Source organism: Hemicordylus capensis, chromosome 4 (assembly GCF_027244095.1).
Source record: "Hemicordylus capensis ecotype Gifberg chromosome 4, rHemCap1.1.pri, whole genome shotgun sequence".
NCBI classification, from domain to species: domain Eukaryota; kingdom Metazoa; phylum Chordata; class Lepidosauria; order Squamata; family Cordylidae; genus Hemicordylus; species Hemicordylus capensis.
The window spans coordinates 184,448,212-184,591,291 of NC_069660.1; the positions used below are offsets into that span (position 1 = coordinate 184,448,212).

Below are 143,080 nucleotides of genomic sequence, written 5' to 3' on the forward strand. Positions count from 1 at the left end.
AGGGTCATGGAGTTTTTGCTTCCTCGTGGTCAAAGCCAGCATGGAGGTTTCTCTCATGGAATAACTGCAGATCCTTGAGAGAAAGGATTGCAGGAAGCTTGATTCTCATCAGGTGTTGGGTAAGTTTTCAAGGAAAGGGGGATTCAGCATAGGGAACAGTTTGTTAGTCTTAGAAACTTATATTTCTTTGTGTGTGTACTTTGCATATTCCTGATACTGTTCTATTATGGTTTACCAGCAACATAATTAAAATAAGATACACTAGCCTACGCTCAACCCATCTAAGCCGTTGCAAAATACTCTGTAAATGTTAAAGTATGCCTTACCCCTGCTAACTTGGCAAAGAGGCACCTTTTAACGTGGTTATTCTCTTTATTTAGCAGGGGGAGAGTAACTGGCCATATCCACCCCCAGCACATTACTTCCAGTGACTGTTGCTGGTGTCTATCTCATGTTTCTTTTTTAGATTGTGAGCCCTTTGGGGACAGGGATCCATCTTATTTATTTATTATTTCTCTGTGTAAACTGCCCTGAGCCATTTTTGGCAGGGTGGTATAGAAATCAATCAATCAATGAATCAATCAATCAATCAATCAATCAAATAAAATGCCACCTGCAACTGAATCCTAAGACAAACTATTTTTGTAACCTACTAAGCATTTTTGAATGTATTTAAAACCTAAAAGCCTCAGACAGAAGCAGTCTGTAGTAACTGAATAAAACGGGGTTTTTTGTTGTTGTTCTTTCTCTCTCTCCATGGAGGAGAGGTCTATCAATGGCTACTAGTTGGAGGGATATAGGCCACCTCCAGCCTAAGATGCAGGATACCTCTGAATACCAGTTGCAGAGGAGTAACAGCAGGAGAGAGGGCATGCCCTCAACTCCTGCCTGTAGACTCCCAGTGGCATCTGGTGGGCCACTGTGTGAAACAGGATGCTGGACTAGGTGGGCCATGGGCCTGATCCAGCAGGGCTGTTCTTATGTTTACAAGCCTCTCAGAGCAGAGTTGCCAGAACCTAAGGGGTATACTTGTGGGTCAAATGGGCCGTAAGCCAGAATTTGGCTTTTTTAAAGCCAAATCTGGCCACCTAGTCTCAGAGTTGGTGTTTAACTCAAGAAAGAGGGAGGGCGGAAAGAGGATTTATCTGGTGCAAAAGCATCCTAAAGCGCCCAGCAGCTATTGGTTTTCTCATCACATGTAAGCCTACATGTGAAAAGTTTTTGTATTTATCCAATAGCAAAATAAAGAGAGTTTTCCCTGGGATTCCACCCCAAGCCTGGAGAGGTTCAAGCTCTGTCAATAAGGGGGGTGGCGGCGGCAGCATTTTAATTCTTCCAGAAATATAGATTAGTTTTAGGAGAAGCCGAGCCAGGCAGCTCACCAGGGATGATTCAGCATTTTCCCCCCTCCTCATGTGAGCTGCTCTGAGACAAAGGCTATAATCTGCTACATGTGTATTTCATGTATTGGTGTTGCATCTATGTGTGTACATGTATCTGTGTTTGTGGTATGTGTGTGTATATATGTGTTAGTGTGTTTGTGTTGCATGTACATTTGTGTTTCTGTTGCATGCATGTCTTTCTGTTTGCATGTGTTTGTGTGCATTTCAAATTCATTCCATACACCCTGCAAAGTGCCATTGTTTCTCTCCACACAGGGCTCTAGCTACCCACCTAGCTTTCCCCATCTGTCCATTTCATGCCCCCATTCCTCACACCCTGAGAGTTCACATTTCATCACTAACAGAATAGACACTGGATTTGCAATAGAATCTACTAACTGGCTACCCCTGCCAATGTCAGAGTACTGGCAAACGTTTCAGCAATTTGTCTTCATCCTCAAACAGGCCATGCTCTGTGTAATTTCACCAGCACTTGCTAGCTATAGGCTATAATGGGGCAAGAAAATCTGAGTAGCTTTTGAACCAGTGCTCAAAATTTCATCAGACCCATAAAGCATTGCCTTCCTTTTCCTAGAACATTTTCATCAAAAAAATTTAAAATATTATATGCCTGTCTAAAAATTGAACAAAAAGAGGGCTACGTGTAAATTTTCAACATGTTTTAACTTGCTGTACCTTTGGCAATTGTTATCAGATTGATTTGTAATTAGGCACATTTGTAGACTGTGTATTGTGGATAACACATGCTAAGTTCCAAGATATTAGCTTGACAGATGTCATATTTATAAGCAATACAATCTTGAGACATAATGATGGGACCTTTCTTTTTGCTACTTGCCTTAACTAGAGGAGCAGTTCTGTGTCACTTTAGTGCCTTTGCCTCTTATAGTGAAAATTTCAGTCAGATCCAGAAAACGTTAAGCATGTTTAGATCCCTTTTATTGTAATGGAAATAATCAATCAATCATTTCAGTCACTGACCAAAAACATTACATTATACAATAGCCAATCGCAATTTAATAAAATGTGACAAAACTTGGCCACTACAATTGTGTACTTATAATTAAAATTTGCTAGTCTCTTTGCTAAAAAGACTAAATAAAATTCATCTGAATGTCCTGGAAACCTCTAAAGCAGAGGAGCAATAAGATTTAAACAATCATCCTTGTAAAGTGCACAGTGTAGGATAACATGCTCAATAGATTCAATAGCACCCAGCCACAAGGGCAAAGGCGAGATGTATATGGAACTCCTCTAAACCTCCCAAAAAGTACCACTGAGGGTAGCACATTTAAACACGCTAAAGACAAGGCCCACCTAAACTTAGGAAGAGTGATGTTAATTAAATAAGTAGCCAGTTTGCTGCTGAAAATCTGATCTTCTAAGTACGAGCCTTTCGGAATTTTAGCAACTTCAGACTGTAAATCAATGTCGGAAATACGTTGCTTGATAACCTTCCCCGCAGTGTCATGCCCCAAACTGATAAGGGTGTCAAGTGAGAGCCTGTAGAATTGGGATTTTGTTTTGACAAGACGTTTCCAAGTGGAATCAAAAGGGTCAGTTAATACCAGATGGGCAAGTCTGGGTTGAAGAAAGACCAGTTTTAACCAGAATGCAAAAATGCACTTCCAATACTCCGCTTCCATCGAGCCAAGTCCCACCTCCCACCTGATAACAGCATTAGGGACACATCTAAGAGCCAGCGTGGTGTAGTGGTTAGAGTGCTGGACTAGGACCAGGGAGACCCGAGTTTAAATCCCCATTCAGCCAGGAAACTAGCTGGGTGACTCTAGGCCAGTCACTTCTCTCTCAGCCTAACCTACTTCACAGGGTTGTTGTGAAAGAGAAACTCAAGTCTGTAGTACACCGCTCTGGGCTCCTTGGATGAAAAGCGGGATATAAATGTAAAATAATAAAAAATAATAATAATCTAGAAAGCTGTAAAATAGCCCTAATAAATTTTGTTTGTACAGCTTCCAGAGATACAAAATTATTATAAGGGCCAAGCTGAGCCCCATATAATAACTGAGGATGTAATGGAAATAATGTATACTTCTCTCCCACTTAAAACAATTGTACATCAGAATTGCTTAGCTGGTTAGATGATTGTCCATTTTAGGCATGAGAAGTATGGAGCTATGACTCATTTAGGGATGAGATTATACAGTGAAAACAAACTTTTTAACTTTTCTAACAGTGCTTCCAGAGTATTCTAGACTCCTATGATTTACGTATTAGCAATGCTATGCTACTACACATAAAATGGACATTTGGATTGCTTTTATTAAAAAAAAAAGTCCTAATATTAAAAAGAATAAAGCAAACACAAATGTACTATTTCACAAAGTTGTAGGTTTGGCCACTGTTGAAGGATTTTGACCTTTTTTATTTGTCATAAAGCTCTGTAAAATGCTATAGTGATCTTTGTACAAGTCATTATGTAGACATGTTGTACTATGTCTAGGTATATAGACACACTATTCCTGAAATTACTTCACTGCTTGAAATCCCTTTAGAATTGGCTGCACTATTTTTGGTCTGAACTGAAAGGCAGTTCAGTTTGCCTAAAATGAAAGTCATAAAAATAATTCAATTCATTGTTGCTGCTGTGGCTTTTGCTAGGTAACATTTGAAGTGGTGTCTTATTTTGGAATACAGTAATTTCTTTTACTGCTTAAAAAGAATTGGTAGCATTTTTCTCAGACCGAGTTTTAGCAAAGCAAAAATGGATCTCAGTGGTCCAATTTCACATTCAGAGGAACAAAGAAAGTGAGAGGTCTGGAAGCCAAGTCCTATGAGGAACAGTTAAAGGAGTGGGGTATTGTTTAGCCTGGAGCAGAGAAGACTAAGCAGTGAGGAGAGGAGAGGTGAGGTGAGGTGTCTTCAAATATTTGAAGGGCTGCTACAGAAGAAGGAGCAGATTTGTTCTCTGTTGTTCCTGAGGGCAAGGCTAATCATTAATTATCTTTATTGAGGTACTTGAGCAAATTTCAGCATTATAGTACAGAATTTATATACGATGTAGTTGGTACAGTCTGTCAGTTGTCATGGTTTCATTTAGATAATAGAAATTTGCCCAAACCAGGGGCACATCCTTACCTAACTGATAGGGAGAGCCTTCACCTCTATTTGACGAATCTTGTGTGCAATGGCACAAAATTTGGCAACACAAGAGGTGACATGTATAGTCTTATCCGCAAGAAGATAGGTTACATAAAAGTCCATTGGTCTTTCCTAAAAGTTCTCTAAAAGGAGTAAAATCAATTTGCTACATGGAATGCTATAACATTTACAATAGAGTAGAATATGGGCCAAATTTCAACTTCATCTGATCCACAAGAACACTTACGTAGGTAATAGGGTATCTTTTTATATCTCCCCTCCAACCTAGCTGATTTGAAAACATTACAATCAGCTAAGGTAAAGGCTTTCCGATGGGTTGGACATGTCAGATTATACAAATACTCACTGGAGCTAAAATTGAGGTGACCCACCAGTTCTTGATACAGTTAGGGAGTTTACTTCTCTTCTTTTGTGATTCAGTATCTAGAATACATTGTTCTAGGATTCCATTAGTTTGATCAAACCCCACAGCAATTAAAGATTCAGAGGAATGTCGACTATAAAGTTTCCCCATTAACTCTGATAACCACTTATCTGATCCTCCAAAACTAGGGGAGCAAATCCACTTGGATGAAGTTTTAGCTTTAGCCAGTACTTACGGACTGCCAATCACACTCGTCTCCACTTTATTCACCCCTGCCTCCAGTCTTAAGAGCAAGTTAGATATGCCTTTTTGCATTGAAGAACTGCTCTTAGATATTTAGTTTGAACCATTTCTGCTGGGGTAAAGTTCAAATACGGGCCCAGTTGGGCTCCAAACAGCAACTGGGCCATAGACTTGGCTTGAAACAGCTTAATAGCTGCTGGGACCAATTGTCCGCCTTTAGAGTGACAGAACATTGGGATCGCAGTAGCACTTTGCCGAGCTGTGTTACATATTCTAAGTGTGCTTTCTTCCCCGCAGAAGCATGAAACACCACTCCTAAGTACTTGAGACACTTAACTTGTTCGATCGCGTTGCTGTTAATTGTCCATCTGTGATATTTGGGTCTCTTGGCAAAGACCATTACCATTTTTTGATAGTTAATTAGCAGGTGGTCTTCTAAACAGAACTGGGAAAGTGCTTTTAGTGGTCTCCTAAGGCAGCCCCACATAGAGCCAATGGGTGACAAAGATAGAATCACAGCATCATCAGCATATAGAAACCTGCCATCTTAGGAGGGTACATGTCTACTCTATTCAGATATTTAATGAATAACTATAGAAGCTAAATAACAAGGTAGCTAAAACACAACCTTGCTTAACACCAGTGCCTGTAGGATTTAGTTATTACATTTATATCCCACCCCATCCAAATGGCTCTGGGTGGTGCACAGCAGCAAAAATAAAACCCACGAATCAGTCTTTTTAAAAACAATCATTACAAAACCATTTAAACACAGCATAAAACAATTAACAATTAACACGTTTAAAACAGTTTTAAAACCCTGGAAGGCCAAGCCAAACAGGCTCTCCTGAAGGCCAACAATGAATTCAAGCTACGGATTTCTGCCAGGAGTGCATTCCACAGCCCAGGAGCGGCTACAGAGAAGGCTCACCTCTGAGTCACCACCAGACATAGTAGTGGTAACTGGAGACAGACCTCCTCAGATGACCTTAACATGCGGTGGGGAACATGCAGAAGAAGGCGTTCTCTAAGGTAACCCGGATCTAAGTCATTCAGGGCTTTAAAGGTAGTAACCAGCACTTTGTATTTTGCCCGGAAACATATTGGCAGCCAGTGCAACCGTCTCATAACAAGCCATAATATGGTCTCTTTAAATATTTGGAGGGCTGCTACAGAATAAGGAGCATGGTTTCATTTAGATAAAAGAAATTTGCACAAATCAGGGACACATCCTTACCTAACTGATAGGGAGAGCCTTCACCTACTTCCCTCATCCAGCCCATTACTTTCTGAGGGACTCCATATAACAGCTCCTGTTTTGAAGAGCAACTGTCATCAAGCTCCACCATCTGGAATCTATCAGAGAAATAGGGTTAGCTGTGTTGAACGTGAACCTGTGGTCGCAATGTGTGCAGACCAAAATCATTGTTTTGCTGCACGTACCACCACTGCATAAACCTTCAAATGGGTCCTATGCTGTATCCTGTCAAATTCAAGCCAAGTTCTCCTCCACTTGCGTTCTAGTCACCTATCTTTATGTTAAATAAATCACCATTGGGATTATATTTTACACAAAGAGATGTATTACTGTATAATTTGTAAAGCAGAAGTAACAGACGTTTATCAATGTTATTAGCCCCTGCTAACTTGGCAAAGAGGCACCTTTTAACATGGTGATTCTCTTTGTTTAGCAGGGGGAGAGTAACTGGCCCTATCCACACCCAGCACAGTACCTCCAGTGACTGTTGCTGGTGTCTGTCTTATGTTTCTTTTTACATTGTGAGCCCTTTGGGGACAGGGATCCATCTTATTTATTTATTATTTCTCTGTGTAAACTGCCCTGAGCCATTATTGGAAGGGCGGTATAGAAATCAAATGAATGAATGAATGAATGAATGAATAAAAAAAATAAAATTGAGGATGCACTAGAAATCGAATGAATGAATGAATGAATGAATGAATAAATAAATAAATAAATAAATAAATTGAGGATGCACTAAGCTTTGACCATAAGAGATCTCTTGAGATGGAGTCAAAAGCAAATTTAAAATAAATAAAGGCAGCATATAATTAGAAACCAGGTTTACTACCGTATTTTTCTATAAGATGTTGGAAAACTAGACTTTGATCTATTACAGAGCGGCCAGCTCGGACGCTAGACAGCTCCTCAGCCAGGATTGATTCTTGCTCCAACCAATCTTGAAGCTTCAATTGTAGATTTTTGGCATAAAGTTAATAATTACTGCAATGCACTCTATGTGGGGCTGCCCTTGTACGTAATCCGGAAACTACTGTTGGTCCAGAATGCGGCAGCAAGGTTGGTCTCTGGGTCATCTAGGAGAGACCATATTACTCCCATATTGAAGGAGTTACACTGGCTGCTGATATGTTTCCAGGCAAAATACAAGGTGTTGGTCATAACCTACAAACCCCTAAACAGCTTGGGCCCTGGGTATTTGAGAAAACGTCTTCTTTGTCATGAACCCCACTGCCCATTGAGATCATCAGGAGAGGTCCGTCTGCATTTGCCACTGGCTCATCTGGTGGCTACTCAGGGACGGGCCTTCTCCGTTGCTGCCCCGAAGCTTTGGAATGTGCTCCCTAGTGAAATAAGAGCCTCCCCATCTCTGACAGCTTTTAAACAGTCCTTAAAAACGCATCTATTCACCCAGGCTTTTAACTGATATTGTTTTGACTGTTTTAATGTTGTTTTTAGAATATTGTTTTAAAATTTTAAATTGTTGTGCTTTAAACTGACAACTGGCCAGTCAGGCAGGATCAGTTTACTAATGTCTAAAGACTCTGCAGTCCAAGTCTGGCTCCCATACAGGTGTTTAAAATGCCCTTCCCACACCTCTACCAGGATATGGTGGTCCTCTCTATCAGTGGCCCTATTTGGGTACTCAGCAGTCAGTCACTAGAAGGTGTCATGGTCCCTGTTCTTAACCGAGTCAATTATTTGCTCCCATACGCCTTTCAGTGCATTGTTCTTTTTTTACTTTTAAGAGAGCCTTATATTGTTTCTTCATCAGGGATAGCTCCTTAGCTATGTGTGATCCTAGGTCTAACTTATAATTCTTATAGCAGTCTATTCACAACTTTTTAGCATTAATGCAATCCTGATCAAACCAAGCTTGATATCTCCAGTACTGTAGGTCAGTACGTTTTTGAATCAGCAGTTTGGACTACAGGAGCTGTGTCAGGGAATTATATGAGACAATTTTAGAATTAGGTACATCCTTTGACAAAATACTGGTTCTCATTCCACGCCCCCATCTGATCCGACTTAAACACTGCTTCTTATTCAATTGTTAAATTGTTCTGACCATTTTAGTCTAGTTTTTCTTTTCTGTCTTAAACCCTGATGGAGAAGCACAGTGATGACATTCTAAAGATTTCAGTAAAAGTACCACCAGTAAGTGATCACTGTCTAAGTGGCAGATGTTCACCTTCAGATGTTCAACATCATTTAGCACATTACAAGAAACTAAGATATAAGATAGTTGACCTTTCCCCCGATGACGACCAAAATGTTGTCCACTGCCCAGAGCCTTTGGATGGGGTGGTATAATAATGTAAAAAATAAATATAAATAATTCCCCAAGGACTAGGGGGTAGCAATCATTGTCCCTATATTTAAAAAGGGCAAGAAGGATGACCCCACCAATTACAGACCCATCAGTTTGCTCAATACCCTTAGCAAACTTTATGCGAGACACCTATATGGGAAACTTAGGGATTGGCTGGAACAGGAAAATCTACTTGCTGAGGAACAAGTGGGCTTCAGGGAAGGGCGCTCCACTATCGATCAGTGCCTAGTTCTACAGCACCTTATCGTGAAATACTCCTCCTGCAGGGTAACCTCTCTTTATGCTGCCTTCATTGATCTCAAGGCAGCATTTGATTCCATCTCACGTGTCAAATTATGGGAGAAATTGGAAGCCTCCTCCATTGACTGGCACCTGTTATACCTTCTTCGCACCCTACATGTAGACACATCACTCAAGGTGAGATGTAGCCCCCAGATCCACTCACAAGAGCTGTTTCAACTCAGAAGGGTGTCAAACAAGGATGCATTTGGGCCCCACTGCGCTTCAAATTCTACATTAACTCTATGGTGGGCTAGCTCAGCAACCTAGATTTCCACCCTCCAAAGCTCATGGGGAGACACACTGCCATCCTGTTATATATGGATGATGCAGCCATCCTCTCAAGGACCCCCATTGACCTTAGAAGAGCACTGAGGGCCCTGACGTTGCACTGCAGAGAGGACTGCCTGGAAATCAACTATCACAAAACTAAAATTATGGCCTTTGCCAGGAGGCCCCAAATCCACTCATGGTGGATTGAGGGCCATAAGATTGAGCAAGTTGCACACTTCAAATACTTGGGAGTAGTTTTTCATTCTGGTGGCTCTAGGTAAGCTCATGGAGAACAAGTGGCTTTAAATGCCCAGAGAAGCTCTTCTGCCATTCTCAAATTCCTGTAGACAAGAGGAGGCCATTATGTACCTGCAGCTCTTGAACTGTTCACAGCCAAGTTGATAGCTCAGATCCTCTATGGTGCTCAGTTGGGCCCCTTCCCCAACCCTGTGACTCTGGAACTTGTACAATCTAAATTCCTGTGGGCAGCGCTCCAAGTACCAAGATGTGTACTTGGAGCGCTGTGCGACGAACCGCCCAGAGACGTAAGTTTGGGCAGGGTATAAATTTGATAAATAAACAAATAAATAATGAAAATGTGTCTCCAATGCCACTCGGTGCCTGGAGACAGGCCTGATCAAGCTGGAGGGTAGGGTGTGGGTGGCCATTCTCTGTTACTGATTCAGACTATCCTTTTGTCCAATTGGTCTTGCCCCCACAACCCTACAGATGATTACCATTCTAACTGGATTCAGACAACTGAGACCAAAATAGCTACTCTGGGCCTTCCCCCCTTGACCTTGCTCAGCATGGGCTACGATCACAAAAGCAACTATCAAGCAGCGCATTATAGATATTGAATGCCAAACTGATCTCAGCAGTGTCCCAAAAATTCATATCAGTGATGATATTCTGTTTCTCCAACAGCATACCTCACCCAATTGGAAGTTCCAAAGCACAGAAGGGCATTCACTTTGGCTCGCTGTCATGGCCTCCCTTCAGCAGTGCTAGAAGGCCGTTATAGAAGGACCCCATTTTCAGCATGACTATGCCCATGTGGCCTAGGGCAGATCGAAACTGCTGAGCATGTTCTCCTCTACTGCTTGTTCTATAGAGACATCTGTGTCTCCTTCATCCTTCCATTGCTAAGCAAATATCCAGGTCATCCGAGCCAATTCTACAGCTCCTTGCTACTCTCTGACTCTAAGCCTGCCATCACGTACAGCGTTGCCAGGTACTGTGCAGCAGCAGTCAGCATTTGTTGGCAGATGACAGGCAGTGAGTCCTATTAACCTTAATCTGACTCCTGGTGATTCTGAGCAGGCCCTGCAATTGCTCACACGCCTCCCTTTTTACTGTTCGTTATAACCTTTAATCTGGCTTTCCCCCAGTTTTATTACTCAGGCTTTTATATATTTCTGTCTTCTCATGTCTTTTAACTTTATTACATCCATTTTTATGCCCCCGCCCCCCGTTTATGCCTTTCATGCATTTTTATTAGGCTTTTAGGCCCTTATGCTTTTGGTGTATTATCTACTATTTTTAGTCCTTTTAGTATTAAAATGTACCATTTTAGATGTAATCACATTTTATCTACTCTCACTTTTAACATGTAATCACCCTTATACTTTATGCTGGTCTGTGACCACAATAAAGATTGACTGAAAATAAAACAAACAAACAAATAAATACATAATAATAATAAAACTCTCCTGGCCAGTCATTTTCTGTTGCCCCATTCAAAAAGTAAAGATCCAAACAATTTGCCATTTGAGTGAGACAGAACCCAGTAATATTACTAGTGTTGTCCCTGGATTGGTGGGTGAGGGCAAGGCTAGAGCCAATGGGCTGAAATGACAAGGAAGCAGATTTAGGCTAGACATTAAGGCGACCTTCTAACCACAAGAGCTGTTTGACAGGGGGACAGTCTGCCTCATGCAGTGGTGGACTCTCTTTCATGGGAGGTTTTAAGTGGCTGGACAACTACCTGTCAGTTTCCTGCACTGAGTAGGGTTTGGACTAGAAGGCCCCCAAGGTCCCTTTCAACTGTAAAATTCTTGATTGTAGCTGGGACATTGAGGCTGAGAGGGAGTGGCTTCCCTAAGGCCACCTAGTGAGTTCCTCGACAGAGATTCTAATCAGCACCTTCTAATTCAGAGTTCAGCCTTAGCCAATATATGACACCAGGTGCTCCATCAATCTGCATGGTGCAGTAGAATTCCATGTTTTGTGTGCTGCCCTTGCTTCTTGCTCCATGACAATCTGAGATACAGCAATTAAACATGTGAAGCTTTACCAAACATTGAGGTAAGTAATGGGGAATGTGCACTTGATGAGAGTGAGCGAGAGAGAGCGTGTGTATTGGGGTGCTGTCAAAAGTACAGAAGTTAGGGCAAAAAACAGAGAGCCGGGTCTCACGATCAGTGAGACCCAGTTTAGAAGGGTGAACAGGGAGGGAGCCCTGGGCAGCCAGATCGGCCGCCCGCACGATTGCCGGCTCCGTGACGGAGCCAGCAGGGGCTGGGGAGCTCGGGGGCCATGCGGCCCCCAGAAGCTCCAGAATGCCTTGTGTGAGCGCACAGGGCATACTGGGGAGACCCCCGGAGCCGGGAGGCAGCTTTTCACTTCCCCTCCGGGGGTCTACTCGTGAGACTCCTCTCCGGAGGTCTACTGTGGCTACTCATGAACAGGAAGCCCGGGTTCGTGGAGCACTCGTTCTGCAAACCCAAGCTTAGGGGAGGGCTACAAAAGTGGGCTAGCTGCTGTAAGCCACCGGGCTTGCCTGCAAGGCCAGTGGTTTACACAAGCAGCAAAAATCGGGTTAGGCTCTCCTAGCCCGATTTTTGTGGCTCGTGAGAATAGCCCCAGAGATTAGTAATCTTAGCTGGCAGCCACTACTCTTTCATTGCTATAAGCTTTACTGGGTCCTGCAAATCCCTTCCATTCTGGTGTCACACCATGAGATGAATGTGCATAACTAGCTCAGAGAAATATGTGAGTGCCAAGAGTTGTTTTTTAAAATTATTTATTTATTTTTACATTTCTATACCGCCTTTCGTTAAAAAACAACCCCAAGGCGGTTTGCTTAACTCCCGCTGAACTCAGTATCTCCCCCCACCCCACACTGTTATTAACCTATTATACTTTGAAACCACATGCACGTGCACACGCACGTAACAGGTTGGGATTGGTAGAAAACAGAAGGTTTAATGAGACTAGCAGCTCACCTGCTACAATGACTATAGAGCTTTCCTGTGCAGAAACTGAGCATGCTTGGCATAGCAAAAAGACATGTTGTGCACTTAAACAAATGTTCCCATAATGAGCTCAACTGAAGAGCTTATTTAAGGTTGCGGTTTTTGTTCCAGACTTCTTCAGGTGTCACATTTGTCACATCAGATCTGGGCTAATGTTCCCTCTGCTTGATAACCCATCACTTGTGGGTGTCATTATGACAACTGGTTGTACTATAACAATCTCATGTTGTGGCAGGCTCAGGCTAATGTTTTCCCCACCAAAAAATCGTGAGATTTAAAATGCAGTTTTAAATCATGATGAATTTTTAAATGGACATAGATGCCATAAGGTGTTCAATAAATATAGGTTCGCTGAAAGCTGATCCAGCATTAACCCTTATCTAAAGATTAATAGAATATCAGATCTTGCACCGAAAAGCTAACAGCTTCCTGGCTCAAAAGCAAGTAAGGTTTGATGAGTTTCATAGCTCCCTCTTAATGTTGCTAAAACTGTCAATTTCTTGAGCTGTCAAAGTTTCCCTGAATTTTACCCTAATAATACCTGTGGTAGCAACCAGTAAGCAGTTGTAAACTTCAACGCTCCTATTGCTGGCAAAGATGACTGTGTAAATCACCCTCCCCACCTCAAATGTTAACCAATTTTAAATGCAGTATGCTAACATGCAACGATAAATTAAAATAAGCTTTACGTTATGATATTTTAATGCATTATATTCAGACCATTTTCAAAATATATAAAAAAGGTAGATATACAGTAGCAATCAAATAATCACACATTCCAGTTTGAGATTAGGATATTTTGTTCCCATATGAGCCTGCCTACCTACTAAAATCCCCAGGGGAGACCTCACTTCATATCCCACCAAATAGAGGTGCAGTGGTGGGAACTTGGGATAGGCCTCCTTGCTTGTGACACCCAGACCGCTAAGTCTAATTGTGACTTAGTTTTTCCAACAGGTGAATAAGCTGAAAAGAAACTACAATGTCAAATTAAAGAAGTAATCGTCAATCTTGATGTTGAAGAGATATCTGATCAAGATTGGGTGATTGGACCGCCACTAGAGGCGAGACATTCAAATAGGATTAGTAAAGGGATTCCACCTAAAAGATTTTCTTTTGAGGCAAAAGAGTATAAAATATCTGAATCCATAGACTGACATAGAATAAAAGGAATGCCCGATTCAGACGCACGTAAGTGGATAAAGGATGCTAAGGAAGAGATTGATTCACTTAATAAGAATAAGACATGGACACTTGTAAAGTTACCAGAAAATAGAAAGGCTATAGGATGCAAATAGGTGTTTACCATTAAACATTATGAAAAAGAATACATTCAAAGATATAAAGCCGGGCTGGTTACTAAGGAGTATGCACAGAAATATGACTATAAAGAGACCTTTGCACCAGTAGTTAAATGCACATCAATTAGACTGTTACTTGCAATTGCTGCATCTAAAGGAATGGATGTGCTTCATCTAGATGTAAAGACTACATTTTTACATGGTGATATCAAAGAGGAGATATGTATGCAGCAACCTCCAGGATTTGAGGAGTTCGGTAAAGAAACACTTGTGTATAAACTACAGAAACATATTTATGGACTTAAACAAGCAACCAGAGTTTGGTATGGTAACTTAACTCAATTGCTTCTGGAAGGATTTAGACAGGGAAAAGTGGATTCTTGGCTGTACACTAGAAATGGAGATAGAAAATCGACATACATTCTTATATATGTAGATGATATAATTGTTTGTCAGGGTAAGACAGATTATAATGAGATAGTGAAGAATTTAAATAAAGAAGTAGAAATTAAAGGTTTGGTGAAATATCATTATCAGGATACGAATAAGGTGAGATGATGGAAGTTTTACACTCAGAAGTGTAGTGGATTAAAGCCTTTGTCTCAGGGTAAGTTCACATGAGGGAAAGAAATGCTGAATCATCCCTGCTGAGCTGCCTGTCTAGGCTTCTAAAACTATTGTAATATAGGTAGGTTCAAAAGGCTGCCACTGCCACCCTTATTGACAGAGCTTGAACCTCCCTGGGCTTGGGGTTGAATCCCAGGAAAAACTCTCTTAATTTGGCTCTTGGACAAGTATAAAAATCTTCCACATGCAAGCTGACACATCATGAGAAAACTGATATCTGCTGAATTTCTGAGGACGTGCTTGCATCAGAGAACTCCCCCTTCACCACCCCCCTTTACTGAGTTAAAAATCAGCTCAGAGAGGCTTGTAACAAGAATGAAAAAACCCCCAGTTTTATTCAATGACTGCAGACTGCTTCCGTCTGAGGCTTCTAGCTTTCTTAGATACAGTTAAGCATCTTAGTAGGATTACAAAAATAGGTTGTCTTAATGCATGTTTAAATGTTTATAGAGTCTTTTGCAACACCCTAGTTGTACTGGGTGTAGAATAGTGTATCTTAGTTCAGTTACATTGCAGGTAAACTATAATAAAACAGTATCAGGAATACACAAAACACACACACAAAAGAAATATAACTTCTAACACAAAGTCTGATTGAACAAACTTTTCCTTAAATTAATCTTCCTGAAGCCAAAGCCCAGGCTTCCTGTCCTTTAACTCACCAAACTCCAAATGAGGATTCAAGCTTCTTGCCCTCCTATCTGTCAAGGATCTGCAGAGTCATTCTGCAGATCTGTTAGTGCCTGCTCACATACTCTAAGTTTCATCAATACTTCATTTTTCTCCTTCAGCAAATTATATATATGAATGAAAATACAAATTTCTCCCTGTTTTCACCGGGGGAAAGCTACTAATTTTGTTTTTAAGAAGCAAAGCAAAGCATCTAGTTACATTTCTGTTTGAGATTAAGTTGCTGGATGGTTGCTTCAAAATCCATTCAATCCGATTCTATCTTAGTCTCAACCCCCATTAAAAGTAGAGGATGCATAGTAAGGGGCTTTGATGAACCTCCACTTTTGGGGTGCCCCTTCCCCATTACAAGCTAAGATAGTATCATTGGTCAGCACACAGATATGCACCTAAACTGTCTGAACCCCACCCCCTCCCCAAACATAAGGACTGCATTCCTTTTCATTAAAGCACCAATTTCTAGGCACTGTACCAACACTGTTGAAGCAGGCTTATACTCTAAAAGGGACAACTGGGAAGGAGAAAATGGGAATAAGAGTCAAGAGGATATTTAGTCAGGAAATGCTACTGCTTTCATATAGCTGTAGAAGAGTTGAGCCTATTTAATACTATAATTTACATCCTGTCTTTCTACAGCAACATTGCACTCAAAATAGCTTATACGAGTAATTTAAACAGAACATAGAACACAAGCAGCCTAATATAAGCTAGAAATGAATTCCAATGTGGCAAGGGAGAAGGTACATAAGCAAGGAGGAAAACATCTGTCCGCTCTGAAAGCAGCAGGTGTTGTAATAGAGAGCTATATTTCACTGGCAGAAAAATCTCTCCACTTCTGCAGGTGATACTGTACATTATGAATGTTGCTGAATTATCCGTGAATCAACAAAATATACCAGTAGAAGGCTTAATTTTTAGAAAGACCTGTCATTTCAAAAAGATTTGATCTAGATTTTTAAGACAGATGACTGTCCAATTATATTTTGGCAACTCTAAAAAATGATACATTGTCTAGTCATATTAGCCTCCTTCACTATTCTAATTTATTCCCTTCTTAGGAGACAGAAAAGTATCCTGTTCTGCATTATGGAGAAAAATTGACAACTTTTATTTTATGTTTTTCCAGAACACAGCCTGAAACCTGATAAGATACTACATGAACATTATGAACTTTACAATTAGATTTTTGTTAATCCAAAGAATGCACTAGATACAGCAGGAGGAGGAGAATTTATTCTTATCACAAAATTGACAATTCATGTGTACTTCTTACAATACATTTAAGGTCAGTGGCTAAACTGCGTAAAATTGGAATATAGGAACAGTCCATTTGATTGTTCCTCGAGAGATTACGTTATGATGTTCTCAGTCTCATATACACTCAATATTTGTCTAATTCTTTTCTACTGTAATTTGGGAATATTTGAGTTTTCTTAGGCTTTCATAAACGTAGACTTTTGTGGGCGGGGGGGGAAGGATTTACTAACCACCTATTTTGGTCTAGATCAGGTCCATACACTTTGCCAGCCAACTAGCTAAATGCAGCTCACCAGGCATTTATTGTGGTGTGTCAAGTACTTAAACCTCCCCCCCCCCTTTTTCAGCCCCAAAACAGAAGCAAAACTAGGAGATCTAGCTACCTTTGCCTTGAAGGGTCACAGGTTGCCAAACCTGGATGATTATACAGACAATTTGCATTACAATTACACTTGGAGAGAGAACATTTTAAAACTTCATATAAATTGGCATATTCCTTACTACCACAGCATTGGGTTGCCATTGTCACAGCACATAGGTCTCCAGATGCCAGGCACAAGAAATGAGCAGAAGCCAATGACTACTGATGATGACAATGACGACAGAGTTGTAACTCTTCGGACCCTTTAATCCAGAGCCATCATGAAGAACAAGAAGCTGGACAAACTCAATAACTAGCAAATGGAGACTTGCCACACTAGGAATGGCTCAATGCAAGGCAGTTTGGAACTTACCTAAAAATGGTGTGTGTGTGTGAGTGCGGGGGGGAGACACAAAGAGAGAGAAAGGGCAGTCACAGATAAGCCCATATATAGAACTTTTTACCTTACCTTGCACCAAACACAATGCTTTTCAACTGAATCAGCTCACTGTTATCAGGTGCACAGAAATCAAAGTGTAAAGAAAAAGCAGCTGTTGAATATGTATGTAAAATCCAAGCCTTCATTTTAGTGAATATACCACAAAAGCAAATGACTTCAAGATGGGACTTAAACCTTTCCAGGGTTAGATAAATGGCATCTTTTAACTTTATCCTGCCTAATCTACTATTATTCCATAGCATGGAAAAAGTGTATGTGTCCTTTTGCTGATGCACTTAACAGCCACTTTGATCTATATCCATAAAAGATATCACCTACAGAGTTCTTCAGAGGAACACATCTTCAGAAAAAGAGGCTGCATTGGACTATATGTCTTAAAAAAACTTTTACTATATATTTAAACAGCATGTTTTTACTATTCAAAAGAGGATTGTAACTAGACTAAATGGCAGAAAAGTTTGTCTCTCTCTTTAACTAAAGAACCTGTGAAGTTTGTTTTTAAAAAAGAGAGTCCCTGCAGAAGTGTTCTGAAAACAGATTAAAACTTGCACATTAAAAAACTATCCAGGCTTAGTCATTGGGCTTCACTTCCACATTTGAGTATAATCAAACTTCATGGCAATCAAATCAATCAAGCAGTACGTAGTTTGGGAGTACTACTGGACCCAAACCTCTCCCTGATATCTCAGGTTGAGGCAATGGCCAGGAGTGCTTTTTGCTAGCTTCAGCTGATGCTCCAGCTTTGTCCATTTCTCGAGACAGGCAACCTTAAAACAGTGGTGCACATGCTGGTAACATCCAGCTTTATATGTAGTGCAATGCGCTCTACATTGGTCTGCCTTTATATGTAGTTCAAAAACTGCAACTGGTGCAGAATGCGGCAGCCATGTTGTTCCCTGGGGCCACTCATAGACACCATATTACTCCTACTTCAAAATAACTACACTGGTTGCCAATTAAGTGTCCAGGAAAAATACAAAGTGCTGCTTATTACCTATAAAGCCCTGAATGGCTTGGGCTCAAGATATTTGAGAGCCTCCTTCTTCATGAACCCCGCCACCTATTAAGATCATCAGGAGAGCTCCGGTTGCCACCGGCTCATTTGGTGGTGACCCAAAACTGGGCCTTCTATAGCCTTGCCCTGAGGTTCCGGAACACACTCCCAAATGAAATCAGAATCTCCCCATCTCTTTTGAAAACTTTTGAACACACACCTGTATTATGTTTTAAAGTTTTGATGTTTGTTTTATGGTAATTTCAAACTGTTTTATATGATTTTTAGGCTTTAGTTGCTGTTTTGTAAACCCACCCAGAGATTCTATATAGGCTATAATATACAAAGACAACAAATAAACCAAACCAAACCATAGAAGTCAGTGGCTTGTTCCAAACACTCAATTACAGCCATTTAATGCACAGAAATTTGGTCAGCAAATATGTACACAAATAGGTAAAAATCCCTTGCTGGACCAGACCAATGTCAGCATCTAGCCCAATATCTTTTTAGCAGCCAGCTTGATTCTTGTGGATACTCACAAGCTGGACATGAACATGAGATCCTTCCCTGGTTGTTTGTTTCCAATATTTTTTCGCAATATCTATCACACCGAAGTATACTATTTAACCTACATGTACAGGGACATCATGTGTAACAACATGGGGAAAACATATGATTTTTTGTCCTAAACAAAGATATTTCCCACTGAAATAACACTGAGGTTAAAAAAAAAAAAAGGTTCTGCATGGGTATGGACTTAACCTTCAAATAAAATGATCATGCAGATGGCAACTAAAGCTCCACAAAACATCACATCATCTTCATCTGAAATCTAGGCATGTTGCATTTGGCTCATCATTTGTGCAGGTGTTAGTGCACTGGTGACTGATTGAGAAAACACAGGTAAGTTGGTGTTTTTATGCTGTAGCTAAATCATATTGTGCCAGATACTGGAGAATGTTGTCTCTCTCATGTTCTTTTCCACTGAAGTACAGCTCCTTTCTGTAAGCCAGCAATCAGGTTGCATTAATCCCCAAGGTCTTAAACAAAGAAATAGCCAATCATTTTTAGACTGTAAAAATGAAGCATAAATTAATGCCTTCACCAAGAAATGAAGGAATCCATAGACTGCAGATCAGGTGGCTGAATTTTCAGGAAAGCTCATGAGCATTTACTAAAAAGTGAGCAATGTATATATGGAATACAATCCAGTACAATAAGGTGGGTACTAGTGCATGTGAACCCGACTGTCCAATCCTCAGTCAAGGACAGTTTTCCACCTATAGTTCTTGAGGAACCCATTTGACCACGATGAGAATACTGGCTTGAGCTCAAAGACACTGTTGTTGATCTGGTTTTCCTTCAGTTCTGCCCCATCAATTTAGATTTGGAGATAAAGTCAATAAATGGGATCCCTATACACCTAATGGCAAGGTAGGAATCTCCAGAAAGCGGTGAACAGAGTAGCATCTACACACACACACACACGCACACGCACACGCCAGTACAGTAGCTGAAAGTGTGATTCAGCTTTTTGCAAGGATTCTGTGCAAAGTGACGGCTGTTTCATCCACAACCAGCTGGGTGGAAGACACTAAAGCAGGTTCTGTTGTGAATTTGCTGTTTCAAAATAAATCAGTCAGCCACAAAATAATTACACATTTATTTAGCAATATTTCAACGGTGTATTTTTTTTTAATTATTATTGAAACTCTCTCCTCTTGCCTCTCATGTTATTTGTCATTAAAAATAAATGATTCTCCAAAGCCCAAAGGGGGGTGGAAATTTCTCACGGTTTGCCAGAACAGCAGTTGCAACTATGATTTATTAGCAGCCAACTTTTCTCAAGTTATTAAATGCTTTGTAGTTCATAGGCTGAAAAAAAGATTGAGTGTACTTTATTCATTGTAAAATTCAAGTACCCATAAGAATGTAAGTTAAACTTTGGTATACAGAACAAAGTGATTCTAAATCATGTACTTGTAAAACAATTTTGTATGCATGACCAGACCCAGTTTTTACTAATTACCTTAGTTAACCTTAATTAAATATAATCTTTGCTCCAATTCAGCAAGTGAGTCCCTCATATGTAACTGATGCAAATACGCAGATGTGCATCTTAATGCTTACCTGGTCCCCACTGAATTTAATTGATATATATGATGCATATAGGAATGCACATCTTAACTGAGGCTCACTTAAAATACACCTAGAGTTGTTTTGTGCCCCTTCTCTGTAATTTACTCTGCTTGCTTGCTGTGATTAGGGATGTGCAGAATGTTCTGCACGCGGAACATCCTGACTCGAAATGGGCTGTTTTGAGAGTTCCAAACTTGGAACAAAAAGCCCTTCAAATGAAGGACCTGCATCGAGCTTGGAACTGAACGACCCCATTCTGAGTCCGAACATTCCGAGCTCTTCTGGCCTCTGTGCATGTGTGACCCCCATTTGCATGGTCACCAACACCACGCAATGGCTGCCACGCTTGTGCACAGGCCAGAAGAGCAACGTTTTGAGTGTTCCAAGCTCATTTCATCAGAACAACTGGCTCGACTGATTGTTCTGACAGAACATTCCGGGCATATTCACGTTCCATTCTGAGCTCGGAACAGAATGCAGGTATCATCCCGCACACATCCCTAGCTGTGATCACAATGGCAAGAACCAATTACTGTCCATAGATGCTTGTTACCCCATACTGTACTACATAACCATAATGCAGAATGTAAGAGGATAATCCAGTTTAGCTGCCAGTATTTTAGGGGTGTGCATGGACCAAGGGTTCATGGTGTGGTCCAAATTCAGACTGAATCGCTGGTCCACAAACCAGTTCGATGGCCAGTGATGGTGGTGTTGGGGTGCGGGGTGCAGTTCCTTACCAGTGGTACCACTGCTCCAGGAAGCTTCCTGGTGTGGAAGCACTCCCCCCAGCAGCCTGCATGTGGCTGTGGCACAGCTCCATTCAGAGGCCAGGTGTGTGCCACAGCCACACCGCAGCTGAACCTTCAGTCCGTGCACACCCCTACAAGATATGGCTGATTCAAATTTACAACTTTGTATTTGGTGTAGTTCTTCATGGACTGTAACACTTCAGATTTTAGATGGAGAATTTTATATCTGAATGTTCTTCCACACAAGAATTCTCTGCACATGGAAAGATAGCATGTCAGCAATAATATTTCAGCCAAAGCTGGCATACTAGCTTTCCATGTGCTGGAATTCTTTATAAGGAAGAGCATTCAGAGATGTGATCTACTCACCTGCTGCAACCTGAAATTGTACATCTTGGAAGTACTGCCATGCCTGCATGTTTAAAGCTGTTCTGAGGGGCTGCAATACATGTAGTCATTCAAGAGTATTTAGAACATTCGGCAACTTCAGTAAAATACAGATCACCTTGCTTTTAATTCGATTATTGTGTCTTATTGCTCGGTAATTTTGGACAAGATTCAGAGGACCCTGTTAAGACTATGGGCCAGTTGGCTGGTAAAATCTTTGGCTAGGTTGCAATTACTACGACATATATCCACAAAGATCTCAAAACATATCTGAGAAACATTTCTGGTCCTCTCATATTCTTGAATTAAACAAACAAAAGTCAAGAAGCTGGCCCTTATTTTAAACATATTTAAGAAGAACATAGCAAGAACAATTCTTTAAAAATCACAAAGGCGTCAGACTTGCGCATAATAAAAAAACTCTCATTAGAAAGCAGCCAGAAAAGGATACGAGCCAACTCCTCTGCCCCAATCTTATGCATTCCTATAGATCAACATCCAGGAACAAACAAGTTTAAAATAATTATTCATTAAAGGAATTGTTTGATCTAAGCTATCCCCATCCTGTTACTATAACATGACCATAACATTTTTGACCGGCAGTACCCAGGAGTATGTGTTTCAACTGGGGTAATGGAACATTACTTTCTTCCCCCCACCCCTTTATTAAACCATAGACAATTAAGGCAAAAGCATGAAATACCACTTTTTTTAAAAGATCTGGTAGCACAAATCTCTTAATCTTTGCATTTCCAAAACACTATGGCTGGATCTTGGACAGTTGATTCATTTGCGAGGCTGGTGAATGTGCTGTTTGACATGCTGTGGAGCGGGGAGCTTTTCCACAGAGGGATGTGGTTTCTGGTGAGCCACCTGGGCCGCAGCTGGAGGGAAGTCTTTATCACCCTGATTAAAGAACCAAAAAAGCACCATAAAAACGGAGCAACCATCTTATCCACAAGTGATACAAACCAAAGGGATATAACGTATGAAGTTGCTTCACTTTGACGTATCAGATTATTGGAAGTCAGGTCTCTCGATCTACTGCTATAATAACCCACATCAGAACTGTTATAAGTGGGTAGATACTTCAAATCATCCTGCCATTTCACAATATAAAGTTGACAAGGGGTGTGCGGAACTGGTTCTATTCTAACCTGGTTCGAATAGAACCAGGCCAGCTTGACCGGTTCAGACTTGAACTGGACTGGGCCCCCCCCAAAAGGGTGCTGGTCCGAGCTGAACCAACCCTGGTTTTAGGTTCAGCAGTTCAAGGGACATCCTGTGAAGGGGAATCCGGTGAGGATTCCCCTTTACAAGTAAAGGGGTGGGTGGGATTCTGCCTGCCTTTAAAAAACTCTTAAGGTGGGGCAGCAAGGAGGCGGCAGCATGGCTCCTCCCAACTCCAAACACTGGAGCCCATTTGGAGTTCAAAGGAGCCATGCTGCTGCCAGGGAGCCCTCTCACCATCCCCCATTAGGACTTTTTTTTAAAGGCAGGAAGGCATGGTTCCACACTTTGCTTGTAAAGGGGAATCCTCACTGGTCCCAAACTGGTTCAACCCTCAGACCAAACTGGGGGGCCAATTCAACTCAAACCGGCTTGTGGTCCAGTGGGCCGATTCAAATTTGAATAAAAATGCCAGAATCTGTTCCATGCACACCCCTAAAGTTGACCGACTGCTGACATAACCTTTGTTGATATAAATGGCAGCTGACATGGCTGCCTGAAAAGAAATCTAGGAATCCAGAATCTAGGAATAATGAATTGGTGTCACTTGATTTGCACAACCAGTTGCAAGCTTGTCTCCACTAAACAGGTGATGCCGTACATTTTATAATCATCAGATCAAGAGATAGGTGCTATACCTTTTATTATCTGTGAAGCAAAAGGTGATGAAACTCAGAAAGCTGATGTGTGGTTTTGCAATATCCTGGAATGTGTGTGTCTGTATGAAACGGCTAATATTTACTGCATCTTCATTTTCTGTGATGAAATCCTCTCATCTCATGAGGCTGACCAAGCTTTCTCTATACCTTCAAAAGGCTCTGTCTGTGAATGTCTGCCTGAGGATCTGTACTTCTGTAAGAAGGGAACTGCATGCTGTGTTGCTAGTCTAAGCCCTTAGACCGGGTGGCCAGTGTGAAGCTCTCCAGTTAACCTACAACTTCCAAATCCTCAGCTGCAATAAACTATGGCTAGGGAGATTCTGCATTCTAGGCCAGCAAGAGTTGGGGAGTCTCTGGTTAGCCACCCCTGCCTTAGACCACGAATCTATCTTATTTTTTAAAAAAATATTGTATGTATAAGTTCTATGCTAAGGCTATCCAAATTCTGTGCCAAGAAAAACTGAATATTACAGTCTGCAACAAAATCAAGCCAATTTGTGTGTATTTATTTAATTTGCATAATTTATTTAGTTTTCATAAAAGATGGGGCACAGCTGCAACCACAATGCATATTCTATGACTTTACCTGTAGTTGCTACTGGAAATCAATTAAAATCAATCATAGGATCATATATAAGTGTTCTAACCAAACAAACAAATCCCCTAAGCAGGCCTGCTCAACTTAGGCCCCCCCATCTGTTTTTGGACTACAACTCCCATAATCCCCAGCCACAGTGGCCAATAGCCAGGGATTATGGGAGTTGTAGGCCAACATCTGCAGGAGAGCCGAAGTTGAGCAGCCCTGCTCTAAAGGATCCTTGAACACATGTGTGGGTCCCAATCAAGCCATCTTTTCTTTACCTTCTGCCTGGCATGCTACTAACCATATTCTTTTCAAAAGCTGCTTGTAGCAAAGTAGCAAACTATATTGATCCATTGATTTAAAAAAACAAGCTTAACAATTACAGACTATGACCGCGGTTTTGAGCTGGTCCTAAAACCATACTGGTAGCTCTCTCTCCTCAGACATGATCCATTCCCTGGGAAATTGTCCCACTCTCCACCTGCTGGCCAACAATCAATCTTTTAAAAAAAATTAATATTATTAAACTGTATTTATATCCCGCTCTTCTTTCAAGGAACCCCAAAGCAGCGCACATAGTTATGTTTATCCTCACAACCACCCTGTGAGGTAGGTTAGGCTAAGAGAGTTTTTACTTACAAATTGTATAAGTAATAAGTTTTTGCTTATGTTAATATTTGTGTCTCGCTTTATCTTTTTAAAATAAAAAACTAAGACCACCAACACAAAACTAGCATAAAATCTAATGAATTCCAAATAAGCATTAAAATTACCCCATGGTATTGATGTAGAGTGGGTTTTTTAAAGTTCTGAAAGTTAAATACAATGAGGACATATTGAATATGATTCAGCCTCCCCAAGAAATTCTTCTGTTAAGAGTGAACAGGAAGAGAGTCCAAGCAGGCCAATAGCAGCGACCACATTCTTTCTCCTTACTGCTGGGTAGGGGTTGGCTGTTGATATCTGGAGGGCCTGCACAAAATGGTAGGCCACATGATTTGCATTTACAAATGTCCCAGGTTCAGTCACTGGCAACTTCACTTAAAAGAATCTCAGGCAGAGGAGTCTGAGAAAAAAACCTTTGTCTGAGACGCTGAAGAGCTGCTGCCAGTCAGAGTAGAGCACACTGGGCTATGGTTAGGCTTCAGGATAAGCCAGCTCCATATATTTACGTGATCTGACAGCAGAGGGTGCTTTGGAACTCCCTTCCCTCCATCTACTTGCCTTTTGTCATTTCCTGGTCACATTCAAATAGCCCATACAAACATGTACACTTCCAAGCTGCCTTTAGGGGATCTATCATTGTCTAGTTTGAATGTAGTTTTAATTCCTCTCCTTTAAAAAAAATATGATGTAGTTTAGCTCATGTTAGAGCATTTTAAATGGTACAATCTGGCACACAGCAGCATGGTGAGTATATGTGCACACGCACACTACTTAATCAGTACTACTGCAGATACAAAAATACACTTTCTCTTGTAACAGAGATTTAGATAATGGGAATCCTACAGTCTACCATTAGCCTCTCTCTGCTGTAACTAAAAAATTCAAGTGGAGGGCACATTCAAATAAATAAAAGTGAACAAGGAGATGTCAAATCAAAACAAAAAACTATTGTTGCAATTAACACCCAATTGACAAGGCTTTCCACATTTTTAAAGACAAATGAAAAGAAAGTAAGATGCAAACTCACCCTTGCAATGACTCCAGAAATGAATACAGTTGGCTTAGGTGGACTGGAAAATACAAGAAGAACATCTAGTTACTGAAACGAAGAGTTCTATTTTATATAGCCCGAAGGCAAAAGAAAGAAAACAATTCCAAAGTAAGACTTCATTAAAATCAAAGGCATGGACATGATTAAAAACCGATTCTCAGATACAGAGACAATGAACTCTCAATTCAGCCTCTCTCTGCTGCTCACCAAGTAGTTTATCCGAACTGCAAAAAAAGAGTCTGAAAGCCTCTCCAAATTCAAAATTAAATTATGGAGAAAGATTAAAAATGGAAGTCCAATCATAAGGGTTTTTTTCCTTTTAAGAAAGGGGGAGGGGGGAAGAGCACGCAAGGGCTGAGCAGTCATTGGGAATAATCCTACCTATGTCCAACACCATACGATACTCCTAATAATATAAACATGACAGCTGCTTTGCTGGTCCACCTAGTTGCTCAATAGTATTTCATAAGAGCCAGTCAGGCATCTCTGGAAGCTCATAAGCAGGGCATATAGGTGACAGCCTCTTCTTCTTGTTTGTCCCCAAAATTAAGCATACTGATGGAGAGAACAACAGCTATTAGCTGAGATAGCTAAATGGAATGTCTTTATATGGAGAAACGTCTCTGAATGTCACACACTGGAGGCTGCCACCTTCATGCCCTGCTTGTGACCTTCCAGGTACTCTTATGTTCTTACGGTGACACCATGCGCGCAATAAACATACAGTATGAGGATATTTCAGCAAGCAATGGTATTTCTGAAGCACAGCATTGGCAGCAATTTTGTTTTTAGCTTTTGAACAACCTCCACGATTTCAATGTCAAAAAGCTCAGGTGATGCATGCTATTAGTAAGTATTATCCTGCAAGGTAACAGCACATCTCAACTGACAGCAACGGTTCTCCTTCAGTCTCTATCCCATTCATTCCAAAAGAGTTACCCCCTTTAATTAATGAATACATTCCTCTCAATATCTATGCAGGTCCGGCCCTTTAAATTGCTAGAGGGAAGCTATGTGGGAATGGTAGGTGAACTACTCTGAGCTCTTCAGAGAAAGACACATTAGCTCAGTGGCAGACAACTTACTCTGAACATAGAAAGCCCCAGGTTCAACCCCTGGCATTTCTAGGAAGAAATGAAAAGGACTCATGTATGAAACTACCGAGAGCTGCTGCAAGTCAGTGGAAACAATACTGACCTCAATGGACTAATGCTCTCACTCAGAAAAAGGCAGCTTCATCTGTTCATGCAAAAATAAAAATAAAAATAAATAAATAAATAAAGGGTGAGACTTAAAAAAGGTTGCAACAAAATTCACCCCAATTTCCAATGAACTATCCATTCTCATGAATCTGATAAACAAGGCTACCTTTTAAAAAGGGTCCATTTGTCTCACTTTTCTGTTGGCAAGCTATTAGCTGACCACCATAACTTGTTTCCCACAACTGTGTTCATGATTTATTTTTACTTGGATTTGCAGGCAACTATCAAAGCTCTGGTAGACCTGACCATATTTGGAGGGAGAAGAAATGATAGGCACCAGCCTCAAACCTGTGCTCAAATGTAGTAATTTTATATTTATTTTACAGTGCTCCGAGGAAGACTAACTGAAATGCACTGGGCAACTTTCAAGTAATATATACAGTACTACTTTTGAGCCCCAGTTGGAGGCTTTGACTCTGGTTTTTTCTGCAATCGTATTTTAAATTAATTCCACATATTGGTTTCCAGTTGCCCCATCACATTGTTTAATGAAAATATTTAGGATTTACTGGAATATTGCAACCTGTTATATTAATTAATACAGTAATTAATACTAATTAATACTACTAATTAATACAATAATTAATACAATAATTAATATATTAATATAATTAATTAATACAGAAGCTACCATCCAACATAGTTGTAGGGAGTTCTAGCATGGCACACTCATCAAAAGTTGACCTTAGCAGACGATAGGACTGCAGAGGAAACAGGTGAGATGAGCTATGCTGTCTTGTGCCTGCTTTAGAGGGAGATTTTAAGGGCTCCAGGTTGCAGACTCCTAACCCAATCTCCCACGAAGCAAACACAAGAGGCAAGTAACATTACATGAGTCTTTAAAACTAGCACTGCAACATAATAGCAAGGAAACAGAGATAAAACATTTCATGGAGAATGTGTCTGATTTATAGTTTTTAAAAAATTTGGGTTAAGCACTTAACATACATGAAAGGAAATGAATAAAAATGAAGTGCAAACAAGCTATTAATAAAACAAAACTTGGTTTTCACTTCACTGTTTGCCTGCCATGACATTTTCTGAGCGGCTTCATAAACACAAATCTGAATTTGAATTATTTCCTCACATATCCTCCCCATAGTCTTTCAGATTTTCACTGTTCTCTGTAATTTGAACACAGCATTTCCCAAAACACACTTACACTCACTGAATTAATCTACCTGTATCACTCAGGACAATGTTGGCAATTAAGCTTCTGTAACAGATGGCACAGTGGGGAAATGACTTGATTAGCAAGACAGAGATTGTTGGTTTGAAGCCCTGCAGGAGTCACCTATATCAGGAAGCAGCGATACAGGAAGATGCTGAAAGGCATCATCTCATACTGTACAGGAGATGGCAATGGTAAACCCCTCCTATATTCCACCAAACACAACCACAGGGCTCTGTGGTCGCCAGGAGTCGACACCGACTCGATGGCACACTTTACTAACAGAGAAGAGACTCATTTGGGCTGGCTCCCTCTTGAAATTTCAGTCAAATGGCTACCCTTATGAACATGAAGTGATAAAATCATGAGCTCCATACATATTGCCTCGGCAATAAACAGACTGGCTCACATCAGGAGCCACTCCCAAGCTTCTGTGGGTTTGTAAATTAGAAGTTGGAGTCAGGAATCACAGGACCCCCCAAAATCTGCCAGATCCTTACAGTCACATCCTTAGTATCCTATATAATAAAACCCTAAGGTACCTGCGTCCGTGTCTCTTGCAGGTGTTCTGCGCATGCGTGGCGCGCGCGGACGCAGCAACGGAAACTACGCACACAACTGCGCGCGCGTGTAGTTACCGTCTCTGCGTCGAAGACCGAAACACACACACCGGACACAATGGCGGGAGGAGCAGGGACAATGCCCCCCAAAGAAGGGAATGGGCAGTAAGGAAACCCAGGTTACGTGGAGGGTTACAAGAAAATGGATGAAGCGAGGGCAAAAAGATTAAACAGGAGATTTTGTTTGTTTTTGTTTATTTAAAAAGGGGAAACTAGACGGGCGGGGGGGAGGTTTGGCAAATGGGGTGGCAGCAGCTGCAGGTGGCGCCGGACGAGAAGGGCAACTGCGGTGCCCACCGCGGGCTTGAGAGGAAGCAGCAGAACTTCGAGAGCTGAAGCGCCCCGGAGGGCTTTTTTTGTCCGTCATTCAGGCCTGGCAACTGGAATCCCTCCACGGGGGCAGCATGGCGGCGGACCCCGCAAGGGCGAAGAAAGCAGCACGGGGCGGCTCGACTTCTGCCACCTTTCCGGAGGGGGCCCAGCCTGGCCTTGCACGCCGATACCTTCCACAGCCCGTCGCTGGACGATTGCTAAAATGGCCCCCCACGCACGCACCTCCCTCCCTCACAGCTTCCATGGTGAAGAGAGGCAGCCCCCCCGCCCCTTCGCCAGCTGAAGCTCGCTTCCGATCGCACAGCTTCCGGGTTCCGCCACAGCATCCAGAGAGACAGAAAAAGACGAGAGTGACAAACAGTGGCCGTCCTTCTTGGCACTCCTCCGGTCCAAAATGGAATTGGCTTTTTGCTGTTCAGTCCCAATGCAAGCAGATCAGGGTTTTCACCACAGAGACATTAAGCCCGCTACATTAACTGTTCTCTACACAACTCTTCTAGTGCCCGTTAATGTAACGGGCTTAATGTCTACTAGTCTTTTGATAAAACAGTACCAAAAGCCACTGATCAGAGCTCCAGAGCAAAGATCGAAGGAGACTGAGTATTGACATAATGAATTCTCATGCCTGCTTTTTTTCCTGTCAAACAAACAAGATATAAGCTCCTAAAACATTCTAACGACAGGGAATGCCAGCTCATTATTACTTGAGTATATTTGAACTGTGTATTCCTGCTGTATGCAAGTAGTGATTACATTATCACAGACTTAAAGGAATTAGGAAAATACACTTATATTTTTCATCAGATTAAAAAAAAAAAGACATTTCTTGGGTCATCTGGAGTCTCTAGCTCCGGTCTACTAAAATAGTTATGTGTGGGTGGACACGCAAGGAAGTCAAAGATTTTGTGGACTATTTGTAAAGCTAGATTTGTAAAGCTAGATAGAACTTGAAATGGGGGGCGGGGAGTGAGAACCCATGATGTTAGGGTAGTTGTGGCTGGAATTGGTGTTACCAGAATATACATCTGGAGTGTATCCTTCAGCCTAGGGCCTCTGAGATGAATGTCTAGAGCTGAGACAAAGCCCTAGCTCTGGTGCCAGTGTAAACTGAAGCCCAAAGGGTAGCGGGCAGAAGGTATTGCTTGCTCTAGGGCTGTGCACGAACCTGTTTGGAGGCCCTTTTATGGCCTCCAAACAGGTTCGAACACTGGGGGGAGGGGGTGTTGAAGTTTGAAGGCGAGGGGGGGGGTTCACTTTAAGGGCGGGGCAGAGTGCACTTATCCCTCCCTCTGCTTCCCCCCTGCCGGCGCCTGGTATGTTTAACATCCTACTGGGCAGCAGCGTACTTCCCTGCCACCCCATTTGCTCCTTGGCCAGAAGTGGTTGGAAGTAGCTGGCATGTGTGTGCCTGCATGATGCGCGTGAGTGTGATGTTTGCATGCCCGATACTTCCGGCCAAGGAGCAAATGGGGTGGCAGGGAAGTACGCTGCCACCCCGTAGGACATTAAAAATTCTGAATGCCAGCGGGGGGGGGGGGGAAGTGGAGGGAGGGGAAAGTGGAGGGAGGGGAAAGTGTACCCTCCCCCACTCTTAAAGTGAGACACCCCCTCCCCGCCATCGAGTCACCCCCGCTTTGTTCCGTGCACATCCCTAGCTTGCTCTGCTCTGTTGAGTATGCTATGGCAGAATGCCAAGCTCCTAGTATTTATATCAAGGATGGCCAGTCTGGAAGCTTCGTATTGCCTGCCAATTACAGGAGCCGATGTTGCACATCTCTGAATGCTTATGTTCCCGAAGGTTCTGAGGCCTGTTAGATCACAATCTCAGATCGTGACATTCCTGGTGTCATGCCAGAGCCCTTAACCTTAGTGTGTTTACAGCACATGGACAAATACTCTGTCTCACAAACAGCAGCTAAAAATAGAAATCCTGACAGCAGTCTTCCTTCACCAACTTTTAGGGGAAAGGATGAATAGGGAAGAAACAGGATTTCACTCTTTCAAGTACTTTACATTCTGCTGGTGTTTCATTCAAAGTGTAACCTACATTTCTAGTATTTTGTAAGCTATAATGGCTGCTTTGATGATATATTTAATCTGATGAAAACTGGTTTGACAGATGTTGTTTTGAAGATAGAACATATTTTTCTCTCAAGGCTTTAGTAAATACATTTTTTAAAAAAACCTCCTTATTGTAATGGAATCTTTGCTTTTAACAACTGCATTTAACAAATACAAACAGGTTTTGATAAAAATGCCTAAAAATGTCACTATAATATCAAATTTTAAGACAATATACTCATTTATTTTAAAACAAAAAACTTTCATGAATACAACATATGGAGCAAAAACCCCAAACACCTACTTCCATTTAATGTTTAAAGCACTTACTTCAATGCTACACATGTGCTGCTGTTAAGAATGCACCTGCTAAACACAGATATCTTTATGGAGTTCACTTATTCTTAATCCTATAAAATGGATTTTTGATATTTCATAATACTGAAGATTAAGCAAGATATTTTTGACACTACAAAGAAATCACATAGAAGATTGATTAGTTGAATAGAATAGGCTACTAAGCCTGTGAAATGAGGTTTAAAGTTTTTGCCTTCATTGTGTAAGATCTGGGTTCTGTAGTCATTATAATTAAAGCACAATATATATTATATACTGTGTGTGTGTGTGTGTGTGTGTGTGTGTGTGTGTGTGTGTGTGTGTGTGTGAAAGAGAGAGAGAGTATATGTATGTATGTTGGCTTTAAAAGGGGCTTAGCCAAATTCATGGAGGACAGGTCTATCAATGGCTACTAGTCTGGTGGCTGTGGGCCACCTCTAGCCTCAGAGGCATGATGCCTCTCAATACCATTTGTGGGGGAGCAACAGCAGAAGAGAGGGCATGCATATACCTCTTGCCTGTGGGTTCCCCAGAGGCAACTGGTGGGCCACTGTGTGAAACAGGATGCTGGACTAGATGGGCCTTGGGCCTGATCCAGCAGGGCTATTCTTTTGTTTATATGGCACTTTAGAATGTGTTCAAAGAACTTCACATATATTATCACCCACGATACTTAAAACAGCCTTTTAAGGTAGGTTACCATTACATGCTTTTACCTTTAAGATTATACATATAGAAAATATTAAAAAAGAAATAGACAATTTCATCATATCTACAATAAAGACTATGGATAAAATATTACTGAGGTTTATTTAAATAAGTAATAAAATGAATCAAATTTTCAAACTTGTCTGTTTGTTTTCCTTCCTTAGAACATTTATAATAGTTTGGGCATTCGTGCAATGGACTGCATTTGAATCAACAAATGAACCTTAGCAGGCGAACTGGGAGCTTTCCAAGAAGCTGCCACAAACATTCTGGCCACTGTTAAAAGGCAAGTGACTAGTTCCAAATCATAGTCATCTCCCCCCCCCCAAAAAAACCCCCCACCAAACACACACACACAGAGAGTTTTAGGATCGGTGGGAATCTCATACTCCATTATCACCTCAGTCTCCAACAGGATCTCCTATCAAAATCTGAGGACATAACCAACACATATGAAGAATGGCTGGCCCTGAAGCATTACTAAGTACTTCTGTATTCTCTCTCTATACACCATTGTTGGAGTATTACATGATTCTATACTCCCTCTATATGCATCATTATTATCTAGATCTGGAAAGTCAGCATGGACTGGTGGATCCCTGGTTCAAGTTCTTTAGTCATGGAATAACTAACCCTAGAGTATTCTCAGCTGGAGAGGTAATGACCCAACATACTTAAGAAGATACTGTACCTTGCTTGCTTGCTTCTCCTGGGCGTGTCTGTTTATCACCTGGCTCAGGTGCTCAAGGACCATCAGGGCCTTTTTAAGACTCTGGGAAGTCAAGGGGCATAACGTTTTTTTAAGCTCCTCCCAGCTTTTCTCAGGCTGACATACTGTGCAACGTTACGCACATAATGGAAAATAACATTTGCACAGTTGTGCAAGAGTGTTGTTACAAACAAATGGCACACAGTTCTGTATATATCTATATCTATAAAACAGCCACACTGTTGTGCAACTTGACCTCTGCAATTTTTGTGCTTATGCAACAGCATTCTTGCATAACAGCACAAATGTTTCATTCCACATTATGTGTAATATTGTGCAATATGTCAAACCACTGCATCCTGTGTCAATGTAATAATCCAAAATACTGAAATAAATTATCAGGGATCAAGAGTTTACTGATTAGTTTTGCTGCCTTGAATGAAAAGAATCAATCTGGTCATTTCAAACTGTGAGTAACACTTTGTGTGTGGCCCAGGGCAATTGCCCCCACCTCAAAAAGGCCTTGGGTACTATGTTTGAATTTCTCGGTGATGCTGAGCTGGCACCTTGGAAATGTTGAGCCTTGGTTTAGAAAACCACTCCCCACTGCTATATCCAACTAGTGTGGGGGGTGGAGTTGTGCGCCCGGCCCTTGAGACAGGCACGGGGGCCACCATTTTGGCTCCCTTAGCATGTGACGCATGCCAGCCAATGGGAGCAGGGGAGCGGCTGCATTAGCAGCTGGCTTCCTTCTGTTTGCTCTTAGTTGCTCTGGGGGCAAAGCACCCATCCCTCCCACCCCAGTTCAGTGAGGGTTGTCCAGTCACCTCTTGGGGCCAAGTAGGATTTTTTTGGGTCACACCTTATTGGCTCTGCTATGGCCTTTTTCCCACCTACTTCTCACTGACTGAGATTGTTAGGTTGTCATTGTTGCATGTTTGGTCACTTTGCAGGTGAGTGCAGGTTGGGGTAGGTTGTATTCCAGCTTAAGTTCAGTGTCTGTCTGGAGGACCATTTAAGGCAAGTAGGCAAGCCGAGGAACAGCCCTTGCGGGTTTGCGGTCCTTAAGCTGGGATACACCCTTACTGGGAGGCTGGCTTGTGCTCACCACTCATATTGCAGCCTGGGTGGGGTGAGAGCTGGTTGGCCTCCCCTCAGCGGGGTTAAAGCCTTACAGTTGTGATGACCCCCATACTTGGCACCAGGCTGAATCAACACCCAGTCCTTTGCCCTGTGGTGGGCAGTCCTCCTTATGAAGTTGGTACCCCACACTCTAATTGTAAATACCTTGTTGCAGATTATTGTAATTTATTAATAAAAGTGGCTCTTGTTCATCCATTCACATTTGTCTTGTCGTTACTGGGCCTGGTTGTGCAACTTAATTCCATTCTTAAGAATGAAATGCCCTGGTTTAGAATTTGTATATTTATTTCTCTAAGACGTACCTGTGGCTAATCCCATGCGTGGCAGCTGTCGCGAGAGTTCGGAGAGCTGCCAAATAGCCACAAGGCCAGAGAAAGAATATGATGGTGGTGGCTTGCTGGCTGAAGAAGACGGTGGCAGCCGGCCGGACAACTGCGACTGGTAGCTGGGTTTGGGCAGCTGGCAGGCGGGCAGCCAGAAAGCGGGGCGGGTGGCTCAAAAGGGGGGCAGGTGGTGGGTGGTGAACAAGGTGGCGGCTGTGGGCGAAGACAATGGACGGTGGAAACAACATGGGTGGGAGCGAGCAGGCAAAAAAGCAGCAGCGGGAGGTGGGTTTGGGGAGAAGGCAGTGGCAATGAACTAGGGGCAGAGATGCTTTGCGCCAGATCAGCTAGTTTTTAATTTTATTCTTGTTGAGTGAGGGAGTGAGTGAGTGAATTAATGCTTAAAATATCTGACTAGTCAATTGTCTAAGAATTCTAGATTGGTGAAATTACCAAGTCTGGCATTGATGGCATTTACATACAGTGTCATTATTAGAGGACAAGATTTAATGGAATGAAAGTAAGGCCCAGCACCAAATCTGGAGTATTTAAGGCTTGTAGGCAAGTATGGTTAGGATTGGAGTAGACCAGAAACCCCTATGAATAGAAAGTGGCTGTGGGAATCAAACCTGTATGAACAATCTGTGTTGTCTACACAGCACAGTGCACCTAGGTTAAAAAACTTGTCGGGTATTATTTTGGTTTTGATTCTCTGAATTCCATAGAGATCTGGAAAAGTTATGTTCCAGGAAGTAGCCATGGAATAAAAATTCTCAAACCTCTGTGGAATTTAGAGAGGAACAAAGAAATAGTTAATTCACACCGTAATTATGTGTAAATTGCTTATGGAAATAGCTCACAGCTGCTCACACCTTAGTAAAAACAGTGTGGTAGACTAGGAGAAAGTCACAAGTGCAAAGAAATCCCGAGACAAAATAAAGTAATTAATGCCATGTTCTCTATTACATTTGAAACACAGAGGAACTAAAGTTTTAAACATAGGTTTTCCCCAGTGAATACAATGACAATCTTTTAATTGATACAACTGAATATAGGTCTCAGTCCTGAGAGGTCCTAGTGTGTCCTCAATATGGGTTTCCTCTGCATCCTCACATTACACCAATTATTTTCCATATTTCATTTGATCAATGTGATTTTTCTAATGGGCTTCTGCATTTACAGTTATTTTTAAATAATTCCCCATTCTTTGCTGATAATTTCCCTCTTGGAAAACAAATGCTTTGCTAGCACATGTATACATCACCAGGCACTCTACAACACTTTACACAAAGGTGATTGATTCTCAACCTAAACATGCTAAAATTTGCAACGTTTTCCACAGGGTGGCACTGCTGAGCCTTCAAGTGTTGTGAAGCTATAAACAAGCCAACTTTATACAATCTGATATTACAAAGAAATACATGAACAATTACAATACACTTGCACCCACATACTCATAAAGCAAGTGCTATACTGGTTTAACTGGTTTGTGTGCCTGTCTGAAGTTAAATTAATCTCAAACTCGTTTAGCAGATCACATCACATTTGCCTCTTGCCCTTCCTCCAAGGAGCTCAGGACGGCACACATAAGGCTGCCCCATCTTAATCCTACAAAAGCCCTAAGAGTTTAGGGTCCGCAACAGAGAGACAGTGATTGGCCTAAGGGCACCTCAAGAGCTCTGTGGTTGACACAGATAATCTACTATATCACACTGGTTTGTGTGTTAAAACATACATATGAGAACATGTGCAATACCTCAGGCTTTCTTAATGAGCTGCCTCAGGAATCAACTTGTTCTGTTATACAAGATATAATTTGTACAGCCTAAGGATGTCGACAAGATTTTCAATAACGTGAGAGCTGCCTCGTGTGCTCTTGACCCACGTCTGACTCGGCTAATAAAAGCTGCCGTAGGGGAATCAGTCAAATAGTTGGGGGAGGTAATGTTAAACTATGTAATATTTATATAATACTATATATATATATATATATATATATATATATATATATATATATATATATATATATATATATATATAAAGCAATTCTAAAATATGATCAGTGAAGTAGTTGGGAGGTAACCTTTTAAAAATGGTGATGCTCTTTATTTACCAGGAGGAGGGCAACTGGCCCTATCTATCCCCAGCACAGCATCCCCATCTTGTCTCCTATCTTGTTCAACATCTACATGAAACTGCTGGGAGAAGTCATTCAGAGACTTGGGCTGAGGTGTCACCAATATGTGGACGACAGCAAGCTCTAGCTCCCTACGTCATCTGATCTCAAGGATCAAATGGAATATCCAAACAGGTCTTGGAGGTGGTAATAGGCTAGATGTGAGAATTAATCCCCAACAAGATGGGCAAACTAATAGGAAAGCCATTCAGGGAGCAGGGTTACAGCCTGCTGTGAACAGTGTAATTACTTCCTTTGAGAGAGCAGATGTGCAGCTTGGGGGTTTCTTCTGGACCTGGCCTTGCTCCTAAATAACTAGGTGTCAGCTGTTACCAGGAGGTCCTTTGGCTTTTGCACCAGCTGTGACCCTTCCCTCAGAACGCAGATCTGGCAACAGCCATATTTCTGTTCTTTGATCAGTAATTTTCCAGTGTTTGACAGAAGCAACAAAATAAGTTGAGGGGGAATTCCAAAGGTTTCTAAAAACTAAAATCAGGTTCCACTTGTTTTTGGCTGTTAGTGATATACTATATAAATAATGCCAAACTCTCTGAAGGAGTTTGCCCTCTTATTGATGATTTTCACTGCAAATTGCAGAAGAAAACAAATAAAGCTATCCTGTATGCAGCAGCTGAAATATAACAGGAGATAAATGTTTACAGTTCCATGTGCTAAAGACCCACCGGTCTGGTCTGTGTTAATCCAAGTCAACCACTGGACTGTAAATCTAGGGATGAACAACTCAAATGGCCTGGTGGGCCAAAACCAACTGTGACTTGGCATACAGGGGCCATGATCATTTTAAAAATTAAAAATCAAGTAAAATGAAGAGAATGGCTTCATTACTGCCACTGCCGCAGCAAAAGTGCTCCTGCTGCCATCACCTGGAAAACACGCCCCCGCACCCCCATGGTTCTCTCCTTCCATCCAGCCCCTTCCTGCCTGGTGGGCAGAAGCTTGCTCAACTTAGGAAGGAAGTGGGCCAATCTGCTGACACCACAGGCAGAAGGGAGGAAAGGCTGAATGGCAGCTTCTCCTTCCTGCCTACCTCAGCTTGGGAGGGAGCAGTCCGAACCACCGCCACTAGTAGAAGGGAGGAAGGCTGAATAGCAGCTTCCTCCTCGCATCTGACTCTATCTGGCTACCAATGGACATGATGCACGTCTTTCATGGGTAGCCAGTTTGAGCCAAGCGGAAGGAGGAAGCTGCCATTCGGCCTTTCTCCCATCTGCTGGTGGTGCCAGATTGGCCTGGCTAAGTAAGCTCCTGCCAGGTGAGCAAATGAGCAGGATGTGGAGCCACAGTGGAGCGCTTCCACATGACGGTGGCAGGAGCACATTTGCTGTGGCAGTATCAAGAATGGCTCACTCTCTCCCCGGCTAAGCAGGCTCCTGCTGGGCCTCGTGGGCAGGGGAGTTGCAGGGATACTTTTTTTCAGGTGGCAGTGGCAGGACTGGTGGAAGAGGTGGCAGCAAGCAAGGTGGTGGGCCAGTCAGAATGTGCTCGTGGGCCGGATCTGGTTCGCAGCTGTATGTTGTGCAGCCCTGCTGTAAGCCAACCTTGCAACTCTGGTTCTAAACAGTCACAGTTGCTAGCTTTTCAAAACAGTATTTAATTTCTGCCAGATCAAAAGATTTATTACAATGAATTTGTAATACATTATCTGTAGTCATGGGCTATCTTCCTTTTGCAAGAGGATATATTTATGAAGCATTTTGAGTTTCTTAACTGCAACTATATAACTACTGGTAATATCTTCTATTAATATTATGCTAGCCTTGTTTGTGTCTGTTATAGGTACTGATTTTTTCCTTCCATGTACAATTATTTTGCCAAGTTCCCTCCCACCAGCAATTATGATTTAAAACCCCCCGTAACCAGCCCCCTCCATAACCAGCTTTTTGTTCACAGGCACTTCCCCATTGTGAAGAAAGGGTAAAGCTTGTAATATAAATAATCCAGGATGAGAACTTCTAAAAGGCAGAATGGCAATAAAGCTCTGAAAATCCACCTACTGGCCAATAATTTAATAGAGGAATAAAAGGGATAGTAAAGAAATAAAAGTGGTAGTTCTCAACTCAGATACTACCATGAAGGTAAGAGCATTATCAGGGCTAGGCCATGAGTTGCTGTACCCAAATCTAGACCTGGACAGTGCATTAGGGGTGTGCACTGACCTGTCCGGGGCCATGCAAGAGGCCTCCGGACTGGTCCGGAATTCAGTCGGTCCGGCGGGTGTGTGTGTGTGGCTTTAAGGGTGGGGGGGTAGTACTTACCCCTCCCCCCGCTCTTCCGCCTTCGGCGCCGGTCTTTGCTAAAATGTTTTGGGGGCAGCAGAGTTCCTCCCTGCCACCCCTGCCCCCGTCGTTGTCTCCCAAGAATACAAGCAGTAGAAGCTTGCGCCACGCATGCGCCCGTCGCCACCACGTGCACACCACATACATCATTGTGATGTATGCGGCGTGTGCGCTGGCGGCGGGCACATGCTGCGACGGGCGCATGCGTGGCGCCAGCTTCTACTGCTTGTATTCTCGGGAGACGACGGCAGGGGCAGGGGCGGCAGGGAGGAACTCTGCCGCCCCAAAAACATTTTAGCAAAGTCCAGCGCCGGAGGGGGAAGAGCGGCGGGGGGGGGAGTACTACCCCCCGCCCTTAAAGCCACACTCCCCTCAGTGCCAGACCATGCCTCTGTGGTTCCGTGCACATCCCTAGAGTGCATCCTCCAGTTCAATAGCTTGAGCTTAAAGCTAGAGGAGGTGGAAAAGCTGGAACCTGAACTACAGCAAGCATTACTCTATGCACCAGAGGAAGAAGGCAGAGTTTCTAGCATTTATACCATGCATCGACAATCCAGACTTCTTAATGTCTGCCAACTCTAAGGGCTATACAGCCCTATTCTCTTTAGTGCCTGAAGAGGGCTCCAAGGACTACATACATAATCCACAGTAGCTCACTTGGCTGAGCCCAGGTGACTCTGAAGTTCTCAGTTCAAACCTCAGAGTCTCTGGAAGGCCCCATAAATTGTGCAGTCGAGCCAGTGTCGACTCCTAGCAACCAAAGAGCCATGTGGTTTTCTTGGTAGAATACAGGAAGTGGTTTACCATTGCCTTCCTCCTGTGCAGTATGAGATGATGCCTTTTGCCGTTGTCAGTGAAGTGAGCATCTGCCTCCAGCACCTTCCTATATCGCTGCTGCTCGAAATAGGCAACTACAAATATTTATTTACTAGGCACAGTCTGGGAAGCACACTGGCGGGGATTTGAACTAACAGCCTCTTGCTCCCTAGGCAAGCTGCTTCCCTGCTGTGGCACCGCAGTTGGTGGAAGGCATCATACTTCTTGTATAAAGCTCAAAGAAATCCCCACATTCAATATCTGCACAAGATTCCTGACTCCAAATGTTTGTCTAAAAAGCCTCCAGAAAAGAAGCATCTCCCTACAAACCTTTCCATATGTCCCACCTTTTCTGAATGATTATAAGCAACACAGCCTATCTGGTGACAGCATATTTTCTGGGGGGGGGGGGGGAAAGGTGAGGATTTATATGGGGAAAAGGTGGGACGAAGGGAGAGAAGGATATCACGTGGAGGATACCACATGGTATCATGATCTTTCTATGAATGTACTATTCAGAATAGGAAGGAATAGGGTATGAGTAACATATTTCTACGTTCCCCCATGCAAAGGTTTCTCTTTGTGGAATACCAGCATGTCAGGAAGAGGACAAAACAGCATCATAAGCTTTCTATAGTTTGTTTTTGTGGTTTAAATGCAGAAGGCAGATCGAAGCTTATGAAGCTTATGCAGCACAACCATTACCTCCATTCTGAATGGATACAGTCTCGTAGTGACATTTCTCAGCTCAGTTGCACTCTATCCAAATTTTCTATCTTTTAATTAGGTCACTAAAAAAACACAAGACTGCTAAGGAACAAAGAAGTGCTTCTTCCTTGCAGGCATGAATGTCCTTTTGGCTGACCTTTCTCTGTTTTTCTTCTTCTTTTAAACAGTTTCTGTAATCCCAAACAAGATTTAATCTTTCAGTATAGAAATACTGTGTCCACATGCCAGTTGCTTAGGCGTTCTATTGCCCCTCTATTCATCACTCAAAATAATAAGCATGAATACACTTAACTATAGCTAAAAATAATATGCACACCTCAGGTGCGTGATAAACCTGTTTTGTAGTGATCTTATTTTATCTAAAGATGTCATAGAATTGGCCAGTTAAATCATGAGACTTGGGAAATGGATTTTAGCTTCTAGATGGAACAACTCTTGGGGTGGGGAAAAGTATGTTGGTCTTAATTTATATTCGGGGGGTGGGTGGGCGGTCAGAAGAACCATCTGCCACATTACACAGATTACATGAAGATTACAGTATCGCTCAAAAATATGTACATTCTGCTCCTGTTTCCACTTTCCAAAGCAGTGTGTCATTTGGCATTACAAAAATAGCTGAAAACAGCAATAATCTGCAGAGAGTCATCCAATGAGCTGAATGGCATCTTAGCTTAATGTCTTGCTGCCACCAAGTTATGCAAATTTGTTCATTATTATAACTCTAAAAATGTGTGCGATCAAAGCAAGTATACAAGACAGCCACTTTCTCCATACCCTATAGTGAGTTCTATTTGCATGAAAGAGGTCCACATGGGGGAGAGGGAGTCAGAATGACAGCATGCAGTGTTCCCTCTAACAGGGATTCCCAGATGTTCTTGACTACAACTCCCAGCAACCTCAGCTGCAATGGCCTTTGGCTGGGTATTCTGGGAGTTGTAGTCAACATCTGGGAACCCGTTAGAGGGGACACTTTTCTTCAGACTTTACTGTTGTTTTTTAAAGGACACACTGATAAGCATTACCCTCACTGAATTGCCAATATCTATTTCCTCCTAAGGAATTGTGGGAAACCTACAAATCCTCTTAGAATCACACCATCTACAGCAGGCCTGCTCAACTTAGGCCCCCCTGCTGTTTTTGGACAACTCCCATAATCCATAGCCACAGTGGCCAATAGCCAGGAATTATGGGAATTGTAGGCCAACATCTGCATGGGGGCCGAAGTTAAGCAGGCCTGATCTACAGTATAAGCATGCTCTGAAAGTGTGAGTGAACCCTTCTGCGAATCAATCACTCAACCCTATTACTTCTATACCACTTTTTAATAAGGAAGTTCTCAAAGTGGCTTTACATACCTCAAGGGCTCAGAGTCTAAAATGACACACAAAGTGGACGCCAGCAACAGCCACCGGAAGGGCACTGTAGTGGGGTTGAATAGAATCATCACAAGTATAAAAGGGTGGTTGAGGTGTGTTAAGGGGCAACAAAGCCAGGTTAACTTGGCTTCAATAGGAACTGTCCTGAGACTGAAAGATAACAGATGAAGCCTGGAGAGAGCCGTCAAACTAAACCCAACAAATTCTATAAATATAGTTCCACACTTCAGCAATCTTGCACAGGTTATAGGCTGAGCCCTACCTCCTTTAGAGAAGACTTAGAGGGTCAAAGTATTTTTTGTGAGGTTTTGAAAAGAAACTTCTCCTCTCCTCAAATGAAATAATAGCCTAACAACCAACTGTGGATTTTCTCATAATCAATCATATTGTCTAACCTTATTCTGAACTCTACTAAGCTTTTATCCTCAATGACATCTCGGGGAGAAAAACAACCACCACCAATAAACCTTCATGCACATGTACACTGTGTGCCAAAAATATACTGGTTCTCCACCAAGTATTATTTCAGTATAATAGGATGTCTGTGCCTGTGTAGAATGAACTACAGGAGACCCTCATTATCCACGGTTTTGTGGACTGTGGTTTCATGTATCCACGGATGGGTCTTAGAGACCCAGTTTCTTTATCCACAGCATGAAATATACGCAATATCAATCCATCTGCAGTTCCTGAGCAGCTGGAAATTACTTCCAATGCCGTTTCCAGTCAACCATTTGAAGCACAGAGCTATTTTCTGGTGGTGTTATAAAAATTTTTTTAACGGAGGGGGGATTCCTGGAGAACAAGGTACTATGCTTTCTATCCTTATTTCTGCCCCTCCCTGCTTTTTTAGCAGTTTTTTAAGCTCAAGGAATCTAAGCCCCCAGTCACCATAGGTTTAAGGTCTCTTTATTCATGGTTTCATTATCCGTGGAAATTGGTGAGAAAGGAACCCTTGCAAATAATGAGGGTCACCTCTATGGAATATTATAGTGCTTGGTCTCCACATTTAAAAAGGCTGCTTCTCATGCTACATTAGGGTTGTCAGATCCCAGCACAGAGAACTTCCCATCTCTTTAAACAACTCCTGTAGTATGAAAAAGGAAGCTAAGCATCCTACTTCTGCTCTGCTCCCACCACCAACACTCCTATCCTACCCTGCTGGAGCAAGCAGGAGTCTTTTGTTCCACAGGACGTAGGGTGCACACTGGGACTAAAGCAGGCCTGCTCAACCTAGGACCCCCCAGCTGTTTTTGGACTACGGCTCCCATAATCCCCAGCCACAGTGGCCAATAGCCAGGGATTATGGGAGTTGTAGACCAACATCTGCAGGAGGGCCAAAGTTGAGCAGCCCTGGACAAAAGGACGTAAGGAGCAGGCAAAACCACAGCTGCTTCTTTCTTTGCGGCTGTGCCTAGATACATTCTGAAACCCTGGAGTGAACTCGTGGGAGTCACAGAGCTGGAGCTACATGAAGATGTAACATGATGATACATACATAAATACATGCACACCATGAGTGGACATCATGAGTTGTGAGACCCTAGGAGTCTGCTTAATTATAGGCTTAATTTTACAGTCTCTCTCTAAACTAACTGTATATATATTGTAACTTTATATTTGACACAAAGATAACGTTATCTTTGAATAACACAAGTTTTTTACCTTGTGTGAATAACTAATGTAACATGACATCCATACAATGGGGAGGAGTTGAGAGGAGAGCTGGTCTTGTGGTAGCAAGTATGAATCATCTCCTTTGCTAAGCAGGGTCCACCCTGATTTGCATTTGAATGGGAGACTACATGTGAGCACTGTAAAATATTCCTCTTAGGGGATGGGGCTGCTCTGGATAACGCATCTAAAGTTCCAAGTTCCCTCCCTGCAATCTCGCAATAGGGCTGAGAGAGACTCCTACCAGCTGATCTCTATTGACAATACTGAGCTAGATGGACCAATAGTCTGATTCGGTATAAGGCAGCTTCCTATGTTCCAATTATAAGATACTTCACTTTTTAAATTTTACATAAACTTATTTCAGGACATTTTAATTTGACTAATGGTTTATATTGTAAGTCTCAAAATATTGTCTCCCCACTACAGTGTTACAATCCATGCCACTTTAAAATGGTCCTAGTATAGAGAAGAGTGTGAAGATGGACATCCATGTCCATGTATGCAGCAGGGTCCCCCACCCCACCCCCTTTCATTCTTGAATAGCAACTAGCTGTTTCCATAAACTTCTCCACACTATACTTCAGAGGATAATTTTTGGTGCAAATCAGGCTTCCCCAACCTGTGGGCCTCCAGATGTAACTACAATTCCCATCATCCCAACCACAATAAGTTGTTGCTGGGGATGATGGGAATTGTAGTTCAGCAACGTCTGGAGGGTCGCAGGTTGGGGAAGCCTGGTGTAAATGGAAGATCACCTAAATTATATTTCTTCCACAGTATGCCTCCTCTTATCCTTTTTCAGCCAGCCCATGCACTGGTGTTGCGTTATACATCCACTAGCTATTTTAGTGCTATTTTATTTTATGTGGCTAGTTTATAATGTCCTGAGTATTCTCTTCATAAGCTGCTGGCACTTATATTGGAAATAAATCAAAAAGTACCATCTGGAATCACATCAGTGCATGTACTAGCTTCTTAAAGAAATAGAACAAAATATTACCTTCAATAGCCCCTTGACTACTGACTAGAAATTGGGGTAAGCAGCAAAGTGGCCAAATTTGCAGATGACACTAAACTATTGAGGGTAGTGAAATCCAGAATAGATTGTGAGAAGCTCCAAAAGGATCTCTCCAAACTGGGAGAGGGAGTGATAAAATGGCAAATGCAGTTCAATGTAAGCAAGTGTAGTGTGATGCATACTGGGGCAACCCCCACTCCCGACCACACAAAAAATCACATATACACTGATGCAATCCGAGCTGTCAGTGACTGACCAAGAGACAGATCTTGGGGTCGTGGTGGACAGCTTGTTGAAAGTGTCGACTCAGTGTGCAGCAGCTGCGAAAAAGGCAAATTCCATGCTAGGGATCATTAGGAAGGGGATTGAAAATAAAAATGCTATTAAAGTAATGCTCTTATACAAATCTATGGTGCAGCCACATTTGGAGTACTGCATACAGTTCTGGTCACCATATCTTAAGAAGGACATTGCAGAACTGGAAACGTTGTAGAAGAGGGCAACCAAGTAGGGATGTGCACGGAACCATGGAGGCACGGTCCGGCACTGAGTGGTATGGAGCTTTAAGGGCGGGGGGTAGCACTTACCCCTCCCACCACAAAGTTTTTGGGGTGGCAGCATTCCTCCCTGCCATCCCTGCCCTCGTCGTTGCCTGGGAAAAGGGGAAGTTGAGTGCACGCATGTGCCCATTGCGGCGCGCATGTGCAGCACGTGCATGGTGGCAACGGGTGTGCGCATGCCACAACGGGCACATGCATGCACTCAACTTCCCTTTTTGCCGGGCAACGACAGGGGCAAGGGCGGCAGGGAGGAACGCTGTTGTCCCAAAAACTTTGCTACAAAGTCGAGCGCCGGAGGGGGGAAAGCGGCGGGAGGGGTAAGTACTACCCCCTCACCCTTAAAGCTACATACCCCCCCGCCAGACCGGCCTCAATCCAGACCAGTTCGGAGGCCTCTACCATGGCCCTGGACCGGTCTGGTGCACATCCCTACAACCAAGATGATCAGGGGCCTGGAGCACCTTCCTTATGAGGCAAGGCTACAGTATCTGGGGCTTTTTAGTTTGGAAAAGAGGCGACTACAGGGAGACATGATAGAGGTTTATAACATTATGCATGGAGTAGAGAGAGTGGACAGAGAGAAATATTTCTCCCCCTCTCACAAGACCAGAACCATGGGTCATCCCATGAAACGGAAGACTGGTAATTTTAGGACCAAAAAAAGAAAGTAGTTTTTCACACAGCATGTAATTAGTCTATGGAATTCTCTGCAATGGGATGTGGTGATGGCCACTAGTTTGGATGACTTTAAAAGAAGCTTAGACAAACCCATGGAGGACAGGTCTATCAATGGCAACTAGTCTGGTGGCTATAGGCTACCTCCAGCCTCAGAGGCAAGTTGCCTCTAAATACCAGTTACAGGGGAGCAAAAGGAAGAGAGAGGGCATGCCCTCTCTTGCCTGTGGGCTTCTCAGAGGCATCTGGTGGGCCACTGTGTGAAACAGGATGCTAGACTGGATACACCTTGGGCCTGATCCAGCAGGGCTGTTATGCTCTTATGACTGAAAATGGGTGGAAGGGATGCACTGGGCCATGCATAAGAATAGAAATTCAGTAATTAAAAAAACCCCTTCAGTTTAAGAAAAGAGTTAAGATGCTTTACATTTTCACTTGTGCTCTACAAAGAATGGAGTTAAGGTGCCCATCTTAACTTCCGCACCATATAAGCTATAAATACTTTGTACTGCCTGGTATATGATGATGGCTTTAGAAATGAGGCTGAATGCACCCACATTTGCCTTGATCAGAGATGCATCAGGTAGAAATTCATCAGGGGCATCTCTAGGAAATGATTAGGGAAATTGCACCTATTAAATGTCTGCCTGGATGCATCCCTCCCCAATGTCCAACTGAAAGACCAAAACAAAGTGGGATGTATGCAGCCTTATTTCTATGTAAAACAGTCTGTGTGCTGGGAGCGGGTGGCGGGTTTCCACTCACATTTTTAAAAAATACCTTTCCATTAATCCCTCCATTTTCCAGGGATTGTTTAACTGTTCCCTCATTATATGGAAGCAAGTCCCATTGAATTTAATGGAATTTACTTCCTTCTAGGTGTGCATGTGTTGTAAAACTGCAGGTTCAGTTATCAAGATGCTACAAGAAAAAGCATGTATACTCCAACCCAGTATTCTCTTTCTCACAGTGCTCAGCTACATGCTTCCAGAAAGCTCCAAAGAATTGCAGCAAGGAAATCCCGGAAACCATTCCCACCCAGTGCCAACAAACTATTATTGTGGTGTAGACTGCCCTTGAACATGGAGATTCTACATGAGAGCCAAACTACCTGTGAGGCTCCATTTCTTAAATATGACCAAGTAAAGCTTCCAGCAGTTTGGCTCCAATGTTGAACCCCCATGTTCAAGAGCAGTCTACACCAGAATGATGGTTTCTTGGTGCTGGGTGGGAATCATTTTTAGGATTTCCTTAAGGTTCCTTCTTTGGAACTTCCTAACTTGGGGTCTTGGGTACCAATACTATATATTTTTACTCAGAAGTGTTTTTACTGTACATTTCCACTCAGAAGTAAGCCTGCGGTATCTCAGCCACTGTGCCACACATTTGCACCAAATTCAGGAGTGGTGTCTCTTGTCCCCTAGTTGATTTGTGCACGATTTCAGAGGCATTGTGTGGATACTTTTGACTTTATAAGCAATAGATTATTCAGGGCTTATTCAGATTATAATGGTGGAATGTTGAAAACACTTAACTATACTGGCATGACTATGCCAGTATAATTACAAAACAAAGAGATAACTTTAGTACTACACCAACAATATAACCAATCTTTTTGAATGTGTCAAAGCAATGATTTCTCAAAAACAGACTGGTGCAAATTCTGATCACAACACACAGTTTGTTTAGAAGACACAGCAAGTCCTGAAGGCACAAAAGAGAACCAATACATACAATACAAAAAATGTTCCCATGGGAAAAAGGACAGACAGACCTAGGTCTGGTTGACACTTACGTGGGCAATCACATGAAAACTCACAGCTGAATAAGTAAAGTATTCCTAAGAAAAAGCACAATTTATTTTACGTACTCAAACCATGTCTTCCCTTGTTAAAAACAGGCATATATTGTTATTCTGGAAGTAAGGTTAATTTGATATTGAGTGATATGGAAGTTCAATCTGCAATGGCTTCTTCACACATGCAAATCAATAAGTGATAAACATATACATATGCGACTTCTGCCAACTGAGCAGAGCACCTTTCACTGGTAGCTCTCACATTTCGCAGAGGAGAGCAATGCCCCTATTCAGTCCAGCATCTCTCCAGTGGCTGATGCAGTCATCTCCTTTATGCTTGTTTACATTAGGAGCCCCTTTGGGACCACAATTGGGACAATTTTCCAATATTTTTTGCTATTTAAACAGCTACAAGGACTTTTTCTATTGAAAAGTGGTTTATAAATATAATTGGCTTAGGCCTGCTGCCTAGCATATCAATAAGAAAAAAGCATTCTCTTAGAGATCATTCTCATAAGTTTGCAAGTTTATTTATTTATTTATTTATTTATTGAAGTTTCTTATATACCATCTCCTCCAGAGACTCTAGGCGGTGAATAGAAATACCAACAATCATTTAAATATATATATATATTAAAGTGCAAATGCCTGGCGAAACAGGTGGGTCTTTAGAAGGGCCTTAAAAGAAGCCAGGGAGGGGGCTGAACAAATTTGGGGAGGAAGGTTGTTCTAAAGAAGAGGGGCGGCCACAGAGAAGGCCCTCCTACGGGCCCAGGAACCACACACTACACCAGGGCCCGGGACACTAAGGAGGGCCAGCTGAGAAGACCTCACAGGACAGGATACAACTGACCCCATATATCACTCTCAAAATAACAGCAAAGCATAACTAGCATATTGTGCTACACCTTTTCCACATAATCATAACTATAAAATGTGATGAAGTGCATTTGAAATGAGAGGAAATGAGTAATTTCCAAATCTTGCCTCTTGGGCATACACAGTAAATAGCTGAGTTTGGTTTGGCAACATTCACTTGCAGACATGCTGCTAAGGAAGAGAGGAAATTATAGAGAAATGCTGTGGTTATTATATGTTATGTCTATTCATTCTTTTAAAAGTTTAACATACATTTGGGAATGGTCAATAAATGCACAAAACTATAAGGAAATCTGTGTTTAGCTAGCCAAGTTACAACTTGTCCCTATGCAACTTCATTCAGAATTAAGTCCGAAATATGTAGTGGTGCTTCTTCCTAGGCAAGTGTGCGTAGGATTGTAGCCTCGGTTTTTAACATATCACTTAGAAGAAATTAAAACAGGTAGCTTTCCTGGCTGATGATTGTTAAAATGCGAGCTATCAGTGCTTTGAAAACATTGAAATATTTTTAAGTGTTATGTTTTTTTAGAAGTGTAATGCTTATCAATACTTGGAAAACACTAGGGATGTGCACAAACCGGCAGATGGCTGGTTCGGCGGCAGGTAGTGGCGGTGTTTACCTTTGAGGAGCAGGGAGGATGCCATAGTGTGTTAATGAGGCCATAGTATGTTATCCAGACACAGGAAAGCAGGCAGGCATGTACACTTATGCTGGAGAAGAGAAAAAGAGGGCAACTTTTTCTCATGGTGAGAGATGCATGTCTGGCCTTGAGAGTAACTTGTGCTTCACACACAGCTCTGGTCTTCTGAGCTTTGCAATCTGCATTGCAAGCTCAGTCAAAAATATGACTGAAGACATTGTTCTAGTTAAGCTTAGTTGCTGGCTGCTGTTGTGGCAGCTGTTGTAAAGAGTCATAATTCTCTTTGAGAGAGCAGAGCACTGCATACTGCAGTGTGCACTGTGGCCAGGGTGGATTTGATTTAAATAAAACTGATTTAAATCACGATTTAAATAACTAGCAGGGTGGATAAAAATCAAAAAAATCCGATTTAAATAAAAAAAAATCCGATTTAAATTTAAAAAAATCTGATTTAAATCAAAAAAATTATTGTTCCTCATGGGTAAGTCTTAGCGACACTGAAAGAGGTTGGGCATGACCAAACCTAAATTCAAAAATTCATTAAAAATCCCCTGATGGCCCAATTATTTTGTGGGTTGGGTGGTAGATAGGCAGGGTCATGCCCTATCACCCAACCCACTTTGGTATCCTTAGGACCTACCTATGTGGAATAATGGGGTGATTCAAAATCCTAAATGAATTTCCATTTTGATTAGTCAAACCAGCCGGCTATGGCTGTCCAGTTCGATAAATTGATTCTTCTTTTGCGATCCAATTCACTAGAGAATCAAATCACAAAAAATGATTTGTGTACACCCCTATATATCACTCTCAGAATTAAGATGGCATAAATATAGTTTTGTATGCATACTCTTGTAGACCTGGTAAAATATTGAAAACATTATCACCTTTATTAAAACATTCACATTTCTAACTGTCATCTTTCCAGAAGAAAGCCAAAAAAGTACTGAACATTTTCTGCTCAAGAGTGAGAGACCAGGTGGGGCTTTTCATAATCAAGACACTGACTGTTTTCCACTGTAGCCAGTTATGTCAGAACATAAAATGCAAACATGTCAAGTGCTTTGGCAAAAAGGTGATAAGTAACAAATAAAGTTCCCACCCAGAACCCTTCTTTTCCTTCAAACCCCTTCTAAAAAAACCCCACACATTTCTTTGTGAAGCCTTCAGTCTAACTCCTTAATTCTAATTCCAATTGAAATGAAGCCAAAAGCCCATGCACCTTCATTTATTCATCCCCTGGTACTTTACTTCTGTTCACACATCCCATCCTCCTATTCCACCCCTCCCCCACCCCCAGCAATCTAATCTGTAAGCAAGTCAGGGTTGAGACCTGCCTTTTTTGTTTGCTTATGTAACCATCAATCTCATACCATGATAGTGCCATATAAATAGCTAATAAGATGGAAGTCTTTTTCCAGACAATTCTACCTTTCTCTATAGCGCCTGGACACAATTGTGCTGTCCCTGGGCAGGACTGCCCTGCTCCTTTTGCCATCCAGTGCTCCATGAAATCCAGACCGTCGTCACTCAATTCCTATCCCAATTGATGAATCAAGAATTATAGCAAAAGCAGAATCCCCTAAGCACAGTCCACTGGCAACCAGGAATTTTTAACTTGGCAATCAAATTTATGAGCGTGCACAAAGGGCGACACTTCTCCCAAGTCATCCATGTGCAGGGTGGATTTGATTTAAATCAAACTGATTTAAATCACGATTTAAATCACTAGCTGGGTGGATAAAAATAAAAAAAATCCGATTTAAATAAAAAAATCCAATTTTTTTGATTTAAATCGGATTTTTGATTTAAATCGGATTTTTTTAAATTTAAATCGGATTTTTTTAATTTTTATCCACCCTGCTAGTGATTTAAATCAGTTTGATTTAAATCAAATCCACCCTGTCCATGTGTCACAGAGAGCTCAGAGGTAGGAGGGGGTCTCTTGTATCACGCACTGCTAGGCAGAACACATCTCACTCCACCTTCAAGTCCACTGGCACCCTTGGAGGACTTTAGAGAAAGGAGGGGACGAGTCTCTCATTTTCCACGGTGCTGGAAGAAATTCAGAAGTAGCAAGTCTCTCTTGCTTCTTGAAACTTTTTAGTGTCGCTCAGTTTGGCACAAAGTAAGAAGCTAGTACCTTCCTGCCCACTTACTAGGGGATGAGAGGCTGATCCCTCCCTTTCCCTTAGAACTTGGAGATAGGAGAGGTTTGACTGACCTCACAAAAGATGCTTATCAAGATCAGAGAATATGTACCCACCTGGGGAGGGGGGGGGGGCGGGGACAGGCACATATATACATAGACGGATACAATTCCAAGTTCTGCCTAGATCCCAGAGTTATGCAACTAAAATTTTAACTAATTCACATTTAGACACTTTGATTCTGTTGTGGGACATGTGTCTTCTGCATGGCAGGTTTTTCACCTTTGCGTCACTTACTAAAACCCTGATCGTAGGCAAGAGCAAACCCCAAAAGATGAGAGATTGTAAATTGGCAGTGGCAGCCAGGCAATTGTCTACCTAGCCAACACTTAATCCAGGTTGATGCCTGAAATCCTATTCTTATTAGCAGCAATTATATTTTTTCATTTCAAAGCCAATATCACTGTGGTACCCTGTCAGTTTTCATCTTATCCTGGACAGAGCCTCAGAGCATTCGCCGACCGCTGAAGAGGCAATTTTAATTACCTTGGTTTGAAAGATAACAATACCTTACAGAGCTGACCCCTAGTTACCCAGGTTTCAACCAATTCTTTTGAACCTCTGCTTTGATCAAAGGAAGCAACCTTGCTGCCCTTTTAAGGCTCACTGATGAGAATCTCAGAGGACCATAACTTTAGATGAAATTGTAACAAACTATTGCTTTAAAAAATTAAATGGAGCAGAGCAAACCTTATATGCTTTTATGACACAGCCTACTTCAGAGCAGTGTGCTCTGGTAAAGCATTTTACAAACTGCCCTCTTTATAATCAATCTTCGGAAGGAGAAGACTTCTGGTTTGCAAGCTGAAGTTAAACCAACCCCTTGGAGTTCCATGGAAAAGCATCTCCCCTTCAGGAACGGAGTACTGCCTCTTTGCTGCAGACACTACCAATTTTAGAAGCAAATCTCCCTCCCATCAGGGAGAAGAGTAGCCCACCTAATGTGCTAGTTTTCTACACAGTTACCATTAACTGCAATTAGAGCTTACCAGGTTCCCTGTTAACCCAAAATACAAAGTCCAAGGATGGGAGTTAACCACAATTAGGTATGGTGGTGAGAATTCACAATCCAAAACAGAGGGGGAGGGAGCACATACTACCACAGCAAAACAACTGCCAGTTATACATCTGTGCCAGATGTTCAGAGGGTTTTTAATGTTTTGCTGAAAGTATACATGAGATTGCTTAGTTTAAAGTTATACAAAGGTAATGCCCCCACTTCCAGTTTAGCAGTCACAATTTATATCCCCCCTACATTATATGTTCCAAGTACAATACTACTCCAACGTAAATATTTAATTGAAATTAAATATTTAAAAATAGAAAAGAGGATGGCATTTCTTCATTATCTTTACCTCGAGTACTCAAAGAACTGAGGTGGTCACACATATATTAATACTTGTTCCAATGTGAGAAGAGACTGTAAAACATAAGAATGTAATAGGATATATTGATTTAGTAGAAGGGCATTCTTTAATTCAAATAAGTCTTTTCAAATTCCCTTATTTAAGAAACTTAACACCAAGAAATTCAATAGTTTTAGTTTAGAGATTCATTACTTATTTGTTCCAGGGACTGCTGGAAGTGTACAGTGACTGCTGGAAGTGTATATGTGTAAACTTGTGTACACCAAACATTTGCATGGAACATTTCCATTGTTTGACCTTCTAGCTTGTTAGATTCTATCCCTTCTTTAACATACAGTGCTACTCCACCTTCAAGGCGTCCCTCCCTGGCCTTTCTATAGAGTTTATATCCAGGGATAACAGTGTCCCCCTGGTTCTCACTGTTCCACCATGTTTCTGTTATGTCCACTATATCTATTTCTTGGTTAGCAACCTAGCACTCCAGCTCACCTATCTTGGCTTGGAGGCTTCTGGCATTGGCATATAAGCACCTATACATAGTATATCTGTAGGTATAGTATAGTATACCTGAACTTTGACAAAGTTCCTCATCAACGACTCCTGAGGAAACTTAGCGGTCATGGGATAAGGAGACAAGTACATGTGTGGACTGCTAATTGGTTGAAAGACAGGAAACAGAGGGTAGGTATAAATGGAGAGTTTTCACAATGGAGGGAAGTAAGAAGTGGAGTCCCCAGGGATCTGTACTGGGACTGGTGCTTTTTAATTTATTCATAAATGATCTAGAAGCAGGGGTAAGCAGTGAGGTGGCCAAATTTGCAGATGATACCAAACTCTTTTGGGTAGTAAAATCCATAACTGATTGTGAAGAGCTCCAAAAGGATCTCTCCAAACTGGGTGAGTGGGTGACAAAGTGGAAAATGTGGTTCAGTGTTGGCAAGTGTAAAGTGATGCACATTGGGACGAAGAACCCCAACTTCAAGTATATGCTGATGGGATCTGAGCTGTCGGTGACTGACCAGAAGAGGGATCTTGGTGTCATGGTGGACAGCTCGTTGAAAGTGTCGACTCAATGTGCGGCAGCTGTAAAAAAGGCCAATTCCATGCTCGGAATCATTAGGAAAGGGATTGAAAATAAAACTGCTAATATTATAATGCCCTTATACAAAACTATGGTGCGGCCACACCTGGAGTACTACGTACAATTCTGGTCACCACATCTAAAAAAGGACATTATAGAACTGGAAAAGGTGCAGAAGAGGGCAACCAAGATGATCAAGGGCCTAGAGCACTTTTCTTATGAGCCTAGGCTACAACACCTGGGGCTATTTAGTTTAGAAAAAAGATGACTGCAGGGAGACATGATAGAGGTCTATAAAATCATGCAAGGTGTGGAGGAAGTGGATAGAGAGAAATTCTTCTCCCTCTCCCATAATACTAGAACCAGGGGTCATCCCATGAAATTGATTGCCAGGAAATCTAGGACCAATGGAACTACTTTTTCACACAACGCATAATCAACTTGTGGAATTCTCTGTCACGAGATGCGGTGACAGTCAACAACCTGGATGGCTTTAAGAGGGGTTTGGATAACTTCATGGAGGAGAGGTCTATTGACAGCTACTAGTCAGAAGGCTGTAGGCCACCTCCAGCCTCGGGGGCGGGGTGCCTCTGGGTACCAGTTGTGGGGGAGTAACAGCAGGAGAGAGGGCATGCCCTCAACTCCTGCCTGTGGCTTCCAGCGGCATCTGGTGGGCCACTGTGCGAAATGGGATGCTGGACTAGATGGGCCTTGGGCCTGATCCAGCAGAGCTGTTCTTATATGCTGAATCTCTTCCCTGGTGTCTACTATCTTTCTTTTGACTCTTTGACCAGTTGGCATGGCCTTCTGTCTGCTCTTTATGTGGTTCTGCTCTGTCCCCTTCTGTTTTATCTAAATCTTTTACATCCTCACACCTTAAGGGATGGCATTTGCTGAACTGGATACTGCCCAGCTCCTGTTGGCTATTCCCCAGGCGCCAATTTAAAAGTTGCTCTGGAACCTATATGATTTTAAGCACCAGCAGCCTGGTTCCATCTTGGTTCAAGTACAGCCTGTCCCTTTTGTATAGGCTTTGCTTGCCCCAAAATGTATCCCAGTGCCTAACAAAACTAGACACCTCCTTGAGGCACCAGTGTCTCATCCACACATTGAGACCCCTCAGCTCTGCCTGTCTTGCTGAACCTGTGTGTGGAACAGGTAGCATTTCTGAGAATGCTACCTTGGGGGTCCTGGATTTCAATATGTTACCTATCAGCTTAAATTTGGCTTCCAGGACCTCCTGATTACATTTCCCCACATCATTGGAGCTGATGTGCACCACAACAGCTGTCTCCTCCCCAGCGCTGCCTAACAGCCTATCTAGATCCTGCGTGATGTCTGCAAACTTCACACCAGGCAGGCAAGTCATCATGCGGTCAACACACGGGTCACAAACCCATCTCTCTATACCTCTAATGCTTGACTCACCCACTACTAGGAGGCCCCCACCCCCTGGAGGAGTATCCCCTGTGCAAGAAGATATGGGCTCATCATCCACAGAATGGGTCCCTTCTAAAGGAGCATTCCCTCTTCCTCAAAATGATATTCTCCTTCCCCAAGACCTTCATTCTCCCTGACAGCAGAGGAGCTATCAGCCTTGGAGTGGGATGCCTCTACCACATCCCTAAAGGTCTCATCTGCATATCTCTCTGAGCTTCTCCAGATCCGCCACCTTGGTCTTGAGGGAATGAACTTGTTCCCTGAGAGCCAGGAGCTCCTTGCACTGAGCACACACCCATGACTTCTGCCCATGGAGCAAATAGTTATACATGCAACACTCTGTGCAACACACTGGGAAGTGCCCCCTTCCCTGCTGGCTTTCTTATCTTCATAACTGGTTTTGTTGGCTGTTTACAGTATTTAGAGATAGTTTATTAGAAAGTTAGGTCTTCGCTATTTAAATGTTCAAACTTCCTTTCTCAAGATTTGAAGGAGCAAGTAGTACTTACCTTCTCTTCCCACTGGGCTCCTTGTGATCAAGGAGACTAGTTTCAGGCTCCCCTGCACACTTCCCCACTAAACTCCATGCCCTGTTCGGTATACCTGTTGGCTAAGCTCTGTTAGCTAAGCTCTTGGGCCTTCACCTCTTATATAAAGAGTAGGCTTCAAACTGAGACACAGGAATGTCGACCCTTCCACCAGGTGTGACTCACAACAACTAAATGCTACAGAGCCCCCAATGCTAGCCCCTGGCAAATGCTCGCCCTGGCAAGAAACAAACACAGACACACACACTAGGACTTTTCCCTTAAAGAGAAACCAGCCCCTCAAAATCTCCCCTCCTCCTGTTAGTTAGTTTGAAGGGGAAAGGCTTGATGTTGTTTTGTTTAGAAAAGCTTGCTTACCTCCTGAATCTGCTTCTGCTCTTCTCAGAGCAGGCTTCAAACTGACCTTTCATTTAAATGCATTGATTCTTGCATTGTGGTTTGGGAGAACAAGACAAAAAGAGGGTACAATGTTGAAGGCCCTTTCCAGAGCAAATAATAATGAGTGTGGAATTGAAACTCAGGCCCTTCTTTGCCTGGCACTATATAGTAGAGTCTTCTGATAAATGTCTTGGTTACGGAGCATGTGCAAGCCTAAGGAAGCCTATTCACTACAAATTGAACACTTTACCTTCACCCTTACCCTATGTTTTTGGTACAGCAGCACTGGAATGCAGTTTTCATTTGGAAGTCTTTTAAGCAGCCTCCTACACAGCAGTCATGATGTAAGAAAGCTCAGCTCTCCATAAACAGCATGCAAATTAAAGCCGTAGTCTATAATATAGTGAGGTTTTAAAACAGCTGGTTAAACTGAACTGCCAGTTGAATCTAAGTGTTACAAAGGCAGAGTGATTCTGCTGACCCAACAGCTTCCTAAAAGTGAGAGGTTTTGGTTTCAAGGAAACAAGAGTCAAGAAGGCATGAGACTGAACATATAAGTAATTTGTTCTATTAAAAGGATGCTTCATGAACCACACAATCTGTTTTTCTGACTTTAATATAGAAATAGGAAACACACTACCTTGGATAAAACCATATGCTGAAAAACTTTACATGCAACCTATATGTTTACAGAAACATACCTCTAAACACAAGAATTTTTAAACTGCTACTTGAATCAGTGAGTATATCAAGCTCGCCATAAATAGGTAAATACTAAGGGGGGAAACTTGATCCTTTTCAGTGAATGTCATTGGTGATATTTATCTATTTGACATATTTATATCCTGCCTAAAACTTACATCTATGGGCAGCTCATAATAAAATACAAATTACAACAAAATAAAAAGGATAAAAATCTCAATAATTTAAAATTTAAACAATGTTAAAAACAATCAAAACAGTATCTACAATCAAAACAGTATACACCCATTTCCCCCGCTACTACTTAATACTGCTTAAGTACCAGTCACTTTGGCTTAGTTCTCACAAAGAGCTGATGAGAGATGGTTCTCACAAAGGCTGTTTCGTGACTACACCACTTCAGACTGCTGCTATCTATTTACAGGATAGAATGCTGATTCATAGAGGAGAAAATCTTTGAATGCAGAAACCTAGCATTAGAAGAGGCATTTTCCAAGGGGACTCACTATCCCCTCTCTTGTTTGTAATCGCCATGACCCCACTTTCACAAATACTAAACAAAACAGGCCTCAGATACCAAACATCTAAAACATCCAGTAAAATCAACCATCTGCTCTACATGGACAATCTGAAGTTGTATGAAAAGTCCCAGTCAGAAATCGAATCACTGCTAAACACTGTCCGTATATTCAGTAGCGATATTGCAATGGAGTTTGGACTAGACAAGTGTGCTGCATTAATAATGAACAGAGGGAAAATAAGAAAAACAGAAGGAATAGAACTGCCCAATGGAAGCAACATCAAGAACCTGGAAGAGAAAGAACATTACAAATACTTGTGCATTCTCCAGGCCGATAACATTGCACACACTGAAGTTAAAAGAAAAATGGGAAGTGAATACATCAGGAGAGTTAGAAAAATTCTAAAGTCCAAACTCAATGGCGGGAACACCATACAAGCCATAAACACCTGGGCTATACCTGTTATCAGATACACTGCAGGAATAATAGACTGGACCCAGGCAGAGCTAGAGATACTAGATCGTAAGACCAGGAAAATCATGACCATCAATCATGCTCTGCACCCCCGCAGTGATGTCGATAGGCTATACCTCCCTTGCAGCTGAGGTGGAGGAGGAATGCTGCAAGTCCATCAAACAGTAGAGGAGGAGAAAAGTGGCCTTGAAGAATATATAAAGGACAGTGAAGAAGATGCACTTCAAATGGTCATTAATGCGAAACTATTCAACACCAATGAAAGAAAGCAGGCCTACAAGAAAGAACAAGTCAAGAACCGAGCAGAAAAATGGAAAAATAAGCCACTGCATGGTCAATATTTGCACCATATAAGTGGAAAATCAGACATCACCAAGACCTGGCAATGGCTTAAGAATGGCAACTTGAAGAAAGAAACAGAGGGTTTAATACTGGCTGCACAAGAACAGGCACTAAGAACAAATGCAATAAGAGCAAAAGTGGAAAAATCACCAACAAACAGCAAGTGCCGCCTTTGTAAAGAAGAAGATGAAACCGTGGACCACCTAATCAGCTGTTGTAAAAAGATTGCACAGACTGACTACAAACAAAGGCATGACAAAGTAGCAGGGATGATGCACTGGAACATCTGCAAAAAATACAAGCTACCTGTAGCCAAACATTGGTGGGACCATAAAATTGAAAAAGTTGAAGAAAATGAAGATGTAAAAATATTATGGGACTTCCGACTACAAACAGACAAACATCTGCCACACAATACACCAGATATCACTGTAGTTGAGAAGAAAGAAAAACAAGTCAAAATAATCGATATAGCAATACCAGGGGATAGCAGAATAGAAGAAAAAGAAATAGAAAAAATCACCAAATACAAAGATCTACAAATTGAAATGGAAAGGCTGTGGCAGAAAAAGACCAAAATAATCCCAGTGGTCATCGGCGCCCTGGGTGCAGTTCCAAAAGACCTTGAAGAGCACCTCAACACCATAGGGGCCACAGAAATCACCATCAGCCAATTACAAAAAGCAGCTTTACTGGGAGCAGCCTATATTCTGCGACGATATCTATAACAATTGACAATAAAATTCAGCCATCCCAGGTCCTTGGGAAGGTCTTGATGTCTGGATAAAACAAACCAGTCAATAACACCTGTCTGACTTTGTAAACAAGAAATAATAATAATAGATATCAGGGCTCCCTCCACCCCCCCCCCCAATATCTTAGCTTTCTATTTACAAGGATTTTTTTGTTTGTATGAAGGCACAATCTACAATGCAACCCCGCCCCGCCCCGACATCTTAAGTGGTATAATAGAGAAAAAGGTTAAGAACTTCATTTGCTATTTGTGCAATTTAGGTGGCATGAGGTAATACAGAATCTATGTTGAGAGTGAGAACAAATTGATTTTAGCAACAGCAGAAACACACCTTTTTATTTATATTGCTGAGTGCAGATATGATTTCAAGTTTTCAAGACATGGCTCACACCTTATTGTCAAATAAGCACAGCGTAGTGGTTAGGACTCGGAAGACTCAAGTTCGAACCCCCATTCAACCATGCAACTCACTGGGTGACTCTGGGCCAGTCATGTATTTCTCAGCCTAACCTACCTCATAGGGTGGTTGTGAGGATAAAAAATATCCATGTAAGACCCAAGTTCGAACCTCCACTCAACCATGCAACTCAATGGGTGACTCTGGGCCAGTCATGTATTTCTCAGCCTAACCTACCTCATAGGGTAGTTGTGAGGATAAAAAATATCCATGTACACTGCTCTGAGCTCCTCAGAGGAAGAGTGGGAAAGAAGTGTACCAAACAAACAAACTCACTCACTCAGAGTTGGGGCAGAGTATCAGAGTCTACTTTTAATTAGAAATACTACTTGAAGGAGTTGAGGCAAAATCTGCCTTTGGTTCAAAGTAGGACTCCACATTTATCATCCTTGCTGATATCTACTGTATATCAGGTTATTGTTTACAAGAGTTAAAGCCCTTGAATTTTACCCTGAGAGAAAAATTGGCTCCAATTAAAAACCTTCCTACCCAACCAAGCAAAAGCAAAATTCAGATTGCCCCGGCCCTTTGCAATATGGATAGATACATATACAACACAGAGGTGGAATTCTATCATTTGGAGAGCAAATATGGCCTAGTTTCATCATTCATTAAAGCAGCACTATAGAAGATACAGACAATACTGTAAGTCTGCAGAATGCAGTAAGCGTCACAAAGTGAACCACAAAGATGTAATTCTGAAATGTGACAACCTAGAACCAAGACAGCAGCTGGAACAATTTGTACTATAACGCCCTTAGGACTGGGGGCACTCCGTTCACCTTGACTATTTGTACTGCTTATCAAACGTACAGTGGGAGGCAGAAACAGATATGTTCGACTTTGACATTCAGAATTAGCATGAAAGGGAAGGAACAATTTGAGTACTTCTTTACAATTTCTGCTAATTCTTCAATTGCACAAACCAGTCTTTAACTTTTGAGACCTGGACTCACCCTTAACTTTAGCCTACAACAAGGAACTCACTTCAATTTTAATTATGTATATCTTAATCCCCCCCACCCCCACCTCGTTCATCATCCTCTCTCTCTTTCGCCTTTTTTAAAAAAGACTGACAGAAAATAGGGATGTCACTGTGCAATTCATCCAGTAGCAGATAGGGCCGTAGCTCAATGGTAGAACGTCTGTTTTGCATGTAGAAGGTCCCAGATTCAATCCCTGACACCTCCAGCTAGGGCTAGGAGAGACTCCTGCCTAACCCCAACCAGTGGAAGATCTACAAAGGCACTCTAAAACACACTCAGCGATGCCTGTGTGCATTTCAATAAGTCCTGTATTGGCTGTGCATTTCAATGAGGCTGTGCATTTCAATAAGTCCTGTAGCTGGAGATGAGGCTGTAGCTCAGTGGTAGAGAACCCATGTTGCATACAGAAGGTCCCAGGTTTAGTCTGAGGCATCTCCAGGAAGAGATGGGAAAGATCCTTACCTGAAAACCCTGAAAAGTCACTACTGGCCAGTGCAAACAACAGCAAAACAGATGAATTATCTGACTCAGGGTAAGGCAGCTGTAGTAGTCAGGAACAAGTTTAACCTTCAGGGGAGTTTGTCCACCACTAAATGATCTTCTCATTGAAGAGCTCTAATAAACTTTTAAGGAAACCTAAAATTCCCCGGGATTCAGTTTGAAAACCATTACTCCATATGATCTTCTTTAACCAGAGTAAGAAATACTCTAGAAAAGAGGAACTTTCTTTTTTTAATATCATAATGGGGCGGGGGGGGGGGAAGTCTAGGATGTAAAAAGTGCAAACTATGGAGGAAGATGGTGTCCCCCCATTCAGATTTGCCTCCATGCCACATACTTAATTGTTCTTTCTATCCTTGTCTCCTAAAAGTGAGCAAGTAAAAGGCATTAACAAAAGCAGCTTCTGGGACCCAAGGAAGGTTGGAAAAACATTCCTACACACTCACCAGCCCAAATTTGGCAGGGGGCATGCTCTCCATTCCCCATTCATTTACATTCATGTTCTGACAGACGGCAGAGTGGCATAAGCAGTTCTCTATTGCACATATTTTAACGATTTTTTAAAAAGTTCAAAACCCAGCTCTTTTTATGTTTGACTATCTACAAGCTTCAAAGCTGTTTGGTTATAAATGCTTTTCATGAAGATACAGTGCCTGACACATAGTAACACATTCTAAGAAATTGCTCTGCATTACAAGAGCAAAAAATTGATCAATCCATAGAATTTAATATGGACTAAAATAAATTCTATGTAATGTATACTCTTACATGACTATGGATTCAAGCGCACTCTTAAGGAAATCAGGACTGCTTATTTATGATAGATACTCGTTATAATACAAATTGTCATGAAATATGTTGATACAAGACCCTTCCATGAAATCTGTCCATTCTCCCTTTCCACCCCATAAATTTAGAACATGTACATGATGCCACTTCTCCCACTTCCTTCAGATTCCTCCTTAAAACTCATCTTCCCTATCAAGCTTTTGGCTTAATTCTTAAGTCTCTATCCTTAGCTAAAGCAAGGCCTGCCTATGAATAACTGCATTGTTCACAGTCATTTCATATCTTCCTTGCCTCCCTTTCATTGTTCTCCCCAACGCCACAGCCAATAGATCCTCTATTGCAGTGTTTCTCAAACTTTTTGGAGTCAAGGACCGCTAAATTCTTCGTGCAGAGTTTCAAGGACCGCTACATTCTTCATGCGCAGTTTCCCAGACCAGCAGTTAGTAAAGGGGTTTCAAGTCTGTCTATCTATCTATCTATCAGACTTCTATACTGCCCAAAACTTGCATCTCTGGGCAGTTTAGAATGAAAATAATATAAGCATTGAAATAATTAAATTTGGAATCTTTTGCAAACATGGAATATTAGGGGTTCTTAACCTTGGGTCCCTCAGTTAAACTCCCATAACCCCCAACAACAATGGCATTTGGCCATTATGGCTGGGGATTATGGGAGTAGAAGTCCACCAACGTCTGGGTACCCAAGGTTGAGAACCCCTGAATTTAAAAGCCTGGGTGAACAAATTTGTCTCCAGTATGTCTGGAGTGGAGGTGCTTGTGATTACTCAATGGAGAGGGGATGTTGGGCCATTAGAAAAATTCAAAAGCTACTTGGGGCCAATGAAAACAACATACAAGCAAGCCCCACTGATGCAAGAGGGAAACAGCGTTCCCTCTCAAGGCGCCTCAACCACAACAGGCAGCTGGGTTTCAATCAACCAACCTTTGGCTGCAAACAATGAGCATGCAAGAACCAGTAGCCCTTGAAGTGGCGCCCACTGCCATACTTTTTCCTCCATGCCCCTGCACCGCATACAGTTTGAAGCTGTAAAGATAGGGAATAAGATAGCTGTAGGAAGATCTCAGCAGCACGTGGAGGCAAGGCACAAGAAGGGTCCCATGCCTCTGTGATACTCTTCCTCTTCCATGCCATGTGCAAAATTGAGGAAGTGAGTGCCTTGATTTCAGTTGGGGGGGGTTTGACTCCCAGTCAGGGACCGGCACTCAACCCTTCGGGGACCGGCAGCGGTCCAGGGACCGGTGGTTGAGAAACACTGCTCTATTGGATTCAAGATCCTCAAGGTAGGAAGTGTCTTTTTTGCATATATTGCTCTATACAGCCCTAAGCACACACTAAGTGTGCTACATTACCAAGAATAGCATGAGATATGTGAAAAATCAGGTATGTATTTGGTTCGCTCTACACTCTATGCATTCCCCACTTGTTTGGCTCTCACTCCATCTGTCTGTCCCTCCCACCCCCTCTCCCACATAAGCCTTTTCTCCCCTCCCTTTCCACTATTCCCCCTCCCCTGCCTATCCAAGTTTACACACTGAGCAGATAGTTCTTGCCTTGAATATCGTAAAACTTAAGTTTGGACTGCAGGGTGTGGGGCAGAGAGATGGTTAAGGGAAGCAATGTGGAATGAAGAGAGCTGGTCTTGTGGTAGCAAGCATGAATTGTCCCCTTTGCTAAACAGGGTCTGCCTGGTTTGCACCTGCATGTTGGTATGTAGAAGGTTCCAGGTTCCTTCCCTGGCATCTCCAGATAGGGCTGAGAAAGACTCCTGCCTGCAACCTTGGAGATGTCACTGCCGTTGACAATACTGAGCTAGGTGGACCAATGGTCTGACTCGGTATAAGGCAGCCTCCTAGGAGTGTGAAGCTCCCTCATACCCCTCAAAAAACAAACATTCTGGAGTACTTCAAGCCACAGAAAACTTCTTTGTTAAAGAATGAAATTGCCTATCAGACCACCAATATTAATTTGCTGATCTAATTATGCCTACATTTCCTGAGGTGCATAAGCAGATGCTAATGAAACCTTTAATAATTGTAGAGAATTGTTGCCCATTTATTTATAATATTTATACCCTGCCCCTCAAGAACACTACTGCTTAGGGAGGCTCACAACATTAATAAAATAGATGCAATGAAAAATAAATTAATAAAGTTAAACAAGTTAAAAGAGCACTCTAAGACCACATTTAAAATTAATTTTTTTAAAAAGGTTTCAGATTAAAAGTTAATAAAAAGCTAAAAACCCAGGACTATAAAAACTAAAAAACCTACCAGATAGCAACAGATAAAACACTAAAGCCTCTTTTAAAAGATGTGTTTATTTATTTTTTAAATAAACACTGAGGGAGGGAGCATGGCAAAGCCCTTTGGGGAGGGCGTTACAAAGCCAAGGGGTCACAACTGAAAAGGCCCTGTCTCTAATCCCTGCCAAACAGATCTCCATTAATGGAAGAGCCATGAGCAGGCCCTGAGATGCTGAGCAGAGAGCCCTGGCATGAAGTGACTTGCACCCATGAGCATCCTTGCAGCAGCGCTCCAGACCAGCTGAAGCTTCTAAACAGTCTTCAAGGGCAGTCCCATGTAGAGAGCACTGCAGTACTCCAATCTGGATGTTACCAAAGCATGAGTGACTGAGGTCAGGTACAACTTCTCCAAGTAGGGTTGCAGCTGGCATACCAGTCGCAGGCGGTAGAAAGCACCTCTGGACACCAACACCACCTGTGCTTCCAAGGACAGCATTGGGTCCAGAAACATCCCCAAGCTGCGGACTTTGTCTTTCAGAGGGAGTGTGACCCCATCCAAGAGCAGATTTACCTCACTACTCTGAGGATCAGTGTTACCAACTTAGAGCACTTCTGTCTTATCTGGATTAAGTTTCAGAGTTTGCCCCCATCCAGTTGTCCTTCAAGTGTATCTACCACATTAAAATTCAAGAAGCTGACAGACAAGTCAGCATGAAACTCTTTGTCTCACTCATGCATATAACTTAGGAGGGCCAATCCAACAGTTATGATCATTTTAATCTAAATAGCTTGGAAAATTCCACCCTCATGTCACAGTTTGTGACAACAAATGATCTTGCAAAATGATATATTATCCTCTTAGGAATTCCTAATCTAAGGTTTAATTAAAGTTCTTCATCTTAATAAATATGACATGGCCAAGCAACAGCAGTGTACATATGATTGCCAATCAAAATCACAGCCTAGTATTTATTAAATGAATAAACCACGCTAAGAGCTGGACAATTACACAAGGCAGCTCCTGAAAAATAACAGTCCTGTGATTTTTATTAGAAGGACAAATACTGAAAATCTATAACCAATAATTAAAGGTATTTTTAAAAGGTCCTTTAAAAAATGAACATCCTTTAGGGTTAAAAATTAAGTATGTCGAAATCAAAGTTCAAAAGTAATAAAGAGACTCCAGTGAGGTTCCATTATAAGCTTCCAAATCTCACTAGCTGCCGACTTTAGGAAAGATTAATTCACTGTTTGTAGCAAGTTCAGCACAACCTTAGAACTTCATCTCTTCAGCAATCTAGAGGAAAATCTTAAGCATACAGAATACTTACACTGTCAGTCTACCACTTTCCCAAATCTGTCCCACACCTACTGCCTAGTCCTCCTCACTGATGTGGTAAGATGGTGTCTTGGCTGTACCACTTCAAACTACAAACGGGAGCTCACATGATTGCTCGTCTATATAGATACTTTCCCTGTACAGCTATGTAGAGCGGTGGAGGAGCGAGTAAGGATCTGCTGTCCTTACTTTTAAAGTTGCTGCTCACTACCCTCCCCCCCCCGGCAGTGTCCTCCACCTGTCAAATCATTTGGTAGGCCCATGAACCGGTTCAACTTAGAATCTGTGCTTGACTCTTGATTCGTTCACACCCCTAACTATTGTGCTAGGGAGAAGACTAGGCTAGAATGTTTACATGGGTTCTTTACTCACAGACTAGTGCAGAAAGTCCCCTCTAACATCCTGTGTCACTGCATTGTTCTGAGGCATTTCAACACACCCCTTCCTATCGAGCTTTTTTGTTTTAAGGTCCCACACAAAGGTGAACATGGGGGAAATGAAATTGCATCCCCAAGATATTGGGATTTAAATAACTCAAGCATTATGAAAACTCTTATTTAACAATACAATGGTTACTTGTATGCCAGAGCAACTAAAACAAGGTGTTAAATATTTAAGGATTTTTTGTACTCATAATTTCACCAAGTTGTGAATTAAAAGGAAAAGTACTTAAAAGAAAAAATGTAAACTATTTGAAGAACTATGAGACCCCATAAGAATTAACAATGGAGGTCCTTACAGACCCCAAATATGTTTCTACATAGTTCAGGGTAGCCCTGAAATACATTAGTGCCCCCTCCCCCAACAATGAACTGGAATCACTGACAGCAGGAGTAGTGGGAACAGGAATGCGGGGTGGGCTGGAGAGAGGCCCCTGAAGAACACCCGTGTCCTCACCATCGCCCACCTTTATCTTGCAAGTGAGCAGAGCCAGGAGCTACATGATACCACATCCAATATTTTGGAGCTGTAACTGTGAAGGCAATATCATGCTACTCTAAATCTGATTTTATTATTGTGAGCTGCTTTGAGAACCAGTGTGACTGAAAAGCAGTATACACAAATTGTAAAATAAAAACAAATAAATCCTAGTGCTTTTTATTTGACTTAACTGGGGTCTATTTAACGCAGTATCTGATGTTTGCCCCCCACCCCCACCCTAGAGTCGGGAGGTTAAAAACTCAGCAATTCCACCCACTCCCTTAGCTTTCTTGTGCTATTCCAAAGCTTAAGATGTCAGCTTTATCCTGAAACTTCAGTGTTTGTTCAGAAGCTATTAATGGAGCAGTTATTCACTTGCTCCTGAAAGGGGTAGTGACAACTACCCAATTTCCTTTTAACACCTCCTGGAAAAGACTGCAGAAGTGGGTGGGGGAGCTGTTCCACAATTTCAGGCACACCTGGACACTACTGGCTTCCTGGATCCCTGCCAGTCTGGCTTTCAACTCAGATAAGGAACCAAGACTCTGCTTGTGGCTTTGTTTAATGATCTTTGCCTAGAGGTCGATAGGAGCAATTGTACCCTATTAGCCTATTACATCTTTGTGCAGTGTTTTATGGGGATGTGCTGGCACACAGAACCAGAACTGTGCTTCAAAAAAGCTTGACCAGTGGACAGATACCAGCACCCAGTGCTATTTAATTGTTCTTAGTAAACTGTATGTATAGCACACATTTTCTCTAAATGCTTAAATCGCTCCACACACATTATCTCAGTAATCCTCACAACAGCTGTGTAAGGTAGATTCCCCCATATTGCAGGTATGGGGCTGAGAGAGGGAGGAGTCTGTCCAGTCAACGAGTTCATCTTTATGGCAAGATTTGAATTGGAGACTTCCTAGCTCAGAAGTTGTATTCTTAAACTTTATACAGGTGAAACTCGGAAAATTAGAATATCGTGCAAAAGTCCATTAATCTCAGTAATGCAAATTAAAAGGTGAAACTGATATATGAGACAGACGCATTACATGCAAAGCGAGATAAGTCAAGCCTTAATTTGTTATAATTGTGATGATCATGGCGTACAGCTCATGAAAACCCCAAATCCACAATCTCAGAAAATTAGAATATTACATGGAACCAATAAGACAAGGATTGAAGAATAGAACAATATTGGACCTCTGAAAAGTATACAGTGTACTGTGCTTGATTGGCCAGCAAACTCGCCTGACCTGACCCCATAGAGAATCTATGGGGCATTGCCAAGAGAAGGATGAGAGACATGAGACCAAACAATGCAGAATTGCTGAAGGCCGCTAATGAAGCATCCTGGTCTTCCATAATACCTCATCTGATAGCATCCATGCCACGCCGCATTGAGGCAGTAATTGCTGCAAAAGGGGCCCAAACCAAGTACTGAATACATATGCATGCTTATACTTTTCAGAGGTCCGATATTGTTCTATTCTACAATCCTTGTCTTCTTGGTTCCATGTAATATTCTAATTTTCTGAGATTGTGGATTTGGGGTTTTCATGAGCTGTATGCCATGATCATCACAATTATAACAAATTAAGACTTGACTTATCTCACTTTGCATGTAATGTGTCTGTCTCATATATCAGTTTCACCTTTTAATTTGCATTACTGAAATTAATGGACTTTTGCACGATATTCTAATTTTCCGAGTTTCACCTGTACTACAATGCCAGAGTAATGATATTTCAAAGCCAGTATAACATTCTGTGCTGTTGATATCACAATTGGTGTAAATATGCGCTGACACACAAATTATTGGGCTCTGATCCTGTGAGCCCTTTTCTATCTATGGTATAACCCCCAAAACTTCCTACTAATTAATTCTCAGTTTTCTAGTATGCAAAGATAGTTACATTACCAGGTTTCTATGAAGAGCTTCAAATACATTCTATGGATGCAGAGATAACATACCTCTCACTACCAACCAGCTTAGCTAGGGGGCAGTGGCTGGATACCTCCTTCATGCCCTGTTTGTGAGCTCCTTGAAGCATCTGGTTGACCACTGTCAGACAGAATGCTGGACTAAATGGATTTGTATCTTCTCAGAATTACTAGAGAATAAGGATCCCCGTATTCCACAGCCTCAAATATATATTTAAAATACAGTACATTAAAATAGGTTTCTGTATTTATTTTTCCCTTTGTTTAACCACTAGTAAAAATCAACTGAAAAAGTTGAGATTGTTTGCCAATTTTGCTAAGTGCAGCAAATATTACTATCGCACTGTACAATGAATTGTGTTCTGAGGCAGCTCACCTCTGAATACCAGAAGCCAGAATTAAACAGGGGAAGACTATTTAATAGTCTGTTTAAGACTATTACAATTAGTATCATTAGAGAAGACTAAAAGTGTAGATGGGGAAGATAATTAAGTCTGCCTATTTTTTATAACCTGCACCTCATTTTACATTATTCAAGTTCCACCATACTAACTTTCATGCACATAACTAGGAGTCCTAGGGTGCAATGGAGGTACATTTTTGCCCAATATTTTGAAGCCTGATGTTTCTTTTCATACATTATCTATCTCAGCCCCTGTGCCTACCTGACTGCAGTGGTTACAACCTCTTCAATATGGTTTTAAGATCAGTGAAATATGAATAAGCTAGTAAATTTTACAGATGTAAATTACGTCTGTAAACCACCCAGAGACGCAAGTTCTGGGCAGTATAAAAGTATGTTAAATAATAAATAAATAAAGTCAAATGTAATAGCTACTAAACAAAAAGCAGTGGGTCAAAACATGTTCAGAATCCAGACAAAATACTATAAGTTTGCAGGCTGCTATGGACCTCACTCCTTCCTTTATTGCATATTCTTCACCAAGCCTACTTTGAAATTATCCTGCATAGCTCTATGCTAATAACAGAACTATGATCGTGAATAGCTCTATGATTATAACAGAAGTATCTAGATTCCCAATAAGGCCTTCCCTATTTCTCATGGAGGACGGGGGAAAGTTGAACCCCAGCAATGACCAATTTCAGGCACTCTAAACCTTTCATAAGTATATAGATACCCAGTCCTTCAATTAATAGCTTTCCCAAAAGGTCTCACCACTCCAAACAACCTCACTTCATCTTCCTCCAAACCACCTGACTGGACTCTTCCTACTTCCTAGAGGAAAGAGGAGGCTAAAAAAGTTAAAACAAACAAAATATGGCAGCTTCTGGTAAAGCAGTCCCTAGGAATCCCTACTATTCCTTTTCTTTTATAGGTTTTGTCCAGTTGGCCCTACAATGTCCCCATTCAGCCAGAATTGTTATCAGGAATGTTAACATGAGAGTGCTAAACTAGAACAGATTAAGCATATCCCTTAAACATATACATCAGAGGAGTGCCTTTACCTGCTGCTGGTTTCCCATTCCGATTCCTCCTTATCTTTGTCCTCTTTGGTATCTGGAGCATGTGGGTGTTTCTGCACAATTCTCATTCCACCAGCTTTAACTGCAATGCAAAGAAGGAGAGTGAGGAGAGGAGAAAATCCATTAGATATGCTGAGTGATGCTAGGCAAAAAGCATGTGAAACAAGTGCTCATGAGTATAGGAACACCCGATAAATGAGTGAGAGAAGATCCATTATGGAACAGCCACAGTTTGGTATGTTTTCATTTCAAATGGGCCATTAGGGCCCTGGGTTCAAAAATTCCAGTCTAACAATATAGGGAGATCTGGGTTTTTAAAGTTTGAGGGAAGGTTCAGTGGTCGACTACCCATGTGCAATTTTGGCATCTCCCATAAAAAAAAGAACTCATGAACCAGAGCTGAGAACGACTGCTGCCCAGTGTTCCCTCAAACAGGGATTTCCAGATGTTGTTGACTACAACTCCCAGAATCCCAAGCTGCAATGGCTTTTGCTTGGGGATTCTGGGAGCTGTAGTCAACAACATCTGGGAATCCCCGTTAGAGGGAACACTGCTGTTGCCCAAGACCTTGGAGAACACTGCCACATAGTACTGAGTATAGACAACACTGGTTGAATAAAAGAAAGGTCTGACGCATAATATAACATAACATCATATAAGACAGTTTCAAATAGTCACATGACTTGGAACATTCATTTGTATCCTCATGCTGATTTCTGGCCCTATTAAAAGGCCAAAGAAATATAAACGGAACTTCTTTATGAAGCCCACGGAAGTGATTATGAGCTAACACAGCTAAACACAGGAAAAGCTACTACTGTCACTGATAACCTGAAACCTTCCACCCTTATACACATTTTAAAACCATACAAATGTATTGGATATTTCAGTAACTACTACACAACAAATGGGATTTTTGTTGTTTAAGAAACAACACTTCTCTTGAAATATATATTTCCCTCTAATGTGATAATTTTGTACAAAAGTGATTCTGGAATTATTTCCACCATGTTTCCTGAGAAGAACACAAAATAAATGTAATCATCATGATTTTAATTTCCTAAAAGTTATGTTACAACAACAGAAACATATAGCTAACCATGCCTTATTGGTAACTAGATACCTCCAAATCTTTTTAATTGATGTTGAGGCAAATACCAAGCCTGCTATGAAGCACCAAAGGAAACCAAAAACTTTCCTTCACAGTCATGCTATTATCTTACTTTGTTTCAGCACAGTTTTCGATAACTGAATTTGGACTTTCGGCTCTATCCAGCTTCACTCCTACTGAGTCAAATTGCTACAAATGAGTTTAACCGATAAAGACAGTGGCAACTCAGTTTAGGGAAAATCAAATTCTTAAAGCTGTTTGCAGGGAAAGTGCTTCCTTGCGAAACAAATCAAGATACTTAAAAATCCATGTCGGAAACAACATTTTTCCACTGAGCCTGTGAACTATATTCTAGCTGGCAATAATGTTGTCTGGACTTTGGATGAAGAACTCCCAATCTTTTCAACTCTAGAGATTACTCTCCCAGGGATTGTCAGGGGTGGAGGGAGTCCAATAACATAAAACGTGAGCTGACAATACTCTGCAATGTACACACACACATCCCTGAAATGCACTTGTGAAGTGCTCAATTACAGGGGACAATTCTCTTGTTGGAAGTCGGTGGAATATCCCTCAACACAGATCCCTGAACTCATAACAAGTTCATAAAACGTTAGTCATTCTGAAGAGCAATACCTATGTATAAAACGAGCCCCATTTCTCTCCAAAGATCCAAAAGCATAGCATTCCCTTCAACAATCATTCCCTTCAGAGCAACCACTACAAAATAAGGCGAGGGGCAAGTCCTGCAGATTAACCAGAGAAATGAACATCTTTATCTTTGCACCTGGGAGTTCAAGCAAAAACAAAGCTGCTTGTAATAGCTGAGAGCCAATAGGAGCGTATATCTGGCCCATCCAAGATTGTGGCCCAGTTCAATGGTTTTCTGTGTACATGAGCCATGGCAAGCTTTGGGCTTTATTATTTATTTCATTTGATTTATATACCACCCTTCCAAAGATGGCTCAGAGTGGTTTACATAAACTGCCCTGAGCTATGATAATAAAATGCATCATTTTATGCATGAGGAGGAAGAGACTGGAAGCTTTTGTTTGCAGTTTGTTAACTGTTTCTCATTACAAGTCGAGAACCTGGACTGCTTGGGACCAGAGGTGTTCCGGATTTCGGATTTTTCCAGATTTCGGAATATTTTCATAAATGAGATATCTTGGGCATGAAAGGTTAGCGGTTGGTTTTTTTAAAGGTTTTATTTAAAGTATATAATCAAATAAGCATTGAATTTACTCAAACATGGCAATTTTAGGTGGAAATGAAACTCAGATGAAAACGAAGTTCCTTCATGCCTTCCCACCAAGCTCCTTTCCGCCCTCCCTCCTTCCCCTCTCACACTTTTCAATGGGATCGCACTCACACGCTTCTCAATGAGATCGCACTCCTTCCCACTTTCCCTCCTTCCCCTCTCTCAGATGGCTTGAGAAGTGTGTGAGTGGCAGTGCTTGAGAGGCAGTAAACAAAAGGCAGATAGCAAAGCCTGAAGGGAAGAACTAAAAGGGGAGCTAAGGAGCTGAGGAAACAACAACAGTGAGTTTAGGGGCCGTAAGCGATCGCTCCTGCAAACTGCGTGTCCCGCCCAATCCCAGCCCCACGCTTCCCAGCCGATTACAGAGCCGCCGCAATGTTCTCTCTGTGAGTTGCGGGCTTTGTGCTGCTTTGTTATACAGCACTGTATATACTCTGTTAGCTGCTGAGTTGGGGGTGGGATTGGTTTGGGGGCTGAGTTTTTTGTGTGTGAGAGAGAGGTTGAAGCTACAAGCATTTTTCCCCCACCTCACTTGGTGTGGTGCCTGGATTTCGGAGCTTTCTGGATTTCGGGAGTCCAGATAAAGGATTCCCGACCTGTACAACTGAATAAAGGAAACTGTGGTTTGTATAAACCCAATTTGTTAACTGTGGTCAGATGCAACATAAAACTGCAGTTTGCTGCAAACAGAAACTTCCAGCCAACAAACCACTCTTACCTTTAGTTCCTCAACTATTAAATGTGATCAAAAATGACCTCTTTCACAGATGTGATTTGAGAACAAACACCACAGAATAACTGGAAAGCTTTCTATACATGAGAAATCCTCATCTTCAAGATTTATTCTAATGTGAGAAACCCTCATTTTGATTTTTGGAAGTGCCTATACAGAGCAAAAGATCCTTTTCATCAGGCCTGTAGAAGCATCATGCTCTTTTGAACTGTCTGGATGCACACTGTCTTTGTCAGCCTGAATGCATATGCACTTGTTAATTTCTATGTTTTCCTAATCTAGAGAGATTTTTGATTGTATGTCTAAGGGGACTTCTTGTTATAATGGATATCTGCAATGCAATATGTTAATAGATGCCCATTACTCTCTTGAGTTAACTGAAAATTCTATTCAAGCCACTGCTCGTTATGTTTCAATTCACACATGAACACCACAATCCAGGGCACATTTATGTGCACTTAATACCAATGAAAACATTGAAGCTTAAGCCTGCCTAATGCTGTGCTACAAATGCCATATGTAATTGCTGGGATGGCAAAAAGCCACAGTCACCGCTTAAGAAGAGACATTGGGAGGGAGAAGAGGCAGAAGCACACACAAATTGGTCAGGTTCATACATAACAGGAAACAATGGTTTTCCATGGAAGAACAGGTCTCAGAGATCTGCAGTTCACTGCACTCTTTCTGTGCATGGTAGGAGAAAAATGAAAGCTTTCACTTTAAGAACCAGGAATTCATATTCCATACAAATTCAGGGTACTGCAGTTTCTTTACTAATTAAGAGTTAGGACAAACCACAATTTGATCCTGGTTTGACATCCTGGCTTGTTCTAATTCTAGATTCAGTAATCCAAAACCTTTGGTTTAAGATGAGTGTTAAGATGCTTTACATTTTCACTCATGCTCTAAAAAGAATGGAAACTGAAAGTTAAGGAACCCAACTCAACTCCTGTGCTGCAGAAGTCTTTGTACAGTCTGGCATACGATAATAGCTTTAGTAATGAAGTTCCATGCACTCACACTTTGCCTTGATCAGAAATGCATCAGGCAGAAATTGATCAGGGCCATCTTTAGGAAGTGATTATGGAAACTACACCTTAAATGTCTGCCTGGATGCATCCTTCCCCAGCCCAATGTCCAACTGAAAGACCAAGGCAAAGTGTGGGTGCATGGAGTCTCATTTTTAAAGCCATCAACATATATATCTAAAGCCATCATCATATCTATAGCCAGGGGTCAAGAAATGTTGGCTCTGTTCAACAGCAAGACAAAAATTTGTTAGGATTTTTTTCACTCATCAGGCATCATTTTTCACTCATCACAGACAAGCAGACTAGCGCATTTCCTGATCCTAGCCAGGGCCTATAGCACTGAAGATATTTAAAATACTTTGCAAAGTATTTTCATTCATATGAAGGGGTGTTTATTATTATTTTTAGTATATGTTCCATTTTTTACATACTGCGCTTTGGAAACTGAGATACGTTGGTATAGTTTAACCTTTATTTTTGATTTGTTCTATGCTGCTCCTTTTTTTAAAAAAAACTAAAAGCTGTCTATAATTTCCTGAAGGATTCTTAATTTCTTACTTTATGTTCTACCTTAAAAACAATTTTTTTTAATGAACATTTCCAAGGACAATTATATATATAGGTTCTGTACCTAAATCATGAAGAGTATGAGGTATTAGTCTCATACAGGCACTCAGTAAGCAATTTCATAAGAAGATTGCACACACAAAGTGATACTATTTCTCAATAAAACATTTTATTTATTTGTTTGTTTTATATAACACCCCTCCAAAAATTGCTTACAACAAATTTTAGTTGCCCTCTTTGAGTTACCACTCTCATTAAAGATGAAAGGGCAGTAAAACAACACAGGAACCCACGTTTCTTCCCTATTTTAATTCCTCACAGGGTTTGGAATTACTCTTTGCTGCATGATGTCCAAAGTAGATACTTATTCAATTAAGCCATATGCTGGACAAAAGGACATATCTGACCTACAGAATCTAGAGATGTCCTTTTCTGTTCAGCTTCAAAAGGAGTCAATCCATTGCATCAGATTTGGCTGGCCAGTTTATATCTGAAGGAAAGGAAAACCAGACAGATGTATAGATACTGGCAACCACCACACAGCCACAATACGGGTTCCCCCCACTACTTATGGTGAAACTTGCAATGATTAGGCAGCAAGTCTAGTGGCTGCAAGGCAACTCAAGTGGTTGTCAATTTTTTGAGCTGGTCTCTCTATACCAGCTAAACCTGCTTTATCTTCTAGCAAGCCCACTGCCAATCATCTAATCAATGGGTAAGTACAAGGAGAATAAGGAGATCTGTGTGCAAACAGTCGTCTCAGGGCATGAAGATCTGTGAAGAGCAGTAAAAGGCTATTCATTGAAAAGATTATTTTAGGAAGACAGCTTTAGTCTCATTCAGCCACTTAGCCCAGCATTAGATTGAAGAAAAGAGTCCAGTGCACTGCCAATTCTTCCATTTGAAATCCATCTCACTGAAGGGAAGGATTCCAACGCTGCCCCTTGTACGGGAAGCAAGAGCCTTTCCTTCAAGGCTATCCTTGTAGGTTGTGTTGGACAGGAGTCCTCCAATTGCTGTTAGAAAGAGTGGGGGGAGGGAGAGAGCATAAGAGCACACAAGCTGCCAAAAACGAACAATTTCTAGTGCCCTCTGCTTATCTTCCAGTAGTTACAATCTTCCAGATTGTTCCCAGAGACCCAGGACACACAGCCTCAAACATCCTCTACAGCTTGAGAACATAAGCAGTAACCACAACTGCCTTCTTCTCCTGCATGTCCTCACCCAAAACCTGGGGCTGAAGCATGCCCCCTCCACAAAGTATAACTGATTTACCTAAAAACAACATCATGGCATTTCATAGAGCAGAGAAGGATTGCATGGATTCATGGCTGGGGCAACCCACTGTGGTGCCTGAGGCAAGGCACAAAACGCTGCCTTGCTGAGATGACCCCTTTGAAAACTGACCCATGCAAGCTCCGGAAGTACATGCGGGTGGGGAGAAGGAGATGGTTTCTTGTAGCCTCCTTGTCTCTAGAGCCTCAGGCTTCTTACAAACTTTGCGCGAGGACAGGTGCAAGGGTCAGATTGGTCCAAAAGAGCTGCTCTGATGGTGGAGGCATCTTGCTGCCCTGCTGGCACCCCAATCATAGAAGCATAGGAAGCTGCCTTACGCCGAGTCAGGCCATTGGTCCATCTAGCTCAGTACTGTCTACCTAGACTGGTAGCGGCTTCTCCAGGAGACTTCTGGCAGAAGTATCTTCCAGCCCTATCTGGTGATGCCAGGGAGGGAACTTTGAATCTTCTGCATGCAGGCACTCTTCCCAGAGCAGTCCCATCCCCTAAGAGGAATATCTCACAGTGCTCACTCCTCCCATATAGTCTCCCATTCAGATGCAAACCAGGGTGGACCCTTCTTATCAAAGAGACCGATCCATGCTTGCTACCATTGCCATCTCAGGCAATTGCCTCACTTTGACTCATGAATGGGCCAACCCTGCTCATGGCTTGTCAAGTATTTAGGACCAGAAACTCTGCTTAGGAAGGAAGGGTTCTTCACCCACCTCACCATTCTCAAAAAGAAAGGGAACATAAGGAATAAGACAGTGACCACTGTCAAGGTATTCTGCCTTCCATCCATTATAAGGAAATACAATGAAGCTGTTTTCCAGACTTTCGGTAAAGGCAAAGTGTGCCGTCGAGTCGGAGTTGACTCTTGGCGACCATAGAGCCCTGTGGTTGTCCTTGACAGAATACAAGAGGGGTTTACCATTGCCATCTCCTGAACAGTATGAGATGATGCCTTTCAGCATTTTTTATATATCGCTGCTGCCCTATATAGGTGTTTCCCATAGTCTGGGAAACATACCAGTGGGGATTCGAACCAGCAACCTCCTCCTTGCTAATCAAGTCATTTCCCCGCTGTGCCATCAGTAGAGCATGCTAAAACCTCAGGATCAAAACAATGCCGAACAAGAGGAAAAACAGCACATGCAGGTCAGTAACTGACTGAGGAAGGGCGGAGTAAGAAATACAAAACTACATTAAGATGTACAGCAGGACTGCTCAACTTCGGCCCTCCTGCAGATGGTGGCCTACAACTCCCATAATCCCTGGCTATTGGCCACTGTGGCTGGGAATTATGGGAGTTGTAATCCAGAAACAGCTGGGGGGGCCCAAATTGAGCAGGCCTGATGTACAGTATACTCTCTACAAGTGATCAATATATTCCAGGAAGAGAAAGGAAAGTCATGCAGAGACACTTAAAAATGCAGCTCTTGTTTTTCTCTGATGAATTCAGTCAAGAAGGTTTACAAGAACAACAACTTAAACAGAGCTCCATATTCACTAAAAGCATTGCACAACATAATTGGTCATTACTTAGAACTGCTGAAATTTGACAGAAAGGGAAATCAATATGTTAAATCCATTACACTCATAGCTCAAGGGTTTGGGGGTGGTTTTTGGGGTGTGTTTTTTTTAACTGTTAAGAATTTTTGCTTTTGAGAATTTAAAAAAAAAAGCACTACAACAAACAATAATTTGCCATAGCAAATATTATAACATCATAAGAAAACTGCTTACATTTTGTTTGTAATCTTTACTGTTTAAATCTGTGCTTTAATCTTTATTGTTATGACATGGCAGATTCTTACTTCTTATTGTGCCTTCCTTTTAAAAAATCAGTATCTGTGTTATTAATGTTATTTATTGCTTCTGAATATCACTTTAGATGCTGCTATTGCAGAGAATGCAGCTAAAATGGGCAAAGGATTATATTCTATTTGGGAGCAGAACTTGCTGGGGCTCACTAAACTCGTAAAACTGTCTAAGATTCGGCGGCATAGCTGCAATCCTGTGCACACTAACTCCACTGAACACAGCAGTATTTACTCACAAGAAAGATAGGAATAGGATAAAGTTATAAGCTTGAAAAATAAATATGAGCCATTTTTGGAAGGGCAGTATAGAAATCGAATAAAACAACAACAACAACAACAAGAAGTAGTAGTAGTAGTAGTTGTTGTTCATGGCTGATGTTATATGAACAATGCAATAAAATTATGGAAAATCTTAATTATGTATGCTGCAGGTTCTCTCTAGACTAGAAAAGCTAGACGTACGTGTGAATCGTTCAGAAAGCAACCTAACCCCAGGATCTGTCCTCATGTTTGCTGTGGCCTTCACCGGACACTTGAGGGATCTCTTTTCTTGTATACATTGGCAACATGTGCCCAATTTTGTTCTATCAACAAAGCAATCGTAACGTGGCAGGGAAGGGGGAAGGGCAGAGTCCTACTACTTTTAAGAAAGTTTCAATATGTCCATGCGCACGCATGTAGAAAGTCCCCTTAAGCCAAGAGTAACGTTGTTGTTTTCAAGAGAGCAGTTAGGATGCAATTACTAATGAAAACAATGAAGTCAGCCAAGACACCTATTGGGACACAACTGAGCGCTAAACAACGTAGCCCGATCCTATGCATGTTTACTCGGAATTAAGTCTCTCTGAGTTCAATTAGACTTACTTTTAAGCAAGTGTGTGCGTAGGACTGCAACTGGATCTTATGTCTGTATGCTCAGAAGCAAGCCCCATTCTGTTCAAGGGGGATTTCTCTCAAGTAAGCCTCAGATAATTCCACTTTTTAAAAATACCTTGGATATTTTAAAATACAGAGAAAGAGAGACTATATATATTCTGGCTCCGATATCCACTATCAGTTTGAAAATGCATGCAAAGAGACAGGGAACTGAAAAACTTAACAACTTCTCCTTCTCTCCCCCCGCCCCGCGCTTGCTCCTTCCCACAATAAGCTTCCTTAAGAATCAAGGGCAGGGTCTAGGGGGGAGAAGAGCAAGATCCGAAAGGAAAGAGATCAGAAAGGGCAGCAGTACCAGCAGGAGGGTGTCCAGCTCGGGTCTCTGTTTTCACTTTAGGCGGCGAAGACATTTTGCTCTGGAGCTCCTGCACACAGAGCAGCCGCAGTTCTGCTAGTACTGAGGGCTGGAGACGACTCCCCCGGACGCCAGCCTCTGCCCCAGAGCCCTCACTTGTCAACGTGGCTGCTCGCCGCGGCTGGGCTGCGCACGGCTCTGTCGTCAGAGCGCGGCGGGACGAGGAGGGAGGAGAGCGGGGAGCGCGCCGGCTTGCTCCTTCCTCTTCCTGTAGTACTACCACTCACAAAGACTCGGCACACAGGCAGGCTTGCGGCGGGGCTCTCGCTCTTTCCTTTGTTGCGCAGTTGTGACCGAACTGAAGGGGATTTTGTCAGAAGGAGAAAGAGAGGGCTGTTCAGACAACGAAAGAATTCGGAAAAAGCCTGGCGTATAGGCCAGACTCTGCCAAGCTTCTTAGTCGTGCTGCTGCAGCTGGCTATATAGAGCCTCCAGTTCCTGGGGCAATATACCTCTGAATACCGGATATCGAGGACAAAGAATAGGGGAGGGCTGCTTTCTTGACTGGACTGGCTACCAGCAAGTCAGCCGGATCATGTGATAGGAGTCATTGGGCTAAAGGAGATGCTAAGCCAAAATGTCACAGTAACCCAGATTTTGACCGCAGTTGTGCAACTTGGCTGGAAACTGGAGCTTTCCTTATCTGTGCTGGTGACACCTTTATAAACTATGTTTGTTCTGCTGTTGGTGGTGATGATTGGACAGGGGTTGGGTGGGTCTATGCAAATAATTGGAACTGATATCCTGCTTTCTCAGCCATACTCCAAGTTATAACAAACCATTACTTCTTGTTTCACTACTGACATCTCCCATATAAGCCTGAGACAGCATGTTGTTCAACATTTAAGTACAGACAAAAACCCAGCAATTGAAACCAGTGTTATATTAAGCTTTCCAGTCCCTGTCAGCAAATTTGATTCCCTGTTTATCTATCTTGGATGTGGTCTGTTGTTGGGTACATGCTGTTGCACAAGCTTAGCTTCAGGTTTTGGGTAGATGATTTAAGATTTCTGTTAACTTAGTTCTATACTTTATCAATCACAAGATTCAGGGCTCTGTTCTGTGCATCTTTTTCCCAAAGAATATGAACTGGTAGTCAGGTATAAATTATGCATTGTGAAGGCCTAACATTCTGTTTAGGCTATGGCTGGGCGTAATATAACCTCATCTTTTCATGTATAGAATTGAAGTATATATGACTAGGCTTTAGGACAATATTAAAAATAGGGTATGTTCCTTCTGAGAGAGAAATAGTTTATTTAGGGAGAAAAATGTATTTTCAATCCATCTTTAAGTACCAGATAATTTTCTAATTATGACTGTTGTATTCTGAATGAATTAAGTCTGGTGTCTTCAGGATTTACATCCATTTTTTCTCCTGGACATTTCATGCCTAGAAATTTAAGACAATTAATGCTATCGGACTGGCAATTCATCATAGTTAAGCACCTTGTGGGTAGCACATTCTTCTTCCAAATTAATGCATTCTAGGCTCCTTCCATTTCTTCACTGCTGGAATGCTTTCAACATGACGTGAAATTGATAATGGAAGGTTTAGAAACGTGTTTCCAATTTACACAAACATTTTTTTAACATACACTAGGTATTCAGATATCCTTTGCCAGTGTTTCTGACAACAGTGCATGCAATCACAATTTCCCAAGAGCATATTGAATCTCACTGAGATCAGTGGGATATGTGTACACATAGCCGAGCTGTGCATTACATCCAATTTAACACAGAAATAAAATAATAATATCAGGGATCCCATGCAAAAGTAGACTTATAGGTAATTATTTGTCATCAAATTTAGTTACGATTGTGATTTTTGAATGTACAATGAATATTAATGCCTTTGCCACATACCCAACTTCCTAAATAAAGCTTTAAAAAAAATTTTTATAGGCTCTAGGACCCTGATTCTCAGCATGTTTTCTCCAAAGTAAGTCCAAAGGGACCTTTTTCTGAGTAAACAGGTTTAGGATTGGGCATCATGGGCCAGTTTTAGCATTACACTTTCCCACTTCAGCTTGCACAAGAAGAATCCAATTGGAGTGCATAGTAAAGGAGAGGCCTTTGGGATAGGGACTATGCTAGGAGCTGCCCTCCTTTTGCAAGAGATGTTTGATAGAGTGGAGGAAATTCCCTTTCTGTCCACATGGAGGCAGTTGCAATATGGAACAATTTAAAGCAGCCAATGGCAGCTGTTTTGTATGCCTCGGCTCTAACTGCGGCAAATCTGAAGGAACTTAATGAAGAAACTGTAAAGATTAGCTAAACAATCCTTACCTCACCTTACCTAAAGCATATTTCGGAAGGATGGGGAAACTGTTATACTAGAATAGTTCTATAGCCAATGTGGTAATGGTGGTTTTTCTTCACATCAACGTGTGAACTTCAGCTGTTATCTCAGCAACTTGTGGTCGCGTGCAACTCTCCTCTCCCAGTTTTCCTTCAACTCCGAGACATCTCCCCTTGGTTTCCTCCTCTTCTTCTAGGCCATTTCCTCTTCCAGCTCGCCTTGCTAACTCCTTCTGCTTTCTTTGACCTGTTACATCCCCAGTCCTTTCCTTTGCAAAGTCTCTCCTGCCTCTTCTACAGTATGTTCCCTATGCCCTGTCCGGCTCCTTTGGAGGATCCGAGTAGTGCAGTCAATGATGGCCAGATGTACTTCTAGCTGCCCTGCCCTTTTGTGACATTATGGCAGCTCAGCCAATCACTGCTTGAGGTTTTACCACCATTATAACATCCCTTGGTACAAATGATTAATAGAATATAAACAAAAATATGTTGACTATACAAATGTGTAAGCCATTCCTTCCTATAGGATCATGGTGGGAACTAATAGATTAAAAATAAATATGAGATTCTATTATGACTTAATCAGCTGGTGTTTTAGTATTTTTAGCTGTTCAGTTGATAAATCATTTTATATATATAATCTATTGTTACCCATCATGAGCCTACAAGAAGGGATGGTGTATACATTTTTATACAGCCAACACACTTTCAAGGCAATACTTTTCATGTTATATTTCCTCCTACAAGGCCTCATAGGATTACTTAGAAGGATGGTAAGTTGTGAGGAAAATAACTTTTTTGGGACATACTACAGCTTCGCATAGCAAAACATGAAATATTCTGACAGCACCAGTCTGAGCTCAACGCTCTGAATTGGGATAGCATATGTTAGCTGACTAAAGAGACCTATAAAAGAAACGCTTTTGTGTCTTTGTTGGTTTCTCACAAACAAAGCTGCCAAGCAAGGCATGTTGTGGGGCACCTGGGGCACTCTCTCCCATGCCCGTAGCTTGAATTGTACATGTGCAGTGATGAGTACTGGTCTGCCTTTATTTAGGAGACCCCCGCTTCCCACTGGGACAAATTGAGATTAATGCTAAATGCATTTCAGAATTGATTTGCTGGATCAACCAGGATTTGGCTGCCTCTCCAACACATGCTGGGTTCACATGGCACAAAGAAATAGCAGACAATTGAAATGATCTCATGTTCAAATTCTGAACTGCTGAAGTCCAAAAATGGATTAAAGGAATGCAAAAAAGCTTTTGTCAATCTTATAATGCCTGCCACTTATACCCATCTTTTGTTGAAGTCAATACACACATGAAATGTGTCTTTTCCATAAGCAGATAAGACTCCTCTGTCCAGACTGGCACTCGTTGGTTGTCATTTATTTTATATTTCTCTATGTTAATCATTTTATTCTGTCTAAATGCATTATGATCCTCAGGACGAAATGGGACACAAATTTAGTTTAATCAGTTTTTCCAAAGCTCTTAATTAGCAATGAAACGTTAAGAATTGTATGGCTGGGATTCACAGTCTAATTTTGCAAGTGATTAAGAATTGATTCACATTTGCAAGCACATCACTTGATTCTTTATGCTGAATTATCACCTAGAGATCAAGTCCCAAAGCATGGTGTAAGAGCACATGATATAATCACCTTGGTGAAGCTAAGAGGGTGTGGTCAGTGTCTAGATGGGAGACCCATCTATGCCCTCTTTGGGGAAGGTGATGTACATAGGAACATGGGAAGCTGCCATATACCGAGTCAGACCATTGGTCTATTTAGCTCAGTATTGTCTTCACAGACTGGCAGTGGCTTCTCCAAGGTTGCTGTAGCTCAATGGTAGAGTATCTGCTTTGTATTCAGAAGGTCCCAGTTTCAATCCCTGACATTTCCAGGTAGGGCCAAGAAAGACTTCTGCCTGTAACCTTGGAAAAGCCCTTACAAAATAGCGCAGGGCAGTTCACAAACATCAAAGACCCTTTAATCATTTAAGAGCACCGGAAGGCCAGGCTGAACAGGTAGGTCTTTAGGGCTCTCCTAAATTCCAATAAAGAATCCAAATTACGGATGTCTATAGTGAGCTAGATGGACCAATGGTCTGACTCAATATAAGACAGCTTTCTGTGTTCCTGTATTGACTTGGGCAGCATAAAAATCCCACAAATAAATAAATATACCACAGGCTTGATGGCTGATGTGTGAAATGATTCCCTTTGAAATAAATGAAGGGGACCCAAAGGGATATTAAAATTTTCTTTAAAATTTTAAGGTTTTAATCTGCGGGTGATTTTTAAATTGTTAAATTGTTTTAAGTTTTTGTATATATTTTAACTTGTTTTATGCTATTGTTAACCACCCAGAGACGAAAGTTTGGGGCGGTATACAAATTTGAAAAATAAATAAATAAATAAATAAATAATAAGAATTCTGTCTGTAATGTATCTGAGATAGTACGCTCACACATGCAAGTCATGGAAGATCTCTTGATGCTGCAGTCATAGTTCATGTGTAATTCAGGAGTGTTCGATTAATCTAAGGCTGCAATCCTAAATTTAGTTCCTTGGAGTAAATTCCACCAAAATAAATAAATTAACTTTCAAGTAAGCAGTGTTAGGAATGGGATGAGACCTGGTTTAAATCCAAACACTCCTGTTGACCTGAATTATGAAGCTGACTGGATGGAACCAAATCAGGAAAAGAAGAAGCTGCATTCTGAGAAATAATAAGTGAGAATCTATGGATAAAGAACACCTTAGTTGCACTAGTAGGAGATCATTATGTGGCTGACTGCAGGCTAATTGCATTTGCTTAGTGACTGAGAAAATGGGATACAGATGGGAAGTGAGCGGCAGGAAATACCCTGCTGTTGGAGAGCGAAATAAAGCAACTGTTATGTGATACAGCATTGCCTAGCAAAGCTTGACAGGGAAAGAAGGTGAGATTACCTACAGAAGTACCTCTCTCCCCTGCTTAAATAGCTCTTTTAATTAATTTTAGCAAAGTGGTGTTCCGGCAAAACAGAAGTGTGGTGATGGCTGGAAACAGCTAGTCAAGTACACTTTTTAGGATCTACTCGGAGTAGAAAACGAGTGACAACCTGCAATGAAATAGATAGTTTTACACCTGCTTCAAATCCACATGACAATAATGGCATTTCCTTATTCATTTCTGGTGTCAAAGTGCACTTGGCTGTCTCCTCTAACAGAGGGATCGTTGTCAACAGTAGAAGTGGAGAACAAGAGATGAAGGCGACACTGAACAGTTTGGCAGGCTATTAAATGTGAACAGCATACTAGAAGAGATCTGTTACCTAGCTGGTTCTTCGTATGCTTGTTATTTGCATTTGGCAGCAGTCCTCATACTGTTTAATGCCAATTAGTCTTGCTATTATCTAGACAATTAGCAAATCAAATGGTTGAGGAGTGTCATTTTATTGGTAATTTCTAGGATGGCACCAAGTATTCGCTAATTCTGATCTTTGCTTCAAAAGTAGCACATTTGATGAAGCTGAACAAATTACTGCAGAAAATACCAAATATGTGTGTTTCAACACTGCTGGCATCCTTTAATTTCTTGGCTGTTGTTTCTCAGTATAATTTTTCTTCTCTGTCTTTGCCTTCATTGTCTGCAGTCTCATTTTGCTCACATAACCACTTAATCCTGTTGGATGTAGCACTGGCAACCTCACATTACCTTGTGTAGGAACATCCAGGATGTCTTCACATCATACCAAGTGTCATAGCATCATCAGCAAATTCATGTAGATCACCATAGCTGAGAATGACAATATGGTCAAATGAGGCCAAGGACAGCACGAGTAAAGCAAAGAGAAAATGGTGCCAAGAAGAAAAAGCTTAAAGCAAGCTAAGAGGTAATGTGTTTAAGCTAATAGGTAATGTGTAATAAGTTAATGTGTCCACCCCGCCCAATTTTTGTCTTAATGAATGTTTTACTTTGTTTTTATTCTGTTGTAAACCACCCAGAGACGTAAGTTTTGGGCGGTATAAAAATGTTTTAATAAATAAATAAATAAGTAGATAATATATTTGCCATAAGTGCTGAAAAGCGCAAAATAGAGGCACTTTTCTGTATTAAAACATTAACTGAAAACGAGATAATTTTGGCTCAGACCTTGGGGCTATTCCCACGATCGGGAAAAATCAGGTAAGGAAAGCCTAGCCCGATTTTCCCCGATCGTCAGAACCACCGGGCTCGGCAGCGAGCCCAGTGGTTCTGGAGCGGGTAACCCGCTCAAGAACCCCTGCCCCCAAACCAGGTTTGCGGAGTGAGCACTCCACAAACCTGGTTTTTGTAATTGTGAGTAGCCGCGGCGTGGCTTCATGCCGTGCCTACTCATGAGTAGACCCCCTGGAGGGGAGGTGAAAAGCCGCCTTCCAGCTCTGGGGGTCTCCCCAGTATGCCCTGCGCACTCGCGCAGGGCATACTGGGGCTTCTGGGGGGCGCACTGCCCCCGAGCTCCCCAGCCCCTGCCGGCTATGTCTCAGAGCAGGCAATCGTGTGGGTGGCCGGATCGGGCTCCCTTCCCACTCGTGAGCGGGGAGAGCGGGCTTAGCCCGTTCTTCTTGCTCACCGCCCCAAACTGGGTCTCACGGATCGTGAGACCTGATCCCTTATGCCAGACTAGATGAGAGTTGGAAATGTTAGGCTGGCTCTTCCATTTTTATATGAAAAGCAGCTATGGGGCATTGGATTGAGATCATGGTGCTAGGAGAAGGGGGGATTTAAGTCTTTTGCCCATCTTGTCTTCCAAATGTATATGCCCCTCAGCTACAATTTGTTCTGTTAGGGAAAATTGTATGCTTTTCATGCTTTTCCTTAATGACAAGCAGAAGCTGGGGGACAATTTACATCAAGAAAACAGTGTGGTGGTGGGAAAGGGGAGGGAATTGGACAGATTGGGAAGAAAAAGTAATGCTTAAAATCACCATGTGGAAAAAATGGAGCCTTGCCATGTACCAGAAAGCAGATTATATCCGGACTTACTTGATACTTCCGGTGCACAATCTGGCAGTAGTCTACCCTCCTCTGCTCGATCTCCTTCGGAGAGTTGAAAGCCAGGTCTTCCATCTAGTATGGCACACGGCGTCCTTCCCTTTAGCCTGTGCGGTAGCATTTAAGGAGGTTGAGCGGGGAGGCCTAGCTCTACTTGCCCTGCAACCCTATTTTGTAACTGAATTCATGTCCTACAATTTTGGAAACTGGATTTTCGTGAATGTCCATAACATGTCCAACCTCCTGCAAAAAACCTGGGTTTCGCTTTTTGCTCTTCGTTGGCGAAAGTCAGCATGGGGCATAGCGTGGTGGGGGGAAGTTTCTTTCAATGGTAATATTACACAAGTATTGAAAAGAGACCACCCAAACTACTTGAAAGATTTGTTATTCACACTAAAATAATGGAAGGTTGAACCGGATCTATTTAAAGGATCCTCCTCAGTTAAGCAGCTAAGAAAAACAATTTATGGAGAGATTCTAGAAGTGAGTTTTTTAAAAACCTGATTTAGAACGTAAATGCTACAAACACCGCACTTCACAGTACATATTGCTACCCGATCACCCTATTGCTCTTTAAGGAGAAAAAGGTCCCTTTTCATTTATGGGAAATGAGGTGGCGTTTATACCACCAAGTACTGCCGCTTAATGCGGCTAAGCCATGGCTCCCAGAGGACAAGCAAGTGTGTCCTAAAATCACCTGCAAACAGAAAGCTAGGGAGCTAGGCAAGACATTCAGGGAAACCCACTCACATTTCTTAAAAGTGTGTGGTAGCCAAAAGAGTGTGGCAGGGAGTAAGCAAGTTGTTAGAGTGGCCTGATTTGGAAAAACAGACTTGAGAAGAACTAACCTCGGGTTTGAGCGATAGAACCTCTTTTTGAGGTCCCAGAAAGAAACCTTCAAGGAAACAGGACGGAACAGGTGCCCTTATACTAGAGAATTTGAACGTTCCCCTTCTCGTAATCAGGTTAGTAAACCTGTATGTCATTTATGCAATGCTCCTGCATAGGAATAGGGAGGGAAGACGCGACCAAGAGGTTTATGTAGATGAGACAGTAAATTTCTTCTGGAAAAGATGTGCAAAAAGACAAGTGTATCTCTTCTAAACAGCAATGGGACAAATTGTGGAAATGGACGTTGGACGTAACCCCTCCCCGCATTACCTGATATGCCCTGTAATCCCTCCGCCCCGAGCTACAGTACTGCGTACATATACTTTATAACCCTGTGGGTTCCCAAATCCTTATTTGTAAATCTTTATAGATATATGATCTACAAACAACCATTTTGTATATAATTGTGCTTTGGTAGTTTGTTAGTTCAATAAAAAAATCTTGTCCTGTTAAAAAATTAAAAAAATCTTGTCCTACCTTGGAGAAGCCAGGGAGGGAACTTGAAACCTTTTCCTTGGTACTTTACTGCAATTCCTGTGAGTGCCAATTCCTCTTAGTGCTGAAGCACACACTAACATTGGGATAGGCAATTGGTAGCCCAGAAGCCCATTAAGCAAGCCCACCCCTCTTCCCGGACTTTTCCATCTAGCAAAGTCTCTGATCCAAAGGCTTCCACCCCGTCTGTGCCAGTCATGTTCTCCTATGCAAGTAAGACAAAGGCAACAAGCTTGTTACTCCCTCAATTCAAACACATCCATTCCTGCTGGAAGGGGTGGAAATATCCTGTCAGAGTTCACCCACAATTATTCACCTCAGTTGCTGACTCTGATTTGAAAACCAAAGCATGAAGGAGTAAATAAAGTGCACAAGGGAAGAACTCTGATGAAGCCTGAGTTACTGTCCAGGAAGCAGCAAGTTAAAGAGCTTCTCTCCCTGAGCCTCACCTCGTGAAAGAGTGAATCTGGGCAGAGTCATTGCTGCTGATCCTTCAGCCTTTGCTTAGAAGGTAGCTGTCAACCAGGACATTCAGATCACCACTGGGCTGCAGCAGCCAAAAAGACTCTCCATACTGAGTAATAATTGGGCCAGATGTTCAGCACAATTTAGAGTCAATTATTTATCCACTCCTGGACGTTTTATTTATCTGCCATATTTATATACCGCCTGATATGTGCACACAATTTGAAGCAACAAATATAAAACAGAGTTAAAACAATTAAAACAATTCTACAGAATAAAATGTTAAAACAATGTCATAGGTTAAAAACAAATAGTTTAAAATTAATTACAGTTAAAAGCCTGAGAGAGGAAGTGTGTCTTGAGGGTCAGAGATGGAGATGCTCTTATTCTGACAGGGAGCATATTCCAAAACCCTGAGGCAGGCCCGCTCCCAAGTTGTTACCAAAAAGTAACCAAACCTCCCCATGTGATCTTAACAGGCAGCTGGGTTCATGACAAAGAAGGTGCTGTCTTAAGTACTCTGGACCCAAACCATTAAGGGCTTTATAGATTATAACCAGCACTTTGCATTTAACTTGGAAACATATTAGTAGCCAGTGAATTTATTTTAAAACCTGTGTTATATGGTGCCTTCAAGTTGTCCCAGACACCAATCTGGCTGCCACTTTCTGTACTAACTAGCTGGCCTGGGTGCAGAGCATCTGTGCCTCTCGTTCTCCCTTTTTTCTCCCCCCCTTCCCCCCTTGTTCTCAGCACTCCCCCTCCCTCTTGGTCCCCTCCTCTTCCCCCTCCCTCTTGGCTCTCCCCCCATTCTCAGCCCCCTCCCTCATTCTTGGCCTTCCCCCCTCCTCTCCCCTCTCCCCTCTCTCCCCCTCAGCTCCCCCCCATTCTTGGCCCGTTTTGGGGCTCTCTGTGCAGGCAGTATGGCCTGACCAGTCACTTGGGCGGCAGGCGGGCCCAAAGAAGGAGGTTTTGCCACCCTCTCCCAGCCTGCTTGGCTGTCCTCCTCACGACTAGGCCAGTTGAAGGTGATGTGCGCTCACAGTGGAGGCCGCAGGTTGGAGGTGGTGTGCACTTCTGCGGGACTTCCCTCCCCTGGCCATCGCTTACTCTCCCGCCTGCCCACCATTTTCTCTTTCCAGCCGGCCGCCTGGCCAGCTGCTGCCATTGCCCGCTGCTTCCTCCCCCACCCACCCACCCGTTCACCTTTCCCCCCGGCTGCCACTTTCTCTCCACCCCTCTGCCCGCCTGCCCATTCACCTTTTCTTCCCTGCCAACACTGTCGCTTTCCTCTCCCCCTCCCAGCAGCTTGCTCGTGAACTCTTGCAAGTACTGCCACACACAGGATTATCCATGGGTATGCCTTAGAGAATTATAGATATATATTGTAGTTTCCAGACTATGTACAAATGCACCCCACGTAGAATGCATTACAGTAAATGTTACAGAGCATATGAGACCATATGGAGCTTTGTGGGACTCCATACCTTAGTTCTCACTTTGCAGAGCAGCAGTCTCCAAGCAAAACCATCTGGAATCTACAAGAGAGGTAGGAACGGAACCACTCCAAATCCCATCTCCCTCAGGTGACCCAGAAGATACCATGGTCAATGGTATCAAAGCCACCGAGAGATCCAAAAGGATCAGCAGAGTTACACCCCCTCTGTCAGTAGCCAACTGGAGATCATCCATCAGGCTGACCAAGGCAGTCTCAACCCCTTAGCCCACTCAAAAGCCAACTTGAAATTGGTCTGGATACTTTGCCTCATCCAAAACTGCCTGGATTTGAGAAGCCACCACCCACTCTGTCACCTTGCCCAGTTATGAAAGATTGGAAACAGGTATGTAATTAGCTAACTCTGAGGAATCCAATGCAAGTTTCTTCAAGTAAAGTCTAATAATAGCCTCCTTAATACATGGAGGCATCCTGCCCTCCCTCAGATAAGCATTTATAATATTTGTGTTACCCTCTCTGATAATATGATTACCAGATGAAATAAACCAAGTTGGGCAAGGGTCAAGAAAACAGGTTGTAGGACGCACAGTCCGAAGCAGTTTGTCCACATTCCCAGGAGCCAAAAACTGAAACTGTTCCAATCTAATCCTAGAAGAGGAGTTGCTGGACACCTCCACTGTAGACTCTGCAATAACTGTGGAATCCAGTTCAACCTGAATATGAGAGATTTTATCTGCAAAAAAGTCATTGAAAATGTCACAGTGAGTAACTTATGGTTCCAAGTCAAATTAGGAACATAGGAAGTTGCCATATTCTGAGTCCAACCATAGGTCCATCTAGCTCAGTATTGTCTACACAGACTGGCAGCGGCTTCTCCAAGGTTGCAGCAGGGGTTGCTCTCAGCCCTATCTTGGAGATGCCAGGGAGGGAACTTGGAACCTTCTGCTCTTCCCAGAGCAGCTCCATCCCCTAAGGGGAATATCTTACCGTGCTCACACATCAAGTTTCCCATTCATATGCAACCAGGGCAGACACTGCTTAGCTAAGGGGACAAGTCATGCTTGCTACCAGAAGACCAGCTCTCCTTGGTTCAAGGGAGGCGGGGCACATACTAGCCTCTTCATGACCCTAGACAACTTCACTGGATGTGAATTTGCAAAAGCAATGCAGGCAGAAAATAACTGCTTCTTTGCTGCCCGCACTGCCAGAGCATAGATCTTCAAATGTGCTCTGTGTTGTGATCTGTCAGATTTGTGCTGAATATCCCTCCACTTGCACTCTCAGCTCTCGCAGTTCTTCCAAATATCACGGGGCTTATTTTGAAGCAGGTTGGAGAGGATGCTTAGGAGCAATTGTGACTATGTCACTACAGAATGAATGTGGAAGATTCCAAACGTGACTGCTCCTGGTTTGTTTTTGTTTTTACTTTGATTATCCTTCCTTTAACACATACTGCAACCTATCATCATACCTGTATATAAGGAAGTTGATGAGCAGGATCCAGACCAAGTGAGTCAAGACTAAATCTCATTGAACTTAAAGGAACTTGAATTACTAACTTGTTTCATTTATTACAGTGGTGCTCAGTCATGACTAACTTTGTTTGGGATTGTCTTGGTGTTTGAAAAGCAATTCCATTGAAACTTCCATAGTGGTGTACATGACTGTAGCCTATTTGCTTTCCAGTGGAATCCCAATTAATACTACAATGAATTTGGTAAGACAACATCTGTAACATATTGTAACTAGTTCTTTATTGTTATTCATACAGATTCAGAAGAATGTTTTGTGTGTTTATTCATGTGTGTAACTTTGGCTTTTACAAGACTTTTTTTTCTAAGAGATGTATTAAAAAGAACAAAGATATATTTGTACATGACAAGCATTCTAAATTTAAAAGCAAATTGAGTTGGGTTCTACTTCGCTTTTACTGTTCTTGGAATGTTTTTAATTTTATGGATATTATAATGTAACCTACTAGATTTGTCTGTTTAGTGAAAGAACAGAATTTCTCTAGAATATTAGGTAATCATGCCATGTGTTGAATTTGATTGTTTACAGCTATATAATTTAGTTTTTGGTGATGTGTTCTGTATATACCATGTATCATCTTGTATTATTTATTATAATTTCACAAAGTATTATTGCAAACCGCTCAGACTGATGTAGGGTGTGTGTGTGTGTGTGTGTGTGTGTGTGTGTGTGCGTGCAAAAGATAGAGAATGTGATTATCCTGGGGTCTCAACATTACAATGCCCACATTCCATTGTGGGAACCAGCAAATCAGAGTCATTCTTACTGGGTGAATTTGCATTTGTTGCATTCCCTTAAAAAATAATAATAATGTGTGCCTCTCTCTGCTGGAGCTCTCATTTTAACTGTTAATAAGTGGTGTTATCTAGCACTGATGTGGCTACTCCAGTATATGGTATAATTTATGATTTGCCCAGCTTTAACTGGTCCAGGACCTTGATGATGTGGAGTTACCAAAGTGAGATTGTGTTGCTTTCAAAGAGGCAGGGCTAGTCACTCTCTTGCTCTCCTGACGGCTATTCTGTTAATTTTTTTAAATTGTTTTTATTTTGTGAAAGTGTTTTAATTGATTTTATTTTATTTTTATACTGTAAATTGTATTATGTACACTGCCTAGAGCGATATATACCAGGCAGTAAATAAACATGAGAGAGGGCAGGGAGAGAGAGAGGTGGGCTGCTCCAGGATCTAGAAAGCCTATGACCCATTAACTCAGTACCATCTGGAACACTTTTAAATGGTCTGAAATGGCAAAGAAAGGCATTAACCTACATATTTCTCCATATTGGTCTTTTTATACAAGGTCACGCACACAACCTTGTTGGGGAGGGTGGGTGGATTGCAGAGAAGGCAGGACCTCGTCTGCCTTCCCCGACAGCCGCTGTCCTCCCCTCTGCCATGAGCGGCGGTGACACATGAGTGGTGGTGCCGCAAAGAGAGACACTGGGATTGGAGGACTTCCCCCATCCCTCACCCCAGGGTGCTCCAGGGCATGAGTGTCAGAGCAGCCGCCACACTTGGTGCGGCCGTTCCTCCCCCCTGGCTCAATGCCGGAAATAGCAGTGGGCCAGGGAGAAGCCCTTTAACCCAGCGCTGATTGCCCAGATGATCGCCGGCCTAAGAACCACAGGTCTGCTTAACATACGCTAAACGCTGGGTTTGTAAATTGGGTTTGGCCCAGGTTGGTGCTTCACACATGCAGCCTAATCCAGGCTGGGCTGCCGTAACCTGGGTTAGGCTGCATGTATGCATATCCTTGATGCCCTTCTGCTTCTTCTCTGTTCTGGCTATTCTCTAAGGAGCCAGCATGGTGTAGTGGTTAGAGTGCTGGACTAGGACCGGGGAGACCCGAGTTCAAATCCCCCTTCAGCCATGATACTAGCTGGGTGACTCTGGGCCAGTCACTTCTCTCTCAGCCTAACCTACTTCACAGGGTTGTTGTGAGGAGAAACTTAAGTATGTAGTACACCGCTCTGGGATCCGTGGAGGAAGAGTGGGATATAAATGTTAATAAATAAATAAATAAATAAAATAAAATAAAATAAAAATAAATATTATAAAAAACGTTCTTGAATAAAAGTTCTGCCTAAGAGGATCCATTTGCACCTAAGTTTTATTCAGGAGAGTGCCGTATTGTTTGGTTACATGTTTTCTTGAAAAGGCCTTCCATGTACAGATTGGCAACAAGAACCCAGAATCTTGGCTGGGTAGTCTCAGGGCTTAAAGCTGTTCCCTGCAGCTTGTGTTTATTTGGGTGGCAAACAAGTGGCCTTTTACAACTTGGTGGCAGGAGCTGTTGAGAAATGGTCCTTGTTAGCAAAAGCTTGGCCCAAGTGCTTTACTGCTGTGCACATGCACTCAGGAGTTTAGATAAGAATTATAGAGATTTAATATATTGCCCAATCCACAGACTCAAGGCGGTTGTACAAACAAGAATGATGGCTGACCTGATACAGAATAACTGTGGTAGCACTGATTGTGCAATTACTTGTTCACTGCAGCATCAGGACTGTCTTCGGGGTCCACAACAGGTTCGACACAATGTACAGCAATGCCGTACCACTCTGCATCATGTCAGATAATATAATATAATATAATATAATATAATATAATATAATATAATATAATATAATATAATATAATATAATATAATATCCTCTTACATAAGGGGAAATGAGCACATCAGAGACAAGGGTTGTAGTCTTGTCCCTGGTATGGTAGATTTGTAAAGACAGGATTATTATTAGTTTTAAACAAAGGGAAACATATAATCAAATATATAATTTCCGAAGTTGCAGTCTGAGTTGGTATAGTCCAGCAACAGGTAGATCACTTGAGGTGTCTGCTGATAATGTATCTTGCAATGCTGTGATCAGGGTTGTGGTAATAAGTCTTAAGGAAGAAGAACACTTAAACATGACACTTCTTCCACAGACTGGCAAGAGTGTAAGAGAAATGTCATAACATGCTGAGAAATGTGTGACAGAGTTAACTGCAACCTTATCACCAAGACCCCTCCCTGCAATTTTTTAAAAAGGCATTTGCCTCCACAGTGTGTGTTAATGAATGTTTATATCACTTCACTTCATATTTTGCTGTTTTAATTTTCCTGCTTGCAGTAATGTTACTACAATCTTGCTGATATTTTGCCACAGGTCACTTCCCATCTTGTCAACACCATGAAAGATGGTAAGATTTGCTAGCTTGCAAGAAGTTAAGGATTGTGGGCTTCATTCCAGGCTGTTCAGTCCTTTGCTGAAGCTGCCAGACAGGAAGCCAATTTTATTATTAACTATGACAAGAAATCCACACCCAAAGATTTTGCATCTTCCCTACCTCTCGATGACCTCCATCACTTGATCTTCAACCACCTTTGCCACCTCCATTCCCATCTATTGAGGCCCTTTCCCTCACAACCCTTGATTTCAAATTGCTCTACCTCCATCACCTTTCCTAACCTTGGTCTCTCCTTTCCAAGCCTCCTTACTTCTTTTACCAATCCTTCCCTATGTCTTTCTATTGGCCTCTTCTGGGCACTTTCCAGAATGCACACCATCACAGTGTCACAACGGGTTCCTTAAGCATACTTCTGTATTGCCTATGTTTTGACATCGCAGCCCCTACGTTGTAAGGAAGGTGCCGTTCATATTTCTGACGCCTTCTTTCAGATTTTATCATTGCATTATAATGCTACAAAGTTAGAAGTCCATTGCAAAACAATGGCTGTATTTGCCCGTTGTAGGAGGCTTATCCCTTACAATGGATCTCTAATGAGGTTTCAATTTGGCACCACAAAGCGTTGCAGTTCACACCGCTTTTTGCAGGGTAAGGCTCACAATCTGGAAAGTGCTCTGGAGTTCCTTCCTTCAGCCCATTGGTCAGTCTTCCTTCTGTGCTCACATTCAAGAAATGCAGGCCACTCCTAAAAGTGGCTAGTAGGCAGCCAATTTTGACCTACTCATTTGGACAGGATGTTTTTTTAAAATCTTCAAATGCCCCGAAACATTTATTATTTGTAATACAACTGTGCTGAGAATTTACTGGTCCTGTACAAGTAAACAGTAGATTACAAGGCTATTGGACCTGGCATGGATACTTCTGTTTCTCTTTGCACAGATTATGCAAGTAATTAAAGTCCTTGATTGGTTCATTTGTAAAAGGTCTGAACTCTAAGGCTGCAATCCTGTGCCCACTTAACCAGGGAGTTAAGTTCCACCGAACACAGTTGACTTATTTCTGAGTAAATGAAATATGCACAGGATTGCAGGAGCCTGTGCAGACTGCTTCACCTTGGGACTTTGCCACAGTTTACATCATACATTCCTTTGAAGGACAACGTATTTGAAGTTGGCTGAAGCCAGAGGCGTATCTAGTGAAAATAGCGCCTAGGGCAAGCACTGAAATTGTGCCCCCTGTCCAAACATCTGACACCCATCTTTCAGATAACTTTACTATAATATCAGTTGAAAAATATAAGTCAAGCTCATTAATCTTTTAAAATGTCAACAACTATTTAGCAGTGGACGTAGCCATACCAAAAAATGCTGGAAAACTACAAATTTCAGTATGCTGGGGCTCATGAAATACCCAAATACTATATGGAGGTGTATTTGGAAAACTAAACAGAAGTGCCTATCTAATTCTCTACGATGCATTGTAGCATCACTATTACATAAGTTTTAAAAATAAATGGAGAATTTGGCTTTCCCCAGATACTCTGAAAATAATTAAAGGATATGCAGAGTAAACTTTGTCTCTGCTTGGAATATATTCTACTATTTCAGAAAGACAGTTAAAATGAGAGAAAGAGAGCAAGAAACTCCCAGTGGGCCTTAATACTAAGGATTTCACACTGATTCAAAGACAAACTCACCATTAATAGCCATATTATTAAGACACCACATTTAACTCACTTATCATAAGAAGCAAAGTAAGAGCAAATGAATACAATCCTAGCTCATAAGCTTCAGCTCAGTATTCACAAGCCTTGATTCTCTGTACATAGTGCCAAACTGAATATGTGTACAGTGACTTATATTATATTATATTATATTAAATTATTTTTTTTAACCTGTAGCCCCTTTGGGGCGCTTCCTATAGGCTGGGGGGGGGGTGTCTGCAAAGGTTACCTCTCCCACCGACTAGGGCCTCGCAGAGACCATTTGAGCATGTGCATGCTCAAATGGCCTCTGCAAGGCCTGGCATGGCCTAGGGCCTCACAGAGGCCATTTGAGCATGTACAGTGGTCATTTGGTTTTTAGTGGCCATTTTTTTTTAAATTAATTTTAAGAATTTGTGCCCCCTTCAAGTGGTGCCCAGGGCACGTGCCCTGCCTGCCCTACCCTAGATACGCCCCTGGCTGAAGCAAAAGGTCCCAAACTGCTGCAGTTAGCAACAAATGACACAGATTTCACTGTTAGCAATTAGATGTTCTCTGACATTTGTATTGTCTGTACTCAACTCTGAAGGGGAAAGAGGTTCATTGTTCTGGTTGTGCTTATTTCCCACCTGCAGTTCTAATCTTCTCTTTGGAAAAACCACTTGTTCTTGGTTGCTGAGACAATGAATAGTGTGTGTCACAACAAAAGATTGGGATGTCAGAAGACGGACTAAACAGCAGGTGCAAATACAAAATAAATATTCCTTTTTCATCGGAATGCTTTTATAACTGAAAATGGGTAGAATGGGTAGAACCGTGTAAAGATACACAGTTATTGCTTAAAACAAATGTTTCCCTGGAGGTTTATTCACAGATTCAAGATAGCAACAGGCTACCACTAATACCCCTGATAACTGTGACTACCTGGAAGTGCATGAGTCTTTATAAATGTAACCCATTACCAGAGCTCCTGTGTTAAGGTGTTAAGTGATGTGGAAAATTACTTTCAGGGCTCACCCTGAACCCTTTACTAGCGTATTGTGTAACCATTATAAAGACCATACACACCTGATAGCAGGCAGACATTCCAGATACGAAGGGTTACAATAATGAAACCTGAAGGGCATCATGCAGACAACCTTTAAACAGTATTCATACTAATCCTGAACACCTTTGTTTAAGAAAGTCCCACTGAGGAACAATTTCATCTCGAAACAGGTTGTCAGAATAACTAGCCTTTTTTCAAAAGATTGCAGTTATTTGCAAAGAGTGTGGGGAGGCAAAACCGAGGCCCACTAAATGCCCTGGATATCGCCTTCTTATCACAGTTAATAAAACACAAAGCACAGTGGCCTACACCCAAGCAAAGAGTTGTGCTCAGGGAATACTTCTGTGTATGAACGGAGGGGCAATTTTTTGCAATCCCCTCTTCCCACCCACAACCCTCAGGATCAATCTTTTTGGAGCCAAAGGCAGCTGCAGATGATGATGATGATGATGATGATTACATTTATATCCCGCTCTTCCTCCAAGGAGCAGTGTAGTACATACTTGAGTTTCTCTTTCACAACAACCCTGTGAAGTAGGTTAGGCTGAGAGAGAAGTGACTGGCCCAGAGTCACCCAGCTAGTTTCATGGCTGAATGGGGATTTGAACTCGGGTCTCCCCGGTCCTAGTCCAGCACTCTAACCACTACACCACGCTGGCTCTCTGGAAGGGGGATTTCTGTAACTCACCCCTCCCTTCCATGTGTGTGCAGATGTATTTCCTGTGTGCAATTCTTACTCAATCCAGATAAGATAGAATTCTTTGAATGGATAATATCCAGCCAAGGAGATGGTATTCACCCAGTTTTTGATGGTGTCACAATCCTCTTGAAGGATCTGATTCCTGTTGGGGGGTACTATGGATCCAGCATTGTCCCTGGAAGCCTAGTTTCTATGGTCTGTAGTGCCTTTCACCTACTTCAGCTGATAGGTCAGCTGCAACCCACCTGGACAGAGAGAGCCTGACCACTGTTAACTACATACTAGTAACCTTGAGGTTAGACTACTGCAATGTGCTCTATGCAAGGCTGCTTTTGAAGACTTTGGAAAAACCAGAGGTGCACCTAGGTAATTTTGGAGCCTGGACCTAAAGGTTTTCGGAGGCCCCCAGCTGCAAGTTAAGCATCATTTTTTAACACGTAGATCCTTGAGGGCATAAACCACACCACCCAGGTCAGACTAAAGAGGACTTGGGGGTCCCCAGGGGGTGTGGAGGCCCTGGACTTTGGCCCTGAAGTCCAGGGGTAAGAGCACCTCTGGGAGAAACTGCAGTTACTACAGAATGTTGCTGCAAAGTGACTAACTGGGCCAGGTGTAATGAACATCTCTTCCCAGTCCTTAAGCAGTTTCACTAGCTACCTGTCCCTTTCTAGACAAAATTCATTGTGTTGGTGCTTACCTATAAAGCCCAAAGCAGTTTGAGATCCAGGAACCTGAAGGACTGCCTACTGAGTGCCACACATACCTGCTCCAGCACTTTGTTAGTCATCAGAGACCTTTTGACTTCTTCTACCATCTGAAATTAGGTGGTTACTGGTGAGAGGGCCTTTTGGTTGTGTTGCCCCAACTTTGGAATACCTTCCCCAGGAAGCTTGCCTGGCACAAACTATTGTGTCATTTTGGCACCAGGTGAAGACATTTGTATTTGTTCATATATCTTTTACATTTTTCAGTGTGTGATCTAGGCTGGTTTTAACTGATTGTACTCTATTGTGCTTAAATCTGAATGTTTAATCATGACTTTGCTAATGTTTTTCTCTCTATTATTTGTATTCAATGTGTGATTTTATTGTTTTATCTTTTATTGTATGCTGCTTTAGCAGATCTTCTGAGGGTGGATCTTTTATTTTTTAGGCAAATAAATAATTTATAATGCTAAGAGCTTATTCACACTTTACTTTTTGTACTCCAGTCAGATACCAGAGTATAAATGCATGTACAGGACATCCAGGTGCATGACCCAGGTACATTTGAATGGTTAGGTTTCCCATTAATAGACATGGATCAGGTATACAAAATAAAATGTGAATCGGCCCTGAGATTTGCCCCTGCATGAGAGCTGTTCCCACTTTTTAAGATGCTTTAGCACTGTTCCTAAAGGAGGCACAGTGGCACAGGACAACCCTATGCCAACAATATACCACAGATTGGGAAATCCACTGGCTCCTGGACTGATGTTCCACTTTAATTCATTTGGGGTGGGTTGAGATGACCCTAAAAAAGTCGAACCTCCAGCTCCTGGAGTGTGGTGGGGGATACAATGACAGTGGTCATGTCATCAAAAACCATCAATGTCACTTTATTCCCTGCCAAACTCTGGGAGCTGAAGATCTGACTTTATCCATGTCATCTGAACCCACCCAAAATGAATTGCAGTAGAACATCAGCCCAGATTCAGATGGACTGATGTTCCCATTTGTTACCAATTTCAACTCTTGGTTACATATGTTAGGCCTGGAACCATAAGCCGTGTGGAATATGCTGACATTGGTGGATTCAGACTGTTGGCATATTGGGCCCCCCACCAGAAGTGGATTCAGGTGGAACATGCCAATAAGTCAAGTGGAACATGCCGACAGTGGCGGGCTCACACAACATGACTAATGTCAGCATACCACACACACACACACACACACACACACACACACACACACACACACGGAAGTTGCTCTCACCGCTGAATAACTGGGACTGGAACCAGAGGTTTGGCTTTTTGCATGTCATCTGAGTCCACCCTTAGTCTGGGATAAAACCTTTCATGTAGCCTAATCAGTCATTAATATGGAATTCTTATTAAAATGGCACCCCTGTCTTGGAATCATTCCCAACACGGTTTTCATTATCAGACTTCTTTGCAAACATGTTTTATATATAGCACAGAAAGAAATGTCCAGCCATCCTGAAACACTACACATTTATCTTTACTCATGCAAATTCGTTTGCATAGGAATGAGGTTCATCCCATAATGGAAAAATGAATAGGCCTTATTATTCAGTTACAGACAGTCATAATGGCCCTATGAGAGATGAGCAATAGACTCATTTATTTTACATATGTTGATTCCTCAGAATGATTGTATTACCAGGTTGCTTGAAGTGGGCGGAATGTTCGGCATAATTCACATAAAGAACAGCTGAACTGGTTAACTTGTTTCTAGATCAGTGGTTCCCTACCTATGGTCTCAGAGGGTACTGCAGGTGCTCTGTGGGGGAAAAAAATAATTCAAGATAATATAATAATATAATCCCATGTGTCTCTTATGTAACCTCCTGTGCCACATGCCATCCTGTTCTGGGGCGTCCCTCAACTCTCAAGAGATTTTGGGAAGTTAAATTGGTGGCGTAGTTTGGGGGAAATTGCCTCTATTTTCAGTCTTCCCGCTAGGTAAGTATTACATTTTCCACACCGATAGGCCTGCTGCAGGTAAATGTACTGTGATGAGTGCAATGTGTTTGTGAGTGAGCATAGTAAACTGCCCTGAGCCATTTTTGGAAGGGCATTATATAAATCAAATAAATAACTAATAGTAAGTTATTAGAAACAGCTGCATTTTTTAATACTCCTTGATATATAAGTTTGACTCCGGTCAGTCATAGGCTATATTAAAATATTTAAAACTGCTTGCATATGTGGTGGTCCACAAAAGCAGGGCTCTCCTTAGGGCATGGCAAGCAGGGCGACTGTCCCGGGCCCTGCTCTTTTAACCCCCATTAGAATTAAGTGGAAGGGGGCCCCACACTGGCTGGTTTACCTTGGGCCCTGCACCCCACCAGGGCTTTCTAAGGACAGCCCTGCACAAAAGCTTTTGATGGGGACATAGTCCACATAAAGGAAAAAGTTGGGAATCACTGTTCTAGACTGTATCATTTCACATTGCTTTGGAGAATCACTAGTTGAATGTTTTCAGACAAACAGGTCCCCTTCTTTAACCACTGCCATGTTGTGTTACTGTTGACTTTCGATTTATGTCATTAAAGAACTGACTGTGCAATGGTTTGTTGTGCCATTTTTCTCGTTGATTCCTCATCTGCTGTTTTTTGTATTCATCCTTTGATTCCTTTATTTTCAACAGTCCTCTCTTACTCATTTCCTGTAGCATTTCTTCTTGGCTTTCATGGATGTATTCCGCCAATGCTTGTTTTTCTTCTTCCACAGACTGTCTGACCTGCAACATTCCATATCCACCTTCATTTCTTGGCAGGTACAGCCTATCAACATCACTTCTTGGGTACAGGGCATGATTGATGGTCATTATTTTCCTGTTTTTTAATCCAGCGCATCCAATTCTGCTTGTGTCCAATCAACAATACCTGCTGTATATCGGATTACAGGAACTGCCCATGTGCTGATTGCTTTGATAGTGTTACCACCTTTAAGTTTGGATTTCAGTGTCTTTCTTGCTCAACTGATATATTCTTTACTAACTTTGGTCTTCACTTCAGCATGCTTGATCTTGGCACTTTGGAGAATGCCCAGATACTACTACTACTACTACTACTAATGTCTTGTTTACACAGTCAGGCAGGTATTATTGACTGGTTTGTTTTATCCAGACATCGAGTCCTTCCCAAGGACTTGGGATGGGATGTCAGAATTTTGGTATCAATATTGTTCTTGTTGTTTTTATAGATATCATTGCGGAATATAAACTGTTCCTAGTAAAGCTGCTTTTTGTAATTGGCTGATGGTGATTTCTGTGGCCCCTATAGTGTTGAGATGCTCTTCAAGATCTTTTGGAATTGCACCTAGGGCGCCGATTACTACTGGGATTATTTTGGTCTTCTTCTGCCACATCCTTTCAGTTTCAATTTGTAGATCTTTATATCTTCTTCTTCTTCTTCTTCTTCTTCTTCTTCTTCTTCTTCTTCTTCTTCTTCTTCCTTGTTTACACAGTCAGACAGGCGTTATTGACTGGTTTATTTTATCCAGACATCGAGTCCTTCCCAAGGACCTGGGATGCCAGAATTTTATTGTCAATGGTTATAGATATCGTCGCAGAATATAGGCTGTTCCCAGTAAAGCTGCTTTTTGTAATTGGCTGATGGTGATTTCTGTGGCCCCTATGGTGTTGAGGTGCCCTTCAAGGTCTTTTGGAACTGCACCCAGGGCGCCAATTACCACTGGGATTATTTTGGTCTTCTTCTGCCACAGCCTTTCCATTTCAATTTGTAGATCTTTGTATTTGGTGATTTTTTCTATTTCTTTTTTTTCTATTCTGCTATCCCCTGGTATTGCTATGTTGATTATTTTGACTTGTTTTTCTTTCTTCTCGACTACAGTTATATCTGGTGTATTGTGTGGCAGATGTTTGTCTGTTTGTAGTTGGAAGTCCCATAATATTTTTACATCTTCATTTTCTTCAACTTTTTCAATTTTATGGTCCCACCAATTCTTGGCTACAGGTAGCTTGTATTTTTTTGCAGATGTTCCAGTGTATCATCCCTGCTACCTTGTCATGCCTTTGTTTGTAGTCAGTCTGTGCGATCTTCTTACAACAGCTGATCAGGTGGTCCACTGTTTCATCTGCTTCTTTACAAAGGCGGCACTTGCTGTTTGCTGTGGATTTTTCTACTTTTGCTCCTATTGCATTTGTTCTTAGTGCCTGTTCTTGTGCAGCCAGTATTAAACCTTCTGTTTCTTTCTTCAAGTTGCCATTCTTAAGCCATTGCCAGGTCTTGGTGATGTCTGATTTTCCACTTATATTGTGCAAATATTGACCATGCAGGGGCTTATTTCTCCACTTTTCTGCTCTGTTCTTGCCTTGTTCTTTCTTGTAGGCCTGTTTTGTTTCATTGGTGTTGAATAGTTTCGCGTTCTTGACCATTTGAAGTGCATCTTCTTCACTGTCCCTTATATATTCTTCAAGGCCTCATTTCTCCTCCTCCACTGTTTGATGGACCTGTAGCATTCCTCTTCCACCTGAGCTGCGAGGGAGGTAGAGCCTATCTACATCACTGCAGGGGTGCAGAGCATGATTGATGGTCATGATTTTCCTGGTCTTACGATCTAGCGTCTCTAGCTCTGCCTGGGTCCAGTCTATTATTCCTGCAGTGTATCTGATAACAGGTATAGCCCAGGTGTTTATGGCTTGTATGATGTTCCCGCCATAGAGTCTGGAGGATTTTTCTGACTCTCCTGATGTATTCACTTCCAATTTTTCTTTTAACTTCAGTGTGTGCAATGTTATCAGCCTGGAGAATGCCCAAATATTTGTAAGGTTCTTTCTCTTCCAGGTTCTTGGTCTTGCTTCCATTGGGCAGTTCTATTCCTTCTGTTTTTGTTATTTTTCCTCTGTTCATTATTAATGCAGCACACTTGTCTAGTCCAAACTCCATTGCTATATCGCTACTGAATATATGGACAGTGTTTAGCAGTGATTCGATTTCTGACTGGGACTTTCCATACAACTTCAGATCGTCCATGTACAGCAGATAGTTGATTTTACTGGATGTTTTAGATGTTTGGTATCCGAGGCTTGTTTTGTTTAGTATTTGTGAAAGTGGGGTCATGGCGATTACAAACAATAGAGGGGATAGTGAGTCCCCTTGGAAAATGCCTCTTCTAATGCTAACCTGTCCAAGTGCCTCGCCATTGATTGTTAACTGTGTACTCCACCTACTCATTGCTTTTTTAATAAACATCTGAATGTTTTTGCTGACACCAGTTGTTTCTAAACATTTTAGTATCCATGTGTGAGGCAATGAATCGAAGGCTTTCTTGTAGTCAAGCCATGCAACACTTAGATTTGTTTTTCTTCTCTTGCAGTTTTCTAAAATCATTTTGTCAATCAGCAGTTGGTCTTTTGTGCCTCTGGTGTTCAGGCAATTTCCTTTCTGTTCAACTGGAAGCTGTTTGTTAGTTAATAAGTGTTGCATCACTTCATCTGCTATTATTCCAGTTAATAATTTGAACATGGTTGGCAGGCAGGTTATCGGTCTATAATTACTTGGAACTGCACCTTTTGCTGGGTCTTTCATAATGAGATGAGTTTTCCCAGTTGTTAGCCATTGTTCAATATCACCGCCTTTCATAATGTGATTGAACTGTTTTGATAGTTGTTTATGAAGGCTTGTTAGGTGTTTAAGCCAGAAGCCATGCAGTTCATCGTCGCCTGGCGCAGTCCAATTTTTAATTTTCTTGGCTCTTTCACTTATTAATTCTGGTGTTATTATTAGATCTTGCATTTGTTGGTTACATTTTTTGACCTCCTTCATCCAGCCTGCTTTTTTATTATAATCTATTGGATTGTCCCATAATTTCCGCCAGAATTGCACTGTTTCTTCTTTATTTGGTGTTTCTAGGTTTCTTGCAGTTTCTCCTTCTATGCTTTGGTAGAAACATCTCTGATTCGACTGGAATTGGAGATTCTGCCTGTGTTGTGTAATTCTGGCTTCATATCTGCTAATCTTCTTTGACACTGCTGTTATTTGCTGCTTTATTATTTCCAGGACTTCTCTAATTTTCCTTGAATCTAGGTGGTATTTTTGGATCAGATACAGTTTGGTGTTTTCATTCTTCAGCTTCTTGTCTTTCATATCTTTCAATTTACTAGCATCTGATCTAAGCCTGGAGATTTTATTTTCGAATCGAATCTTCCATTTAGGTGATGTACGGCTTTCTTTTTTGACAGGTCCATTGATCTTATATCCGAGCTCTTGTGTTGTTATTGTTGCTGCACTGTACATTAGTTAGTTTGTTTCTTGCAAATTATGGGTGGTTATTTCTGCAAGTGCAGCATCTTCTAATGCCTGAGCAAGTTGTTTTTTGGCAACTGTTTTTAGAGCTGGAAGTCAAAGCCTGGTGTTTGTTTGGTTCATGTGCTCAGTTATTTTTTGCTTTAGTTCTTGTTGCTTTTCTGTTAAATGGCATTCAGGTTTTTGAGCTGAAGGCAAGGGGGAGGTTGCCTGGTTTTGAATGCGACAGTGGCATCCTTTAACATTTAGCCAAAAGTGTCAAGGGGAATAACAAAAACTTCTTTAAGTACATCAGAAGCAGGAAACCTGCCAGGGAGGCAGTTGGACCATTAGACAATGAGGGAGTGAAAGGGATTATTAAGGAGGATATGGAGGTTGCAGAGAAGCTGAATGAGTTCTTTGCATCTGTCTTCACGGCAGAGGATACTGAGCATATACCTGTTCCTGAATCAGGCTTTTTAGGGATGGAGGCTAGAGAGCTGAGTCAGATAGAAGTGACAAGGGATGATGTTCTAAACTGTCTGGAAAAACTGAAAGCTAACAAATCACCAGGGCCGAATGGCATCCATCCAAGAGTCCTCAAAGAACTCAAATGTGAAATTGCCAACCTCCTTGCTAAAATATTTAACTTATCCCTGAAATCGGGCTCTGTACCAGAGCACTGGAGAGTAGCAAATGTAACACCGATTTTCAAAAAGGGATCCAGGGGTGATCCGGGAAATTACAGGCCGGTTAGCCTAACGTCCGTTCCAGGCAAATTGATGGAAAGCATCCTCAAGGATAAAATTGTAAAGCACCTAGAAGAACAGGCCGTGCTGGGAGTGAGCCAGCATGGCTTCCGCAAAGGTAAATCTTGCCTCACCAACCTTTTGGACTTCTTTGAGAGTGTCAACGAGTGTGTGGATCAAGGTGATCCAGATGACATAGTCTACCTGGACTTCCAAAAAGCTTTTGACAAAGTTCCTCATCAAAGACTCCTGGAGAAACTTAGTGGTCATGGGATAAGGGGACAAGTACATGTGTGGATTGCTAACTGGTTGAAAGACAGGAAACAGAGGGTAGGGATAAATGGAGAGTTTTCACAATGGAGGGAAGTAAGAAGTGGGGTCCCCCGGGGATCTGTACTGGGACCGGTGCTTTTAAATGTATTCATAAATGATCTAGAAGCGGGGGTAAGCAGCGATGTGGCCAAATTTGCAGATGATACCAAACTCTTCTGGATAGTGAAATCCAAAATGGATTGTGAGCAGCTCCAAAAGGATCTCTCCAAACTGGGGGAGTGGGCGACAAAATGGCAAATGAGGTTCAATGTTAGCAAGTGTAAAGTGATGCACATTGGGACAAAAAACCCCAACTTCAAGTATATGCTGATGGGATCCGAGCTGTCGGTGATGGACCAGGAGAGGGATCTTGGTGTCATGGTGGACAGCTTGTTGAAAGTGTCTACTCAATGTGCAGCAGCTGTGAAAAAGGCAAATTCCATGCTAGGGATCATTAGGAAGGGGATTGAAAATAAAACGGCTAACATTATAATGCCCTTATACAAAACTATGGTGCGACACACTTGGAGTACTGCGTACAATTCTGGACACCACATCTTAAAAAGGACATTGTTGAACTGGAGAAGGTACAGAAGAGGGCAACCAAGATGATCAGGGGCCTAGAGCACCTTCCTTATGAAGCAAGACTACAACACCTGGGTCTTTTTAGTTTAGAAAAAAGATGACTGCGGGGAAACATGATAGAGGTCTATAAAATCATGCATGGTGCGGAGAAAGTGGAGAGAGAGAAATTCTTTTCCCTCTCACACAACACTAGAACCAGGGGTCACTCCATGAAATTGATTGCCAGGAGGTCTAGGACCAACAAACGGAAGTACTTTTTTAACACAACATGTGATCCACTTGTGGAACTCTCTGTGACAGGATGTGGTGACAGCCAACAACCTGGATGGCTTTAAGAGGGGTTTGGATGACTCCATAGAGGAGAGGTCTATCAATGAGTACTAGTCAGAGGACTGTGGGCCACCTCCGGCCTCAAAGGCAGGATGCCTCTGAGTACCAGTTGCAGGGGAGTAATGGCAGGAGAGAGGGCATGCCCTCAACTCCTGTCTGTAGCTTCCAGTGGCATCTGGTGGGCCACTGTGCAAAACAGGATGCTGGACTAGATGGGCATTGGGCCTGATCCAGCAGGGCTGTTCTTATGTTCTTATGTTCTTATTGCTGACACCTCCGACACCTGTGCCTGAGCAACTTCTTCAATTGGTGGTAATTCGTCTTCCATATCTTGAGCCTGTGTTGCTCTTTGTAGTTCTTCCAGCTCAACCTCTGTGAATACTTTATTTCTTATTATGAATCTTCTCTGGTCTGCTAGTTTTTGTTCTGTTATTTCTGTATCTGGATGTTTCTCTTTCCAAATTTGGTACATTCTTTTAAAATAACCTCTTCTAGTTGGGCTCGACTTGTAATAGCAAATCATTATTTCCTTGTTGGTGTTTTTTTGTATATTTTTTCCAGTTAACCGGCTTTTCTTCCAGTAACCCTGCAGTCTCCAGCCCTGGTTGCTCAACTGAAGATCCTAAGTCCTGTAGCCCACTTGCCACCAGATGTCCAGGGACTCCAGCTCCTGGCGCAGTACTTGTTGATCCGGGCAACGACCAATCTGCTATAGATTTATTAACATGATGTCTCACCATATTGTTTATGAGAGAGGCACTCTTTGGCTCCTCTGATGAGACTTGTCCAGTATGGTTAAACCTCTGACATAGCTCTCACCTTCCTCAGAGCATACAAGCCCCACAACCATGCCAAGGTAGTGCCTTGCTGGGGGATTATTATTATTATCATCATCATCTTATTATTATTATTAATTTCTTATTATTTATTTGATTTATATACCACCCTTCTGCTACAACCTAGCACTTTCTTCCTCTCCTATGCTGCACTGATATCAGCTCAATGATTTCAAACTTTCTGCCTCTGACTCTTCTGCTGCAGCCAAGCCTCCTTTTATTCATTTATTCCCCTCCCATTTTTTCTCAACAAACCAATCACAACTCAAATTCCCTCCATTTTAAAAAACATAACTATTATTATTATTATTATTGTTATTGTTGTAATTATTGTTAATATTCCCCCCCCCTCCAAAGATAAAACAGTAAAACTTCTTCCCCTTCCCAACCAGTGTTTCCTCTATTGTTTTTATCACCAGTGACGGGGAAGAATTTTGTTCTGGGTTGCACTAACTAGGCAGTGTGCACACACAACTAACTCTCTCTCTCTCTCTCTCTCTGAATCTTTTTTTTTAAATTCCCTCTGGCCCCCAGAAATAATTAATGTGCACAACATTTTAAAACCATTTTTTACCCTACTTCTTTCTCTCTGGGCTCCCCCTCCCTGTCTCCAGGTCCCCACCTCTGTTCTCTCTGGGCTGCTGAAGGGGGGAGTCACCACCACCTGTCCTCCTCTGGCTGGGGTAGGAAGAGGAGGAGGAAGGAGGAGTAGGCCCCAAGGCAGAGGAGCCTCTTCACCCAGAAGCCGAGGATGAGGAGGCTCCTCTGGCTGGGGGTGAGGGAGGAGGCAGAGGCAGCACAGCGGCATGGGCAGGGAGAGGGGGAAATGGGGCAATGCTTCCCTTCCCTTCCTGGCCAGGGGAAATGGGGTGCCGGGCAGTTGGGTGGCCGCCAGAAAGGAAAGGAAGCCTGGGCAGGAGAAGGTATGCGCATTGGCCACAGGCAGATGTCTCTGCTGGCAGCTGCTGCTCAGTGACACCAGCCTTTGGAGATCCTCCAAAGGGAGGAAGCTGCTGCTGCAACCATCTGTCCACCATCCTCGTCTGGTTGGAGGAGGAGGCGGTGGCTGAGGCCCAGTCGAGGGGGAGGGATAAGGCAGAGGGGTGCTTGGCAGTTGGGTGGCTTCAATAAATGGCTGCTATGGCCCCGTCCTCTCCCAAATAGACTGTGGTAATGAGCACTCCCGCCAAAGCTGGTAATAGGCATCCATATATTTGTATTCTTATGGCCATTGTCAAGAGAACTACTGTAAGAACTACATGCAACTAACTTCACATGCTCAGTGGGGCTTTTGGCATCCCCCCCCCCAAACCCCACCAAAGTTCCTATACACAGCAAGGCAAAGCACTTCTGAAGTTTAAGAAGTTCCAAAAGAGTGCTGTGACACAGAGCTTTGCGGGTGAAAGAAAGACATTCACACAGGGTGTGGGCAACCCCATTGGCGTGCCAAAAGGAGTCTCCTGGAAGGTTGCAGCGATTAGAGGCCTAAGCTGACAGAATGCAGAGTTAGTTTTCCAAGAGCACAGAGAATACTGACTCCGAAAGCCATGCAAATGATTCTCAAACAGATAATTATGATTCTACAATATATGAATATCCGAGTGCACTGCCAAAATACATTCTGGTAACTTGCCAAAGAGTATACTATGTTTTGGAAGAAATCCAGAGAAAATATAAACAGCTATAACTCCTTTATCTCAATGTTCTGTTGTTGCTGGATGACAAAAACAAAGTGTTCATACTGAAATTATTTCAATTCAGAGTTGTCAACATCAGCTTCACATGTTCCTGGCCCTCGAAAAAGCCATTGTTAAATAAATATATCTGTAATACACTAATTTCAAGCTTGTTCAGTATGTCAGGGGATCGTAGTGTGGAGCAATGTTGCTTTGCCAGTGCAAGAATATTTTGCATTGCCAGGGACTTTTACACACATGGCTTTTAGCTCACATCTCTGGAATGGAGGGTGTGAGTTCACTTTTCATCTGGATTTACCCTGAAGTCACAGCGGGCTATCAGGGACCAATTCACGGACGATTCTGATTTTCCCTGAATTAGGGCTGCACATTCTGGCTTAGCCCGAATTATGTCTGGCATTAAAAAATCCTCTATATTCAGCAGCTTTTAAAACAAAAAACCAAGGCTTCTGGTATGCCCCAATGCTTCTCTGTGATGTGTGGAGGAGCCAATGCCGATAACTGAGCTTTTTTCAAAACTCGGGCTTCCATGGATTTTAATATATATATATATATATATATATATATATATATATATATATATATATATTTGCTGGGTTAACTTGCGGAACGCCAAGTGTCAACAGAGGGCACTGCTTGGCAATTTGTCTTGTTGATCTTCCATAATGCTGAAGTTAAAGCAAGTGCGAATAGAAACTATCAAACTAACAACAACAACAAAAAGGTCTCGTGCCCAGAGGCGATCTTGCTTTTTATTTTAAGGAAATCGCATTTGTTGGAAGGAGAATTTGTTTGTGTGAACTGGTGCAGGCTCCTCTCTGTTGGAATATCTTTCTGTAAACTAGAAATCATGATTCCCATTCTCTTTAGTAAAGTCCTTTGTCTGATTCTTGGGACAGTTTGCCACCTTTTGGCCAATTTGTTACATAGAAAACATCTAAAGGCATTAGTCCCAGTTGGAGCAGTCTCTCTGCTGGTGGTCATGTGACCCCTCTCTCTGGACTGAGTTTCTTTGGCGGCAACGTAACCAGATCTCTTTGTATGTAAATGTGGGTGCCCCATGCCGTTTCCTCTTGCAGCATTCCCTCCCCACCTTGGGTTTCGTCTGGAATGATCAACTGTTGCTTTAAGAGCAAAGTTACTTGCCAATTCACTTTCATAGCGTGAATTCAAAATTTTTCTCCTGCTTGTTTCAGAGGACAACGTTTCCAGTGCTTTTTCAAAGCTTAGATTGGTGTGGGTTTCCAATTGGCCGATTAAACTGCTATAGCTGGGGGGCATGCTTAGGAACAGAGCTTCCAGCTTCTGACTCTCTGAAAATTGCTCCCCTGCTTCTTTAAATTGGAAAAAGAAATCTTCCAAAAATCCCACAAAAGTAGAAAAACAGTCCCCATCTTTATACTGAAGATCTTGCATTTTCTTTTTCAAATTAAAGGTGTATGCCCACCCTTTTTTCATATGCAAGGAATCTAGCTTGTTTAGCATTTCCTTTGAGGTTCCAAGATCACATATTGCATAAAGAAAATTTTTACTCACAGAAGCTGCGATCATTGCTTGCGATTTTGCATCCTTAATTAGCCAGTCTTGTTTTGCCTTTTTCTCAGCAGTTGTGGTTCCATCTGCGGGGGGTTTCTCTTCAGCAACGTTTTGGAGTCCTTCTGCTTTCAGTGCAATCCTCAATCGAGTCTTCCATTCCAAACAGTTGTCTGCATTCAGGATAGTCAGCCTGAGGCAGTTGCTGTAGATTAGTAATTCAAAGTGTCCACGCTAGATCTCAATGGATCTCCTGGAACAAACCTAACTCTCTAGTTGCAGTACACGCAGCTCAAAATACTGGGCTCCCATAACCTGTTGGAAATTCTCTGTGGCGAGAGAATCCTTTTCTCATTATAGCAGAGTGCACAGAGGCACAACACAGCGGAAATTTAGTTAGGCATGCGTGTGTGCTGAGAGTAAATTAACTTGGAGCCAATTCATAGTTTCAAAGCAATATAAAAGGCATTTATTAAGGAACTCCATTCTAGATAGGAAAGTGAGGAGTTAGGATCTCTAATCTATCTATCTAGCTGGATGCAGATGGATTCTGCATCCTCTCTGCACATATGGTGCAGGGAGAGAGGCTTGCCATGTTGCAAGGTAGGCGGGCAGGTAGGAAGAGAGAGAGGAAGGAGGAAGTTGAATCCCTAAGAGTAGCAACCTACATTTCAAAGGTATAGCATCAGAGCAGTGGAGAAGTGATGTCAAATGTCTTGACCCTCTAGCCCTCTGACTTACTAGTCTGTCCTCCACTGTCTGAGGCAAAGAGACAGCGCAAAGTCCTTTAACTTCCAACACTCTCCATGCCTGCCACTGCTGTGATTCTAGTTCACTCACAGGGAGGTGGTGGCTAGGCTCATGGGGTTGGATCCAGTGCCTGCCTTCCCGACTGTGCAAGCAGAATCAAAAGGCAGCACAGCAGCCTGCAGGCTTGCTCGAGCTGGTGCCACCCCTTGGCTCAGCTCGGCCTGGCTCGGCTCCTTGCGCCCATCCTCCAGCTGCCAGGAGGGAGCTGCTGCCACCACTCTCCTCCTCCTCTTCTCCTCCTCCTCCTCCTCCCCCCCCCCCACAGAGTTTCTAGCTGGCTAACTGGTCCTGTGTTGTGTTATGATGGTGATGATGATTATGATGGGGCCAATTATTGCTAACCCAGAAGGAGCTTCTTGCACCCAGGAGAAAGGGGAGGGGAGGGTGACGGAGCTAGGATTCCAGGCATTCAATTCACACAGCAGCCAGCCCCAATCTGCTAGCGCAAGAAGAGAGATTGGGGGGAAATGAGGGGAAACAGGAAAGAGAAGAGCAGGGAAATCTGTTAGGTGATGTAGGTATAGTCGTGCTTCGCCGCCTCCTCTGGGATGTGATTGGTTGGAGAAAAAACCTGGAACAAGCTGTGGGAACACACACAAGAAAAAGATCCACAGGAATGTGGAGAGTAACTGACCCTATGTGAATGGTCCATGTAATCCCTCAAATTAAACAGCTGCGAATCTGCTGCATAGCAGACTCACTCTTCTGATACCCCGCAGCATGAAGCCATGTCTGGATAACTTCCAGGAGATTATACGTGGAATCTCTGAGTTTCAGAGTAATTATAAAGCCACAGAGGGGATCATTCCATGGCAAGCCATGATGAAAAATACAACAAAACAAGTGGCAAATCTGAAAAGGTGCTTAGAAACTGATTTATGTAAGGACTCTTGACATTTGCTGTCCTTGAAGTGTTTCAAATATAATGTATAACTTCATCAAAGGCAATGGTCATTTAACATCTCATTGAGAGAGTGCTTGCTCCAAATGATCACATCACATCAGGCAGAGCAAATTTGCTAGAGTTCTTGGGGTCGGGGGAGAGGTTACTTGGCAGCTTTTCAGGTTCGTCTCACTTTCTTCTGCTAGGTTTGGAATATGGTGCTGCCCTCTTCATTGTTATGCCATGACAACAGACAGGCTGCAGTAATTCACTCATTTTTCATGGACAAGAAAAACATGCATTTTTCAATAACAAGAGCAAGAAAAACAGCATATTAAAATGGCCCAGTCCACCAGATATGGGTGGATATGAGGGAGCCACAGGGCACCAAGTACAGGTCATCTCATCTGCCTGCTGCTGCCGCCGCCTCTGCCTCCTCTCTGCTGCCCCACCCATCTTTGCACTTTCCTCCCTCACTGGCCCCAACCCTGTCTCCCTTGCTGGTGTGGATGGAAATATGACTACTGCCCATTGACTCCACATAAGGCAGCTGTATGAGATGTTTCACATCTGAATGTGCATCTTCATCCAATCATCATGCATGATTCTCAATTCAGCAAGGAAATAACATGTCCAGTAGTAGCGTCCATGAGCATATCTCGGTTGCGGGTTTAGAGCAAATTTATTGTATTGCTGATAACATGTTTTTAGCACTCTGGAGCACTGGGTTTGGGTTATCATTTAACCTGTGTACAGAATACTTTTAAAATATTTTAAAATGAAAGCTTTTACATATAATAGTATCAGAAGCAATATTATTCATTTGTTCATTCATTTATTCTATTTCTATACCGCCCTTCCAAAAATGGCTCAGGGCGGTTTACACAGAGAAATAATAAATAAATAAGATGGCTCCCTGTTCCCAAAGGGTTAACAATCTAATATGAAACATAAGATAGACACCAGCAACAGTCACTTTAGTAATATGTGTTTTAATATGTGTTTAACCTTTATTAATATGTCTATCTGACAATGAACTAAAGTCCTGCATGTTGTAAAATAACTTCTACAACCAAAATGGGGTACTGTTTGATTTGCAAAACTTTTGCTTCAGCAGTTCTAATCCAATCAAACTGATTTCCTCAATGTTGGGACTGTTTCATTTGAAAATTTTTGCTATAAATATAGGACTTCCCCCTCAAATATAAATAGTTAATCTGATCATTTTTACTCTATGTCTATTGTGTGTTTATATGGATATCATATTAAAGAGAGTATTAGATCAAAACTATGTATCAGACCAACCCTGAGTGAGTATAGTTATGAGTTTTGAGGTTGTCTTTTCATGTTCAAAGCATAATGGAGTCAATATTTAGTGTCTAACAGCAACATTTGAACTTTAGCATATTTGTATGGGACTTTGCTTTGAAGTGTTGGTCATATTATTTCTGAACTGGACATGGGCATCTGTTCCATCTGTTGATGGTAGGAAGTGGAACGTGTCAGAGTGGAACTTGTGTCTTGCAGAAAAGCCAAAGTCTCATGTTTGAAATGCACAGACATGTAGTGTATCAAAAAGCGTCTCTTATTCTGAATGGTGTGAGGAAAATCCTGCTGGCTGTAGAAGCAAAACCCATTAGCTGATATCATACAACGCAGCAGAACTTGCTGTTCTTTTAGTTTACACCTCCAGCACTGAGACAGAATCGGCTCAGCAGCTTCTTTGCACCTTTGTGTTTCCTTTTGCCTGGAGGCTAAAGACCTGCAATGTCCTTCCTGTCTTTTCATCAATCTTTTATTGATGCATCACAACAAACCTGTTGTTCTGATCACAAGTTCTATATTAAATACAAATGCCAAGAACCTAGCCTCAGTACTTTCCCCTTTTCATCCAGTGTCCAAAACACAAGGCAAAGCTATACAAAATTAATACTTTGAATATTTGGAAGAAGTAGAGTCAAGATGCCTTTGTCTCCTTGCATCAAAGAGCAAAGCATTCTCTCTCTGTGTGTGCAAGAAATACAAGTTTCTTTTAAGCAATGAATCATAACAGTGAACAGTGGTGCAGACCTAACTGCAGTGCACATAGGAAATAAATAGCAGATACAAAACAAGGGAAACGGACTAGTCAATTGTGATGCAGAGAATGATCTAAAATTATAATAAAGGTAAAGTGTGCCATCAAGTCGGTGTTGACTCCTGGTGACCACAGAGCCCTGTGATTGTCTTTGGTAGAATATAGGAGGGGTTTACCATTGCTGCCATCTGCGCAATATGAGATGATGCCTTTCAGCATCTTCCTATAGTGCTGCTGCCTGATATAGGTATTTCCCATAGTCTGGACATATCAGTGGGTAGAGGAAAAAAAGCAAATGTCATGCCACTGAAATATATTAGCAATTATTTCTCTGTTCAGATCATTTTCATGTCACACTTTTGCTGATAAAACTAATGCCGTGTTTCCCCAAAAATAAGACAGTGTCTTATATTAATTTTAGCCCCAAAAAATGCACTAGGGCATATTAGCGGTACATCAGAAATTACTGCTAGGTCTTACTTTCGGGGTAGGTCTTACTTTTGGGGAAACAGGGTGTTTAACTATGTCCATTGAAGTGAGTACAAGTGTACACTTTTGGGAGCATTCATACTTCAACAGCTTCCCAGTACAGTACCTTCAGAACTTCTGAAGTTATTTTGCATTTACTGATTGCATGTTTACTTTGGTTTTTTCCCCTTTTGGGTTAATTGCAAGAAAAGCAAAGGGCAAAGGGAGACCCCTATCCCACCTTTTTAAAAAGCTGCACACCTTAGATTAATAAACTTCTGTGCTGGGCTCTACTGCTGGACCTTGTTAGCAAACACCACACCTTTGGAGAACTCTGGCTTTCTACAGAAAGCAACAGAAAGAGCATAGACAGGCACAAGGTGCCAAGAGGAAAGTGGCCTCTGCTTGGTTCAACAGCAGTGTCATGAAAAGACTATCAGTCAGTGCAAAAGCTACCTAGCAAAAGGTGGGATCCCCCCGCCATTTAATCCTGTATATTCTTAATCAACCGTATGTATTAATTAATCCTGTGTATTCTTTGTATTTTATCCTGTGTAGTGCCCTGCTAACTGAGCAAAGAGGCACCTTTTAAATGTGGTGATTCTCTTTATTGAGCAGGGGGAGAGCAACTGCCCTATCCGGCCCCAGCACAGCAACCCTCCCGTGGCTGATGCTGGTGTCTTTTATGTTTCTCTTTAGATTGTGATCCCTTTGGGGACAGGGATCCATCTTTATTTATTTATTTATTATTTCTCTATGTAAACTGCTTTGGGAACTTATGTTGGAAAGTGGTATGTATAAATAAATAAGTATTTGTAGTAGTTAATGTCAGGAATTAAGTGTATTTCTGACACAGTAAAAGGATTGCAGCAGAATGTAATCACAATCAAGCCTCAAATCAGTTATGCAGATCTGGCATAATAGATCTGGCATATATATTTTTGTTCTGTGCACCCTCTGAATAGCCAGTGCCACATGCACACCCTCCTTAAGTTCAGTTCCTTTGTCCACCTTGAAGTCTAAACTTTCCTGACTTTGAGATTTTGCAGAGGACAGCACTTTATAAAAGATCTGGACCTCTAAACATATTTATTTATTTATCATAAATAAATAATAACTGAATAAACTGAAGAGAATAAACTGAAGCTGAATCCAGATAAGACTGAGGTACTTATTGTGTGGGGTCAGAACTCCAGAGATGATTTTGACCTACCTGTTCTAGATGGGGTCACACTTCCCCAAAAGGAATAGGTCCGCAGTCTGGGAGTACTTCTGGATCCACACCGCTCCCTGGTTTCTCAGGTTGAGGTGGTGGCAGAGGCGTAACTATAGGGGGGGCAGGGGGGGCACGTACCCCGGGCGCCATCTTTTCTGGTCACGTGGGGGGCGCCACCATGACCAATTTTTTTTTAATTTTTTAAAATTTTTTTGTTAATACAAATGTTTCCTGCTCAGTGCAGCAGTGCTACAGCAGTCAAGGTAGCGCGTCAGCGCCCCCTCCCCCACGAGCGGTCCCTTCCGCGCCCCCCGCGCCCCCCCCATTGCTTTGCTGGCGCCTGGTGGCCAGTCAGTGGCCTGGCTTGGCGGCAGCGGGCGCTTGTGAGGAAAAACCTAATGTAGTATGTTGGGGGTGGGGGTGGGGGGGCGCCATTTCAATGCTTGCCCCGGGCGCCGTTTTCCCTAGTTACGCCTCTGGGTGGTGGCCAGGGGTGCTTTCTATCATCTTCAGCTGATACGCCAGCTGCGCCCATTTCTCGAGATCAATGACCTCAAAACAGTGGTACATTTGTTGGTAACCTCCAGACTGGACTTCTGTAATGCTCTCTACGTGGGGCTGCTTTTGTACATAGTCCGGAAACTTCAGTTGGTTCAGAATGTGGTTGCCAGGTTGGTCTCCGGGTCATCTCGGAGAGACCACATTACTCCCTTGCTGAGGGAGTTACACTGGCTGCCAATTGGTTTCCGGGCAGAATACAAAGTGCTGGTTATAACTTATAAAGCCCTAAACAGCTTAGGCCCTGGGTATTTAAAAGAATGTCTTCTTCATTATGTGTCCCACCGTCCATTGAGGTCACTTGAGGAGGTCCATCTCCAGTTACCGCCAGCATAGTCTGGTGGCCACACGGAGATGGGCCTTCTCGATTGCTGCCCCGAGATTGTGGAATGCGCTCTCTGCTGAGATGCGTTCCTCTCCATCTCTGACTATTTTTAAAAAACATCTGAAGTCCCATCTCTTCACCCAAGCTTTTTCAGCATTTTAAATTTGTAGGTTTTAATTTTATACTGTTTTTAAATTGTTGATCTGTTTTAACCTTTTATATTTGTTTTAATAATTTTTAATTGTTTTTATGTCATTGTTAACCACCCAGAGATGAGAGTTTGGGTGGTATACAAGATAAATAAATAGAGAGAGAGAGAGAGAGAGAGAGAGAGAGAGAGAGAGAGAGAGAGAAAATATACCACCTGATATGTGAATCTCTAGGCAGTGTACATAATTTAAAATACAACAAATATAAAAACAGAATAAAAACCATTAAAACAATTTCGCAAAAGAAAAACAGTTTGAAATTAATTTTAATTACAAGCCTGAGAAAACAGGTACATGTTGAGAGTCTTTTAAAAAGCAATCAGAGATGAAGAAGCTCTTTTTTGGACAAGGAGTGTATTCCAAAACCCCGGGTCAGCCACAGAGAAGGTCCGGTCTGAGGCAGGGGCGTAGCTATAATTGAGCGAAAGGGTTCAAAGAACACGGGCCCCCAGCTGCTGAGGCCCTCCAGCTCCTTCCTTCCCTAATTTCTTCATTATCTCCCTCATTCTGGGGGGCTGCCAGAGAGAGGGATGAACACGGGCCCCCTCTCCCCTAGCTACGCCCCTGGTCCGGGTCACCACCAAAAAAGCTGATGGCAACTGTAACCGGACCTCCCCATATGATCCCCATAGGTGGCAGGATTCATGACAAAGGAGACATTCTCTTAAGTGTAAAAGATTCCTGGCAAGCACAAAAGGTCCCATATATGTAAAAGGTTCCTGGGAAGCATCTTTGCTGCAGCTCATTTTGTGGTCCATTTCACACTCTTTCCCGTAAAATGTGTTTTGTGCATACCCCTACTACATAGGTTCAGATAATTCTAGAATAATGTGATTGAAATTTGATTTGACACCTGACTTGCATTGATGCTGTTCTCTAGTAAAAAAACAGAAGACTTGCTCACATCTTAGAGATTATTTCACGAATGAATCTTGCAGCTTTTAAATAAACTAATGAGAGTAAAGGAGCCCATTGCAGGTTTTAGTTTAACCCTTTGGGAACCAGAGACTCCAATTTGAGAATCCATGTTGCCTCTCTCCTAAGTAAAAGCTTATAATTTGGTGACTGAATTATATGAACAAAAGTAAACAGTTTCTGCACACAGGGGCGTAGTGAGGTTCCTGGTGGCTGGGGGACAAATCGGAGCAATGGGGCCTCTGTCATGAGCAAAAAGCATGTGTAAAGCATACGCATGCCCTAGCGCCCCACCCACACCTCCTATGTCTAATGTCAGATGCAAGGGGTGGGGCTACCTAACCCCCCCAAGCCTTCCCCTCTGCTGGCTCACCTTATGTGCAGAGCGGGAGGGTGGCCAGCAGCAGCACTGGCACGACGGCATGGAGCCAGGCTGGATGTGGGGCCTCCAGGGGTCGCTGTCCTCCACCAAGGGTGGCAGCAGTGGATCGGGGCCAGGCAGCATGGCTGAGGCAGCCAGGAGCACTAAGAGCGGAGAGGGGCAGTGTGCTGCCTGGGAGGAAGATGCACAGGGGAAGGGAGGAGAAAGGAAGCCCTGTCCCAGCATACTTCTTCTCTTCCCACTCAGAAAGAGTACATGCAGCCCAGCTGCAGGGCACAAGCACCCGGCAAGGAAAGGAAGGTGACAAGGTGCACCCCAAGCCTTGTGGGCCCCCTGACCCTTTGGGCTAGGGGACATTTGGCCCCCCCATTGTCCAATGGACCATATGCCCATGGCTCCACATGCAGAAGTGTCTCAAGACCTCCCAAGAGGCATGGAATTTAATTTTAAAATAGTTACCTCAATAATCAATTAAATACAATTTTAATACAATTAAAATATGTGTGTGTGTATATCTTAGGGATATGCCCAGTGTTTTGATGTCAAAACATTTTGACTCACAATGGGCCTTTTTGAGTGTTTCAAGCTTGAAACAAAACACCCTCTAAATAAAGGGCCTGTTTTGAAATTGGGACGAAACAACCGCAATGTTTCAAGCACCGTTTTGGAGGCCTATTTTCCCCTTGCTGATCGGCTTTCTGGCATTGGCTTGTGGTAGCAAGCATGAATTGTGGTAGCAAGTCTTGTGTTAGTAAGCATTAATTGCCCTTTTGCTAAGAAGGGTCTGCCCTGACTTGCATTTGAGAGATTATATGTGTGAGCACTGTAAGATATTCCCCTCAGGGGATGGCGCCACTCTGGGAAGAGCACTTCCATGCAGAAGGTTCCAAGTTTATTTATTTATTTAATTTATTTTTACATTTCTATACCGCCTTTTGTTAAAAGAAAACCCCAAGGCGGTTTACAAAAATTAAAACATACAATAAAAGCAATAAAAACATCAAGCAATAAAAACATCAAGCTAAAAACATATAAAACAAGCATAAAAACAAGACAACAGATAACAGATAACAGATTACCTCCCTGGCATCTCCAAGATAGGGTTGAGAGAGACTCCTGTCTGCAGCCTTGGAGAAGCCACTGCCATTCTGGGTAGACGATACTGAGCTAGATGGACAATGGTCTAATTTGGTATATGGCAGCTGCCTATGTTCCTATGACCTAAGTGCACCTGAGGCAGAAAATCAAATGCTGCCCTCCTCCCCCTGAATGCTGGTTTTGTTTTGTTTTGTTTTGTTTGCAGCAGCTGTGTAGTGAATAGCAGATTTAAGTCCAGCCTTAGTCTCAAAGCAAGCCCATGTGGGGGAAAGAAAAATGCTGCATCATTCCCTCCATGTTTGATCAACAAAGGCTGTTCCTTTAAAACTTAAAACTGTTCCTTTGGTCATCACTGCCACCATGCCCACTTTTTAACAGAGTTTATTCTACCACTCTGGTGTGGGCGAAATTCCAGGGAAACTCTCCTTCTCATTTACCAATGGAAAAGTACAAAAACCCCTCCACGTGCAGCTTCCATGTGGTGGGAAATCTTGGTAGGCTGCTGAACAATTAACACTGAGGCATATTTGCACCAGAGTAAAACCCCTTTTTCCTGAGTTAAAAGTCCACTCAGAGGCAGGTAAAATCCAAAGAACAAAAAAAGACAAAAAATTATTCAAAATACTACAGACTGCTTCAGTCTGAGGCTTTCTCAGCTTTTAGTTACAGGTAACAGAAACACTCAGTACTTGCAAGAATACTTTCAAAGAGCACTCTAGCTGGTATGTGGAGTGGCACACTTTAAAAATCATGATTACCAAGTTGCAAAGGGGGGAAAAGCACCCGCAGTTGCAAGAAAACTTTAAAAGCACCTTTACAGGGTACAGAGACTTCTACAGAGCCCTGGTTGGATTAAAGGGCTCAGGTTCAGTTCCTCTTAGTTACATTACAGATAAAAACACTATAGACCAATTGTAAGGGTTTGCAAAAGCACAAAATCAAAAGAAATCTAACGCAGGCTACCTAAGACATGGTTCTTTGGTTAAACCTTTCCCTGAAGCCAAAGCCCTTGGCTTCCCTTTCCCTTGAACTGTCCCCAAACTACAGGAGATAATTCAAGTTTCCTGTAATCCTGTCTCTCAAGGATCTGCAGATGTCCTTCCATGACAGGAGTCTCCAAACTAGCTGTTGGCCATGAGGCAGCCAGATTTCATGGCTGGTATTCACAAAGTCTGATAACCATATTCTCTCATCACCCTCCTGGCTCCTTCTGAGAACACGCTCCCCTTCATTTTCTGCTTCCAGGCCCTCTAGGTCCCGGGCACTGGGTGCTGAATGGCTGATCCTTAGAGGTCACTGCCTGACAGATCGGGGGGGGGGGTGGCTGATCAGCACAAGCAGCTGCTGCTCCCATAAGTTCACATGTCAATGTATACAAACACCCACACCCTTCTCCACCTCCTCCTCTGCAGCAGTGAAATTTATTGTTGCCAGTATCTGGCTTGGCATGCAGACTCCTGCCTCCACTGGCGTAGCTAGGAGAGGGTGGGCTGTGTTCGCCCCCTCCCTGGTGGCCCTAGTGGCTGATTGCATGCACAGTTCCTGCCCCTGCCAATGGCCCTGTCTGCAGTGGTGTGCACTTTGTGTGCACACATCCTTACCATTGACAGCTCTGTTGCAGCAGCAGCAGCAGCAGAAGCAGAAGCAGCAGCAGCTGCTGCCTCCACTACCACCCAGGCAGCCTCCCAGGTGGTGGGAAGCCAGCTGTCCATTCGTCCATAGTGCTGCATCTTGCTGCCCACCTCCAGGAAAACTCTGAAACAGGAGATCCTTTTTCCATCTGTCCTGGAACTGGCTGAAAGTAGAGGGTGTGTGCATGCACTTTCCTGAATGGAAGGCTTTCCTCCTTCCCACTGCATTCCTCCTTCCTGCTGCCCAGGAGCCTGGGGAGCCAGTGGGTGGTGGAGTTGCGGAGTGGGCGGCAAAAACAAGTGCTGCCAGAAAGCAGGTGGCGGGTGAGAGGGTGGCAAGTGAGTGGCAGGCAGGAGCAGCATCTGGCCTGTGGGGAGGAGGGGGGAGGTGAGAGGCGACTCTCAGATGCTGGGCAGCTTGCGCTCTTAGAACATGTCCACCATTCTGTCCCTGCCAGAATTCTGTCCCTGCCTGCCTCCCTTGTTCACCATTTAAAGGCTAGTATTAATCTGCCAGGACTCTTTTTTAACTTTGTGTAGATCCTTCTTTCTGGCCCCACCACTGATACAGTTACAGTCGGGGCTGGGACTGGGAACAGGGCCCTTTCAATCGTGACCCCGTGTCTTTGGAATCTCCTTTCAGAGGAGCTTTGCCAGCCTCCCTCCCGACTGAGTTTTACAAAGGGTTGAAAATCCTCCTCTAAAATGTGAAAAAAGAAGTATTTTAAATTGGATTTTTCTTTCTTTCTAAGGTAATTCCAGGACACCCAGAAAGTTTCACACATATATGATGTGAAGCTCACGGCTTATTAGAAAAGTTTGAAAATGGGACATTTTCACATCAAATAACACGTGGGGAATAATGTTTATCACATAACTGAGGATGGCAGATGGCATGCCGGCACAGAGCAAGCCAAGGAGCACTTGGGATGGGATTTTGGATTTAGGAATTCTGATGTTTTGTCAGATTTCAGTTTGAGGAGGGGGTACTTGCATTAGCTTATTTAGTCTTGTATTGAGCACGTATTCAGTCTTGCAGCACAAAAGCTTAATTGACAGACAGACGGATACTCCCAGGACTCAGTAAAATAACTTGGGGACGTTAACCTTACTGTTTAATCAGTCTGATACATTATCCAGAATTGAAGGCTAATTTTGCTCCTGATATTTAGCTTGCCTTTGGATGTGTTGTTGTTTTTCAGTCCTCTTTGTGAATAATTTAGTCACAGATGGTTCTTGGAATATTTTAAGCCAAATGTCTTCTTGACTCGTGGAGAAATGGATCTTCTTCCAAGATACTTCACACACTGATTTCATCTAGACTCGAGCGGAGTCTGGCAAAGTGCTGCAATGGTTGGATCTGACTGCTAGATTATTATTTTGACTCCCTCTGTTTGGAACCTCAGTGAAAACATGTTCATCGTGAATAGCAAAGCCAGAGGCAGTAGCAATAAAGAGCATATCACATGAAAGAGTAAAGTCAAGGCCGTTTGATTAGATGTGTGATTTGCAAGACAGCTTTGGCAATAGCATTGAAATAATAAAAATAAGAGTTCTGCCTTTGGAATGTGCACAATACACAGTTGTATATATTTTTAATACTCTCCAAACAAATGCTTCATGCTTCTGATGTTGACTTACATGGACACGTACTTACTTGTACTTCTCTTCTGCAGCTGTAGAGATATCAGATAGACACTTAAATCACATTAAGTGGTGTCATCTAAGCACAATCACTAAGGAGAAAGCCCCATTGAGCTAAATGCTACTTAATTCTGAGTAACTGTGATTAGGATTGCACTGCACATCTTTAATTGAAATCAACAGGACTTAAAATGAAAAGTTCTTAATTTTTTTATAGACCAGCAAATTCTTCAGTGACTAATTATTTGTGGAAGAGATCCGAGTTTCCTTTTAATTCACTCTGGTCTACCTTGGTGTGGACTTGTGTGTATACTGCTAGGGTCAAAGCTATGTAATGAAGTCAGTGGTGCACCTTAGGGGTGTGCACAGAACCGGAAGGGCCAGTTCAGTTCAAGTCCAGACCAGACCTGGACCGGACCGGGCCCCGGTTCGGTCCGGAGGTGTTTGCAAACACTTTTTTTTTAATTAGAGAAAAATATGTTTTTACTTACCCCTTTGAGGGAGTTGTTGGAGGCAGCGGCGGCAGCAGCGGGGTCTGCAGAGGTCCCCCCTCTCCCCACTGGCCTCCCTTCATACCTATACCAGCCATTCGGAAGTCTGGGTCACTCAGAGGCCAATGGCACAGGTGTGGTGGCCTCCAAAATGACCGCCACGCTGGACGGGGAAGGCCCAAATGGGCTTTTGGCTTTTGGTTTGTCTGAGATTGATAATGGATGTGATTACATATGATGTCCCCTGAGTAGAATTACAGCTGAATAGCTCATGATACGTTTGAGAAAATAACATTTTACAATTTCTCTTTAAACATTTCCTTGCATGGATTCAGTGTTGAGAGCTTTATTGCTCCTCCACTTAGTATGTTATACTCCCACCTGGTGTATATTAAGAGGTAGCTGGTTAAACCCTTATAGGCAGCTGTATATAAGAAGTTTATGCAGTAGCACTCAGTAAAAATAAGGTTTCAGCCTTGAGGAAAGTTTTGAAGCATTATCTTCAGGTAAGAGTTAGCTTTATACCATGGGAGTATGGAATTTATTGTTAATTAGGCATCATGTTATCGTGCACTTTAAAGATATTGCAGTATAATGTTTATCCATATTGTAGCAGACAGCGTTGTGCTTTTATTTTCATAGTCCTTCGTGAGGAAGCTTTGGTGAAAAAAACTGGTACCTAGGCAGTTTTCAAGGACAATTCTGGAACTCTGGAAATCTGAATATATCCACCTCAGTCAGCTGCTCAAGGCTTTGAACTTGGAATTCATCCATCTTAGTCAGCTGCTCTGCTTCCTGGATCTGGAATATGTGCACCCATAACTCTTCATTTCTTCTGTGACCCATGAGGTTTATTATCAAAGACGTTAAGGATACATCAAAGAAATGTTAGAAACTATACTCTCTGGGTCCATATAGGAGCCTGGCTCCTCCTCTGTGCACATGATGTTTGACAGCAATATATGGATTGATTATACCATTTATTTAGTATTTATTTTTCCACTGCATTTGTGTGTTCTATTAACATGGTATTCTGATTGAGAATAGCTGGTATAGGCATGAAGAGAGGCTGGTGGGAGGAGGGAGAACCTCTGCAGACCTCCCCGCCGCCACCTCCAACAACTCCCCCGAAGGGGGTAAGTAAAAAACCCCAAACCTTATTTATTTATTTAACAAAGGTCCATGAAGCCCTTGAACAGTGAGGGGGGTGTTTGGTCCGGGGTCAGACCGAACAGGGGCTGGCTCGGTTCAACCCTGAATGGTCAAACTGAACCAGTTCAACATTGAACACCTTCAATGTCAAACTTGTTTGCACATCCCTAGTGCACCTAGGTCCAAAATCAGCCCAGACCTGAAGGGCTTCGACACCCCATCCCAACAGCCAAGAGACCCTCTTAATTTGTTTTTTGTAAGATACCTGCCATCGCCTTGCTGCTGCTCTTGTTTCCAGGTTGGCCTCCAAATGATCTGGGTGGCCTCTAGAGCCCCGCTGCTGCCTTGTGCCTGCCGCCACTGATATTTGCCATCTTCACTGCCATTTGCGCAGCCGGGGCTGGGAGGTGAGCCAAGCACAGCAGGCCTCCCCCTGTGGCGGCGGCGTCGGGAGCACTGTTTGGTGGGTCTATCCAGTGGGCACGCCTGTGCAGTGTGAGTGTCGAGTGTCACAAGCCCGTCACAGGCCTTTCCAACTGGGATACAATATGTGCTGCTAAGGAACATCTAACCTAAGAGGACTTATTTGCTATATGTAGCTGAATGCTTCAGGGACCCTTTCCTGATCTGCTTTGATAAAGAATACAAAATGGACACACATCTCTGCTTCAAAATTTTGCATGGCTTTCGTTGATGTTTGTTCCACTCTCTTCTGTTAAAAACCCCAGGATTTTGTGTGTGTCAACAAAATACTCACATATTTTAAATGCATTTTAAAAATTATTTTTATTTTTAAACAGAAATTTTAACAATTGGCAAATAACAAAGCATGACAACTGTTAGTTATTTGTGTCAATACAGTATTGAAGCAAAATAAATTAAAACCCCACTGTAATAAATCATCTGAAACATTGAGTTAAACTAAGGAGGCACTTTCTGCAAGACCAAACAACATGCCCACCTAGCAGTCCTTTCAGACAATGCAGCAAGGAGGATGAGAGGTTGCCAGAACCTGAGGGGTATACTCATGAGTCAAATGGGCCGTAACCCAAAATTTGGCTTTAAAAAAGCCAAATCTGGCAACAGAAAGAGCACCCACAGTTTTTCTGATTTGTTAATGTGATTATGTCAACCATACAACATAGAAAGCATTGGGTTTTGCCTGATGAATGATGCATGAACCGATGTAGATGGATGGTGTGTATCAACTTGTTCGCAATGGCAGTAAACAATAAATTATGATACCAGGTATCAAGAGTCATAAAGGCTGTTCATACGAGCAGCCCTTCCGGGATAGGGCTGCTCATGTGAAGCACTGTGACTGGGTCCAATCCTGGTGCTGCCTGCCAGTTAGTCTGGGTCCCCTCCCTGAGCTTTTACTGCACTCTTACCTCAGTCCCCAGTCGTGTGGCAGCATGGACTACCTGCAGCCCTGTTTGGACTGCCTTCAGCCCCATTCGGGCTACCAGCAGCCCAAACTACTATAGATGCCAGGGGAAGGCACGCCCTGGCCTCTAGAATGCCTTCAGTGCACCACACAAGCAGTGTGGTGCATTGTGGGCTTTCTGGATGCTGGAGGCTTTCTGGATTGTGGGTGTCCTTCCCCCAGCCTCTTTGTTGCTGAGCTGCTCACCACAGTGGTGCTTGAGTGGCATGGCAAGAGTGGCATGGCAAGAGTGGCAGCAGCAGCAATCATATGGAGGAAGAGGCCCCGGGAAAAGAGGTCCCAGGAGAAGAGATCGTGTGTATGACCTCATAGTCTTGTAGAAAGAACATACACCAAGTAATCACATAAATGTCAAACAAACAGTGGCCGGTGATATAGTCCAGATAGGTGGAGAGTGGTATACACATTGTCCACTGTAAAAGAGGAAATGAACTTATACAAATATTTCTAGTAAGTAATAGTAGCAAATAGTAAAAAGGGGTAGGGAGAGGAGCAGTTTCACATCTATCTCTTAATTAGGAAAAAGTATCTTTCCATAATGCATAGTCTTGTATTTCCACCATTCACTATGGTCAGCCTTGCAGCAACTGTTATGAGAACAGCCTGTTGGGGGGCTAGAAGCAGCACCCCTCTATATGATTTCGAGCTGCAGGCTTACAATCTCCATCTTGGCTACCTGGACTCGCAGGATCGCATGCCCTCCATAAGCCCACATTTGGTAAACTCTTAAGTCACTTATCAGAAGCCACATGGGGCAGGGAACCCCAGGTCAAGTATGATATGCGACTGCCAGGTGATTCCTCCTTGTCCCTCTCTATTCACAACCCAGAGAAGGGCGCTGGCTGAGCAGACATGAGTTAAGGAGAACTATTTCTCAAGACTGTAATAGAACACCTTAGTCTTACTAATCACCTCAACAGGAACTCAGATGGTCTGGTGGCAGACCAGAGGAACAGGCTTGTTAGTTTAAAAAGAATCCTGATCTGGCTCTGTTGCCAGATTTGGCTTTTTTAAAGCCAAACTTTGGGTTACGGCCCATTTGACTCATGAGTATATCCCTCAGGTAATGCAACAGTCTTCCTGACTCTAGGAGGACTTCCTGACTCACAATATATATTTTGAGCTCACCCATTTACCCTATCCCATACAGATTTTTCAATCCATTCCACTTCATGGTTCCTCAAGATTGCACACACTAGTGAGACCTGATCCGTGAGACCCGCTTTTGTAGAAACTGCGGGGAGAGCGGGCTAAGACCACTCTCCACGCAGACGAGCGGGCAGGGAGCCCTGGCTGGCTCCGAGATGGAGCTGGCAGGGGGTGGGGGGAACGGGGGCCGCGTGGCCCCCGCAAGCCCCAGTATGCCCTGCGTGAGCGCGCAAGGCATACTGGGGAGACCCCCGAGCCGGGAGACTGCATTTAAGCCTCCTGGCCGGGGGTCTACTCACGAGTAGCCGCACTGAGGAGCTGTGCCGTGGCTACTCACGATCTCAAAAAGCAGGTTTGCAGGAGCGCTCGCTCCGCAAACCTGCTTTTTTCTAGGGGTTCTCAAGCGGGTTAGGCGCTCCAGAACCACTGGGCTTGGCTGCGAGCCCGGTGTTTCTGATGACTAACAAAAATCGGGCTAGCCTCTGCTAGCCCGATTTTTGTTGGTTGTGAGAATAGCCCCAATATGTATTCTTTTGTTAACCATGGATGTCATCCCCTGCAGCCAGGAAGTGTGACCTATGTTTTGCCCAAAGGCATGTTTTTGCCTGTTTCAGCCCCAATCCCCAATCAATGGTGTACTTTGGCTTTGGCTATTCCATTAACCACATTTATTGCTCCAGATTAGCTTCCAGTCTCTCGTAAGGATGTGCGAAATGATTCAGGTACAAAATGATTTGTACCTGAATCTGGCCGATTTGGGTGATTTGTAGACAAAACATATCACCCCTTCCCTCAATTGCCCAGATTTGGGTACAAAACAAATCACCCCCAATTTGGATCTGAAAAGTTTGTAGATTCGTAACTCCATTTTGTGGCCAAAGTGGGTTGGATGGTAGTGTCCAATGGGTGTAAGGAAGCTACCTCCCAGATTTCAAAGAAATTGGGCAAAGGGGTGATTTTTAAATGATTTTTGAAGTTTATGCGTCTTTAGGGCAGAAAAGGGGCAGAAAAGGGGTTTTGGGGGCAAAAGACTGGGTCAGGTGGTAGTGCCCCAATTGGTGCCTGCTACCACCCAGATTTCCAAGATACTGGTGAACTGGGTGATTTTTAATTCCCCCCCTGAAGTTTGTGCATCTTTAAGCTTTCTCCCCATAGGGAATAATGGGGATTTCAGCAGTCCCATAACTCCACATGGGTGGCACCAAGGAGGTCCAGAGTGGGTTGTGGTGTAGTGCACATAGAGTGCCAACCACCCCTAAACCCACAAGCCCATGGGGCAGTGGGTTTTGTTGTTTTCAACGTCTGAGATGTTATTCTGAGAGTAGATTCCCTGGTAGGAAGTGAGAGTGGTAGCTTCCTCCCACCCATTGGGCCTACCACCCACCACAACCCTCACTGGGCCACCCAACATACACCCTTTGAGGGGTGCAGCAATGCCCCTGGACTTCAGCAGACCTTTAAGGTCCCTCTGGGGCGGGGCGGGGCCTTTGTTGCCGTTTCTGCTGCTGCTGCCGCTCACTGCCACCTAAATAGTGGCAGTGGTACTAAACAGTGTGCTGCTGCCCGGCATGTGAAAAGCCAGGTGGGAAGTGGCACGTGGGCACCCACCACTACTTCCCTACTTGCTTTTCACATGGCAGCAGTGCGTAGTTTAGCTCTTCTGCCTTGGTCCTTGCGGAGGAGCAAGATGAGAGGTGAGGCAGGGGAGGTCCAGGGCACCCCAGAAAGCATTGGGAGCTCATGCCCCCACCCCCAGACTGCTGAGGCCTTAGTAAATATTTAGAATTGCATTTAGGATTGTAGCATTAGGGATGGAGTCAGCTAGTCAACCAAGCTTCTTGCCACAACTCTAGGCTCTGACATTTCTCATGAGTTCATTATAGCATGTGCTGAACCATGGGGAGTTTAACAAGTCCAGTTATTCTACATGGCGGGAGGGGGAGGGTAGTATAGCCGAAGTGACTTGAAGTGGCTGAAGTATAATGATTTAAAAATAATGATTGTATGAAATGTTAACAAAACATACCACAGGGGAAAGGAAGGAGACATGGCAAATGTCCAGGAAAAGGGAAGATGTTGGGGAAATTGCTTCACCAGGAAACAGTATGTGCTGTTGTCTGTCTTCGTTTCTTTTTTGTCAGCCTGGCAGGTGACTAGCCTTGAGCTAGTGTGTTTTCCAAATGAAGTTCTCCACTTTTGGAATACATCACCCATTAGGAGCTCTAGAGGCAGATCTATTGGAAAGGCCCTCCAAATGCGCTGTCTTGGAAATGTTTTGTCTGAAATACATCTTTTTCTCCCCCTCTCAGCAAGGCTGTTGAATCTAGTGAACAAAGCTGAAAGAGAAAAAGAAGCAGCATCTCTTCTCCCCTTGGCAATTACTCCCTGTATACCTAGCTAGCTAAATAAATAAATGAGATAGGAACACATTGTGGAGTTGGAAAGAATTCCATAAGAGCCCCATTTCCAACATCTGCATAGGAGGTGTTGTGTCATATTATTGCTCATGTGGGGACACAAAAGGTATCTTGGACTGGATGTATTTGCTTGGGGTGGGCGGTGGAGGAGAATGGCAATAAAAGCCCTGAAAATCATCATAAATGATAAAATTGTATTTTAATCCTCTGTTTTCTAAGAGGACGCTTTCCTTGAGGAATAACACTTCCTTTGATTTACTGTGTGCTTTCCGTCTGCTTGTCTGGAATGTTAACAAGGGTATGCTTGCAGCAGCCAATTTTTGCAAGCATATATTGCTAGTAGCTTCTGCAGTCTGTCCTGTCCCAGTTTGTACTCTTTCCAGATTTTGTTGTGCTAGAACAATTTATGTATTAAGAGTACTTAATCTTATATCTGGTTGTTCTGTCATAACAAATGAGATATTTGAGGTGGCTAACGTGCTTTTCAATAAAGCAGAAGTAAAAATACAATATCAGTCAAAATAAATGACGCTGATATAGCAGTTAGGAGTGCTTCAGCCCCTTATAAGCACACAAACCATCAGCCTGTGGCATTCCCAAAAGTCCTCTGGGAAAGCCAAGCTTTGACCATGCACCACATGGCAGCCAGTCAGGGGCGTAGCTAGGGGAGAGGGGGCCAGTGATTGAGCCAGGCAGGTTCCTTGGGGTGCAGCTGGGGTGTAGTGACCACAAAGTCTGTGACGTTGATTTAAATGTCCTTGGTTTGCTGGTCGGAACAACTCAGACCAGCACAGTCCTGCTTCCTGATTGGGAACCTTCCTTCCTCCAAGTGCCTGAACTAATACCACCTGCAGGCACTGACTGATTCCATGAGCATTGCCCAGAGTCCTTTGTGAGAGGAAGGACTCTGGAGGCTTTTTAAGGAACGGGGCTGCCGCAGGCAGCACAGCTGGTGGCGCAGCCAGCCTGCAGGCGGCCACCAAAGCCGGGTTCCAAAAGAGGCCGGCCTTTGGTGTCGGGCTGAGGGCTGGGCTATTCTATTTTCAGTTTGGCTGTTTGAACAGTTGTAGTAAGTGTGCCAGCTTTGTTATTGAGATCGGGTTGAAGTAGTCATAATGTGTTTGGGTTTGTCTGGAGATGAGGAGACGGGGTGCCTTCGTTGAATGTGGGGCAGCTATTCTGGTGGTGGTGGGGAATAGAAGAAGTAACATTGGCAGGTCAGCAGGTTGTTCCAGGGGAAGGGTAGCCAGAAATTTAATAGCTGTCTCCCCTTCTGGCTGTCCTGTCACCTCTGTGATCTCAGGGAGCACTGCCAACAACCCACATAGCCTTACCTTGCTCCTTTGCAATGCCAGGTTGGTCCAAAAGTTACCCTTGCTAACTTGGCAAAGAGGCACCTTTTAATGTGGTGATTCTCTTTAATTAGCAGGGGGAGAGTAACTGGCTCTATCCAACCCCGCACAGTATCTCCAGTGACTGTTGCTGGTGTCTATCTTATGTTTCTTTTTAGATTGTGAGCCCTTTGGCGACTGGAATCCTTCTTATTTATTTATTATTCCTCTGTGTAAACTGCCCTGAGCCATATTTGGAAGGGCGGTGTAGAAATCAATCAATCAAACAAACAAACAAACAAATACAGAAAGCTGCCGAGAGATCCAAAAGGACCAACAGAGTCACACTTCCTCTGTCAATTCCCAGTTGGAGATCATCCATCAGGCCAACCAAGGCAGTCTCCACCCCATAGCCCGCAAGGAAGCCAGTTTGAAATGGGTCTAGATAATCAGTTTCCTCCAAGATCACCTGGAGCTGAGAGGCCACCACCTTCTCAATTACCTTGCCCAGCCATGGGAGATTGGAAACAGGCCTATAATTGCTCAACTCTGAGGGATCTCGCAGGGATATCCGGGTTTTTAAAATGCTGGTTTTAAGTGAGTTTTTCTGAAAATGCTGTAGCAAATAGGGAGAGGCACTGACTAGAATCATTAACATGATAAGAGGGAAACACTCTTTAGGAATGTAGATATACCGTATTTTATGGACTATAAGACTCACTTTTTTCCTCGAAAAATATCCGCCAAAATTCAGGTGCGTCTTATGTTTTAACAGTTTAATATGTTAAAACTCTGAAAAACTGGATTAAAATTAAGGTGCGTCTTATAGTCCGTAGCGTCTTATAGTCCGTAAAATACGGTAGCTCTTTAGAAATGCAGATCAAGCAGGCTTGCCTAGCTGCCAGAAGCAAACTCTTTAAGTTCTAGCTACAAAAGTAAAACCTCTGTGTTTGCTCAAGTTGACTTTTTTGAACAATATTTGTCTGCTTGCTTAAGGTTTTCGCTGGTTAAAACACCACACGTGTGTTGGAAAAAAGGGAAGAAATCTGTTAGTGTATACAAATGCTCCCAGTCTATGACATGAGGTTTTGAAGGCAACATTCCTACCCAAGGAGCATGCACTCTCTCCCCCTCCCCATTGGCTAGAAACACGGAGGCATGCAATGTGAGCCTGCACCAAAAGAAAACCCGAGAGCAGAGGGGAGGGGCTGCTTCCCTCATGCTGTGAATATAATTTGAAGTGGCTTTGATCAACATTTACCCCGGAGCTTTACCTGCTGTGTGTAAAAGCCCCTGGTCCCAGGCATTTCAGCGCTTTGAAGGGAAGGATCTGCACTTTGAATTGATCTTGGAAATAGGTCGGTTACCAATGCAGATGGAACAGTATTACAGTTGTTGTATGTCCCATCAGTCTGACTCTTGTGAATATCCTGGCAGTTGCATTTTGAACTAGTTGAAGTTTCCAAACACTCTCCAAAGACAGCTCCATGCGGAGCACATCACAGTAGACTAATCTGGATAGTAAAAAGTGCTTATGTTTGCCTGTGAGCAGGGAGGATCAAAACTGATGACTTAAAATAAACATATGAAATTTAAATTTGATTGTTTTATTACATACACACACACACACACACACACTTAATTTCTCATTTTTTAAAAAATATGTGGTTAAAATTAAATATAGTCACAGACATGCCACACCTGCACTTACAATATCTTAAAAATGAATTAACGGCTCACTCATAGACATTGAGTTACCTTGCAGGCAAACATGAAGTCTCTTCACAGCAGCTTCGAAACCTGGGTTATTTGACCCTAACACAGGTTTGCATGCTCGTGTGAACCAGGGCAAATACCCCAATTTCTGGTAGTCCAAATGTGGGTAATCCTGCTTCTACCCCTTGGTCTTAACTCAGGTTAGTGAAGAGCAGGGCCCCCAGTGCCTGGGCTCGTTGATCATGTGTCCGCTTATTCCTGTGATTCTAGGTCTTGGCAGCCAGCCACCATGTTTGTGAGAGAGTGCTGCAACTTGATGGGCGGCAAGCTCTGATGGTCCGTTTGCACAGCCCACTCTATGGTCCTATGCTAATAATGGCTTGAATAGGGCTGGGCTTGCCTCCTGCCCCCTTGTGGCCAATCAGAGTGTGGTTGCTGATGTCATGGGGTTTCCCGGCTGTGTGGTGCATTGTGGGACGGTTTTACCAATTTTCTGAGGCATTCCCGGCTCTGAGCTCACTGCTGCAGTGCTTGTCTGGGAGCAGGGTTTGCAGAGCCCAATGGAAGCTCTGCTTGTCTGTCTAGTATGAGGTAAGGACTCTTGCAAGTCCTAAACCATTCCATTCTGATCATGTGCAAGCACACAAGGGGTTTCATTTCAATTTTGCCTAATGAAAGTGGCTCTAATCTACCCAATAACTACCAGCTCTTGCTTCTGGATATTTCTGGGCTTTCTGAATCCAAACAGTACAGACACACACTGGATAGTAGGATTGTTTATGGTGGGACTGGGCCAAGGCAGAAAAATTTGTTAAGACAGAGCAACAATATAAGGAAGGAGATGGAGTAGAAAGAAATAGTGGAAGGAAGACATTATTCAGTGCACAGCTATCTGTATTCTCCCACACTTTGCCACAGAAAATTGTGATGGCTTCTGGGTGTAAGAGAGACCCTGTCTGGGACTATTTTGAAGAAATTCCTTCCCTGGAAGGTAGGCGTATCAAGTGGAAGCAGTACAACAAGGAGATGCAGGGCCTAGTTGCAAGAATAAAAGGTTTCAAAGACAGCCTAGGCAATGCAGACTGCTACGGTTGCAAATGCGAAACATTCATTTAACACTTGTTATTACTTAGTTTAATAAAATGAATGTGTGGGTGATTTGCTTCTTACCGTTCCTAAAGTTCTGCTGCTGCATCTGAAGCTTGTCACAGGTAATGAGTAAAAGTAACGATTAGGCCTGTGCAATTGGATATATCCAATATGAATACTGGAACGATATCAGGGATATCAGATATAATGGAAATCTGATCAGATATTTAGAAGTCTAAATCAGAACTGAATTATCAGAATCACTATTCTAATATTTTAAAAAAATCAAGAAAAATATCAGAAGACAAAATGGCATTGGCATCTTTTGACAGACCGACTTTTTTGGATGGCCCTTTGAAAAATGGCTGCAGTCTTCTGCCATTTGCCTGCCTGCCCACCTGTGTATTTGCCTGTGTTTCAGAGCATGGAGCAGCCTGGGATTATTTTTCCCCAAACTTTTTTTTTTAAGGCTTGATAAGGTGTTCCTGTGCAAGAACATCCTCTTGGTTTGACAAAATGGTGCTCTTGTGCAAAAAACCAGCTTGCCAAAACATCATCATTAAAAATGGGGGAAATCCCCATAAACATCTATGGGAAAACAGGAAACCGAGAAAAAAAAATCAGAAATTGGGAATGGCTGGGCAGAGAGCTCTGAAATTTGGAACATATGTAGTTCAGGATGACAGGACTATGTATTAAATTTTAAGCAAATCAGCCCATCCATTGATATTTAATATATATTTAAAAGTTTTAATAAGGTGTTATTGTGCAAGAACACCATTTTGGTTTGAGCACCATTTTGTCCAGTTAAAAAAGATGGGTGGATGAATGAATGATTTTATTATGGTCACAGACCAGCAAGAAATAGAAAAAACACAGAATCACTCTACTATTTTGTATACAGAAAGTGTATAAATATGGTAAGGCACAAGAACACCTTATGAAACCTAAAAAATAATTACAAAATAGCTTATGGACAGATTTACTTAAAATTCCGTACACAGAGTCCAGTCATCCTCATCTACATTTTTGCTGAATTTCTAGGCTCTCTGACCAGCCATTTCTGATTTCCGATTTTTTATCTTTTTGTATAAATATTTATGGGGAATTTCCCAAAATTTTGATTGGATTTTTCATACCATATTGATATTTGCAAGGGTCCCAAAATCTGATTCTGATACTTATTGTATTGAATCGGATCTGATATTTCCATTGTGCACAGGCCTAGTGCCCATTACATCAAAACCAAGTTTTATGCATTATTTCCTAAAATAGTAAAAATCATTTTTTAATTACACAAATTATGTTCTCCTAGATGTTATAAATGCCTCATTGCTGTATATTAACACCTGATTTTAGTGATCAGATTTGCACTATTGCTTAAGAAATATGTGCAGAAATCTCAGTGGAAACTGAGATTTTTCTCTTGGTGATTTAAATCAATCCACCCTGCCTGTGAGCAAATTTTGCATTATGTTGTTAGTAGGTAAATCACTTCTAAAAGTGAAAGAACAGTCCAGTAATTACAGGAGGAGGGGAAAAGTATATAATGTAAGTGGGGTACAATGTGCAAAGCTTTCAAAGTGTACTGCACGAGAATAGCAATATGTTAAAGTCGGTGGCGGGGGAGTTAAAGATTTTAATGGAGGTGGACCTATTGGTACATAGTCCCATGGCTATTTCTTGCATTATGCAAGTCAAACCTGGGTTTGTCACTGAATATGCATTTGACAGGGAGCTGACCTTACCTCTCTGATAATTGTAGCTGTATGATACATATGTTTGTTACATTCACACTGTGCATTTTAGGTGTAATGTAAAAATGTAAAGTGTAAAGAGGCCTAAGATCAACTCCCATAGTCCTCAAGAAAAAGCCATTGCAGCTGGGGATTCTGGGAGTTGTAGCCAACAACATCTGGGAATCCCTGTTAGAGAGAATACTGGATCAGTAGAGTAGTTAGAAGATAAGACTTTTTCAGCCACAGCTCTATTGCATTATTGGGAAGAGCAACATTGTAATGGATGGGATTAATATTGCCTCAGTGTGTGCATCTTTCCTCCAAGAGATAACTTACCTATAAATGACTATTTGTACATCCCTCATAACTGATTTTACTGAAAATACTCTTATAGTTGAGTTGGAGACATCTTGTATAAGATTGCAGGCTGAGAAATCCACATAACTTGAAAGTAGCATAGAAAGAGAAAGTCACAACTGATGATAATCTCTTGCTACTTTCTTTACTTTGTATATTATTGATTTTATTTAAACATTTGTATGCTGCCCTTCAGTTTATCAAAACTCCTGGAGTGGCTCACAGCAAGCATCAAACTAAGAAGAGCGCTTGCTTTGAATAAAAAATGAATTAAACCAGCAGGAGCAGTACAACTGTGTTCTAAGTATATACAGTACATACATGTATTATGTAAACCACTATGCTTTATCTGTATAAGTACTGTGAATATGAGTACAGTACTGGGTGGTGGTGGATCTGTCTATTTTATACAATACATGCCCCCACACTTTTGCAGTTGTACATAAACACTGAGCCAGAATTGGCACAATGTATAAGAACGGTCCTGCTGGATCAGGCCCAAAGCCTATCTAGTCCAGCACCCTGTTTCACACAGTGGCCCACCAGATGCCTCTGGGAAGGCCCCAGGCAAGAGCTGAGGGCATGCCCTCTCTCCTGCTGTTGCTCCTCTGCAACTGGTATTTACAGGAATCTTGTCTGAGGATGAAGGTGGCTATTAGCCACTGATAGACCAATTCATAGAGGACAGGTCTAAGCCCCTTTTAAAGCCATTCAAGCTAATGGCCATCACCACATCCCATGGCACCAAGCTAGTGGCCATCACCACATCCCATGTTGTAGTATGTTTGTTGTAGTATGACATCATCATACTCGCTAGAATTGAACCATAGGATTTAAAATTTATTTATACTTGTAGCAGACAAAAACCTTCCTGGATATATAAAACCAAAGTTAGCCTAGGATCTTTCTCCTTAACACTCTCATTTTTAATGCAGGCCTTGACAATTCCCATTCATCATGGTGCCTGGAAATTTCAGTGATGGATGGAAACAACCAGGAGAAGTGAGCAAGGAAGGTTTGAGTGGATTGCTCTGTCCTCCTCCTGGTCACATTGGTCAGGGCTGCTCAACTTCGGCCCTTCTGTAGAAGCTGGCCTACAACTTCCATAATCCCTGGCTATTGGCCACTGTGGCTGGAGATTATGGGAACTGTAGCCCAAAAACAGCTGGCAGGCCAACACTGAGCAGCCCCGGTCTGTCATCTGTCTGAGCCAGATGGCTGTGACCAGGAGGAGGAGTGAGCAAGCAGGGTGGCAGGTGGGGTATCTGCTACCTCATGAACCAGAGAACACTACTGACTGGCAAGCCGTGAGTCTGCCTCTGCATGAATCAGAGCACACTGGCTCCTAAATATTGGAACTAGCCAAAAAGCACTTTTTGTCATGGCTCAGACTTCTGACTCAGAAGAGTCAGAGCAGGAATGGGAGGATTTGCCCGCTAGTGAGGGCTCAGAGGCACAGCAACAGGAGTTGGCAGGGAGACCAGACTCTGGAGCTGAGGATTCGCAACAGCTGCCAGACATGATTTCTGATGGGGAGGAGCCTGGGATTTCCCCTGTCTTGAGAAGACAGCTCAAGAGGGAGGCTCAGTGGAGATCACGCAGGCGCAGGAGATCACTAGAGAGGAAGCTGAAGTGCTGACTCAGGGAAGCCTGATTGGCTGCTGATTCTCTTGAGCCATATATATTTGGCAGTCTCTCAATTGCTCAGGTGCTGTTTGCAACTTTCGCTGATCCGCAAACAGTGTGCTACTGAATTACAAAATTTTGTCCGAGTTCTAGTTTGCCTTGTTTATGCTTTCCTGCTTTGTTCTGTTAATTCCTTCCTTCTGTTGTCCTTTGCTGTTTTCATTCCTTGCTCTGTTTTCCTTTCACTTATTACTCAGTTATTGTTAGAGGGGGGTTCCTAGTGCAGTTCAGGGGATTTAATTAATTTACTGTTTTTCTTTGTGAGCCTTTTATTTTTCACCCGTTCAGTTCTGCTGCCGCTTTCTGTTAACTCACCGGGGAGTGCTGAAGGGGGTTGTAAATCCTGTTGGGTTAGCCAAGCTAAAAGATTTATGACACTTATTGAGGCCTGCTCTAATGTGCAGTGTGGGTTTTGTTCATGGGAGAAGACTGAAACATGCAATCCTCTGTCTCCAGTCGGATGTGTGCAATTTTGCAAGAGCTGTAGGTGTTTCTTATACAGCAGACAGACTTGCTTCATGGAGTAGTAGAGAGTGGTGGCTCCTGTATAGGGGCAAAGTGGGCATAGACACCCCCCCACGCCCAAAGATCTCCACCTGCAGCTGTCATGTTACTCACTTAACTATACGTTGCAAGGCGGCAAACTTTTTAGTTCAGATATGCATCCTCTCTATCTCTCAGGACTCTACTGCTCCAGGATCTGCAGTTTGGGAGGCTATGGTGGGCTCTAGGCTCTGTGCCCTTGATGGGACAACATTAGCATAAGAATTCCCTCCCCAATTTTAATATTTAAAAAAGCCCCCTAGCCAATAACCAGCTTTTTGTTTGTTGTCACATGGTGGGTTAGTCCTCCAGTAGCTGCTTCCAGGGCCTCCAGGAGCCTCAGCCAAAACAGAAAGGCTCAACTATGATGGATTGACCTGACCACTAATCAGGAGCAATTGGAAGCAAGCACCGTTTTTGAATGGGGCTGAAAGGAAGCAGGAAGCCCCACTTTTATTGGAGAGAGCACATTGTATTGGTGTTCCATCTTTTTGGAACCTGGTTGCAGTTTGTGCAAAATGAAGGCAATTCAGTCTGCAAGCAAATGGAGTTCAGAAAAGGTATGCCCAACCAAGCCTTCAGAAGGCATTGGATTTCTCCAGCATTTGCTGGGAGCTTTTCTCTTTTCCTTTCTATTTTTCCATTTTAAAATTTCACTAGGAACACTTAGTAACATTCAGAGATCTAGAAAATGGGCTGAGAATGGGATGGGATATGGTGGACCCACACTTCCTCTGGGGAGTTCTTATCATAACAAACAGCCACCTTCTTTCTTCCCCCTCATTCTGGGATTTTAAGGAAAGCCTGTTGCTAGCTCCCTCAGATTTCCTTTACTCTCTCACTTCTCGGGAGGGAAGGTTTTTTAAAAACACACACAACAAAAGATGGTATTTTAACTGAAATTACTAATTGGACAATTTAAAACTTACCCTGTCTGAAATGCGTGTCTAATACAGAAGACACACATGGACTTTTCTGGTTTCCAAGCTGTGGCTGCCTGGTAGGCTGCTCATAAATCGAAGACAATAATCCTTTGATTTGTGGATTTAAGCATTAATCCAGAATGCTTAAAATAAAATAAAAAACCCTTATAATTTTTAAGAATTATAGTTCTGAGATTATTTCCTTCTACTTGTGAGCAACCTAACAGGCAAAGCTTGGAAACCAGGCAAATCCAAAATAGTCTAGTAACTGCACCTCTCTCTATAGTCCTTATACCAGTTTTTGTTTGCTGTTGGTTGGTTTCTTTCTTTTTTTTCTTGTGGGGGTTAGTGGTAGTTGTATTGAAAGGAGAGATATTCAGCATGAATGTTTGGTCAGGTCTCTGATCGATATGGCTTAATTTTCATATCTGATAGTGTAAATGTTGCATAGAATTGCAGCCAATTCTATACCATTTCCAAGACAAGTTTTAATGAACTCATCGGGGGCTTACTCCCAAGTAACTGTTGTGTGCATAGGATTGCAGCCTAAGGACAAATCCCAGAAATGTTTATATTGTGAGAGAGGGAGGAAAAAAAGGCTTGAATTTTTTTTTAAAAAAGTATGCATGTACGTATTTGTGAGGAGAAAGGAAACTAGTGGGCTCTGCATATGCATGTGGAGGGCAAATACCTTGTGGTATTTTCAAGCAGTGTGAAACTTGAAACTGCAGATAGGTGCTCAAGCATCCAACCCTGGCTGCCTCACTTCAGGTGGTCATCTTAGCCTAGTCCTGCCTGGGGAGAAGAGGGCTAAGATTACAAGGAAGGAAAGAAATGGAGGCAATGCTGATAGAAGGGATGGAGCTACTGAGGGGAAGAAGAGGCATAGGGACGAGAGAGAGAGAGAGAGAACATTGCTACTTTCCACACTGACACCTACAGTTAACCAGTCTAAGGCCATTATTTCTTTACTTGCAGCCAAATGAGTGGCAAGTTTTGCACTAAATAGCCAGCTGCCAAGTGCTGGTATGAAAGATGGAGATTTTGGTTGAGACAATTAAACAACTTTACAGACTGGAGAAAACCATGGGCTGGCAATTGCCCTTCCACTTCTTTTTGTCTCGGGGTTGGACCTGCCTACCCTCAGCCCCACCTTACCCCTCTGCTCACCCTCCCAGCCTCAACTGGCAGCAGTCGCCACTGGTAACTGACTGTACATGCTTGTCATGTTGGCACTGTATTGTACTGTGTCCCTCGGTCTCGGCTATGGTTCTTGATTCTGGAGATGCCTAGGTGTCTAGTAAGACTTTCTCCTTCCTGCCATGTGAGAGCAGCAGGAATGGAAGGTGCAAGCATAGCTTAAGAGGCATGGTCTTGAGCAGGAAATATTGGATCAGTGGGATACGGGCGAAACCTTGTTATTTGCAGGACTGGTCTTCCAAATATCCATGGGGTGTCTAATAGACACCCATTTCCAGTATCCATGGATACTAATGGGTTAAAACCCACATATCCGCTGTTCCCAGTGGCAAGACTAAATTCTCATTTACCTTGGAGGGGAGGTGACTAGAGGCTTATGGTGTCTTTGTAAGATGGTACAAACTGAGCATTGGATGGAGCTGGAACAGCATCTGGCTCTATTGCTTACTAACTACCGATCCCAAGGCTAGAAATGTCTTGGAAATCTCTTTTATTTCTTGCCCTAACAGATTCTTTTGGCCCTGGAACATTCCTGTCAATCACAAGCCGCTCCTCTCCACCATTCCAAAAGAGTTCGGGTATTATTTACAGGGGCGTAACTACCATTAGGCAAGGGGAGGCAGACATCTTGGGGCCCCACTGCCTCGAGGGGTCCCCCAGAGGCACATCACATGACTCCCCACCCACCCATGTTGCACCTCCTATGAATTATGTTGAGTCTCTTGGAAATCAGCAGTAGCAGAGAGTAAAAAAACTAGATTCTATATGAAGTAGATATTCACCGTATTCATAATGGGGATGTGAGTGTGAGTGCACTATATATTGTGAAGTGTGTTTCTGTGTGTATATCAGCAAGGGGCTCATTTTAAAATCTTGTCTCTGGGCCCACTCCAACCTTGCTATGCCCCTGATTATTTGTTTATTATTTATTCATCACATTTTTATACCGCCCCAAACGCGGGTTCTATGGGCAGTTTACAAGACAATAAAAACCAATAAAAAGATTAACACATTAAAATTTAAAATGTTAAAACTATTAAAACACAATCAAAACAATGTCTAATTAAAAGCCTGGGTGAACAAATGTGTCTTGACTGCCCTTTAAAAAGTTGTAAGAGATGGAGAGGCTCTTATTTCAGCAGGAAGTGTGTTCAAAAGCCTCGGGGCAGCAATGGAGAAGGCTCATCCTGGAGTAGCCACCAGATGAGCCGGTGGCAACTGTAGACGAACCAGTTCGTCTGGTGGCTACATTACACCTTCATGCTGCCAGTGCCACAAACTGGCTACTTGATCTGTCTTCCTTCCCAGAAGACCATGGAATGCTGGTCATTTTCTCCCATCTTCCGCCACTTCCCAATCACTTACAATGTGTGTGTCATTTTACAGTAAGTGTGTTGAGTCATTTTAATACTGGCAGACATAAAAAGAAACATTGTCCTTATTGAATGTGTATGGGAGTTGGAGAGTAATGACTCCTCACCATTAAGCAGATCTGAAACTGTTCTCTCTAAACTGCAAATAACTTGATTGCCATGTTGAAAGACTGCTTAATGATGTCAGTTTCCAACTTAGCTACATTAAATTTCTTTCTCCAGCAATCTGTCATGCCGTATGTCCTAAATACACAGCAGTTACGAGTCTCGGGGGAAGTGATAACCTTTGTGTTGTCACCATCGCTCCACAGCTGGAACTACCACTCTGTGCCCACCAGGATTCTTAAACAGATGTTTTCCCTAATGTCAACACTCCACACACTACATCCAAATAAACAGAAGGGTTATTAAGCTGCAATGCTGAAAAGCAACATACAGTGTATTATTATTGTTATATCTGGATTTACTCCACATAAAGTGCTCCACAGTGAATCCTAAACTGGGGACTTGGAAGCTGTTAAATGGAGCCCTGCTCGGTCTATCAGCATCTCTGCTTAGCTAGCTGTAGGCTGTTGAGGTTCAGCAAAGTTCAAGAAGCCCACCTTGGATGGCAAAGAGGTTGGTTGCAGCTGCTCAAACATACCTGCCTGAATTGTGCCTTGCTCTTTGGCTGGAGCTCCTAAAGCAGGGCTGCACAATGTTGGTCCTCCAGCTGTTTTTTGACTACAGCGTCCACAACCCCCAGCCACAGTGGCCAGTAGGGATGATGGGCTATAGGCCAACATCTGCAAGAGGACCAAAGTTATGCAGTATTGTCCTAAAGGCTTCTATTGCTTTTGGTATGCTCTACCAGACAGTCTCTAGAAGAGTGAGTTTGATAATAGATTAAGATTGTTTGCTGGGAAGCTGCTGGCTCAAACCCTGGGCTCAGTCATAATTCATTAGGGGCCGGTTCATACAACATACAAAACCGGAGGTCTGGTCACCTGGGGTACTGCAGTTAAGAGGGGAAATGGAACCACAGTTTCCCTCCCCTAACTCACTTGTTACCTTTGGTTTGTAATAAGTTACGGCACCGATAACTGCATTTTGGCAACATCTCCATTACGTCCAATCCAGGGATAGAAGTTACGTTTTCCTCAAACTGGAGCTAAGGGAGGAAGCTCCTTCCTCGCTCCGGCTCTTGTTGGCTGCGCAGGCTGTCCTTCAGGAGAGAAGTCTCACTTATTGCGGTCAGCGAGACTGCAGTAGGTCTGATCTCAGACCAGATTGCAGGGGTGAGGGGTGAAGAACCATGGGTCCACTGGACCTGCAGTTCTGTATGTTGTCTGAACCAGCCTTAGGTGTCCTTAGGCAAGCTACTATCTCTCAGCCTTAGATCCTCCATCAATATTGCATCGTTGTAAAGATTACTGGAGCCAGTGTGGTGTAGTGGCTAGAGTGCTGGACTAGGACCAGGGAGATCTGAGTTCAAATCCCCATTCAGCCATGATACTAGCTGAGTGACTCTGGGCCAGTCACTTCTCTCTCAGCCTAACCTACTTCACAGGGTTGTTGTGAGGAGAAACTCAAGTATGTAGTACACCACTCTGGACTCCTTGGTGGAAGAGCGGGATATAAATGTAAAATAATAATAATAAAATAATAATACTGTGGAGTGCTTAGAATATGCCAAAAACTCTAGATACATGCTAATAATTCATATTTATTAGTTATCCTTGCCCTAGTCTCTTGTCTTCCCATACTTATTTGCCTGGTCTAGTTTTGCAAGGAGATTGCTGGAGTAATCAAGGAAGCAATTTTGATAAATTGTCCACAGAGATAAAAGCAGTAGGAAGACATGGATCAAAGA

At 42.6% G+C, this 143,080-nt stretch overlaps 1 protein-coding gene across 1 annotated transcript; it reads right to left on the minus strand.

Moving 5' to 3' along the window:
- Nucleotides 1-19,871: 19,871 nt before the first annotated feature.
- DAP (death associated protein) lies at nt 19,872-78,815 on the minus strand. Its single transcript, XM_053248398.1, has 4 exons — nt 78,532-78,815; nt 69,479-69,578; nt 25,669-25,711; nt 19,872-22,409 (listed from the first exon to the last, which is right to left on the minus strand). Exons 1-4 carry the CDS (start codon nt 78,584-78,586, stop codon nt 22,290-22,292), a joined length of 318 nt encoding a protein of 105 aa, XP_053104373.1. The 5' UTR covers nt 78,587-78,815; the 3' UTR covers nt 19,872-22,289.
- Nucleotides 78,816-143,080: the final 64,265 nt, after the last annotated feature.

Coding starts and splice junctions, on each gene's coding strand:
- DAP (XM_053248398.1), bottom strand. CDS start 78,586: ATGTCTTCGCCGCCTAAAGTGAAAACAGAGACCCGAGCTGGACACCCT. Junction 69,579..78,531: donor AGCTGGACACCCTCCTGCTG/GTACTGCTGCCC, acceptor TTTGCATTGCAG/TTAAAGCTGGTGGAATGAGA. Junction 22,410..25,668: donor TTTCTGGAGTCATTGCAAGG/GTGAGTTTGCAT, acceptor TTCTTTAATCAG/GGTGATAAAGACTTCCCTCC.